This window comes from Scyliorhinus torazame, chromosome 18, assembly GCF_047496885.1.
Source record: "Scyliorhinus torazame isolate Kashiwa2021f chromosome 18, sScyTor2.1, whole genome shotgun sequence".
In the NCBI taxonomy this organism is placed as follows: domain Eukaryota; kingdom Metazoa; phylum Chordata; class Chondrichthyes; order Carcharhiniformes; family Scyliorhinidae; genus Scyliorhinus; species Scyliorhinus torazame.
The window spans coordinates 158,028,264-158,172,442 of NC_092724.1; the positions used below are offsets into that span (position 1 = coordinate 158,028,264).

The 144,179-nt window shown below is 50.0% G+C and overlaps 2 protein-coding genes across 2 annotated transcripts in view; both read right to left on the reverse strand.

Annotated features, from left to right (window-relative positions):
• Positions 1-55,638: 55,638 nt before the first annotated feature.
• On the reverse strand, positions 55,639-97,167 carry LOC140395676 (voltage-dependent calcium channel gamma-5 subunit). Its single transcript, XM_072483738.1, has 6 exons — positions 96,918-97,167; positions 69,437-69,653; positions 64,258-64,344; positions 60,631-60,771; positions 59,521-59,666; positions 55,639-57,682 (listed from the first exon to the last, which is right to left on the reverse strand). Exons 2-6 carry the CDS (start codon positions 69,642-69,644, stop codon positions 57,425-57,427), a joined length of 840 nt encoding a protein of 279 aa, XP_072339839.1. The 5' UTR covers positions 69,645-69,653; positions 96,918-97,167; the 3' UTR covers positions 55,639-57,424.
• Positions 97,168-121,393: 24,226 nt separating this feature from the next.
• Positions 121,394-144,179, reverse strand: part of prkcab (protein kinase C, alpha, b) — a 489,840-nt gene continuing 467,054 nt past the window's right edge. The window contains exons 16-17 of the mRNA XM_072483739.1: positions 142,412-142,552; positions 121,394-123,196 (exon numbers count right to left, since the gene is read on the reverse strand). Coding sequence (XP_072339840.1) covers positions 123,026-123,196; positions 142,412-142,552 — 312 coding nt within the window. The 3' untranslated portion in view covers positions 121,394-123,025. The remainder of the gene's footprint in view (positions 123,197-142,411; positions 142,553-144,179) is intronic.

The window sequence follows — 144,179 nt, forward strand, 5'->3', positions numbered from 1 at the left end:
CCATGAGTGATGGTGTGGATTGTGCAGCAGTCAGGCAGCAGAATTGGTTGTAATATCCTTAGGATAGAGCGAGGAGGCAAAATACCAACCAAATTACAATCTGGGGTCTTCTATCCCTGCCTGTGCTCTGGGAAAGCTGCATTGCTGCCCTGTAATTGGGTCGTATGTCAACACTCACTGCCCAATAAAAAATGTTTCATTTTCAGTGCAGTACTGAGGGAGTGCTGCACTGTCAGAGGGTCAGTACTGAGGGAGTGCTGCACTGTCAGAGGGTCAATACTGAGGGAGTGCCGCACTGTCAGAGGGTCAGTACCGAGGGAGTGTTCCACTGTCAGAGGGTCAGTACTGAGGGAGTGCTGCACTGTCAGAGGGTCAGTACTGAGGGAGTGTTCCACTGTCAGAGGGTCAGTACTGAGGGAGTGCTGCACTGTCAGAGGGTCAGTACCGAGGGAGTGTTCCACTGTCAGAGCGTCAGTACTGAGGGAGTGCTGCACTGTCAGAGGGTCAGTACTGAGGGAGTGCCGCACTGTCAGAGGGTCAATACCGAGGGAGTGTTGCACTGTCAGAGGGTCAGTACTGAGGGAGTGCTGCACTGTCAGAGGGTCAGTACTGAGGGAGTGCCGCACTATCAGAGGGTCAGTACTGAGGGAGTGGTGCACTGTCAGAGGGTCAGTACTGAGGGAGTGCTGCACTGTCAGAGGGTCAGTACTGAGGGAGTGCCGCACTGTCAGTGGGACAGTACTGTGGGAGTGATGCACTGTCAGAGGGTCAGTACTGAGGGAGTGCCGCACTGTCAGAGGGTCAATACCGAGGGAGTGTTGCACTGTCAGAGGGTCAGTACTGAGGGAGTGCTGCACTGTCAGAGGGTCAGTACTGAGGGAGTGCCGCACTGTCAGAGGGTCAGTACTGAGGGAGTGCTGCACTGTCAGAGGGTCAATACCGAGGGAGTGTTCCACTGTCAGAGGGTCAGTACTGAGGGAGTGCTGCACTGTCAGAAGGTCAGTACTGAGGGAGTGCTGCACTGTCAGAGGGTCAGTACTGAGGGAGTGGTGCACTGTCAGAGGGTCAGTACTGAGGGAGTGCTGCACTGTCAGAGGGTCAGTACTGAGGGAGTGCCGCACTGTCAGTGGGACAGTACTGTGGGAGTGATGCACTGTCAGAGGGTCAGTACTGAGGGAGTGCCGCACTGTCAGAGGGTCAATACCGAGGGAGTGTTGCACTGTCAGAGGGTCAGTACTGAGGGAGTGCTGCACTGTCAGAGGGTCAGTACTGAGGGAGTGCCGCACTGTCAGAGGGCCAGTACTGAGGGAGTGGTGCACTGTCAGAGGGTCAGTACTGAGGGAGTGCTGCACTGTCAGAGGGTCAGTACTGAGGGAGTGCCGCACTGTCAGTGGGACAGTACTGTGGGAGTGCCGCACTGTCAGAGGGCCAGTACTGAGTGAGTGCTGCACTGTCAGAGGGTCAATACCGAGGGAGTGTTCCACTGTCAGAGGGTCAGTACTGAGGGAGTGCCGCACTGTCAGAGGGTCAATACCGAGGGAGTGTTGCACTGTCAGAGGGTCAGTACTGAGGGAGTGCTGCACTGTCAGAGGGTCAGTACTGAGGTAGTGCTGCACTGTCAGAGGGTCAGTACTGAGGGAGTGCTGCACTGTCAGAGGGTCAGTACTGAGGGAGTGCTGCACTGTCAGAGGGTCAGTACTGAGGGAGTGTCGCACTGTCAGAGGGTCAGTACTGAGGGAGTGCTGCACTGTCAGAGGGTCAATACCGAGGGATGTTCCACTGTCAGAGGGCCAGTACTGAGGGAGTGGTGCACTGTCAGAGGGTCAGTACTGAGGGAGTGCTGCACTGTCAGAGGGTCAGTACTGAGGGAGTGCCGCACTGTCAGTGGGACAGTACTGTGGGAGTGCCGCACTGTCAGAGGGCCAGTACTGAGTGAGTGCTGCACTGTCAGAGGGTCAATACCGAGGGAGTGTTCCACTGTCAGAGGGTCAGTACTGAGGGAGTGCCGCACTGTCAGAGGGTCAATACCGAGGGAGTGTTGCACTGTCAGAGGGTCAGTACTGAGGGAGTGCTGCACTGTCAGAGGGTCAGTACTGAGGTAGTGCTGCACTGTCAGAGGGTCAGTACTGAGGGAGTGCTGCACTGTCAGAGGGTCAGTACTGAGGGAGTGCTGCACTGTCAGAGGGTCAGTACTGAGGGAGTGTCGCACTGTCAGATGGTCAGTACTGAGGGAGTGCTGCACTGTCAGAGGGTCAATACCGAGGGATGTTCCACTGTCAGAGGGTCAGTACTGAGGGAGTGCTGCACTGTCAGAAGGTCAGTACTGAGGGAGTGCTGCACTGTCAGAGGGTCAGTACTGAGGGAGTGTCGCACTGTCCGAGGGTCAGTACTGAGGGGGTGCTGCACTGTCAGAGGGTCAATACCGAGGGAGTGTTCCACTGTCAGAGGGTCAGTACTGAGGGAGTGCCGCACTGTCAGAGGGTCAATACCGAGGGAGTGTTACACTGTCAGAGGGTCAGTACTGAGGGAGTGCTGCACTGTCAGAGGGTCAGTACTGAGGGAGTGCTGCACTGTCAGAGGGTCAGTACTGAGGGAGTGCTGCACTGTCAGAGGGTCAGTACTGAGGGAGTGCTGCACTGTCAGAGTGTCAGTACCGAGGGAGTGTTGCACTGTCACAGGGTCAGTACTGAGTGAGTGCTGCACTGTCAGAGGGTCAGTACTGAGGGAGTGCTGCACTGTCAGAGGGTCAGTACTGAGGGAGTGCTGCACTGTCAGAGGGTCAGTACTGAGGGAGTGCCGCACTGTCAGCGGGTCAGTACTGATGGAGTACCGCACTGTCAGTGTGTCAGTACCGAGGGAGTGTTGCACTGTCAGAGGGTCAGTACTGAGGGAGTGCTGCACTGTCAGAGGGTCAGTACTGAAGGAGTGCTGCACTGTCAGAGGGTCAGTACTGAGGGAGTGCCGCACTGTCAGAGGATCAATACTGAGGGAGTGCTACACTGTTTTTGGGTCAGTACTGAGGGAGTGGTGCACTGTCAGATGGTCAGTACTGAGGGAGTGGTGCACTGTCAGAGGGTCAGTACTGAGGGAGTGTTGCACTGTTTGGGGTCAGTACTGAGGGAGTGCTGCACTGTCAGAGGGTCAGTACTGAGGGAGTGCCGCACTGTCAGAGGGTCAATACTGAGGGAGTGCTGCACTGTCAGAGGGTCAGTACTGAGGGAGTGCTGCACTGTCGGAATGTCAGTACTGAGGGAGTGCCGCACTGTCAGAGGGTCAGTACTGAGGGAGTGCCGCACTGTCAGAGGGTCAGTACTGAGGGAGTGCTGCACTGTCAGAGGGTCAGTACTGAGGGAGTGCTGCACTGTTGGAATGTCAGTACTGAGGGAGTGCCGCACTGTCAGAGGGTCAGTACTGAGGGAGCGCCGCACTGTCAGAGGGTCAGTACTGAGGGAGCGCCGCACTGTCAGAGGGTCAGTACTGAGGGAGTGCTACACTGTTTGGGGTCAGTACTGAGGGAGTGCTGCACTGTCAGAGGGTCAGTACTGAGGGAGTGCTGCACTGTCAGAGGGTCAGTACTGAGGGAGTGCCGCACTGTCAGAGGGTCAATACTGAGGGAGTGCTACACTGTTTTTGGGTCAGTACTGAGGGAGTGCTGCACTGTCAGAGGGTCAGTACTGAGGGAGTGCTACACTGTTTGGGGTCAGTACTGAGGGAGTGCTGCACTGTCAGAGGGTCAGTACTGAGGGAGTGCTGCACTGTCAGAGGGTCAGTAATGAGGGAGTGCAGCACTGTCAGAGGGTCAGTACTGAGGGAGTGCTCACTGTCAGAGGGTCTGTACTGAGGGAGTGCTGCACTGTCAGAGGGTCAGTACTGAAGGAGTGCTGCCCTGTCAGAGGGTCAGTACTCAGGGAGTGCCGCACTGTGAGAGGGTCAGTACTGAGGGAGTGCTGCACTGTCAGAGGGTCAATACTGAGGGAGTGCTGCACTGTCAGAGGGTCAGTACTGAGGGAGTGCCGCACTGTCAGAGGGTCAGTACTGAGGGAGTGCCGCACTGTCAGAGGGTCAGTACTGAGGGAGTGCCGCACTGTCAGAGGGTCAGTACTGAGGGAGTGCTGCACTGTCAGAGGGTCAGTACTGAGGGAGCGCTGCACTGTCAGAGGGTCAATACTGAGGGAGTGCTACACTGTCAGAGGGTCAGTACTGAGGGAGTGCCGCACTGTCAGAGGGTCAGTACTGAGGGAGTGCTGTACTGTCAGAGGGTCAGTACTGAGGGAGTGGTGCACTGTTTGGGGTCAGTACTGAGGGAGTGCTACACTGTCAGAGGGTCAGTACTGAGGGAGTGCTACACTGTCAGAGGGTCAGTACTGAGGGAGTGCCGCACTGTCAGAGGGTCAATACTGAGGGAGTGCCGCACTGTCAGAGGGTCAATACTGAGGGAGTGCTACACTGTCAGAGGGTCAGTACTGAGGGAGTGCTGCACTGTCAGAGGGTCAGTAATGAGGGAGTGCTACACTGTCAGAGGGTCAGTACTGAGGGAGTGCTACACTGTCAGAGGGTCAGTACTGAGGGAGTGCTACACTGTCAGAGGGTCAGTACTGAGGGAGTGCCGCACTGTCAGAGGGTCAGTACTGAGGGAGTGCCGCACTGTCAGAGGGTCAATACTGAGGGAGTGCTGTACTGTCAGAGGGTCAGTACTGAGGGAGTGGTGCACTGTTTGGGGTCAGTACTGAGGGAGCTGTGAAGCTGAACGAAGGAAACTTTAAAAGTAGGGAACAAATATGACAGCAACGTTTTCTGATTATTTATTTATTTAATTACTCCCCAGGCCCTCTTTTCGAAGCCAGGGTTTCTGGGACAATTGTGGTCACCTTTCTGACGTCCCCGTTACTCAGTCCAGAGGGTTAGTAATGTATGGGCAGCATATCCAACCTCTGGAACACAAGAGACTCACAGAGTGTTAGTAAGGGCACCAACTTTCCCCATTAGTTGCTGTGTAAACTGCTATTGATTCCCACACAGCAATACCATAGTTAACCAGATGGTGGGGCTATGAAGTCCATAAATGATACACAATTCAAACACATGTACAACAATCTGATTAAATTCCTCGATAAATTAAAGTTCCAATGACAACCTGTTATTTCGGCCATCGATTAAATTAGGTTTTCCTCCTTTCCAGAATTAATTTTTTTCCTCTCTATAAATCCACTTGTGATTTAACACTGCCATACAACATTTGGTTCTGTTTAAGCCTCGATTTGTCAGTATTGAGTGAAAATGGAATGCAGGCGGAGTGAGGGTCAGGTGGGGTGTGGTGGGGGGATTAGTCAGCCAGAGCAGGAGAGTGGAGAGACCAATAAAATAACCCCTCTCACTGTCTCCAATTTGCACAATATCAAGATTTTAATTCTGTGCCAAGAGACACGGGACATGTCCTGCTGTGGGGGTGTCCCCAAGTCTCCATTCCTTATTCGCAGTCTATCTGCTGAGGGTGTACATCAGCGGACCAGCTGACCACAGACACATAGACACACACGCATGCACACACAAATGCACACACGCAAAGACATACACACAGGTTCACACATAGGGCAGCACGGTAGCATTGTGGATAGCACAATTGCTTCACAGCTCCAGGGTCCCAGGTTCAATTCCCGGCTTGGGTCACTGTCTGTGCGGAGTCAGCACGTTCTCCCCGTGCCTGCGTGGATTTCCTCCGGGTGCTCCGGTTTCCTCCCACTGTCCAAAGGTGTGCAGGTTAGGTGGATTGGCCATGCTAAATTCCCCCTAGTGTCCAAAATTGCCCTTAGTGTTGGGTGGGGTTACTGGGTTATGGGGATAGGGTGGAGGTGTTGACCTTGGGTAGGGTGCTCTTTCCAAGAGCCAGTGCAGACTCGATGGGCGGAATGGCCTCCTTCTGCACTGTAAATTCTATGATACACACGAACATTCAGACATGGTTTCACGTGCACACACACACAGACGCACACACATAAACACAGATACAAACACACAGACACTCTAGCAAGGGGAACCCCAACAGAATTTTTTAATGTCCTTCCTAAACTCAGAGTTACTGAGGGGAACTCCCAACCCCCACTGTAACCAAAACAGACATTTAGTTTCCCATTTTGAATCCTCCAGACTGCCTGTAATGGACCCAGGTTTATTTTAGACTAACATTTCCTTTTTACACAACTACAGACATTTTATGTTTTTTGCGAGATTAATTTCACATCCTGGTCTCCCTTTCTTGATCAATTTCTTGACCTTCCTCTGCTGCACGTTAAAAACCTCCCAATCCTCAGGTTTATTACTATTTCTGGCAAATTTGTAAGCCTTTTCTTTTGATCTTATGCAATCCTTAACTTCCTTTGTCAGCCACTTTAGATTGGTTTATTTTGAGTCTTTGCACCCTGAAGGAATGTATAGGTGCTGTAAGCTATGTAATAGTTCTTTAAAGACTATCTATTGTCCACAGTCATACCTTTTAACGCGTTTCCCTAATCCACCTACCCCAGTTTGTCCCTCACGCCTTTCTAATTTCCTTTATTCAACTCGAACACCCTGCCTTCAGATTGAACTTCCTTACTTTCAATTATTTTTTAAAAAAAATTTAGTGTACCCAATTCATTTTTTCCAATGAAGGGGCAATTTAGCGTGGCCAATACACCTAGCCTGCACATCTTTGGGTTGTGGGGGCAAAACCCACGCAGAATGTGTAAACTCCACACAGTCACCCATTAACAATGGAACTGCCTCCTCCATTACCATAGCAACAATCTGAGACAGCTGTGGAAATATGAGTCACAATTGTGGGTTTTAATTACCTGCCGTATCCCCTGCTTCAATGAAAGTTTACAGAGTCTCTTTAACTCTCTGCCTAACTCCTGTTAATATAGTCTAAACGGGGCAATGCCCCTCCCTTTGTGACGATTAACCAGGAACTCTGCTAGTGGATGATATTGCCTGGGGAGCCAATTGTAACTGACCCCACTGCCTCTGCATCGCAGCAGAATGCAGCCACCACAGAGGGCAGCAGAGGGCAAGATGAGGGGGGTTTGACTGGGTTGATGCTTCCCCTCATTGGGGGATCTAGAACCAAGGGCTCCAGTTTCAGAATAAGGGATCTCTCATTGATGGGGGGTGGGGATGAGGAGGAATTTCTCGTGTCAGTGGGTCATTCTTTTTTGGTTCTTTCTTCTACAGAGAGTAACGAATACTGAGTCATTGAGTATATTCAAGACTGAATTGGGCAGACTTTTGATCAACAAATGAGTTAAGGGTTATAGCGGTGTTAGAATACCCGACCACACGCCACCTTTTCTCTGGATACCACATGAGAACCCCAAACAATTTTTCAATATGTAAAACTGTGAGTAAAGGACACTTCACCCCAGGGATAATGACTGTGACCAATAGGTATCTTTTATGTTGAAACAAACTTTAACTTAAACACAGAATTAGCCACATTAAAATCAAAGATATAGCTTTACAATTAACAGTTAAACAGTTATTGAATACAATGAAAAATTTGGAAACTTACTATCTTCACTTGCCACTAATTCCAATTAAGCAACCCAATACAGTTCAAATGCCACTTATGAATGAAGTTGACACAACAGGTTTACCTGTGGTCTTTTGTGTAGTCAATACTTTTAAACAGAGACCCTTTCAAAAGCAGATCCAGCACACTACTGTCCTGTCAGATTCAATTCCTATGGCAAACTGCTGTTCAATGTAAAATATTCTAGCAGACTGCAAAACTACAGACACACCTGGCTCCTCCTATTGATTACATCATCTGTATCCCATTACATCCGCTGACCTGTTTAGCTAGGATTAAGCACGATCCCTCAAAAACTATCCACACTCCAGGGAATCTCCAGCAATCAAAGCTTTATTCCATTAGCTCTTTACCAAGGAAGTCATTGGAATGAATTATTACTTCACTTTTTACGACTTTTCAATTATCAGCTTTAGTAGACATACTACCTGTATGTATTTTGAACCATGGTTTTTAATAACATTACTGCTGCAAAATATGAATTATAATATTTGATAATTTCTGCATTCAACACAGGAGGCAGGCATGAAAGTGGAGTTGAGGGCACAATCAGATCAGTTACATTCAATGGGCTGAATGGTGCAGCAGGTTCAATGGGCTGAATGGCCTACTGACGCGTGGGGTGAAAATTGATCTCCCCCCTGATCCAGTGGGATTTCCATTCAGGGAGCTGGGTTACAATTGTCACCTTGTCAAGGGAGCAGGATGGTGCAGCGGAAGCATGCTGGGCCCATAACCCAGAGGTCGATGGATCAAAACCATTCTCTGCTATTTACAAAGGTGGCACGGTGGTTAGCACTGCTGCCTCACGGCGGCCGAGGACCTGGGTTTGATCCCAGCCCTGGGTCATTGTCCGTGTGGAGTTTGCACATTCTCCCCGTGTCTGCGTGGGTCTCGCCCCCGCAACCCAAAAAGATGTACAGGGTAGGTGGATTGGCCACGCTAAATTGCCCCTTAACTGGAAAAAATGAATTGGGTACACCAAATTTATTTTTTAAAATCGTCAACACCCAGTTTTGGGAATCCAAATTTACCCCTAGGTTTTTTTTTCCGCTTTTGGTGGTGTTCACAAAGTTTTGGTCAGCCACACAATTCCTGCAATGAACTGAAAAAAACTCACAAAAGTGATCACCACTGTAAAACGTTAGTCCTCTCACACCCTCGCCAAACTATCACCACTTCAGCCACATGATCATAACTTGCAGCATCAGTCAGGGACAGAGTGTCTAAGGTGTGTTTCTGGAGGAGGGCTCCCCAGTTTTTACCAATATGGTGAGTGGCCGGGCACATCCGGAACATTCTTGAACGTGTTGCCTGCCATATTGGTACAATAGGCGTCCGTTTTGTGCCTGTAAAACGGGCACAGCTCTGGGCGCAGGAATAGTCACCCACAGTTGGGCTTCTCGGTCCTTGTGGAACCATTCCTCAGTCAAGAATGAACCCATTCAGGTGAAAGGGGGTGAGGGAAGTCACAGAAACGCAGTTTACCTCAGGGACACAGGGATAGGTTGATTAGCGACACCTCTTAAATGGAAACCAGTGAGAATCTCTGCACTGAAATTCTATGGAAAACAAACAAGCAGATGGCGACAGGAGGAACACACTGGACTTGGTAGAACATCCCAGCTAGGAGCGATCCCGCTCCTAATTACACAAAGTGCCGAAAGCAACAGTGACAGGAGGCACCTGCAGCAGCTCTGACTATCCTCGATGAACGTAGTGAACCCTTCCACCCCCCAGCACTGCAGAGAACCGGGTGACCCACAGACAAACTTCCTTCAAATGAATAACTGTGCTGGCGGCCCACAATGTGCTCTCCGCCACATGGGGGCCTGTGTGACTCCTTTGTGGGACAGCAGCCCGGTCAGTCACCGTGTGACCCCCACCGTCCCCATTTTAATTCCCATCTTGCTCTCACACTGACCTCTCTATCCTTGGCCTCCAGTAATGTCCCAGTGAAATCCAATGCAAGCTCTTGGAACAACAGCACCTCTCTTTTCATTGAGTCACTTTGTGACCGCATCGATTCAGTTCAGCACTTTCTGACAATGACGACTGATCCACTTTGTTTCCTCTCTCGGAGTATTTCGGTATAATCTTGGTTCTCATGTTTTTTTTAGTTTCAGGCAACAGTTGTTCATTATTCTGCCATTCACACCTTCTCTAGGCGCATTGATTGTTTCATTACTGCTCTCCATGGCCTCCATGTCTCGTCACTTAATGTCTCCTGTCCAGTCACAGACCTGCCCTTTTGTTCTATTTCCACTCTTCCCTTTCACTTGCCCCAAACCTGTTACATTTCTAATTTTCCTCAGTTTTGATGAAACGTTAATTCTGTTTCTCTCGCCACTGATGCTGCCTGACCTGCTGAGCATTTTCAGCATTATCTGTTTTTATTTCAGCTTTCCAGCATCTGCAGTATTTTGCTCCCATTCTTCCTTCTCCCACCTCCTTCAGTCTCTTCACAGGCAGTGGCCTCCGTTTCGAGGGCGGACAAGGCAACCTTCTCCCGCACTGCCCCGGTATGGCCCTCCAGGATGTGCGAAGAAGCAGCTCAGGGTTGAGTCTCGTTTGGTTCTCTCTCATCCTTACAGGCAAGTAGCATGTATGCAGACTAAACGTAGGGTAGGTGAAAGAGATCATGTGATCTGGGCCAGACTCTGTCAGCCAATCAGTCTGAGTGGTTTAATTGTCAGAAATCAGCAAGACTCAGATTGTTTGATTGAGAGGGAGGCGCTCGAAATTTACACTTGGGGCCAATGACAGATGTTTCCAAATTCGCAATGAGGAGGCTAGAGGTCTCCCAGAGCCAGATAGATTTTATCGATATCAAATTATAAAGAGTTGGGCTGGAACCCAGGTCTTTATTTCTAAGATGAAAGGCAGTTACAATCAGAGATAGCCAATTAACATTCCGACTGAGATACAATACTAAAGTCTTTCCTGTTACCATGGTAAGGAGGGTGGGGGGAGGGGGGGGGGGGGCGCGGGGGATTTTGAGATCAGGTTACAGACTTCCCTATAAACTCAGAAGTATCTCAGAGTTGAGTTGCGGTTTTGTCTTGCATGATCTGTAGCCAAATAAGAGAATCATAGAATCATGGAATCCCAGCAGTGCAGAAAGAGGCCATCCGGCATATCAGGTCAGCACTGGCCCTTGGGAAGAGTACCCTACTTAAACGCACACCTCCACCTTATCCCCGTAACCCAGTAACCCTACCTAACGTTTTGGGCCAAGTGCCCACCAAGTTCGGCCGAGTCCCACCGGCGTGGGTTACGTATGGTCCCATCCGGCGGGACCTCGGAGTTCTGGCTGCGGGGGCCGCCCTGGTGGAGGGGCTGAGGGAGCCGACTCCGGGGGGGGGGGGGGGTGCCTCCACGGTCGCCTGGCCCACGATCGGGGCCTACTGACCGGCGGGCGGGCTAGTTCCGTCGGGAACCTATGTTCCTCCATGCTGGGCCCCTGTAGGGCTCCGTCATATTGCCCGGGAGCCGGCGCGGAGACGGGAACCCACGCGCATGCGTGGACTCGCGCCGGCCGTGGCGCGCCGGCTTTCGTGTGCCGGAGCAGCGGACACCACTCAGGCGCCGTACTAGCCCCTAGGAAGGGGTGAATACCTGGGCCTGGCGGCTGGTTGACGCCGGAGTGGCTCGCGGCGCTTTAGACGCCGGCGTCAGAACTTGGCCGCGGGGTCGGACAATCCCCGCCCTTATTGTTTGGTGATCATTCACTAACGAGTATGAAATGTCCAGCTAAGAAACTCTTTGTTACTTACTGATCATGGGTTCTGTGGTTCCTGCAAGGCTGATGAGCCTGGTCCTAGAGCTGAACCTTCGACTGCACGCTTGGTGTTTCTGGGAGCTGGGATCGGTCCTTGGACTCTACGTCGCAGGTATTCCTTTCTCAGGCTCCTTTTCCAGGCCTCCTCTTGCCATCGGATGTCCTCAAAGAATTGTGTCTGCTCAATCAGGAGGTTCCTCCAAGTAGTTCTCTCCTAGTATGGCAGGGGGGTGGGCACGGGAGCAATAGGTCAGAAGGTGAGAGCATTGAGCGAGAACTAGGGAATAGGGCCAGTGTGGCTCTGAGGCAGAGCAGACAGGGAGAAGTTGCTGAACACAGCGGGTCTGGTGGCCTGAAGTGCATATGTTTTAATGCAAGAAGTATTACGGGTAAGGCAGATGAACTTTGAGCTTGGATTAGTACTTGGAACTATGATGTTGTTGCCATTACAGAGACCTGGTTAAGGGAAGAGCAGGATTGGCAGCTAAACATTCCACGATTTAGATGTTTCAGGCGGGATAGAGGGGGTGTAAAAGGGATGGTGGAGTTGCGCTACTGGTTAGGGAGAATATCACAGCTATACTACGGGAGGACACCTCAGAGGGCAGCGAGGCTATATGGGTAGAGATCAGGAATAAGAAGGGTGCAGTCACAATGTTGGGGGTTTACTGCAGGCCTCCAACAGCCAGCGGGAGATAGAGGAGCAGATAGGTAGACAGATTTTGGAAAAGAGTAAAAACAACAGGGTTGTTGTGATGGGAGACTTCAACTTCCCCAATATTGACTGGGACTCACTTAGTGCCAAGGTCTTAGACGGGGCAGAGTTTGTAAGGAGCATCCAGGAGGGCTTGTTAAAACAATATGTAGACAGTCCAACTAGGGAAGGGGCTGTACTGGACCTAGTATTGGGGAATGAGCCCAGCCAGGTGGTAGAAGGTTCAGTAGGGGAGCATTTCGGGAACAGTGACCACAATTCAGTAAGTTTTAAAGTGCTGGTGGACAAGGATAAGAGTGGTCCTCGGGTGAATGTGCTAAATTGGGGGACGGCTAATTATAACAATATTAGGCGGGAACTGAAGAACCTAGATTGGGGGCGGATGTTTGAGGGTAAATCAACATCTGACATGTGGGAGGCTTTCAAGTGTCAGTTGAAAGGAATTAAGGACCGGTATGTTCCTGTGAGGAAGAAGGATAAATATGGCAATTTTCGGGAACCTTTGATAACGAGTGATATTGTAGGCCTCATCAAAAAGAAAAAGGAGGCATTTGTCAGGGCTAAAAGGCTGGGAACAGATGAAGCCTGTGTGGAATATAAGGAAAGTAGGAAGGAACTTAAGCAAGGAGTCAGGAGGGCTAGAAGGGGTCACGAAAAGTCATTGGCAAATAGGGTTAAGGAAAATCCCAAGGCTTTTTACACGTACATAAAAAAACAAGAGGGTAGCCAGGGAAAGGGTTGGCCCACTGAAGGATAGGCAAAGGAATCTATGTGTGGAGCCAGAGGAAATGGGCGAGGTACTAAATTAATACTTTGCATCAGTATTCACCAAAGAGAAGGAATTGGTGAATGTTGAGTCTGGAGAAGGGTGTGTAGAAAGCCTGGGTCATATTTGTTAAGTAATGGGTTAAGAGACATTGCAATTAGTTGTCTCATTTATGTTAAGTATCCATTAATTGACACTGATATGTAAAGGGGCTTCAGGTGGCCTCTGTCAGGTGATGTATAGTTAGAGTTTTGTGCAAAGTCTGTTGGAATGGAATAAATGTGTGTTTGTGAAAAAGGAACAGAACTTTAGACTCGTCATATCACAGCAACTAAAACGTCTAACAATTGGTAGCAGAGGATGGTTATGGTGCGTAGCCACCTGGGTTGGCCACTTCACGACTTCAAATGGAGGTCCGCAAAGAATGCAGGGAAATTCAGCCAAGCCAGGAAAAACTAGCAGGTGCAAAGTTTCCTGTGTATTGGAACTTGCAGAAACCCAGACAGCACTGAAACTCACAGCCATCTGCATACTAATGAGCGATCCTCGGGAACAATTGAAACATGTAAGGTGAATAAGGCCAAGCCAGACTCCTCGGCGCCAGCAGGAGCCAAGACAAAGGAAGGCCAACGGACACTCAGGGACCACCCAGCGATCAGGGAACAGCTCCAGTATTGGAGAAATTGATCCAAGTGATCGGAACGTAGTCCAATCACCTGGAACCAGGTACAGCGTCCGCCCCAAACGGCGCGAAGCCCCTGGGGACTATAAAGTAGAGCCCCCAAGTTCAAATCGTCCTTCTTGGCAGGGTCACTCAGCAGCTCGAACAAACCCTTGACAGTGACCTGCCTCATTGCCGCATCAACCAAGTAAGTCTCCAGTCAACGCTCGCTACGAGATAGGCGCTCCTAGCTACCAGTCCATACCAGCTTTTGAATCCTGCAGACTCAGATCGAACGAAAGGCCATTTGTTCCCCTGACCTGGTGGGCCAGTCCGAAGCTAAGTATCGGCCTTTTAGTGATAGAGACAGTCTAGTAAGTAGAGTTTTATGCATGAGTAGTGATTGACTGTGTATAATAAATGTGTTTTGATTTGAATCTTACTAATCGGTGTGTTGCGTTATTGATCAGTACTTGAACTTGAACCTCGTGGCGGTATCATAAAGATACCTGGCGACTCTAGAGAAAAGGTTATAGAAACTGAGCAAATTAAGTAAAGATACAACGAGCAACAAATTAAGAGCCAACCAAAGTTAGCAACAGGTGTAAATGTGAAGGGTTGAACGATACAACTTTTCCAGATCAAAGCAAGGAATGAGTGCGAAAAGAAAAAAAAAAGAGATATAAGGCTGAACCCAGGATAAAGATGGCTGGATATGACTATCCTCCCTTATTTTCTGAAAGGGAATCGTACGACCAATGGAGAAGTGCAGTAGTTATGTGGACTAAGATAACTGCTTTGGGAAAGAGAAAACAAGGTATGGCATTGGCTCTTTCTCTACCATATGGCAGTAAAATCCGAAACAAAGTGCTTTCTGAGCTGGAATTGGAAGAGTTAGACTCAGAAGAAGGTCTGGAGACTTTATTATATTATATGGATAAGATTTATAAGAAAGATGACTTGTTAAGTGCATATGAAGCATGGTCGGATTTTGATAAGTTCCGGAAAATGGGGGATATCTCCATGGAAGACTATATAATGGAATTTGGCAGACTATATAAAAGGCTGCAGAAACACAACCTGGAATTTCCACAGTCTGTGTTGGCCTTTAAATTACTTGACTGTGCTAGAGTGAGCAACATGGATAGGCTCCTGGTTTTGACAGGAGTTCAGTTTACTGATAAGGATACCTTATTCGAACAGATGACAAAAGCTTTACAAAAGTTTTTGGGGAAATATTTGATTCCGATGGCTCTGATGACCCAAATAGGTCAGCCTACAATAAGGCAGAATATGGAAGATACACTACTAACAGGATGGCAAAATCGTATGGCTACGAATAGGGCTCAAGGCTATAGAAGGAGACCGAGACAAGGAAATTATGAAGACAGAAACCCAGTTAGAACCTACAATAGGAAGATGAACCCCGGAAATGCACGGGGCATGATAAATCAATGTTTTCGATGTGACTCTCAATACCATTATGCTTTCAACTGTCCAACTCGTTATGATAGAGTGTTTGAAGCGACACATGACACGGAAGAGTCAGAAGAGGAAAAAGATAGTGACCAGAAAGAAGGCATTGTCCTATTGACAAGCAGTTTTACGCCGGTAATGAGGGTGTTGGTTGCAGAATCCTTCAACTGTGCTGTATTGGACAGTGGCTGCACATCTACTGTGTGTGGAATTGACTGGTTAAAATGTTACCTGGACTCTTTGAATGCTGAAAATCGTAACAAGGTTAAGGAATTTGAAAGTCCCACAAGTTTCAGGTTTGGGGATGATAATACTCTGAAGTCGCTGAAAAGAGTGGTGATCCCTTGCAATATTGCCGGAGTGAATCATTTCATTAGCACGGATGTTGTATCAAGTGAGATACCTTTGCTTCTGAGCAGACCGTCGATGAAGAAAGCACACATGAAACTGGATATGGAACAGGATAAGGCAACAGTTTTTGGAAAGACGGTGGACTTACAATTTACACAGTCGGGACACTATTGTATCCCATTACTGAAAAATAATATTTCAAGTAGAGTGGTTAAGGATGTGTTAATGGCAGTTGAAAATGGGACTTTAGCTGATAAAAAGCTTGTGGTATTAAAACTGCATAGGCAATTTGCACATCCGTCTCCTCGGAGGCTGAAAAATGTATTAAAGGATGCAGGGGTAAGGGATGACGACTATACTAAACTGATAGAACAGGTTAGTGACCGCTGTGAAGTTTGTAGGAAGTACAGAAGGACACCAGCACGACCGATAGTAACCTTTGGCCAGGAATTTTAACGACATTGTGGCCATGGACCTTAAGATCTGGGATAAAGCAAATAATATATTTATTTTGCATTTTGTAGATTTAGCAACCAGATTTAGTCAATCAACGATTGTACAAAGTAAAGGAAAGAGTGTAATTATGGATCAAATCGTGGAAAAATGGATAGGGGCAGGAATGGGTCCACCGGCAAAATTCCTTACGGATAATGGGGGAGAATTTGCTAATGATGAGTTGAGGGATATGTGTGAAAACATGAATATCAGAGTTATGAATACGGCTGCAGAAAGCCCATTTAGTAATGGTGTCTGTGAAAGAAATCATGCTGCCATCGATGACATGCTTCGGAAAATTTTGGCAGATCGACCATATTGCAGGCTAAATTCAGCTTTAGCATGGGCAGTACATGCAAAGAATTCATTGCAGATGGTTGGGGGCTATAGTCCTTATCAATTAGTGTTTGGTAGAAATCCTAAAATTCCATCCATTTTGGATGACCAGCCTCCAGCTTGGGAGGGGACTGGTTTTTGGTGAACATTTAAATGCATTACATAGCAGTAGAAAAGCTTTTTTGGCAGCAGACGTCTCTGAAAGAATTCGCAGAGCTTTAAGACGTACGTACGGCCATCAGATGCCATTTTTCAGCAAGGAGGCATGGTATACTATAAGAGAGACAATTCTAATGAATGGAAAGGCCCAGGGAAGATCATAGGCATAGATGGCAAAACAATTATTTTGCAACATGGTAATCAAACTGTTAGGGTCCATTCATCAAGGATAATGGGTACAGATTACAAATTTTCAAATTTAGACAGAGCAGATAGACATGATGAGGAACCAGAGTCATTTGGTACGCATGTGTTACAGCATGTGTTACAGAACTATGAGGACCAGTTAACTGATATAGACAGGGTTTCTGTGGAGGAACACAACACTTCTGGTGAATTAGAACAGGCCATTTTTCCGAAAGGTCAACTGCCAAAAGTTGGTACAAAAGTGACATACTTGCCTGAAGGGTCTAGTCAATGGAAGGATGCAACTGTTATTAGTAGAGCAGGGAAGGCCACTGGAAAGTATAAACATTGGTTGAATGTACAGCATTCAGGGGAAGGAGTCAAGACAATGGATTGGGAACACAAAGTTCAAAAAATGGAGGGCACAGAAACGCAGTGCCAGTTCAGATAGTACATTGGATAGTGAACAGGTCCACAGGAAAAGGTCGAGAACTATTGAAAGGACATCCCACAGCAGAAGGGAAAGATCAAGCAGTAGCAGTACAGAACGAGATACCAGGCGGGAGAGGGGACGTAGTTTATCAAGATCTCGGAACATGAGTAAGACTACGAATACTAATAGGAGTAGAGGCCCACATGCACGTGAGATTTTGGTGGCTTCAAATAAATTAGATGAAAAAGTTATCAAAGAAGCTAAACAGCAAGAATTGCATAGTTGGAGTGAATTTGGGGTATACACAGAAGTACCGGATAGAGGACAAAGAGCTCTATCCCACAGATGGATTTGCACGGAAAAGATTCTTCCGGATGGAACTTATAAGGCAAAGACCAGGCTCGTGGCAAGGGGATTTGAAGAAAACTTAGAAGATCAGGATTTAAGGGTAGATTCACCTACAGCAAGAATGGTTTTTTAAAGATCTTCTTGGCTCTATTAGCCACAAAGGCATGGGAATGCAAATCTATAGATATAAAAGCTGCCTTTTTGCAGGGGCATCAGCTCCAGAGAGACATTTTTCTCCGTCCTCCTAAAGAAGCAGCTAACACAGAAGGGGTACTCTGGAAGTTGAACAAATGTGTATATGGATTAAATGATGCATCTAGAGTCAGGTATTTTTCGGTAAGGTCAGTTTTGTTAAAGTTAGGCTGTTGCCAGTTGATAGCAGATCCTGTAATGTTTTACTGGCACAAAAAGGAAATCTTTCTGGCATTTTTATGATGCATGTCGATAATTTTTTGTGGGGTGGGACGAGTGATTTTGAAGCTATTGTAATCTCTGGTTTGAGGAAAGAATTCAGGGTTGGAAGTCAGGCTTCCGTTGCATTTAAATATATTGGACTGGAAATTGGACAGACTAAGTTAGGGGCAACTTTACGTCAGCAATCTTATTTGGAAAGCATCAGCCCAATAGCAATTAGTCGTGGCCGAGTTTCACAAAAAGGCGCAATGGTTTCAAAGATAGAAAAAGAGCAACTGCGAAGTTTAATTGGGCAACTGAACTGGTTAGGTAGACAGACTAGACCGGACGTGAGTTTTGATGTCTTAGAGTTGAGTACAAAAATGAATGATCCCAAAGTGGAAGACATAATAAGAGCAAATAAAGTGTTGGCCAAACTAAAAATGCAGGAGTGTGTTTTGAAGTTCCCGGTTTTAGGTGACCGTAGGCACTTGAAACTCATAGTTTCAATGATGCGTCCTACGCAAATTTATGTGATGGGGTTTCAAGCGCAGGAGGTTTTATAATTTTCCTTTTGGGGAACAATGGTAAACAAAGAAAATAAGGAGAGTGGTAAAAAGCACTTTGGCTGCTGAGATGTTAAGCCTTGTAGAGGCTGTGGATATGGCCTTTTATATAAGTATGATATTGACAGAAATTTTGGGATTAGGGGATTTGGGTAATATACCTATTGACTGTCACATTGACAATAAATCCCTGTGGGAAAATGTGCACTTGACAAAAAGTGTCAATAAAAAGAGGTTACGGATAGACATTGCAAGTTTGAAGCAGATGTTGGACAGAGGGGAAATAACAAAAAATTAAATGGGTCGACAGGAGCTATCAACTGTCAGACTGTTTTACGAAAAGAGGGGCGAGTTCACAGAAACTTTTGGATGTTGTTAATGAAGGGCGCTTGTTTCTGTGACTGATTTTTTTTCTTTCTCTCCAAAAAGGGGGGAAATCATGTGTGTGTTTTTGAGTTTCTTGAAATTTTGTTTTCACCTAATTATTATTTTTTTCTCCACGAAAGGGGAGACTGTTAAGTAATGGGTTAAGAGACATTCCAATTAGTTGTCTCATTTATGTTAAGTATCCATTAATTGACACTGATATGTAAAGGGGCTTCAGGTGGCCTCTGTCAGGTGATGTATAGTGAGAGTTTTGTGCAAAGGCTGTTGGAAGGAAATAAATGTGTGTTTGTGAAAAAGGAACAGAACTTTAGACTCTTCATTTCATAGCAACTAAAACGTCTAACAACATTGAGATCCAAAAAGACGAGGTGTTGGGCGTCTTGAAAAATATTAAGGTAGAGAAGTCCCCAGAGCCTGATGGGATCTACCCCAGAATACTGAAGGAGGCTAGAGAGGAAATTGCTGAGGCCTTGCCAGAAATCTTTGGATCCTCACTGTCTTCAGGTGATGTCCCGGAGGACTGGAGAATAGCCAATGTTGTTCCTCTGTTTAAGAAGGGTAGCAGGGATAATCCAGGGAACTACAGGCTGGTGAGCCTTGCGTCAGTGGTAGGGAAATTACTGGAGAGAATTCTTCGAGACAGGATCTACTCCCATTTGGAAGCAAATGGACGTATTAGTGAGAGGCAGCATGGTTTTGTGAAGGGGAGGCCGTGTCTCACTAACTTGATAGAGTTTTTTGAAGAGGTCACAAAGATGATTGATGCAGGTAGGGCAGTGGATGTTGTCTATATGGACTTCAGTAAGGCCTTTGACAAGGTCCCTCATGGTAGACTAGTACAAAAGATGAAGTCACACGGGATCAGGGGTGAGCTGGCAAGATGGATACAGAACTGGCTAGGTCATAGAAGGCAGAGAGTAGCAATGGAAGGGTGCTTTTCTGATTGGAGAGCTGTGACTACTGGTTTTCCGCATGGATCAGTGCTGGGACCTTTGCTGTTTGTAGTATATAAAAATGATTTGGAGGAAAATGTAACTGGTCTGATTAGTAAGTTTGCAGACGACACAAAGGTTGGTGGAATTGCGGATAGCGATGAGGACTGTCAGAGGATACAGCAGGATTTAGATTGTTTGGAGGCTTGGGTGGAGAGATGGCAGATGGAGTTTAATCCGGACAAATGTGAGGTAATGCATTTTGGAGGGTCTAATGCAGGTAGGGAATATACAGTGAATGGTAGAACCCTCAAGAGTATTGACAGTCAGAGAGTTCTTGGTGCACAGGTCCACAGGTCACTGTAAGTGGCAACACAGGTGGAGAAGGTAGTCAAGAAGGCATACGGCATGCTTGCCTTCATTGGCCGGGGCATTGAGTATAAGAATTGGTTGTATAGAACCTTAGTTAGGCCACACTCGGAGTATAGTGTTCAATTCTGGTCGCCACACTACCAGAAGGATGTGGAGGCTTTAGAGAGGGTGCAGAAGAGATTTACCAGAATGTTGCCTGGTATGGAGGGCATTAGCTATGAGGAGCGGTTGAATAAATTTGGTTTGTTCTCACTGGAACGACAGAGGTTGAGGGGCGACCTGAAAGAGGTATACAAAATTATGAGGGGCATAGACAGAGTGGATAGTCAGAGGCTTTTCCCCAGGGTAGAGGGGTCAATTACTAGGGGGCATAGGTTTAAGGTGCGAGGGGCAAGGTTTAGAGTAGATGTATGAGGCAAGTTTTTTACACAGAGGGCAGTGGGTGCCTGGAACTCGCTGCCGGAGGAGGTGGTGGAAGCAGGGACGGTAGTGACATTTAAGAGGCATCTTGACAAATACATGAATAGGATGGGAATAGAGGGATACGGACCCAGGCAGTGTAGAAGATTGTAGTTTAGTCGGGCAACATGGTCGGCACGGGCCTGGAGGGCCGAAGGGCCTGTTCCTGTGCTGTACTTTTCTTTGTTCTTTGTTCTTTGAGCAAGGGTCTGCCAGGCATTGACATATATGTTGCATTTCTTGAGGTAAGCCTCAAGTGTTTCCTTTGTCTTCCTCACGAAGCCTTCCTTGAGCTGGACTAAGAAGATTGGCTTTGGCAGCAGGGACTTTGACATCCCAAGCACGTGGCCAGCCCAGCGCAGCTGGTTTCAGGTGATCATGGCTTTGTTGCTGGTGCTCTTGCCTCCTTCACAAACACTGATGTTAGTCCACCTGATGTGGAGATTCCGTCTCAGACAGCGTTCATGGTACCTCTCCAAAGCTTTGAGCCATTCAGAAGAGTGGGGAGGACTTGTACACGAGGATCTTGGTGTCAGGACAGGCATCGCGGTCGTCAAAGACTTTAGGTGTCCGAAGGAGGCGCTCGGGGATTGAATATGATGTTCGATTTCTGGATCAATTTCAGCCTTAGAGGAGAGGTGGCTCCCCAGGTATAGGAAATGTTCCACATTTGGGAGGGTTTCTCCATTGATCTTGATGGAGGGAGAGACAGGATCTTGTCCCGGGGTGGATTGCTAAAGGACTTGAATCTTCTTCAGGTTGTGGTTGAGACCAATTCTTTGGTCTGCTCCACGGGGGTGTCAAGCATGGCTTGTGGATTCTGTTCTGAGAGAGTGAAAATGGCGGTATCTGCATCGTGAAGTTCCACGAGCAATATCAGTGTCGTTTTCTTCTTGGATTTCAATCGGTTGAGGTTGAAAAGTTATCCAGTAGACGATGTCGACTCGACTGGGAAACTTGTTCTTGATAAGGTGAAGGATGGTGGCGATGAAGATGGAGAAAAGGGTGTGGGCGATGACACATCCCTGCTTGACTCCAGTGAAGGTTTCTGTTACTGGAAATAATGTTCAGTTTTTTCCCCTAAATTTTAGAGTAAACAATTATTTTTGTTTCCAATTAAGGGGCAATTTAGCGTGGCCAACCCACCTACTCTGCACATCTTTGGGTTGTGGAAGTGAAACCCACGCAGACACGGGGATTATGTGCAAACTTCCCACGGACAGTGACCCAGGGCCGGGATTAAACCTGGGACCTCGGCATCGTGAGGCAGAAGTGCTAACCGCTGCGCCACCGTGCCGCCCTGGAAATAATGTTTAGTTCACACTGTCCTTTTTGCATTTGTCACGGTAAAAGTTTCAAAATGTGACACTTTATTGTGTGTCCTACATTTAGCTAATAGCTGAAGTTTGAATTTCTCTTTAAAATTATCGGCTCTGTGGAGATGGTAACAATATCGAGATTCATATTAGTTAACATACATTAAAACTTACAAAGAACTATATTTAAAATGTTTAAATTATTTAATTATGTTTCTTTAACTTTCTTCTACTTTCCCTCTCCTATCTCTTCTGAAGGCATTGGTTCATTGGTTCTTGATAAATGTAGATGGTCATCACCAGCCCTCCAGGGTCTTATCCAGGTAGACGTTGTGAACCGTGAGGCTCATCAAAGTTTTCTTCCACAAGGATCATCAGTCAAATTTCCACCCAGACCCAACCCTCACCCCATTCACCAATCACTCCAGCTGATACCACCCTGCTGATCAACGTATTGTACTGAATCAAAAAGAGGTTACTCCTGAGAGGGAGGTAGCAATGGTGTACAGAAAACAACCTCTCTCTAAATGGCAGCAAAACCAAGGAACTGATCATCGACTTCAGGAAGCGTAGCACGATCCCCCCACTCCCCCGCCGGCTACATCAATGGCTCCGAACTGGAGATGGTCGATAGCTTTAGGTTCCTGGGGATCACCATCACCAACAGTCTGTCCTGGTCCACTTGCGTTGATGCAACAGTCAAGAAAGCCCAACAACTTCTCTACTTCCTGCAGAAGCTAAAGAAATTTGGCATGTCTGTATCGACTCTCACAAACTTCTACAGATGAACCATAGAGAGCATCCTATCCGGCTGCATCACAGATGGTATGGCAACTGCTCGGTCCGAGATCGCAAGAAACTGCAGAGTGTGGTGAACTCAGCCCAACACATCACACAAGCTCGCCACCCTCACATTGATCGTGTATACACCTCCCATTGCCTCAGGAAGGCAGACAGCATTATCAGAGCCCCTCCCAGGCATTGCCTTCTTCCAGACCCTTCCATCAGGCAGAAGGTACAGAAGTCTGAAGACCCACACATCCAGACATAGAAACAGCTTCTTCGCCACAGCTACCAGACTCCTCAACGGCTCCCCCTCGGACTGATCTGTTCCCTGTAAGAACACTATTCACAACGCCCTATGCTGCTCTTGCTCATGTATTTGCTTTGTTTGGCCCCTTGTTCCGCACTGTAACCAATCATTGTTTATCGATGTTCTCTGTCGATTATTCTTTTTGTCTATTGTGTACGTACTGTGTACATTCCCTCGGCCGCAGAAAAATGCTTTTCACTGTACTTCGGTACATGTGACAATAAATCAATCAATCAATCAACAGGGTAAACTCCATAAAGTCCTTGCTAGGTCAGAATTAGTGTTGTACTGTTCAATTAAAGCCCTTGGAATGCGCTGAGCCATCCAAATGGGCCAGACTGTCAATGTAACAAAAATTAGGTTGTTGCAGTATTGCTATTCTCCCACTGGGAGGCAGCACAACTTCATCAAGTCACATTTCGAAGAGATCTCGGATTAGATTGTCATTACTGCCCTCATGTGACTATTGGTATTAAGTTCAACCGTACGGGGAAATTCCAGGCAAGCTGGTCTTTCGCTCATCCAAGGTACATTTCCAGTCGGAAACCATCAGCCCTTCACATTCAACACCAGGGAACCCCACCATCAACATCTTGGATGTTAGGAACAGGTCAAAGCTTGACCTGAATTAGTTATATAAATACTGTGGCTACAAGAGCAGGTCAGAGGCTGGGAATCCTGCGGAGAGTAACTCACCCCCTGACCAAAGCCTATCCACTCTGTGAGGCTCAAGTCAGGAATGTGATGGAAAACTCTCCACTTGCCTGGGTGAGTGCATCTCCAGCAACACTCGATACCATCCAGGACAAAGCAGCCCACTTGATTGGCAGCCCATTAACAAACATTCACTCCCTCCTCCACCGATGCACAGTAGCAGCCGTGTGTGCCACCTACAATATGCACTGCAGCAACTCACCAAGGATTCGTCGACGGCACCTTTCAAACCTGCAGCTTCGCCAACTAGAAGGACAAGGGCAACAGATACATGGGACACCTGGAAGTACCCCCCCCCCCCAACTCACCCATCCCAAGCCACTCATCATCCTAAGTAATCTACACTCAACTAACACTAGTTTCTACACTCTATCTCTAACTACTCTGATCTCTCTCGCCACTCCTATACTCTCCTTCCAACATTCCCCAGATGTCTGTAAGTCAGTGCTTTATATAGTTCTGCACCTAGCCCCATCTAGTGGTTAATTATGATATGACATTGACCCTTTGTATTCTGAACATTAACATAATTTTAATGCCCTGTATGAAATCAGCTCAGACTGGGAATCAGTCCTGCCGACTTTCTCGCCAGCCTGGGTATCCATCCCCCCAGTTGGTGTATTCACTCTCTCAGCCATCGTGTAACCTCCTGTACTCTGTGGAGTGTGTGGCTGCCTCACTCAAATACAATTCAGATGAAATTGGGCAACACGGTAGCACACGTGGCTAGCACTGTGGCTTCACAGCGCCAGGGTTCCAGGTTCGATTTCCTGCTGGGTCACTGTCTCTGCGGAGTCTGCACGTTCTCCCCGTGTCTGCGTGGGTTTCCTCCGGGTGCTCCGGTTTCCTCCCACAGTCTAAAGTCGTGCAGGTTGTCTGAGTGGCACGCTGTGAGCTCTGTGCCCTGAGCTGTCTCCTGCTGGAATGAGCGGGAAGTGTCGTGTTCCCCGTTTTATAGTGTGTATGCTCTTGCCTGTGATTGGCTGTGATGTTGTGTGTGTATTGATTGGTCCGTTGATCTGTCCATCAGTGTGTATGTATGTTTGCACCATGATGTTTATCTGAATATCATGACATCCCCCTTTTTTACAAGAATATGTGCCTATGTGGTAATAAATATAGATGTGTACTGAGTGCGGCTGAATGTGTGTGTGCAATATCTACAACATGTACATGAGGCTAAACTATATACATAGGAAGGTGTCAAGTGCAACATAGCAGTGAGGTTGTACCATAAACAAAACAAGTGTAATCATCAAACATCAAAACAAACTCCTGTAACGACAAAAAGAGAAACATATTAACATTGTGGCATAATATGTCAGTGAGTTCAATGTTCAAACAGGCTCATAAGTCCAGCCTAGTAGGTGGGCGACGAATTCGGGTTGACCGCCTCAAGGGTGGATCAGGAACCACTGGCTGAGGAATGGGCCTGGCCACGGGTGACAGAGGATTGGGCATGGTGGCAGGAAGCTCCACGAAGTCGACATCAGGAACACCAGGAGGGCGTGGCACCGGTGTATGATCACGTAGCGAGCGTGGAAGCAGGCGAAGAGCCCGGCGATTGCGCCTGCGAATGGGGCCATCAGGCATGCAAACCAGGAACGAGCGGGGAGCCACGCGTCGGAGAACTTCGGCAGTTGCCGACCAGCCACCCTCTGGTAGGTGGATGCGGACGTTGTCTCCAGGCGCCAGGGCAGGAAGATCAGTTGCCCGAGTGTCATGTGCCACCTTCTGCTGAGCACGCTGCTGTCGCATCCTTTGCAGTACTGGAGCATAGTTGGGTGTAGGGACCAGAATGGATGGCACAATGGTCCTGAGGGAGCGATCCATCAACAGCTGGGCTGGTGAGAGGCCAGTGGATAGTCGGGCCGAGCGATAGGCCAGCAGGGCTAAGCAGAAATCCGATCCGGCATCAGCAGCCTTGCAGAGGAGCCGCTTGACGATGTGAACGCCCTTTTCCGCCTTGCCATTTGACTGGGGATGCAGAGGGCTGGACGTCACGTGTGTGAAGCCATACGAAGCAGCAAAGGACGACCATTCTTGGCTCCAAAACAGGGCCCATTGTCCGACATGACAGTAAGCGGAATGCCATGGCGAGCGAAGGTGTCTTTGCATGCCCTTATGACAGCGGATGACCTCTGGATAATTCGAAAAGTAATCTATGATGATGACATAGTCCCTGCCAAGCGCATGAAAAAGGTCCACACCCACCATCGCCCAGGGGGACGTGGGTGTGGACCCCCAGCTCATGGGGCTGAAGCGTCTCAGGGGGTTGCGCCGGCTGAAACCTTTGGCAGGTGGGGCAGTTGAGCACCATGTTGGCGATGTCGTCGCTGATGCCCGGCCAGTATACAGCTTCTCGGGCCCTCCATCTGCACTTCTCAACCCCCAGATGGCCTTCGTGTAGTTGGTCGAGGACCAGCTTGTGCATGCTGTGCGGAATCACAATCCGGTCCAGCTTTAGGAGGACACCGTCAATGACGGCCAAGTCGTCTCGGACATTGTAGAATTGTGAGCACTGTCCTTTGAGCCACCCTCCCGTCATATGGCGCATCACACGTTGTAGAAGGGGGTCAGCCGCAGTCTCCTGGCGAATACGGGCCAGACTTGAATCATCAGCTGGCAGATTTGCCGATGTGAAGGCCACATGCGCTTCGACCTGACAGACAAACTCCTCCGAGTCGGGCGGTGTGCTCACTGCTCTGGAGAGGGCATCCGCAATGATGAGGTCCTTGCCCGGGGTGTAGACCAGTTGGAAGTCGTACCTCTGGAGCTTGAGTAGGATGCGCTGGAGGCGAGGGGTCATCTCGTTCAGGTCCTTATGTATGATGCTGACTAGGGGCGATGGTCGGTTTCCACGGTGAACTGGGGGAGACCATACACGTAGTCGTGGAACTTGTCTATGCCGGTTAACAAACCCAGGCACTCCTTCTCGATCTGCGCAAAGCGCTGTTCTGTGGGGCTCATAGCCCGCGAGGCATAGGCAACCGGGGCCCATGATGCAGTGTCATCCCATTGCAGGAGTGCCGCCCCAATGCCGGACTGGCTGGCATCAGTCGGGATCTTCGCATCACGAGAGGTGTCGTAGAACGCCAATACCGGGGCTGTGGTGAGCTCCTCCCATTCCTTCTGGTGTGCGGGCAGCCACTGTAACTCCGTGGACTTCTTTACTAGGTTCTTTACTAGAGCCGTTGTGTGGGAGGCAAGGTTGGGAATGAACTTCCCCAGTAGGTTGACCATGCCTAGGAAGCGTAGCACTGCTTTCTTGTCTGCCGGCTGCGGCATGGCTGTAATGGCGCTCACCTTGTCTGCATCCGGACGCACTCCTGACCGGGATATGTGGTCCCCCAGAAACTTTAGTTCAGTTTGGCCGAAAGAACACTTGGCTCGCTGGAGGCGCAGGCCGTGTTCTCGTATCCGAGCAAAGACGCGCTGGAGACGGCTGATGTGCTCCTGTGGTGTGGTGGACCAGATGATGACATCGTCAACATAGACGCGCACCCCTTCGATGCCTTCCATCATCTGCTCCATGATCCTGTGAAAGACCTCTGATGCTGAGATGATGCCAAACGGCATTCTGTTATAGCAGAGCCTGCCGAAAGGAGTGTTGAAGGTGCACAGCTTCCTGCTGGACTGATCCAGTTGGATCTGCCAAAAACCCTTCGAGGCATCAAGCTTTGTGAAAATTTTAGCCCCGGCCATTTCGCTCGTGATCTCTTCCCGTTTGGGTATGGGGTAGTGTTCCCTCATGATGTTGTTGTTCAGGTCTTTCGGGTCGATGCAGATCCGGAGTTCGCCAGAGGGCTTCTTAACACACACCATGGAGCTGACCCATGGCGTGGGCTCCGTGACCCGGGATAGCACCCCTTGGTCCTGGAGATCCTGCAGCTGCTGCTTGAGGCGGTCTTTGAGTGGCGCTGGGACCCTGCGAGGTGCGTGAATGACCGGGGTGGCATCCGGTTTGAGCCGTATTCTGTAGGTATAGGGCAGTGTGCCCATGCCCTCGAATGCCTCCTGGTTGTGGGCGAGGAGTGAGTAGAGCTATGCTCTAAATTCCGCATCCGGGAAGTCTGATGTGCCTTCTGGAGACAGAGCGTGGACCCGCTGCACGAGGTGGAGAACCTTGCATGCTTGTGCGCCTAGCAGGGAGTCCTTCGATGATCCAACTATCTCGAAGGAGAGTGTGGCCGTGTGTGTGTTGTCTGTCACCTGGAGCTGGCAGGATCCCATGGCCGGGATAACGTTTCCGTTGTAGTCGATCATCTTACAACGGGATGGCCGAATTAGTGGTCTGACCATCAAGGTGTAGAAGGCTGACCATGCTATTAGGTTGGCGGAGGCACCAGTGTCCAAACGGAATGTGGTTGGTGATCGGTTGACCGTTAGGGTGGCACACCATTCATCACCCGGATTGACACTGTTCACTGGCATCGGCTGGTGGGTCCTGCTTGGAGACATCCGGTTCCTGTCAATGACCGCAACACGGAAGGCTTCCCGGTCGTCTGTATCACCGGTCTGTATATCGTCAGGGTATGACTCGGAGTACGGAGGCTGAATGGTCCGCACGTCCCTGCGAGGCTGTCGGAATTGGGGAGCGTTGGCAGGTTGAGCTGCTCGACAGCAGGCAGTGTAGTGGCCCATCTTGCCACAGCGGAGGCATTGTTGGTTCTTTGCCGGACATTGCCGCTTTAAATGTGCGGATCCACAGTTGCCGCACGTCGTGACGTCATGGCGTTCGTTGCGCCATCGCGCATGCGCAGTTCGGTCCTGCGTAGAGCGCGCCTGCGCGTCAAGTCTCTCTGCGCGACGTCTCTTTTGGCGCGTACAAGCGCGGGAGGCCGCGGAAAGCGCGCAAAATGGCCGCCCTCGTCCGGGCCGCAGGCCGGGAGGAACTCGATTGCCTGGACCCGCTCGGCCTCGTAGGACCCCCTGCCTTGCCGATTCGGCCGCGTAGGACCCCTGCCGTGCCGATTCGGCCGCCGGGAATTGGGAGTAGCGGCTAGTCGCGTTTTCATGGAGGACGCAGGCTTCGATGGTGGTGGCTAGGGTGAGGCTTCTAATTTTGAGGAGCTGCTGGCGTAGGGTGCCCGAGGTGACCCCAAAAACAATCTGGTCCCGAATCGTGGAATCGGCGGTGGCCTCGTAACCGCAGGACTGCGTGAGGATACGGAGGTGTGTTAGGAAAGATTGAAAAGGCTCATCCTTACCCTGCAGGCGCTGCTGGAAGAGGTACCTCTCGAAACTCTCATTTACCTCAACGCTGAAGTGTTGCTCGAGTTTGAGAAGGACCGTCTTGTACTTCGTCTTGTCCTCACCTTCCGCGAACACCAGGGAGTTGTAGATGTGGATGGCGCGTTGCCCTGCCGTGGAGAGGAGGAGGGTGATTTTCCTGGTGTCCGATGCATTCTCCCTGTCTGTGGCTTCTAGGAAGAGCTGGAAGTGCTGTTTAAACAGCTTCCAGTTGACGCCGAGGTTTCCAGCGATTTGGAGCGGCTGTGGCGGGCTGATGGTGTCCATGATGCAGGATGGCGGATTCCTGAAGATGCGTAGGTTGGTCTCACAGTTACTGGGTTCCAATCCTGGTACTATGTCGTGTCGGTGCTCTGCTACATAGACGAACCAACACGGTTGCAGATGGTACAACTCAGTTTTATTACTAACAATAACAACATCTGTAAACTGGTTACTGTGGTTCGTTCATTACCCTCTAACCTGTGGACCTAGCCCTAACACTATCTTGGAGAGGCACTCAGCACATGGTGAATGTCTGAGTGGCACGCTGTGAGCTCTGTGCCCTGAGCTGTCTCCTGCTGGAATGCCTGGGAAGTGTTGTGTTCCCCGTTTTATAGTGTGTATGCTCTTGCCTGTGATTGGCTGTGATGTTGTGTGTGTGTTGATTGGTCCGTTGACCTGTCCATCAGTGTGTATGTATGTTTGCACCATGATGTTTATCTGAATATCATGACACAGGTTACATGGATTGGCCATGATAAATTGCCTTTAGAGACCAAAAAGGTTAGGAGGGGTTATTGGGTTACAGGGATAGGGTGGAAGTGAGGGCTTAAGTGGGTCGGTGCAGCCTCGATGGGCCGAATGGCCTCCTTCTGCAATGTAAGTTCTATGAAACATCTCCCCTTACAATCAGTCTTTAAATTCTCGTGACTGTCCTCAGCAGGACACATTCTAACCTTTCGACCCTCGACCTCTCAGCTGAGGCCACTAAATGAGTGACCTTCGACCAGGCTCCATCTCCTGGACTCACACCTCAGGCATTCCTGACAGTTTTAGAATGTGTTGACTCTGCTTTGCAAAGGATCCAGATTGATGTCATCTCCTTCAGTGACACACATGTCTCCGTATTGAGCTACCAGCCGTCTGCAGAGTTCACATGTTCAGCTGCCAGCGATTTGATGTGGGTTAAATTGGAAAGAATTTGGCATCTATGGATTGCGATTTAAACAGAAACTCGAATTGCCTGTTGGTAACTGAGTCAATGTCAAGTTTATTCATGTAATTTAAAATTGAATAAAATAGTCCTGGAAGAAAAATGGAAATGAGATGATAATGAGACTGTTTTGCAATGTAGTGCATCTCCTCTTGGGATCCTGGCCATGTAGCTGAAGCTATTAATTACCAGGCTGACAGAAGGTTTACTGACTGCCTCCCACCACCTCTGTAAGTGACAGCAGATTCTGTACAACCCATCAGCCAACCTGGGACTTCACTCACACCTACTTAACATTTGTTTTAATTATAATATTTCTGAGAAGCTCAAGATCAACAGGGAGAAAGAAATACAAGCGAGAGAACTGAAGTTCATTCCAATTGTCTGCCGCGGGGGGTGGGGGGGCACAGTCAACACCAAAGAGCAAACAAATGAGTGAAGCTCCCCCTCCTGACAGCGCGGGGAATTACAGTGGAACCGCAAAGGGGCCGCCATGATGTGGAGGTGCCGGCGTTGGACTGGGGTGAGGAAGGAAGAAGAGTATCATTGGAGGAAACGAGACAAGGGGCAGGATTCTCAGTTCCTGAGACCAAGGGTGGGATTCTCCGAGCGCCAAAATTGTGTCCAGATCAAAGGCCAGAGAATCCCCGTTTACGCCGGATCCATGGCAGAGCAGAGGGCCATGGACGTGGCCGGTAACCCAGACGGAAGAGGAGTCACCAGGGGGGAGTTCGGCTGCGGGCGAGGAAGTGAGACCCCGCTTAGTTGTATTTCCCCATGCCAACCCCCTCCCCCAATACCACTCCCACTCCCACCCTCATCCCACTCCACCCCCCCACCGACCCACCCCCTCCCCCAATACCACTCCCACTCCCACCCTCATCCCACTCCACCCCCCCACCCACCCACCCCCCTCCCCCAATACCACCCTCACCCTCACCCTCATCCCACTCCACCCCCTCCCCCACTCCCACCCTCACCCTCATCCCACTCCACCCCCCCCACCGACCCACCCCCTCCCCCAATACCACTCCCACCCTCACCCTCATCCCACTCCACCCCCTCCCCCACTCCCACCCTCACCCTCATCCCACTCCACCCCCCCACCCACCCACCCCCTCCCCCAATACCACCCTCACCCTCACCCTCATCCCACTCCACCCCCTCCCCCACTCCCACCCTCACCCTCATCCCACTCCACCCCCCCCACCGACCCACCCCCTCCCCTAATACCACTCCCACCCTCACCCTCATCCCACTCCACCCCCTCCCCCACTCCCACCCTCACCCTCATCCCACTCCACCCCCCCCACCGACCCACCCCCTCCCCCAATACCACCCTCACCCTCACCCTCATCCCACTCCACCCCTTCCCCCACTCCCACCCTCACCCTCATCCCACTCCACCCCCCCACCGACCCACCCCCTCCCCCAATACCACTCCCACCCTCACCCTCATCCCACTCCATCCCCTCCCCCAATACCACTCCCACCCTCACCCTCATCCCACTCCACCCCCCCACCCACCCACCCCCTCCCCAATACCACTCCCACCCTCACCCTCATCCCACTCCACCCCCCACCCACCCACCCCCTCCCCCAATACCACTCCCACCCTCACCCTCATCCCACTCCACCCCCCACCCACCCACCCCCTCCCCCAATACCACTCCCACCCTCACCCTCATCCCACTCCACCCCCCACCCACCCACCCCCTCCCCCAATACCACTCCCACCCTCACCCTCATCCCACTCCACCCCCCCACCCACCCACCCTCTCCCCAATACCACTCCCACCCTCACCCTCATCCCACTCCACCCCCACCCACCCACCCCCTCCCCCAATACCACTCCCACCCTCACCCTCATCCCACTCCATCCCCTCCCCCAATACCACTCCCACCCTCACCCTCATCCCACTCCACCCCCCCACCCACCCACCCCCTCCCCAATACCACTCCCACCCTCACCCTCATCCCACTCCACCCCCCACCCACCCACCCCCTCCCCCAATACCACTCCCACCCTCACCCTCATCCCACAACACACCCCACCGACCCACCCCCTCCCCCAATATCACTCCCACCCTCACCCTCATCCCACTCCATCCCCTCCCCCAATACCACTCCCACCCTCACCCTCATCCCACTCCACCCCCCCACCCACCCACCCCCTCCCCAATACCACTCCCACCCTCACCCTCATCCCACTCCACCCCCCCACCCACCCACCCTCTCCCCAATACCACTCCCACCCTCACCCTCATCCCACTCCACCCCCCCACCGACCCACCCCCTCCCCAATACCACTCCCACCCTCACCCTCATCCCACTCCACCCCCCCCACCCACCCACCCCCTCCCCCAATACCACTCCCACCCTCACCCTCATCCCACTCCACCCCCCCACCGACCCACCCCCTCCCCCAATACCACTCCCACCCTCACCCTCATCCCACTCCACCCCCCCACCCACCCACCCCCTCCCCAATACCACTCCCACCCTCACCCTCATCCCACTCCACCCCCCCACCCACCCACCCCCTCCCCAATACCACTCCCACCCTCACCCTCATCCCACTCCACCCCCCCACCGACCCACCCCCTCCCCCAATACCACTCCCACCCTCACCCTCATCCCACTCCACCCCCCCACCGACCCACCCCCTCCCCCAATACCACTCCCACCCTCACCCCACTCCACCCCCCCACCCACCCACCCCCTCCCCCAATACCACTCCCACCCTCACCCTCATCCCACTCCACCCCCCACCGACCCACCCTCTCCCCAATACCACTCCCACCCTCACCCTCATCCCACTCCACCCCCCCCACCGACCCACCCCCTCCCCCAATACCACTCCCACCCTCATCCCACTCCACCCCCCCACCCACCCACCCCCTCCCCAATACCACTCCCACCCTCACCCTCATCCCACTCCAACCCGCCCACCCACCCACCCCCTCCCCAATACCACCCTCACCCTCATCCCACTCCAACCCGCCCACCCACCCACCCCCTCCCCCAATACCACTCCCACCCTCACCCTCATCCACTCCACCCCCCCACCGACCCAACCCCCTCCCCAATACCACTCCCACCCTCACCCTCATCCACTCCACCCCTCCCCCAATACCACTCCCACCCTCATCCCACTCCACCCCCCCCCACCGACCCACCCCCCTCCCCCAATACCACTCCCACCCTCACCCTCATCCCACTCCACCCCCTCCCCCAATACCACTCCCACCCTCATCCCACTCCACCCCCCCCACCGACCCACCCCCTCCCCAATACCACTCCCACCCTCACACCTCATCCCACTCCACCCCCCACCCACCCACCCCTCCCCAATACCACTCCCACCCTCACCCTCATCCACTCCATCCCCTCCCCCAATACCACTCCCACCCTCACCCTCATCCCACTCCACCCCCCCACCCACCCACCCCCTCCCCAATACCACTCCCACCCTCACCCTCATCCCACTCCACCCCCCCACCCAACCCACCCCCTCCCCCAATACCACTCCCCCCCCTCATCCCACTTCACCCCCCCCACCGACCCACCCTCTCCCCCAATACCACTCCCACCCTCACCCTCACACCACTCCACCCCCCCACCGACCCACCCCTTCCCACAATACCACTCCCACCCTCACCCTCATCCCACTCCACCCCCCCCACCCGACCCACCCCCTCCCACAATACCACTCCCACCCTCACCCTCATCCCACTCCACCCCCCCACCCACCCACCCCCCTCCCCCAATACCACTCCCACCCTCACCCTCATCCCACTCCATCCCCCCCACCCACCCACCCCCTCCCCCAATACCACTCCCACCCTCACCCTCATCCACTCCACCCCCCCACCCACCCACCCCCTCCCCCAATACCACTCCCACCCTCATCCTACACCACCCTCACCCACCGTCACCCTACACTACCCTCATCCCCACCCCCAACCCTCACCCTACACCACTTTCACCCTCACCGTCACCCTCATCCCACACCAGTTAGTAGGGGTGGCAATGCATATCCAACAATTGGAAATATTAAAGTTTTTAGCATATATCGTCGATGTGTAAAGGAATGTGTTCTTATTCAGTTCTGGTACAACGTTCACAAAGCCAATCAAATAACTGAAAATTAAAATTGCGGCAAACATTTTACTTGGACGCGCCCTTCACGTGCGATGCGTGAATCCAACTTTCTTTCCTTTTAACTTCACAGCGGATTGGGTGGTGAGAAGGATACGAAAGGACCTTCCCACTTCGATCCTAGGGGTTCTTTTTGCAGCTTTTTGACGTACACGTCTTCAACGGGCACCAGGCCGTGCCCACCCTCTGGAGGATCTCCCCACGCAGCTAACACCTGTTGAGAAGCAGAACTAACAGCATTTGTTAGATTTTGACAGTAAGACAGCAAAGTATCACTCATTAAATGACAGTCTGCTTTCCGCAAATCAATAGTTCCTGGCAGAGACACTGGTTTGCCTGTGATGATTTCAAATGGACTCAGGCCTGTTGTTCTGTTTGGTGTAGCTCTAATACTGCATAATACTATTGGCAAAGCTTGGACCCAATTCATGCCTTCCTGGCTGTATTTAGACAGTCTTTCTTTCAAAGTTCGATTCACACGTTCCACTTGTCCTGATAATTGTGGATGATAAGGACAGTGTAAATTCCAGTTAAAGTTTAGTAGTTTACAGACTTCCTTCCAAACAGCACCTGTAAAGTGTGATCCATTGTCTGAGTCAATGCTAGCTGGTACTTTATCTGGGGATAAAGTCTTTGCCTAGCACTCTGGCTGTCTGGGCAGCTGTCCCTCTTCTAGCTGGAGCAGCTTCCACCCACCTGGAGAATGTATCCACTATTACAAGGACGTCATTGTATTGTTGACATTTAGGAAGAGTGATATAATCTACCTGTATATCCTGGAATGGATCAGCGGGAGCAGGAGCTCTTAATTGAGGCATTGATGTTATAGGACCCAAGTTATTCTTTTGACAGGTTACACAGCGGTTTGCTACCACTTGTGCATGTTTTTTTGAATCCTTTACCACACCACCTTCTATGGAATGGATCCATCATTTGTTGAGGTGATATGTGTCCTCATGAATGAATTTGTTGAGCTAAAAAAGGCATTAGTGATTGTGGTGCGACTGGTTTACAAGTTTGAACTTCTCTCCAAATTTCATCATCAGACGGTTGAATACCTGATTCTAACCATGTCCATTTTTCTTCCTTTGTACAATCATTCTGCATTTCACGTAAATCATGTAATAAGGTAGTTACTCCCAGTTTGTAAATGTGACTGGATTCCTGATGCCACTGAGAGGCACAAAGGGAGGCAGCTTCCCTCGCTGCTTGGTCCGCAAGAGCATTTCCTCGTGCTTCCATAGTGTCCTCATGAGTATGGGCTTGCATTTTAGAACTGATACTTCTTTTGGCAAGACCATAGCTTCTAGAAGATCTCATACTTCCTTTCCATTTCGGATAGGTGTACCTGCTGTTTTGAGAAATCCTCTTTTTCTCCACAGGTGGCCAAAATCATGTGCTGCTTCAAAACCATATCTGGAGTCAGTATAGATGTTAGCAGTTTTATCTCTCGCCACATGACATGCTTCTGTTAGTGCCTTTAATTCGGCCTGCTGAACTGATGTACCTGGGGGCAAACTTCCTTCAGCTAATACTTCGTATGGGCTTGTGACTGCACACCCAGCTTTTCTGATACCCTTGTCAATAAAAGAGGAACCATCAGTGAATAGGACTAAATCTGGGTTCTGTAGTGACTCTTCTTCTACTAAGCGTACTTCTTCCATTTCCTCTATTATTTTCACACAGTCATGCCCTTCTGTCTCCCCTCCCTTTTGTTCCTCGGGAAGCGGGAGCAAAAATGATGGGTTTACAGGACTGGCTCTGCGAAAATATAGGTAGGGAGCTTCCAAAACTGCTGTCCATCTCGTCCATCTCGCTGATGTAACTTGTGACACTCTGTTCATGGATAGTAGAGAATGGACTGAGTGTGGACATTTAATGGTTAACCTTTGGTCTAGAACAAGGCCTGATGTCGTCATTACAGCTCGACGTGTGGCGTCCATGGCTCATAAACAACTGCCAAATGCTAGTGCCACATTGTCAAGTTTAAGGGAATAGTACCCAACCGGTCTTAACTGATCACCATGTTCTTGGGCTAGTACTGCAATCATGTAACCATCTCTTTCATGAACAAACATGCTTAAAGGTTTTCCGATGTTTGGAATACCCAAGGCTGGTGCTGAACACGGGGCCTTTCTCAAATTCGGGAATGATTGTTTTGTTCAGAATTGAGTTTAACTCGATCTCTTGATTTTCTGTTTCCTTTTAAAAGATCATTTAATGGCTGGAACTGAGTAAAAGAATCAATCCAATTTCTGTTAAAATTACAGAATTCCAAGAAAGATCTGACTTCCTGCACAGTTGAGGGTTCTTTAGCTGCTTTGACGGCCGCCGTTCTGTTCGGAGTAAGTTCCCTTTTGCCTTTGGAAATTTTCTGACCCAAGTAAACAACTTCTTCCTGGGCAATGTGGGCTTTGGCAAAGCTAACTTTGTGACCATTAGTACTGAGGTGGTTCAAGACCACCCGTAAGTCCTTTTCATGATCATCTTTATTAATGGAGGCTATCAGAACATCATCTACATACTGGATAATGGTGGAAGGCAGATCAGGCGGTTGCCTGAGATGATTCTGCAGAGCCATGTGGTAAACAGTTGGGCTATTGTGAAAACCTTGCGGTCGTCTAGTCCATGTGTACCGTTGCTGATTGACTGTAAAAGCAAACCATGGTTGTACTTGGTTAGCTAGTGGTACTGACCAGGAGCCATTTGCCATATCAATGACGGAAAACCATTGAAGGTCAGGAGATAAAGAGTTAAAGATTGCAGATGGATCTGCCACTAAAGGGGCTTTTCTGACAATGAATTGATTTGCCTTTCTGTAGTCAATAGTGAGGCGCCATGTGCCATTAGCCTTTTTTACAGGCCATACAGGGCTGTTTGATGAACTGTGAATGCACAAGAGGTGAAGATCCAGGAAAAAGTGAGTGAGAACGGCGACGAGCTCGTGGGCCTGGCGGAGAGAGTGGAGCGGCACGAGGCACTGCACAGGACGTGGGCGGGAAGACTCGAAGACCTGGAGAACAGATCAAGGAGAAACAACTTGAGGATCCTGGGTCTCCCAGAAGGAGTGGAGGGGGCCGATGCCGCGGCATATGCGGGCACAATGATCGGGACGCTGATGGGTGCGGAGGCCCCCCCGGGATTGCTGGAGCTGGATGGGGCGCACCGAGTGCTAGCGAGGAAGCCCAAGGCAAATGAGCCGCCAAGGGCGATGGTGGTGAGATTTCACCTGTTTACAGACAGAGAGAGGGTCCTGAAATGGGCCAAGAAAGAACGGAGCAGCAAGTGGGACAATGCGGAGATCAGAATATACCCGGACTGGAGCGCGGAGGTCGCTAAGCGGAGAGCGGGTTTCAACCGGGCCAAAGCGGTGCTCCATCGGAAAGGAGTGAAATTTGGAATGTTGCAGCCAGCACGACTGTGGGTCACACATAATGGCCAACACCACTACTTCGAAACGCCCGAAGAGGCGTGGACCTTTATACTAGCTGAAAAATTGGACTCTAATTGAGGGTTTGTGTGGGATCTGCGCCATGGGGGGCGGGGCAAGCTTTGGAAAGCGCGGGGGTCTTTCCCGCGCGCGACAAGAAAGGCGGGAAGGGGAACAAAGGAATGTACATTGATTGGGAGATTCCCACACGGGGGGGGTTAAAGGGATGGCGGGGGAAGCCGGGGTCAGCAGGTGTCAGCTGACTTACGGGAGGGATATGGGGGGAGCAAAAAAGCTAGACGGGGATCTAGTGGGGGGGGGGGGGGGAAGTGTCCCTCCAATCCGGCTGATAACGTGGAACGTGAGGGGCCTGAATGGGCCGGTGAAGAGGGCTCGAGTGTTCACGCACTTGAAGGGACTGAAGGCAGATGTGGCAATGCTCCAAGAGACACACCTGAAGGTGGCGGACCAGGTCAGGTTAAGAAAGGGGTGGGTAGGACAGGTATTTCACTCGGGACTGGACGCGAAGAATAGAGGGGTAGCAATTCTGGTGGGAAAGCATGTGTCATTTGAGGCCAAGACTATTGTAGCGGATAATGGAGGGAGATATGTGATGGTGAGTGGTAGGTTGCAAGGGACGTGGGTGGTGTTGGTAAATGTATACACCCCGAACTGGGATGATGCGGGATTTATGAAGCGCATGTTGGGGCGCATTCCGGACCTGGAGGTAGGAGGACTGATAATGGGAGGCGACTTCAATCCGGTGCTGGACCCAGCACTGGACCGCTCCAGATCAAGGACGGGAAGGAGGCCGGCGGCGGCCAAGGTACTTAGGGGGTTTATGGATCAGATGGGGGGAGTGGAGCCATGGAGGTTTGCAAGACCGCAGGCCAGGGAATTTTCTTTTTTCTCCCACATGCATAAGGCTTACTCCCGGATAGATTTCTTTGTTCTGGGCAGGGCGCTCATCCCGAGAGTGGAGGGGATGGAGTATTCGGCCATAGCCGTTTCGGACCATGCCCCGCACTGGGTGGAACTGGAGCTGGGAGAGGAGAGGAACCAACGCCCGCTGTGGCGGCTGGATGTGGGACTGCTGGCAGATGAGGTGGTGTGTGGGAAGGTGAGGGGGTGCATCGAAAGGTACCTGGAGGCCAATGACAATGGGGAGGTGCGGGTGGGGGTGGTATAGGAGGCGTTGAAGGCGGTGATCAGGGGAGAGCTAATCTCCATCAGGGCTCATAGGGAGAAGACAGAGGGAATGGAAAGGGAGAGGTTAGTGGGGGAGATCTTGCGAGTGGACAGGAGATACGCAGAGGCCCCGGAGGAAAGATTACTTGGGGAAAGGCGACGGCTCCAGACGGAGTTTGACCTGCTGACCATGGGCAAGGCGGAGGCACAGTGGAGGAAGGCGCAAGGGGCGACTTACGAGTACGGGGAAAAGGCTAGTCGGATGCTGGCGCACCAGCTCCGTAAGAGGGCGGCAGCGAGGGAAATAGGGGGAATCAAAGATGGAAGGGGAGCCACGGTTCGAAGTGCAACAAAAATAAATAAGGTATTCAAGGACTTCTATGAAGAGCTGTACAGATCCCAGCCCCCAGGGGGGGAAGGGGGGATGAGGCGATTCCTGGACCAGCTGGGGTTCCCGAGGGTGGAGGAGCAGGAGGCGGTTGGTTTGGGGGCACCAATTGGGTTGGAGGAGTTGAGTAAGGGTTTGGGGAGCATGCAGACGGGGAAGGCCCCGGGGCCGGACGGGTTGCCGGTGGAGTTCTATAGAAAATATGTGGACCTGCTGGCCCCGCTACTAGTGAGGACCTTCAACGAGGCAAGAGAGGAGGGAACCCTGCCCCAGACAATGTCGGAGGTGACAATCTCCTCGATTCTAAAGCGAGACAAGGATCCACTGCAATGTGGATCGTACAGGCCGATTTCGCTCCTCAATGTGGATGCTAAGCTATTGGCGAAGGTACTGGCCACTAGGATTGAGAACTGTGTCCCGGGGGTGATTCACGAGGACCAAACGGGATTCGTAAAGGGCAGGCAGTTAAATACCAATGTGCGGCAGCTCTTAAACGTGATAATGGTGACATCGGAGGAGGGAGAGGCGGAGATAGTGGCAGCTATGGACGCGGAAAAAGCCTTTGACCGAGTAGAGTGGGAGTACCTCTGGGAGGTGCTACGTAGGTTTGGGTTCGGGGGAGGGTTCATTAGATGGGTTAAGCTCCTTTACAGCGCCCCGGTGGCGAGTGTAGTGACGAACCGGCGGAGGTCGGAGTACTTTCGGCTGTACCGAGGGACGAGACAGGGTTGCCCCCTGTTGTTTGCATTGGTGATCGAACCCTTGGCCATATCACTTAGGGAGTCTCAGAAATGGAGGGGGATAGTCCGCGGGGGAGAGAATCATCGGGTATCGCTATATGCGGATGACCTGCTGCTATACGTGGCGGACCCAATGGAGGGGATGGTGGAGGTCATGCAGACTCTGAAGGAGTTTGGAGAGTTCTCGGGCAACAAGCTTAATGTAGAGAAGAGTGAGCTTTTTGTATTACAGGCAGGGGACGAAGAAAGAGGGATAGGGGACCTGCCGCTGAGGAGGGCGGAGAGGAGTTTTCGGTATCTGGGGATCCAGATAGCCAGAAGTTGGGGGGCCCTACATAAACTGAATTTGACGAGGGTGGTGGAGCAAATGGAGGAGGATTTTAAAAGATGGGACATGCTCCCGCTCTCGTTGGCGGATAGGGTGCAGTCGGTCAAAATGGTGGTCCTTCCGAGGTTTTTGTTCGTGTTTCAGTGCCTCCCCATCGTGATCACCAAGGGCTTTTTCAAGAGAGTAGGTAGGAGTATTATGGGGTATGTCTGGGCGAATAAGACCCCGAGGGTTAGGAGAGGGTTCTTGGAACGCAACAGGGACCGAGGAGGGTTGGCTTTGCCAAACCTAGGGAGTTACTACTGGGCAGCAAACGTGGCGATGATCCGCAAGTGGGTCATGGAGGGAGAGGGGGCGGCATGGAAGAGGATGGAGATGGCGTATTGTAAAGGAACGAGCCTGGGGGCATTGGTAACGGCACCGCTGCCGCTCTCGCCGACAAAATACACCACAAGCCCGGTGGTGGTGGCAACACTAAGGATCTGGGGCCAGTGGAGAAGACACAGGGGTGCAATGGGAGCATTGGTGTGGTCCCCGATCAGGGGTAACCACCGGTTTGTCCCGGAGAAGATGGACGGGGGGTTCCAAGGCTGGCATCGGGCGGGGATAAGAAGAATGGGGGACCTGTTCATTGATGGGACATTTGCGAGCCTAGGGGCTCCTAGGGGAGAAATTTGAGTTACCCCCGGGAAATGCATTTAGATGCAGGTGAGGGCTTTTGTGAGGCGACAGGTGAGGGAATTTCTGTTGCTCCCGGCACAAGACGTTCAAGATAGGGTGATCTCGGGGGTATGGGTCGGGGAGGGCAAGGTGTCGGAAATATACCAAGAGTTGAAAGAAGAGGGGGAAGCGCAAGTAGAAGAGTTGAAAGGTAAATGGGAGGAGGAGCTGGGGGTGGTGATTGAGGAAGGGCTATGGGCTGATGCCCTGGGTCGGGTTAATACCTCCTCCTCGTGTGCCAGGCTCAGTCCTATACAATTTAAGGTGGTTCACAGAGCGCATTTGACGAGGGCGAGGCTGAGTAGGTTCTTTGGGGTAGAGGACAGATGTGAAAGATGTTCAGGGAGCCCGGCGAACCATGTCCATATGTTTTGGTCATGCCCGGCATTGGAGGGGTTCTGGAGAGGAGTGGCGGGAGTAATATCCCAGGTGGTGAAAGCCCGGGTCAAGCCAAGCTGGGGACGAGCAATATTTGGAGTAGTGGATGAGCCGCAAGTGCAGGAGGCGAAAGAGGCCGGAATTCTGGCCTTTGCGTCCCTAATAGCCCGGCGAAGGGTCTTACTATTGTGGAAGGAGGCGAAGCCCCCCAGCCTGGAGGCCTGGATTAACGACATGGCGGGGTTCATAAAATTGGAGAGAATTAAGTTTGCTTTGAGAGGGTCTGCACTGGGTTTTAGAGGCGGTGGCAACCGTTCCTAGAATATCTCGCGGAGCGTTTGAAGAAGGTCGGTCAGCAGCAGCAGCAACCCTGGGGGGGGGGGGGGGGGGGGGGGGGGGGGGGGGGGCGGGGAGAGAGAGAGAGAGGGAACGAGAGATTGTTTGAGGGGATGGATGAGCGAGAGATGGCATGGAGGGTGGGGGAAATGGGGGGCCAAGAGCCAGTGTGTAAAGCTATGTAAATATACCATCTTGCCTTGTATATATCTTGCTCAGGGAGATTTTGCGTTATTTTGTTACGGGAGGGGGGGGGGGGGGGGGGTTACTGTTTGTAAGGGGAAAAATTGTGTTGTTAAAAAACCTTAATGAAAAATATTTTTTAAAAAAGAAAGTGAAGTTCAGACCATAACCATCAACCATGATCAGAATGAATGGTGGACCAGATTCCAGAGGCCAGGTGTCCTATTCCTGCCTTATGTTCCCAACATCAATTAAGGTTCCCACTCCCAATTAACACCCTTGCACTGTAAAGTGTAGCAGAGGGTGATGGAGACATCGGGTGAGGGGCAGATAAGATTTGAGTTTGATGTCCCTCACAGACGGGTTAGCTGGAACTGCTCACAGTTTTCACTCACATCTCAAGGACGATCTCCTGGGCCGGGTACATAGGGAGTGTGCCTCATGCCTGTGGAGCTAAAAAAAATGAAATGAAAAAAAAAGAAATGAAAATTGCTTATTGTCACAAGTCGGCTTCAAATGAAGTTACTGTGAAAAGCCCCTAGTCGCCACATTCCGGCGCCTGTTCAGGGAGGCTGGTACGGGAATTGAACCGTGCTGCTGGCCTGCCTCGGTCTGCTTTCAAAGCCAGCGGTTTAGCCCTGTGCTAAACAGCCCCACTCTTGGCACTGGCCAATGGAGGAGCAATAGGAAACACAGCCAGCTACAGAAAGCAGATTTAATAAATTGGACAAGTTGTTAACTTGGAGAAAGCTGACATGAATCTGAAGAGAATCAGTTGGATGATAAATGGGTTACATGTTAAAAGAGGCCTGACTCATTTCAAGGCCAATAATTGGCTCCTTAATTTCTGTGGTGGTATTACAATCATGGGAATCCCACAAAGGTTTAAAGCAGATAGGTATATTCAGAAGTATGCAAGCTTCAAAGCAGCGGAGAGTACAACTAGGCCCAGGCTGGACCATCTTTGGATTCCGCTTCCCTTCCTGGTCGGCCTGAATCATTGTGTTTTACCGAGCTCCGCTGTTAGGCCTCTGCCCCTCAGTGGGGGAGTTGGTATTCCACGAGCCCCATAGGGAGATCAATCAGGTCGTCCCGGTGGGTCAAAGAACTTACAGTGCAGAAGGAAGCCGTTCGGCCCATTGAGTCTACCTTGGAAAGATCACCCTCCTTAAGCCCACACCTTCACCCCATCCCCGTAACCCCACCTAAACTTTCGGACACTAAGGGACAATTTATCGTGGCCAATCCACCTAACCTCCTCATCTTTGGACTGCGGGAGGAAACCGGAGCACCCGGAGGAAACCCACACAGACACGGGGAGAACGTGCAGACTCCGCACAGACAATTGAACCCGCGTCCCTGGCGCTGTGAGGCAGCAGTGCTAACCACTGTGCCACCGTGCGGGTTTTGCTGGGGATTATTACAGGTAACATTTGTTGTACAATATCCATTTCAGTTGTCATTGAAACTGCGTTCAGGTCAACATGCTCGAGTCGAAGAGAAAATGCCGGAAAATCTCAGCAGGTCTGGCAGCATCCGTAGGGAGAGAAAAGAGCTAACGTTTCGCGTCCAATGACTCTCGAAACGTTCGCTCTTTTCTCTCCCTACAGATGCTGCCAGACCTGCTGAGATTTTCCAGTGCTTTCTCTTTCGATTCAGATTCCACCATCCGCAGTAATTTGCTCTTATGCCTGAGTCTAAATTGCAAATGAAGATTTTGAATTGATATTTTGAATGTGGACTTTTACCATTGAAGAGTAAAGATCCTTGCAGCATTGAATTTCACATTTTGTCACGTGACTAGCAAAGCAATCAGCTGCTTATCCTACAGTCGCGAGCTGAAGATTTTTTAGTGAAATGGTTACATTCCCACAAAAAAATAATCAACCCAGCGGCAGAAGAGAAGACAGTCGGAATTGCCCATGAGATGGGTTTCGCTGTTGTTGTGTGCGACAGCGATGGGAATGAGTGCAGCTCCTGCCGCATCACCCTGTACAGATAGTCCCCACAGGAGGTGACACATTCGTGTATTACTTGGAAAGTTGAACAAGAGCGATTGACTAAATGTCTGAAAAGATATTGGAGGTTTTCCTGCAGTGTCACGCCTCGATATCTGCGTGCTGAATTGGTCAGTTTCTCAACCTAATAATGTATCCTTTTCAGTGTCTGACACAATCTTTCTTTTAAAAGTTCTATGATGGGATGGGGCGTTGCTGGGAGGGGGGCTGGGCCAGCATTTAGTGGCTGTGAACTGAGTGTCTTGCTGGGTTCTTTCAATAGTTAACCACATTGCTGTCAGTCAGAGACCCGGTGAGGATGGCAGATTTCCTTCCCTATTGGTGGCACGGCGGCCCAGTGGTTGGCACTGCTGCCTCACAGCGCCAGGGATCCGGGTTCGATGCCAACCTTGCTGTCTATGCGGAGTCTGCACGTTCTCCCCGTGTCTGCGTGAGTTTCCTCCGGGTGCTCCGGTTTCCTCCCACAATCCAAAGATGTGCAGATGGATTGGCCATGATCAATTGTCCCTTAGTGGCCAAAAAAACATTAGGTGGGGTTAAGAAGGGGGTGTGGATCTGGGGAGGGTGCTCTTTCAGAGAGTTGATGCAGATCAATGGGCCGAATGGCTTCCTTCTGCACTGTAGGAATTCTATGATAGGGCATTCAGGAGCCAGGTAGGATTTTATGACGATGGTCATCATTAGACTTTTAATGCCAGATATTTTTGAATTCACATTTCACCAGCTGCTGAGATGGGGTTTGAACCCAGGCCTCCAGAGGTGTCTGGATTACTAATCGAGTGACAATACCATTACACGCCACTGCATCTACGTGATAGCACAACACAGATACCCCCACCCCTCACAGCCTGGAGGAGTCGTCCCCAGGCCTTGGCACTAGCTCAGAGTGACCAACTGACTAAGCAGCCAAGAAGTGGCAGAGGGAGATTAGAGAGGGACATTAGAGAGGGAGATTAGAGAGGGACATTAGAGAGGGAGATTAGAGAGGGACATTAGAGAGGGAGATTAGAGAGGGAGATTAGAGAGGGTCATTAGAGAGGGAAATTAGAGAGGGACATTAGAGAGGGAGATTCGAGAGGGAGATTAGAGAGGGTCATTAGAGAGGGAGATTAGAGAGGGACATTAGAGAGGGAGATTAGAGAGGGAGATTATGATGCTGGGAATTCAACAATGAGAAAAAGTCCCCTTTATTCTAAATTCCAAATTAAAATGCGCCAGGTGAATGTTGGCATTCTATCTGCACTCTGTAGCTATCGCCATCCAGTTTGCATTAAGAATTTTCTCTGAATGATGGAGGAACATTATTGTGGAAACAACCCTGTCATCTGCAACACCAAACGTCCACTTTTACTTCTGCTCCAGGGCCGCGAGTGTATTTTGGAGATCAAATTAGTGAGCTATTTCAACTCAAACACATCCTGGACATGTAGCTGAAGCCTACATCTTTCCAAGTGTATTAATTAGTGAATTCTGCGAACAGTACATGATCTCATTCTGCAGTGCAATCTTCACAAGATATCAACTAATTAAACATCATTTTTTATTTTTCTATCCATTCTCAGGCTGACGGTTCAACGCCCAGTCCTCGATGCCCTGAGAAGGTGCTGCGACAACGCCTGGAATTTAATTGACAAGTACGACTAGTTCTTTCCTCCCAACGTTTTGTTCCCTTTTTTCCCCTCCAAGACACAAACTCACGGTTTGCACAGAAGGAACAGACATTTGGTAGTCCCTGTTGTCTCGTCTGAATAAAACAGGATAACAAACTGCGGGGAACGATGAACAAGATTTAGCTTTCGTAGCCTTCCCGTAGAATTGACATTCTCTGGAGTTTGGAAGAAGGAGAAGTTATTTAATTGAAAGGGGAAAGGTTGTGAGTGGGCTTGACTCAGTGGTTGCTGAGTGGTTGTTTCCCCTTGTTGGAGAACCTTTAACGGGGAATTCGCAGTGTCAGGATAAGGGACCGGCCACTGAGGGCTGAGAGAGGAGGAGCTTCTTCACTCAGAGGCATTCGCTGCCTTAGACACCAGGGAGGACTCAGTCACCGAGCAGATTCAAGTCAGAAATCAAGAGATTTTTGGACACTAAGGGATTTAGAGATTGTGCAAAGAAGGCAGGGTTGAGGAAGGTGGGCCAAGATCTTAATCAAACGGTGGAGTAGGTCTGAGGGGCAGGACGAGCTCCTCTTGCTGCCATTTCCTTATGTCTGACTGGAGCTACAACATAGTGAAAGGAGAATGTGTACAGTCATTCTCCAGGGTCCAGTGCCCACTGCAGGCACTTTCCATCTTGGAAAGGAAATAATGCAATGGATGCATTATTAAAACACATCAAAACCATGTGCTTCAATGCATTCAATGCATAAGATAAAAGTGCCTTCTAAATTGTGACTGAATTGCACAATACAATTTCCAATTTGTGAACCTTTAGCTATACCATCTCAATGGAGCCTGTGTGTGAGTTATATTTAAGCCACGAAACCACAGAAAGCATCCTATCGGGCTGCATCGCAGCCTGGTATGGCAACTGCTCGGCCCAGGATCGCAAGAAACTTCAGAGAGTCATGAACACCGCCCAGTCCATCACAGGAACCTGCCTCCCATCCATTGACTCCATCTACACCTCCCGCTGCCTGGGGAAAGCGGGCAGCATAATCAAAGACCCCTCCCACCCGGCTTACTCACTCTTCCAACTTCTTCCATCGGGCAGGAGATACAGAAGTCTGAGAACACGCACGAACAGACTCAAAAACAGCTTCTTCCCCACTGTCACCAGACTCCTAAATGACCCTCTTATGGACTGACCTCATTAACACTACACCCTGTATGCTTCATCCGATGCCGGTGCTTATGTAGTTACATTGTGTACCTTGTGTTGCCCTATTATGTATTTTTTTTTATTCCCTTTTCTTCTCATGTACTTAATGATCTGTTGAGCTGCTCGCAGAAAAATACTTTTCACTGTACCTCGGTACACGTGACAATAAACAAATCCAATCCAATCCAATCCAGAAACCTATTCAGTTGACTGACCTCGCTACACCACTTTAAGTTTAAACTGAATTTATTGTCCAACGGTACCGTCATTCTTCAAAGGAAATAATTTGTATTGATAGAACATCGTTCACAACCTCCGGATGCTTTAAAGCATTTCACAGCCAACGGGTTACTTTGGAGATGTCCAGAATGTTGTAGCAAAGAGGGGAAACCCTGCAAACGGTACCGAGATTAATGAGAGGATTTACGGATTCACGGTCTTCTTTCAAAGCAACTATTTATTCTCTTTTCTGCTGCACAATTCCCTGGTTACCGGGTTGCCAGGACCAGCAGGCACAATTCCTCTTCCGACTCCTGGGAATTGTGTGTGGATCACATGATCATGACAAATGAAAGAAAGCCATTCAGCCCACCCTACCTGATCTATCATCGCATTACAGACAAAAGGCTCACCAACAACGCTCTCTAAATCGCAGTATCTAATAGGTTCTTGATTGAGGGGTTTTACATTGGCTGCTTTCCCAGAAGCCCATTCCAAGTATTGATCACATCGGAAAGAATGTTTTCCTGAATCAGTCCTAAATTCTCCTTTCAGTCATTTGAATCAATTTCCCTTTATTTTGCTGCCATGGTATACCTTATATGGTGTCCTGTACCATTTCATATCCTTCTAATAAATAAACCATTTATATTTTAAATATTGATAATTCCAATCGCACAATCATTTAAAAATAAATTCCGGTTAAGATGCAATTTTGCGTGGCCAATCCACCTGCCCTGCACATCTTTTTTGGGTTGTGGGGGTGAGACCCACATAGACACGAGGAGAATGTGCAAACTCCACACGGACTGTGACCCGGGGCCGGGATAGAACCGGGTCCACGGCGCCATGAAGCAGCAGTGCTAACCACTGCGCCATTGTGCTGCCCCCATGATTTCAGATTTGATGGGCGGCAGGGTAGCGCAGTGGTTAGCACTGCTGCCTCACGGCACTGAGGACCCGGGTTCGATCCTGGCCCTGGGTCATTGTCCGTGTGGAGTTTGCAACATTCTCCTCGTGTCTGCGTGGGTCTCACCCCCCACAACCCAAAAAGACGTGCGGGGTATCATAGAATCCTAGAATTTACAGTGCAGAAGGAGGCCATTCGGCCCATCGAGTCTGCACCGGCCCTTGCAAAGAGCACCCTACTTAAGTCCACACCTCCACCCTATCTCCATAACCCCACCTAACCTTTTTGGACACTAAGGACAATTTATCACGGTCAATCCACCTAACCTGCACGTCTTTGGACTGTGGGAGGAAACTGGAGCACCCGGAGAAAACCCACGCACACACGGGGAGAACGTGCAGACTCCACACAGACAGTGACCCAAGCTGGGAATCAAACCTGGGACCCTTGAGCTGTGAAGCAACTGTGCTAACCACTATGCTACCGTCCTGCCCCACAGGTAAGTGAACTGGCCATGCTAAATTGTCCCTTAATTGGAAAAAAAAGAATTGGGTACTCTAAATTTATTTTTAAAAATGATAATTTCAGGTTGAGACAAGTATTCAACCTTTCAAATTGCCGATAGTTATTGGATGCAATCGCCACCACCATTTGTCCTGCTGGGATTCAAACTCAGGGGCGAAATTCTCCGTTATCGGCGGAACGTCCGCCGATCGGCGCAAAAAACGGCGCAAATCCGACTTGCGTCACGTCGGAAAAATGGGTCGAAAGTTTCCGGCCTGAAATGGGCTAGCAGCGACGTAACGGGATCCGCGCTTGCGCACGTGGTTCACGCCGTGCAGCGTCATACGCGCCGCACAGCGTGACGGCTCATAAGGCTGCGCTACTCCCCCCCACCCGACGGGAACACCCGACCGGAACACCCGACTGGATGGCTGGCCGTCGCTCAGCCCCGAGGTTCAAGTCACGCGATGTGGAGGCGCTCCTGGACGCGGTGGAGCAGAGGAGGGACGCCCTGTATCCCGGGCACGGCCGCAGAGTTGCCCCACGCCACAGCCGGCGTCTGTGGAGGGAAGTGGCAGAGGCCGTCACCGCTGCGGCCCTGACACCACGGACAGGCACCCAGTGCCACAAGAAGGTGAACGACCTCGTCAGAGCAGGCAGGGTGAGCCTCCCCATATCCCCCCTCCCCATATCCCCCCTCCCCCATATCCCCCCTCCCCATATCCCCCCTCCCCCATATCCCCCCTCCCCATATCCCCCCTCCCCCATTTCCCCCATATCCCCCCTCCCCCATATCACCCCTCCCCCATATCCCCCCATCCCATATCCCCCCTTCCCCATATCCCCCCTCCCCCATATCCCCCTCCCCATATCCCCCCTCCCCCATATCCCCCCTCCCCATATCCCCCATATCCCCCCTCCCCCATATCCCCCTCCCCCATATCCCCCCTCCCCCATATCCCCCCTCCCCCATAACCCCCCTCCCCCATATCCCCCCTCCCCCATATCCCCCCTCCCCCATATCCCCCCTCCCCCATATCCCCAAGTGAATCCAGCCCAAACCTTAACCTCTGCAATACATGCGCAACCGATGGCGTGCATTCATATACCTGCCTAACAGTGTTGCCTTTTACCCCTGACACCCCCCCCCCCCACAGGAGAAGCGCGCGCACACAATAGGGAGCATGTGAGGACTGGAGGAGGCCCCGCTGATGAGAGGCCACTGACCGAACACGAGGAAAGGGCCCTGGAACTGGCTGGTGGACCTGACGACCGGGAGGTTGCTGATGCAGAGGTCGGGGGCGTACTAGCAAGTGAGCCACCGACAGCCCGTCCCCATATCCCCCCTCCCCTATATCCCCCTCCCCCATATCACCTGATCACTGCCTGATGTCTAACCATGCATGCTTCATTGTGTATCGCAGGACCAAACGTCCAGGCACCCATCCCCGCAGATGCAGAGCGCCCGCAGGATGCCCCTCGGAGACCACAGGAGACAGAGAGACCCGGACCCTCCAGCATGCGACGCCCGCAGGATGCCCCTCGGAGGCCACGGGAGACAGAGAGACCCGGACCCTCCAGCATGCGACGCCCGCAGGATGCCCCTCGGAGGCCACGGGAGACAGAGAGACCCGGACCCTCCAGCATGCGACGCCCGCAGGATGCCCCTCGCACACCACGGGAGACGGAGAGACCTGGAGCAACAGGGAGACGACACCCCCGTCACGTGCTGGAGCGACCACCCAGCGACGAGGGGGGCAGCCACAGGCCCCCGTCACATCCGAGCCAGGACACCACTACCCAGGACACCACTACCCAGGACACCACTACCCGGGACAGCACTGCCCAGGACACCCCTACCCGGGACTGCACTGCCCAGGACACCCCTACCCGGGACAGCACTACCCAGGACACCCCTACCCAGGACAGCACTACCCAGGAAGACGAAATACCGGACAGCGACTCAGAGTGGATGGGTGGAGACGAACCCCCACCCCAAAGTGCCATGGACTCAGAGTGGGACGAAGAGCACGACACAACGCCACTGCTGTCACCAACACCCTCCACCATCGCAGAAACACTCACCTCGGTTGGGCACTTTAGTGATGAGGCGTCTGGTACACTCACTGGTGCGCACAACACAGCCGTCCCGGTACAGCAGGTGGAGGTAGGAGCAGCAGAGGGGCCGGGCGGTCGGAGGGCAGCCCAGCCCAAGCGAACATCTGCCGCCCAGATGGATCCCGGGTTCCTGGAGTTACCACACCCACACATAGATCCGATGCAACCACCGACCCGGAGACGAGCGAATAGGGTGACGGGTGGCTTGCGGCGGCTGCAGTCGCAGGTGGAGGAGTCCACCCGCGTCCAGGAGCTGGGAGTGGTGCCGGTCATGCGTGCCACCCAGGCTGACACCGCACGGGTGGCGTCCGCGGTGGAGGCAATGGGTGCGACGGTGTCAGACATGGGGAACGGTTTGCGAGGCCTGGGGCTTTCCGTGCAGGCGGCGTCTGTGGCCCAGGACATGGCTGCCCTCACACAGGAGGCCGTGAGCCAGTGCCAGCGCCAGATGGCAGAGGCGCTCAACGCCATAGCCCAGTCTCAGCAGGCCATAGCCCAGTCTCAGCAGGCCATGGCCCAGTCTCAGCAGACCATGGCCCAGTCTCTGCAGGCCATGGCCCAGTCTCTGCAGGCCATGGCCCAGTCTCTGCAGGCCATCGCTGAGGGCATCGGCGCCAGTGGCCATGTGCGAGCCGGCGTCGCACTGTCACAGACAGGGTTTGCCAACCCCCTGGGCTCCATGGCTGCAAACCTGCAGACCCCTGTCGATACCAGCACGGGCCTCCAGGACTGGCAGCGCCAGATGTCGGGGGGGGCGTCGGATGGCCAGTCCGTTCGCATCCCCCACCCATGTAGAGGCCTGGGGGCCACAGGGCACCCCGAGGGAGGAGGAGGTGGTGTGGTCCGACCCGGCTCCCCCTGTAGGGGAGGTCCCGGAACTCCGCAAAACCTCGGACTCCCCCCCTTCCGTCCCAGGTGCATCGGGTGGGCAACAGGCAGGACAGGCTGGCAGCTCGCCATCCCAGTCGCCCGGGCCGCAGCCTGGCCCATCTAGGCCAGGACGCCCCAGGAAACGGCCGCCAAAGGGATCCAGTGTCAGAGGGCAGGAATCACAGGAGTCCACCTCCAGTTCTGCTGTACCGTCTGGGGAACCACGTAGACGTAGTCAAAGGGCCCGTAAGGCCAAACAATTAGACACTGAGTAAGTTGGCACGGGTGCAGGGCACAGATGAGTTTTAAGGGCTAGGGCACGTGCATGAACTCCTTTGGTTATTAAAGTCAATGTTACACCTACAGAAGCTGCCTTTGTGCTCTGTCCAAAGCGTGCGGGGGTGCCATGTACGTTGAGCGCAAGTGTGTGTGTGAGGGGTGGTCTTACCTCAGCCCCAGGTGAGTCTGCCCCGTTCCCCCTGGGCCGCCATCAACAACCCCCGGGCAGAGGACGGGACCATGCGCTGCAGTGTCACAGCCGCATGCAGGGATGGTCCGGGTGGATGGTGGTACTGTGGCCATGGGTCAGACATAGTCCAACGATGTGGAGCCAGGAGCTCACCGCAGGGCGGGTTGTCATCATCCTCCATGGCCTGCAATAGACACGCGTCCACCCGCAACTGTGTGAGCCCGGCCCGTTGTGCCGCAGGTGGATCGGCAACGGGGGGGGGTGGTGTGCATGCGGGTGGGGTGTGTGGGGTTGGGGAGGGGGATGAGGGTGCTGGGTGGGTGGATGGGTGGGGGGTGTGGGTGGTCGGCTGTTGCCATGGTGTGCGGTCTGTGGCCATACTACCCGATTCCCACGCCCATCTAGTCAGTGAAGCGGGCGGCTATCAGTCTGTCCCGTGCCCGCTGGGCCAGCCGGTAACGGTGGACAGCCACCCGCCTGTGTCTACCCTGTCTTCCCTGACCATTACCCCCATCCCCCTCATCTGGGGAGGACTGCGCCTCTTCCTGCTGCTCCTCCACTCCGCCCTCCTCTGCCTGCGGCACATCGCCCCTCTGTTGGGCTATGTTGTGCAGGACGCAGCACACCACAATGATGCGGCCGACCCTATCTGACCGATACTGGAGGGCGCCCCCAGAGAGGTCCAGGCACCTGAAACGCATCTTCAGCACGCCAAAGCACCTCTCTATCACTCCCCTTGTCGCTACATGGGCATCATTGTAGCGGTTCTCCGCCTCATTGCATGGCCTCCGTATAGGCGTCATCAGCCACGATCGCAATGGGTAGCCCCTGTCGCCCAGCAACCAGCCCCTCAGCCGGGGATGGCGTCCCTCGTACATGCCGGGGATGGATGACCGCGACAACATGTATGAGTCGTGTACACTGCCTGGGTGACGGGCGCAGACGTGCAGGATCATCATGCGGTGGTCGCAGACCCCCTGTCTGTTCATCGAATAGGTCCCCTTCCTATTGGTGAACACGGCCCTGTTATCTGCAGGTGGCCGCACGGCGACGTGCATCCCATCGATCGCGCCCTCGACCATGGGGAACCCGGCCACGCCAGAGAAGCCCACGGCCCGGGCATCTTGGCTGGCCTGGTCCACAGGGAAGCGGATGTAGCGGTGTGCCATGGCATATAGGGCATCTGTCACTGCCCGGATGCACCGGTGCACCGATGTCTGCGATATGCCGGACAGGTCCCCACTCGGTGCCTGGAATGACCCCGTTGTATAAAAGTTCAGGGCCACCGTAACCTTGACGGACACGGGGAGAGGGTGTCCCCCGCCAGTGCCACGCGGTGACAGGTGTGCCATCAGGTGGCAGATGTGTGCCACGGTTTCCCGCCTCATCCGGAGTCTCCTCCTGCATTCCCGGTCCGTGAGGTCCTGGTATGACTGCCGGGGCCGGTACACACGGGGCGCCCTCGGGTGCCTCCGTTGCCGTGGGGCCGCGACGTCCTCCTCCCCCTCCTCGTCCTGTCGGTCAGGTGTCCCTCCAGCCTGGGCGGCTGCCGCCTGTCCCTCTGCGGCAGCCTGCGCCGCCTCTCTGGCACGCTCCTCCTCCTCCTCCTCATCCAGGGCAACATAGACATTAGCGGCTGCCGCCACGGCGGCCAACATCGCTGGATGATCGGAAAACATGACAGCCTGGTGGGGGGGAGGGGAACGACGACATGTCATCATTGCCCATATCCCCTCCTCCCCCCAGCCAGGTGGCATGGACCGCATGGGTCCAACTGTTGGAGGCTGGCACCTGGCCAGGTGGACCAACTCACTTGCCCTCGCATCCCCCTCCCCGGCACGGACCCCCCCATCCCCCTCCCCGGCAGGTACCCCCCCTCCCCCTCCCCGGCACGGACCCCCCCCCCAACCACCTCCCCGGCACGGGCCCCAACCTCCTCCCCGGCACGGACCCCCATCCCCCTCCCCGGCACGGACCCCTCCATCCCCCTCCCCGGCACGGACCCCCCCATCCCCCTCCCCGGCACGGACCCCCCCATCCCCCTCCCCGGCACGGACCCCCCCAACCTCCTCCCCGGCACGGACCCCAACCTCCTCCCCGACACGGACCCCCATCCCCCTCCCCGGCACGGACCCCCCCATCCCCCTCCCCGGCACGGACCCCCCCATCCCCCTCCCCGGCACGGACCCCCCCATCCCCCTCCCCGGCACGGACCCCCCCATCCCCCTCCCCGGCACGGTCCTCCCCATCCCCCTCCCCGGCACGGACCCCCCATCCCCCTCCCCGGCACGGACCCCCCCATCCCCCTCCCCGGCACGAACCCCCCCATCCCCCTCCTCGGCACGGCCCCCCCATCCCCCTCCCCGACACGGACCCCCCCCCATCCCCCTCCCCGGCACGGATCCCCCATCCCCCTCCTCGGCACGGACCCCCCATCCCCCTCCCCGGCACGGACCCCCCCATCCCCCTCCTCGGCACGGACCCCCCCATCCCCCTCCCCGGCACGGACCCCCCATCCCCCCCCATCCCCCTCCCCGGCACGGACCCCCCATCCCCCTCCTCGGCACGGACCCCCCATCCCCCTCCCCGGCACGGACCCCCCCCCAACCTCCTCCCCGGCATGGACCCCCCCATCCCCTTCCCCGGCACGGACCCCCCATCCCCCTCCCCGGCACGGACCCCCCCCCCCCAACCTCCTCCCGGCACGGACCCCAACCTCCTCCCCGGCACAGACCCCCCTCCCGGCACTCCCCCGGAGCCCAGCCCACTCTAACCACCCCCCCCCCCCCCCCCCGCCGCACACACACACACACAACCCGAGACACACCTCTCCTCACACAATCAGTCTGCGGCCATGCCATTGCCTGCCCAGAGCCAACCCCCCAGGCCGTCACTCACCTCCACGCTGATCGGCGTGAACCTGGAGCACAGGGTCACGCCGATGAAAAGGAGGTTTGATTCACGTCGACATGAACGGTCATCATGTCGACGGGACTTCGGCCCATCCGGAACGGAGAATATCGGCAGGCCGAAAATCGGCTGCCTTGCGCAGAGCCGTGCCATTCTCCGACGGCAGCGGCGCCATTAACGCCCCGCCGACTTTTCTCCCTTCGGAGACTTCGGCAACCGGCGGGGGCGGGATTCACGGTGGCCAACGGCCATTCTCCGACCCTCTGGGGGGTCGGAGAATGACGCCCCGGGTCTCTGAACCACCAGCCTAGTGACAACACTACACCACCGCCTGACCTCATAAATAAACGTTAATATATAAACTTCTATAAGGTCTATGCTCAGTTACTGCCTTCCAAATCTGTAAATATCCAGTCATACTTATTCTCCTTCAATTCCAGACCATCCAACCTCCTCACCCCTGAACTAAATGTCTCGCTTGCGTCTTGGTGACCAAGACTGAAAATCCTGCGAGCTCAGCCTGACCAGAAAATAAACAGCAAAAGTTGCAAAATAACTGCTCCTGGTCTGAACTGGAGTTCCATTTCAAGGTGCACAGGACCAGTTGGAACCTGCCCCAGTCATTTCCCAAGTTTTACTGGTTTTCCTTCTGCGCGACCAGCGCACAAGGCAGTTTCAACGTTCCTTTTGTCTTCTGATTTAGCAACGAAGTCCAGCAATCTTCGGTGCCTTGTTCTTTGCATCGCAACACGTCCCACAACTCACAAAAAGCGACGCCCCATCAAAGAAGGAGAAATTGGGACAGGTGATCGGAGGCTTCGTCAAAGAGGTGGGTTTAAAATGGAACAAAAAGAGAAAATGATGGACAATCTCAGCAGGTCGGACAGCTTCCGTGGAGAGAGAAGGGAGCTAACGTTTCGAGTCTGGGTGACTCTTTGACAAAGCTGGTTGAAAATGCAATCTTGCACGGGGAAAAAAGACACAGCCATGGCTTACATTTGAACTAAAATACCCAATGAAGGTATCATTTAATTTTATTAATAAGTCAACAGTACATTGAAAGAAAGACTTGCATTTATATGGTTCTTTCAGAACCACTGGTTACCTCAAAGCATTTTATAACCAATGAAGTATCGTCAATGGTGTAATGCGGGAAATGTGGCAACCAATTTACGCACGGCAAGATCCCACAAAACAGCAGTGTGATAGTGATCAGAAAGTTTGTTTCTGTGATGTCGGTCAGGATAAACACCCTCCAACCACACAGCACTCCCTCAATACTGCACCGGACTGTCAGCCTCGATCTTTCCACACTCAAGCCCTGGAGTGGGACTTGAACCCAGAGCACTGCGATTCAGCGACAAGAGTGTTGCCAGCTGAGCCAGAGCTGACACTACTGGCTGAATATGCTGATATTCAAATCATTTTAATATCCAAATAAAAAGTCACATTGTTGCATTTGAAAATGACAATATTTCAGCTGTTACAATTGATCAGAAACATGTTACATGGGAAATGTGAAGCAATATAATAAACAGGCATTATCTCACTTTCTCTCTGCCATTTGTACAACTCATAACATGTAAATACAAGCACATTGTGACTCTCCAGTTCTAACATATGTGAGTGTGTCTCGAGATAACATCTAACACCGCAACAACCTGCAAGTCAATCCTAGCAACATCAACTCGGTTTGTAAAGGTTTTAAAAATAAATTTAGAGTACCCAATTTTCATTTTCCAATTAAGGGGCAATTTAGCGCGGCCAATCCACCTACCCTGCAAATCTTTGGGTTGTGGGGGTGAGACCCACGCAGACACGGGGTGAATGTGCAAACTCCACACGGACAGTGACCCAGGGCCGGGATCGAACCTGGGACCTCGGTGCCGTGAGGCAGCAGTGCTAACCACTGCCCCACCGTGCCGCCTGCAACTGTGACTAGGTGACGACCAAGTTTATCCCAGCAACGAGCTGTAGGTGACATATACCCCGTCACTAGACTGCATTGAACTAATTTTCCATTCTCGAAATTCAGCATAACGGGACACATTGGAACAGGGACAGGCCATTCAGCCCCTCGAGCATCTTCCACAATTCAATTAGATCAGCCCCGATGTGCACCTTCACTTCATCCATCCACCTTGGCTCCTCTCTACCCTAACAAAAATCTATCAATCACAATTTTGAAATTTTCAGCTGAACCCCGCCTTTTGCAGAGCAGTCCCAAATTCCTGCTGCCCTGTGTTTGGAAAGGTGCTTCCGGACAGCCTTGTTCACCCAGCCCTAAGCTAAAGGTTATGCTTCCATAGTTATTGCCCACAGGACCATGGCCAATCATCTGTTGAAGGTCAGGCCATAGGGACCATTAACTCAAATCAGTTAACTTTTAAAAGCATGATATTCTGAACAGCATCAAATTGCTTTGCAGAAAGATAATGTATTTAAAGTGTTGCACACTGTATAAATTTACCACTTTGCAGTGACATTTTGGATTCCAGATTCTACAAAGTTTGAGTGGATGACACCATTGCAAATGAAAATGCACATTATTACAAAATAACACTCTACCTCCATTTGTGTTTCTAGTCACCCCAGGCCTCCGCCCCGCCCCTCCGCCCGTGCTAGTAAGCTGATAGTTTGTGCTTTGCAAATTTGCAAATACACAAACTAGAGCCCCAGCCAATGATTTGTATTGAGATCGTCCTCATGACGACAATGGACTGGAGCGTGGGATCCAGGGCATTTCGGCGGGTCTGGGGCCAACCATTCTCGTGGGCCGGGTCTCAGCAAGGCGAGGACAACATCTGGTCGTAGTCGGGGCACTTGAGCAGCGCTGGATAGTTGCCGCTCATCTGCAGAGAAGCATCGCTGGAGATGTCGGAGGGACTCCGCCCCCGGGGCCAGGCGTCTGGGTGCAGGAACTGGCCAGAGTAGTCGGAGCAGTTACTGAGCCTGGGCCTGTAGAAGCTGGAATGGGGTCTGTAAATCTCCTCCGCAGTATATCTCTTCATAAAGAGGTAGACCGACATTACTCCAGCGCTCTGCAACAACACAAAGTACAATATTGGGGGTGAGATGTTTTTGCGCTCAGCACATTGAGGCTTTTGATGTGCTGGGTGATTAAAGACTTTCTCTCCCCCAACGCCTATGGACATTGCTCTCCCAGGTTGGCCTGGGGGGGGCTGTTTCACGGAGCTACCACAGGCACAATGGGCTGTGTCATTCTCTGAACTACATTTGGGTCATTTAGGTGTTTACAAGCAGCATATGTTCATCTATGTGCTTGGTCTGGATTCAGTCTGAAGCCCCAGGGTTGGTGAGAGTGTTAACCTTCCGCACCTCAATGATTTGGGTTCATTATTTACTCTAAAATCCCACTGATCAACCTTCAATCAATGACTTTGATTCGCACCAGAGTTCTTCAGTATTGTTGCCAATTGATCTGGGACCTTTAATTAATTGAATGCAAGTGTTCAATATAATGTTAACTGTTTCTCTCTCCACAGATGTTGCCTGACTTAGAACCATAGAATTCCTTTGGCGCAGAAGGAGGCCCTTCGGCCCATCGGATCTGCACCGACCCTTTGTAAGAGCACCCTACCTAGTTGAGCGTTTCCACCATTTTCCATTTCCTATTGTGATACTTGGTAACATTGACCAGGACACTGGGGAAATCCCCCTGCCCTTCTTCAAAATAGTGTCCTTGGGGCCTGCTCCATCCATCTGGGAGGGCAGAAAGGACCTTGGTCTAATCCAGCGGTACGCCTGGGGCCAACATGTGACCATCAGGGTTGTGAGTGGGGCCCACGAGACATTTAGTTGTCCATTGCCCATGCACAGAGTTTCCAAATTCCACTGGTGTCCATTCGCAAATTTGTTTTCCTAGCCGTGTGGCTAAATGATAATCGTGTAAAACAGGGACACAGAAAGCGAAGTGCATGCTAATAACTCACTACACTGGCTGAGAGAGCTGAGTGCTCCTTCTGTGTCTAATCAAAACATAAATATTTATTTTGTTTTTACCATTTGAAGTTGATGACAATTCTATGAATATATGAATCATTACCTAGAACTCGTTATGAAATAGTCAGTGTTTATAATGCAGATAATGATATAGCGACAGGCACAGACAGGCAGCTAATGAACACAGAGAACAGGACATGACCAATGAGCAGGCAGGACACTCAGGGGTGGTATCTCACTATAAAAGGCACGAGGCACTCACACTCCACCTCTTTCCATTGATGAACATCTACAGAGTGAGTCAGGGTGTATGTACAGTATCACACCTCCAGCACGCGGCTAAGAGCTAGTCTGGTTCAGTCAGACAGAGTAACCACACTTAGGTTAGCAGAGAGTCAAACTCATAGAGAACTGTGCTACTGGTTCAATAAATCAGATTGAACTAACTTCAAGCTCTGGAGTATCTTTTGGTGAAAGCTGCATCCAGTTGCAGCCTGTGTTATCCCAGCGTACATAACACGACAGTGAGCATACCGATTTCAGCCTTGTGGCCACTGAGATGAAGGAGGGTCAGTCATGCGGCCCGCTCACTCTCCTACGTTGCCCATCACCTCAGACAGTGCAGTTCACCTTCAGTACCGCACTGGAGTACCAGCCCTGATTTTCATTCTCAAGTGGGATTTGAACCCAGCACCTTCTGATTCTGAGGCGAGAATATTGCCACTGAGCCACTCCTGTAACTCCAGCACAGTCTGATGTGGTGGGCTGTGGTGACAATTCTCACAGTTTTCACCATGGTTCTGGTGTAATTGGTTGGATCTAATCTGGGCCAGGCTGATGCCCCGGGACCGGATGTAATCTGGGGTTAGACATGATGAGCTGAGCCAGTTCCGGACACACTTTGGTCGGTAATTACCTCAGTCAGCAGGAAAGATGTGGCGGAAAAGGCAAAGGACCATCCATACTTGTAATGGAAATAGCTCTCAGAGTCCGGGGTTCTGTTTAACACTTCATCATTGATGCTGGATATATAAAGCACAAGTCCAACCACCAGTGACAAACCTGCAATCAGGAAGAAGTGATTCAATATAAAAGACAAGCATCGTACATACATTAAGAAGCTGTGATTAATGTTACTGATTGAATAGACTGAACTGATCTGTCAGATGAAGGTAAAAGGAAGCACTTCAGAGTTAATGAACTGTGAAGAGGTATAAAAACAAACAAATACATTTGCAACACCAACAAATAATTAAACGAAATGTCAGGGAACAGGCTGTCAAAGTGGCAATGGGATAGATAAATTCATAGAATCCCAACAGTACAGAAGGAGGCCATTCGGCCCATCGAGTCTGCACCGGCCCTCTGAAAGAGCACCCTAACGTAAGCCCACATTCCTCCGCCCTAACCCCGTAGCCCCGCTAACCTTTCGACACTAAGGGGCAATTCAGCATGGCCAATCCACCTAACCTGGACATCTTTGAACTGTGGGAGGAAACCGGAGCACCCGGAGGAAAGCCACACAGACACCGGGAGAACGCGCAGACTCCACACGGTTGCCCAAGGTCAGAACTGAACCCGGGTCCCAGGCACTGTGAGGCAACAGTGCTAACCATTGTGCCATCAAAGCAGTGTGAGGGAGTATGAGAGACAGTGAAGTGTTTTTCATATGTCGGGGTTCGTCTGGCACATGGACCAGCGTTTTCTTTTGCATAATGCCCGCGTGTCGCTTTGACACAAATCCCCGTCATGTTGGCTGTTGTAGCGTGCCAGCTGTGTCAATGCCAGGAGGTGTCAGTGGATGTTTGACACTCCGTCACTCAATAAAAAGAGACAAGGAACACAGGCATGTGTTACCCTCACAGAATCCTCCGGCTGGGTCACCTCATATCCTGCGCAGCAGGAAAATACCTCCCAGCCCACAGGTGATCAAACAAAATAAGGCAACAGAAAACACAGCGAAAATGAGAAAAAACTTCACACATCAGTGGTTTGTATTTTTTCCTTCTTCATTCCTGACTTTTACCTGAAAGTATGAAGAAGATTCCTGACACAAAGGCTAAGATAGTCCTGTGAGGTCTGATATGTCCGATGTTGTTCAACACAAAACCAATGAACATGAAAAACAGGCTGACCAGTGGAAAAGGAGTGGATGATCGTATCATTCCTGTGGAAAGAAAAAGATTTGCCAAAAGGTAACCACTGGAAAGAAAGAAAGGTGTGACTTTTTATAAAGGACATAATCTCAGGACATCCCAAAGCAGTTTACGGACATGTGCCGCGATTTAACTGATTAAAATCTAAATGTAACCACCAGCGGGAAAGCTGGTATGTTACCCACTGACAGCCCCAATATTATCAGAGTAACACCCCCGCCCCCAAAATCACTGGCAAGCCCCCTACCACCTCCCCCACCCCGCAAATGAGTGGCACGCTGTTATGTGCTTGCCAAAGGCCCATTCCCCCCCCCCCCCCCTTAGTTCCAACCTTCCAGCTCCATCCCTTGGCAGTGCCAACCTGGTGCAGTGGACTCCAAGTGGGGGGCAAGGGGGTGAGTACCCTCTCTGCCCTTACCTCCAGGGTAGAGGGGGGTCCTCAGGAGAGGGTGAGGTGGGGGTTTGGGTTGGGCTGGGGGATCTCAGGACAGGGGTCTTCCCTGGGATGGGGGCCATGTGGCAAGTTTTCCATCTGTAGCTTTGAAACCCTTTGATGCCGCTCCCAGCATGTCAATTTCAAAGATCTGTCAGATGAAGGTAAAAGGAAACACTTCAGAGTTAATGAACTGTGAAGAGCTATAAAAACAAACAAAGCTAATTCCTCCTTTAAAATAGCCTGGACTTGTCAATCAAGAGACTTGTAAAAGGTAATGGACCATGGAAGCAATACAGTGAGGTTTTCGGGATTTTCAGCATGCCCAGAGTCTTGAACAAATTAACGGGGAATTAAATTGTATGTGAAAAAGCACTTCAAAGGTTTCCAGCAGATCAAAGGGAAGACTTTTACCTTCATCTGACAGATCCCTGAACTTGACATGGTGGGAGAGACACCAACATTTGGAAGGCGAGAGAGAGAAGACTTTTGCTTTCATTTGGCAGATCTTTGAACTTGACATGCTGTAAGAGATATGTTGGGAAAGACCCCCAGACTGAGCCCCTCCAGCCCAGCCCACGCCCAAGACCTCCCCCTCCCCGACCCTCACCTTCCCTCAGCAGCCTGGAGGTAAGTGTAGAGTGGGCACTTCATCCCTGGCACCCCCCCCCCACCCCCCCGGGAGTCCACTGTGCCTTGTCACCACTTGTCAGGATCAGGATAGGCACCCGTGGGAATCCAAGGGGGTATGGGGCAGGGGTGCATTCCAGGAGGTCATTGTTCAGGCTTCCAGCCCACTAATTACATTCAAATATACGGAAATCAATTTTGATCAGGTTCTCGTCCGCATGGCCAAGAACGTGATCGGGCCAGACGCAGCGGACTGGAAGACTCGCACGGGTGTGACATCCGGCGGGAATCTCATTTTGCACTGATGTCCGATTCAACTAGCCATCGCGAATCCCACCTGCGGCCACCGACTCGGAGAATCATGACCGTCAAGTATTATTGGCGTTGAGCTACTGTTCCAATGTGGGACAGCTGACGTCAATTTACACACAGCAAGCTCCTGAATACAGCAATGTGATCTGACCAGATCATTTTTCCTATTCGTGCTGGTTGAGAGATAGTTTTTTGGCAGAACATCAAGGAGAAATCCTTGGCACCTCTTTGAGTTGATGCTGTGGGATTTTGTACGTCCCCCTGGTGATGTCATGGATGGTGCTATAGAAATATGAGTTTTTCTCTTTCATGTGTTTATGCGGAATATTTGGCTAATGGTAAAGTTCTTGAAAGTGTGGATGAGCAGAGGGATCTAGGTGTCCATGTACATAGATCCCTGAAAGTTGCCACCCAGATTGATAGGGTTGTGAAGAAGGCCTATGGAGTGTTGGCCTTTATTGGTAGAGGGATTGAGTTCCGGAGTCAGGAGGTCATGTTGCAGCTGTACAGAACTCTGGTTCGGCCGCATTTGGAGTATTGCGTACAGTTCTGGTCACCGCATTATAGGAAGGACGTGGAGGCTTTGGAGCGGGTGCAGAGGAGATTTACCAGGATGTTGCCTGGTATGGAGGGAAAATCTTATGAGGAAAGGCTGATGGACTTGAGGTTGTTTTCGTTGGAGAGAAGAAGGTTGAGAGGAGACTTAATAGAGGCATACAAAATGATCAGGGGGTTGGATAGGGTGGACAGTGAGAGCCTTCTCCCGCGGATGGAAATGGCTGGCACGAGGGGACATAACTTTAAACTGAGGGGTAATAGATATAGGACAGAGGTCAGAGGTAGGTTCTTTACGCAAAGAGTAGTGAGGCCGTGGAATGCCCTACCTGCTACAGTAGTGAACTCACCAACATTGAGGGCATTTAAAAGTTTATTGGATAAACATATGGATGATAATGGCATAGTGTAGGTTAGATGGCTTTTGTTTCGGTGCAACATCGTGGGCCGAAGGGCCTGTACTGCACTGTATTGTTCTATGTTCTATGTTCTATGTGCATGAACTAGATACTGCATTTACCAACATAGCAATGTTGCATTATTTATGGGCAGCACGGTAGCACAAGTGGATAGCACTGTGGCTTCACAGCTCCAGGGTCCCAGGTTCGATTCCCCGCTGGGTCACTGTCTGTGCGGAGTCTGCACGTTCTCCCCGTGTGCGCGTGGGTTTCCTCCGGGTGCTCCGGTTTCCTCCCACAGTCCAAAGACGTGCAGATTAGGTGGATTGGCCATGATAAATTGCCCTTAGTGACCATAAAGGTTAGGAGGGGTTATTGGGTTATGGGGATAGGGTGGAAGTGAGGGCTTAAGTGGGTCGGTGCAGACTCGATGGGCCGAATGGCCTCCTTCTGCACTGTATGTTCTATGTTCCATGCATCTCACTGTGTTTATTACTGTGTTTTGATATAGTTACAGGAGAGGTTGATACTGTTTCTCTTGGAGAAAAGAAGGCTGGATCGAGATATTCAAGATCCTGAGGGGTGTGAACAGGGTAAATAGTGAAAAACTGTTCCCTCTTAAGAGGGCATCAAGAACAAGAGGGCACAGATTCAAAATAATTGGCAAATGGAGCATATGTGATGTGAGGAAAAGAATCTTCACCCGGAAGGGTGCTTGTGAGTCTGGAATAATCTTCCTGACAGGTTCAATCGAGGTATTCAAAAGGATTGTGATCTGAAAAGAATGAATGTGCGCGATGATGGGGAGAAGGTCTAGGTGGAATGCGTTCTCACAGAGCGAGTCCAGACTCGATTATCCGAATGGCCTCCTTCTGCACCGTAAAGATTCTGCGATTCTGTCTCAGTTTGAGATGTTTCTGAAGGATTCGGTAAAGTCTTTGTTACTTATGGTGAAACGCACAGATATGTTCGAGGGTAGATAAACAGATGAGGGAGATGTGGACATATTGATGGGGTTAGATGAAGAGAGGCAGGAGGTGTTTTGTGTGGGGTTATAAATGCTAGCAAAAGTTGACCTGTTCCTGTGCCCTTCATTCAATGTAATAATTATAACCTGTTTTACTTATTTAAATATTGAACTTCTGATTGGAGAGAGAATGGATACTGACTTAAAACACTGACGGTGGATTCGGAGGTCAGCTGCATATTCATCGGCATCACGTACTCAATACTGAAACAGTGCCCACGTTCTAGCCCTGCAGGTATAACAACAGATTGTTAAAGACCGTCAATCATTACAAACCACGCAGCAGCCAGGAGGGAAAGAACTCATCAGAAAACATCAGCAAATCATACAAATGACAGCCTCTGAAGCACTACATCCCTACACCGAAGTATCGTTATTATATCTGTACAACAGATAGCACAGCATGTTAATGCCTCTGTAAAGTGGAGTTGATTATAGAGAAAGGAATGTGACTTTTGGAAATTAAGTGTATTATAGTTAACCAGTGGGATACTCAACAAAACACACACCAGTATGTCACCCCTGTGAGACTATTATTAAATGAGGCAGAGGGTTAGACTGCTGAAAGGCAGTTACATAATATATATTTATATATATATATACACACACACACACAAGACTGGGTCATTTTTGTAAGGAAATTATAGATATACAGTAGTGTTTTATATCTCAATAAGGCAGTGTATATGATAAGTACTTCTTTAAAATAAATTTAGTGGGGGGAGGAGCTGGATGAGGGTCTGTGGGCTGGTGCCCTGGGCAGGGTCAATTCCTCCTCCTCTTGCGCCAGGCTCAGCCTAATACAGTTCAAAGTAGTACACAGGTAGTATGACAGGGGCGCGGATGAGTAGGTTTTTTGGGGTGGAGGACAGATGTTTGAGATGTTCGGGGAGCCCAGCGAATCACGCCCATATGTTCTGGACATGCCCGCCGCTGGAGGGGTTCTGGAGGGGCTTTGCGAGGGCTATGTCCAAAGTTGTGAACACCCAGGTCAAGCCGAGCTGGGGGATAGCACTATTTGGGGTGTCGGACGAGCCGGGAATGCAGGAGCTGAAAGAGGCCAGAGTTCTGGCCTTTGCGTCCCTGGTAGCCCGGCGGAGGATCCGACTAATGTGGGGGGATGCGAAGCCCCCCAGCGTGGAAGCCTGGATCAATGACATGGCAGGGTTCATTAAGTTGGAGAGGGTAAAGTTTGCCTTGCGAGGGTCTGTGCAGGGGTTCTCCAGGCAGTGGCAACTGTTCCTAGACTTTCTCGCGGAACGCTAGGCGGAGGTCGAAACAGCAGCAACCCGGGGGGGGGGGGGGGGGGGGGTGTTGGTTTATGTTTTTGTTAAAAGGGGGCGTTTCCCCCACTTTTGTATTTATTTGTTAATGGGGTTAATGTATCTTTGTTTGATTTCCTATGTACAATTTTTTTTCCCTTTCTGGAGTGTTTGGTTGAAAATTGTTGAACATTTTGAATAAACATATTTTTAAAAATAAATAAATAAATAAAATAAATTTAGAGTACCCAATTCTTTTTTTTCCCAATTAAGGGGCAATTTACCGTGGCCAATCCACCTGCCTTGCACATCTATTTGGGTTGTGGGGGTGAGACCCACGCAGACACGGGGAGAAGGTGCAAGCTCCACACAGACAGGGACCCGGGGCCAGGTTCCAACCCAGGTCCTTGGCATCACGAGGCAGCAGTGCTAACCACTGTATGATAAATACAGGAGTCATGTATACATGTTTAAAGCTTTGTATATGATGTATATAGAAGTGATTTGCATATTTGTTATGCACCGTCTACGACACACACAAATGTATTTGTTTTCTTTATTCTTTCCAGCTAACATTTGTTGTTACACCGTTCTGTGTCGTCAACCACGTTGGATAAGGGCAGCAGATTTCCTTCCCAAATAGGCATTAGTAAACCAGATGGGTTTTTACAACAAGTGATGATATTTGATAGTTGTCACGGTCACCATGAGGTTAACTTTTTAATCCAGATTTATTAATTGAATTTGAATTCCACCAGATGTACAGTGGAATTTGAACTCATGCTGCCAGATAATAGTCCTGTGACATAATCACTATGCCATTCCTGGCCTTGAACGGTTAAATGTTAAAGGAACAATTATTTAGGTGCCTCCAGGCTTTAGGCCTCTTGAATTTGGAACTTAGGGGCCGAGTTGATGCTGACTGCGAAGTGAATATTCTTTCTCTGCCCCTGTGGCCATTAAAAGGAAGAGGAGGTGCTCCCCTCAATTGCACGTGAGGCACAACCTCCTCACCAACCCTCACATCCACTCCAATCCTTGCTCCCGTGATTTAGCTGTGACAATGGGATCAAGATGAAAGAGGGGGTCAAAGTACTTAAGGGGAAATGTCCCCATTGAAGAGATAGGTGGCCGGGTATTGATGCCACCTCTTGGGGGAGCTGCCTGTGAAGGCTCGACCACCACTGCGTTGATGGCTCTCGGGACTGATTTCCGTCAGTCCTCTGGCCTCCTTGTCTGGGAGCACACAGGCCAGGCAGCAGCAAGGTCAAATAGTCCCCAGTTAAATTGTACACCTTCTTGCGAACATCCAGCAAATGGAAACAGAAAGTGGCAGAAAGGTAGCCACTGGAATACTCTATAAAAGGGAAATAGAACAAAGCTGTGGTTAGGAAAACGTCACCTGCCATTTTCAGTTTTCACTTAGCAGCCTGTTATTATCTGGCAGGTGATAAGCGCTGCACAAACAAAATCCCAAAGCGAAAGCTGACAAGCTATCACAACACTTTTCTTTTCATATTTTTAAACACAAGAAGATATATAAAATGAAGTCAGAAACTACAAATTCCAGGAACACTTTTGGAGATTTTAAATATTAAATTAGAACATTTATCAACAAAAGAAAAGAAAAGAAAACGTAAACACGCAAGATTACATTTATTCAGTTAAAGTTATTTTTACAGAACATTCCATCCCGCCCCCTCCCCGCACAAGGTTTTTGACGTGGTCGGTTTCAAAAATAAGCACCCCTTTAGACAACAATATTCTATTGATATTTAGGGCTGGATTCTCTGTTTGGAAGACTGTGTTCTGTCGCTGGAGGTGTTAAGATACTGTGCAAATTTCTCCTACCCGCCCCGCCACATTTCTGCCCCGACCGGCCGGCGGGAGTCTCCGTAACACCGGCCGGTCAATGGGGTTTCCCATTGTGGGGCAGCCCCACGCCGTCGGGAAACCCCCGAGCGCCGGCAAAACGGAGACTCCCGCCGGCGGAGAATGACGCCCACTGTTGTAAAACCCTTTTTCTCTGTCCTGTGTTCTTTTTATCCCCTGCCCTGCTGCCTGTCTTCTGGTTAGCTGCTACAATGTTGCTACCCCATCTGGGATTTCTGTTTAAATTACAGATTTTAGGCAGAGTTGGAACCCCTATTGTGATGGACCAAGTCAAGAAATCGCCTTTCGGATATGTGGCAGAACCGGTGATGATGATTTGATAGACTTGGCAAGCAGCCAATCAGGAAATGTACAATTTGCAGCCTCTGCCTATTGGGGCCTGTGATTGGTGGGGTCGGACAGAAAGTTCCAGAAGGAAGGCGGATCTTGTGAAGAGTGCCAATTTCGGTGTGCTTCTGTGAGGAGATCCAGACACAAGGCAGCTTTAAAATCTCTCTCTCTCTCTGTGCCTGTTGATTCAGAGAGATTTCTACAACCTACAATTTCTGTTTGGATACATGATTAGGAGATCGCTGGCTACAAAGAGCTACATCTGCAGGAAGAAACAAACTCATAACTATTAATCCCTTTATCAGTTTAAATCTTGCCCCCTATTCCCGACGTGTGACTGTCTTGTGTGTGTTTGGGCGGAGGGTGGGTTTTGGGATTAGGTACATTGTTATATCATTGTTCTGTTATTAATTCATATATTCATCTTTTCCTCTTGTTATTAATAAATAGTTTGTTCACGTTTTTACTTATAAATCGGATGTCTCCATATCATTGCAGCAGTCTCGGGCCAAAATCTCGATAAGTTAACAAGAATTATTGCTCCCCCTGGGAGTGCAAACCAGCAAGCAATTCAGCAACTCAGTGCCCCCTGTCATGCAAATTTATGCATGGGATGGAATACAAGGGATTCCCAAGGGAATCTTGCTATCAGGCCGCCCGCTCACAATGGCAATACAATCACACGCTTGATCGATTGAAATGCACTTAGTGCTTGAGATGCACTTACCTCTCTTTGATGTGGTCAATGTTTGTAAACATTGGGGTTTCACCACTTAGGCCACAGAACTGTGAACAGAGATGAATGAATCAAAGCTGCAGATGGTTTGTAGCAGCTGTCAATCACAGACCACTACTAGAAAGCTATGAATTAGCTTGCAGCTAATGTATCTGTGGTAACCAGACGCAGCAGGTCACAGCTGCTCTCCTTCCAGGAATGGACACGTGGATCTTCAAGGTCAGTGTTATAGCTGCAATTTTTCTCACTGACCCTATCTGAACTGTTCTCTAGCTTCCAGACAGGGGCCTCTTTTTTTTTTTGAGGGGGGGGGGTCTGTGTAGGAGGTTCCTTTAGGCAGGGTGACCCTGTGGGGGTCTCCCTATTACAGGGGACCCTGAGGGGGAGAGGCTTTCCCAATTACAGGGGTAGCTGGCGGGGGTCAGCCTATTGCCGAAGTCCCCCGGGAGGTCCCCCTATTACAGAGATCTCTGGGGGCTTATGGGGGGAGGGGGAAGGACTGGTAGAGGAGGGGTGGGCAGGCAGTGCATTGTGGGGTGTGGGTGGTTCCCAGTTGGGCTCAGATGGTCTCTATCAGCAAGGCCCTGTTGTGGTGGACCTCGCAGTGGACCAAGGGGGTAACTCCTTAGGGGAGAACTCCCCTGAATTCTCAGCAAATCTTTTGAAGTGTTTCCAACTCTCTTTCATCATGATTCCATTGTTCTTACCTTTCTTTGAAATGTATCTTTCCCAGAATATATGTTTTCCCTGTTGCCACCACTTTCAGGTCAAATAAAATTATTCATTTATGACGTTTTCAAAGGAAGTAAAAAGGGTTTACAACTTGGAAATTGAACAACTGAACACAACAATATTTTCTTATCTCCAAATGCAAATATCTATCCATGTCTTATTTGCTTATAGAAAATTCAACTTGGCCCTAATTACTTCAAGGCCCCTTTGAAGTCCTCAAAACTGTGGACACACAGTCCCCAGCTTAATTAGATTATGTTCACACACAGCCACAAGCCTGCTTCACATGACATAATAAACCCCCAAAATATTAAAAACAACATCTTCTTCGCAAGCAATAAAATTGGTGCTGAGAACAATGTTCCTACCTGCCAGAAAACAACCCCTCCAGAGTCCAGAGTGCAGCGACGTCTTGACGTCCATTGTCATGTTTTGGGGGGAGATGGTCCCTTCTTCCAGGTACAGCCAATAATCGGTGCTGACAGCGACCCCGAGGAGACCCAGACCGCACACAGCGAACACGCTGCTCAGGAGCGTCAAGGCCTTTCGGCCACAAGAGGTCATTCCACACAACATTGGGATTTTCTGTAGAAAACGGCAGGCCACAGGTTAAACACATTAATCACCCACAGTGCAACTTGCAAACACCGTTTCACAGGCTTCTCAGAAAAGGAAGCTTCCTGGTCATGATTACTCCTTGAGGATCTGTCACATCTGCCTCCAAATGTCCCACCCGATCAAACGCATTTTCACCATTCCGTAGCAGTTTTATGACCCATAAATTAAACTAGTTGATAAAACAGGAAAGACACACAATTTGTTTCAATGCCTCTATGGCTTTCCTCCCAGGATTGGTCACAGCAGCATCCAGAGATTCAACATCACTTCCTGATGATGCCGGAGCAATCCCGGAGTATTGGGAACCTGATTTCCGGGGCTGGATACGTCAGTTGATTCAGTCGCTAATTGAGCCAACAAAGCTGCTGGTTTGGCTAATGATCTACACCAGCAGCGAGCAGCCTGCGACCTGGGGGGGGTCACACACAGCCCATCTGGGTTCCGAGTTGCTGCCCACAAGACGATTTGTTGACTGTTGCCCACACGCAGGGTCGTCACATTCCACTCACTTCCGTCCGTGTAGCTTTTTTCCTATCCGTGTGACAGTAGTGACTCGCACATAAAGCGAGGGTGAGTGAAGTGAGGAATGTGCTGATTACTCATAACATTGACTGAGAGCCGTGCGCTCCCTCTGTGTCCAAAGTGTAAATATTTATTTTGTTTTTACCATTCGAACTTGATCTTACTTTTTTGGGTTACTCATCGGCTTTCAATATGTATATTTGGGTGGGGTGTGCGTTGGGGGAGGGAGGAAGGGTTGGGGGGGGGAGGGGTTCGTTTGCTGATGGTGATTACAAGATTCTCTTTGTCCTACTCTGTGGGTGGGTTTGGCGGCCATCTTGGGTGGGCCTTGGGCCTGTTTTTCTTCAGTCAGAGCTTGGCAGGCCTGGTGATGGAAATGGCTGACTCAGGGAGACCAATTTGCGGGTAAAGGACCAGCCCAGACTGCGGAAGGAGTGGGTGAGCCAAGTGTTCCATTGATGGGCGGGCCCGAGGCGCGGCGATCTGAGGTAATAAATGGGTTCTTTTTTTTCAGCCACATGGACCGTAGCAGATCCCAATGGCAGGTTCGAGATGGATTGAGCTGTTAGCAATAGCACTGAGATCCTGGGATAAATAGAGGGGGTAGAACGGGGTGGAGTGGGGGGGGGTATAGGGTGTCCCTATATGCGATGACCTGTTTCTGTACATTACGGACCCGGTCGCCTCTAAGGATGAAATAATGAAGCTACTCAGGATTATTGGCTCTTTTTCAGGATACAAGCTGAACGTGAAGAGTGAATATGCTCCAGTTAACATCCCCCCCTCCCCCGGGGAAGGGAACTAATCCGGGGGTATTAACTTTTCACCTTGCCAGAGGTAGTTTTTGTTATCTGGGAATCCTGCTGGCCTGTCACTGACCATTCTCCATAGATTGTTCTATACTGGTCTGGTGAGCAGGGGCAGGTCCCACTTTCCCTCCCTTGTTCTTGGTGGGCAGCATCCAGACTATAAAAATTAATATTCGCCCAAGGTTTCTTTTCAGTGTCTCCCGATTTTTATCCCCAAATTCATTTTTTGCTTAATAAGCTTGTGGCCTATTTTATTTGGGCAGGTAAGACCCCCCAAGAGTCTCTCGGGCATTCTTTCAGAGGGTCTGGCAGTCTGGCATTACCCAACTTGCTTGTTTATAATTGGGCAGCCAACATCGAGAAGGTGCTGGGATGGTTTGAGGAGCAGGGCCCCATGTGGGGACAGGTGGAGGTAAGCTCCTGTAGGGGTCTTGTGTAAGGGCTTTGGCAATGGCCTCACTCCCCGATGAGGTGCTTCCTCAAACCCGGTGGTGGCGTCCACTGTTAGAATGTCGCGGTTGTTTAGGCAGCATTATAAATTGGAATCCATGTCATTGCTGGCCCCCATCTGTGGCAACCACCTATTTGCACCATTGGATTTAGACACGATGTTTAGGGCATGGGGCAAGTGCCTTGGGAGATTTAGGGATCTATTTGTGGAGGGACGGTTTGCTATTTGGGGGTATTATCAACGAGATTTCAACTTCCGGGGACGAACTTGTTCCGTTACCTCCAGGTACTTGATTAGTTTGGAAGGCTTTTCCCACATTCCCCTAGGCTCCACAACCCTCCTTGTTGAGTGGGATCCTATCACTGGCAGGGTCTGGTGGGGGGAGAATTTCCAACATCTATGGGCAAATCTTGTCAACGGAGGTGGCCCCGCTAGACAGGTACGGGCAAAATGGAAGGAAGAACTGGGGACTATTTTAGATGGGGACGTGTGGTATGAGGCCCTTCCCAGGGTGAACTCCACATCCTCCTGTGCACGGCTCAGTCTAATTCAGCTCAAGGTTGTATATAGGGCTCACCTAACTAATGCTCAGACGAGTAGTTTCTTTTGGGGAGTGGAGGGCAGGTGTGAGCGGTGTTCTTTGGGACCTGCTAATCACACCCAGATGTTCTGGTCGTGTCCCAGGATGGAAAGCTTTCGGATCTCCCTGTTTAACACCATGTCAGTGATTCTTAACATTCACCTGGAGCCTTGTCCTTTAGTGGCCATTTTCAGAGTATCGGACTCACCGGGGTTACGGAGGGGGTGAAGACGGATGTTCCCACCTTTTCCTCACAAATAGCCGGAGGTGAGTTCTGCTGGGATGGAGATCCTCTGCTCCGCCCAGTGCCTCGGTCTAGTTGGGTGACCTTATGGAATTTTTACATCTGGAGGAGGTCAAGTACACCGTCAGGAAGGCGAAGCCCATTGAGGCTCGCTGAGGGCCGGGGGAAGGGGGAAGAGGGCACGGTGGGGGCAGGTAGGGGGAGAGGGGGTGGTGAGGAAGTGGGGCGGCACCATTGGGAGAGTGGGGCATTATTGGACGCCTGTGACACATTAAAAACCCTGGGCCCCAACCAGTATAATGCTTCTGTCACTTTCTTCCACAATGCGGCCCGACCTCTGAACCCTTGTCCCATTTCTCCAGGTGTCCCCCCTCCCGTGGCATTCACCCACCCTCCGGCCGTGGACATGTCCCCGGAGCTGTGTCCCATCCCCTGGGTGTTCAGGTGTTGGCTGCTGCGTGGGTGGTGTTGCCCCCCGCACAGTGTCCGTGCGTCAACGTGTGATTGGGAAGCTCGGCAATGACTCCCACATGCTACATGGCCCTCCCACCCGCGGGGATCCACTCAGGCTGTGTGAAGTGCTCATTTAACCACGATTGCTAATTCCCCATCAGCAGTAGCCTTCAGCTGCACAGACACTGCCCTCGGCAGACGGGCAGGGGCTAGGGTTGCCCCTGGAACAGGCAGACGCGATCTAGAGGTTGGCAGGCTGGTGCCGCACGGGGTTGATCCCTCAGTGCCTCCCCGGTTACATTGCAAACTGCCTCTCCCACTATTCACCAGCTTTCTTTTGCTCAAGCGACAGGGCAACGGGGCCGGAGAATAGAGCCCAGGGAAAACAGACTCAAATCAACCCAAGTGTTTAAAAATCCTGGAGGAACCTCATCTATTAATGAGCAGCCAGCCATTAGAATCCTAATTCCGATCTCTGGTGGCTGGGTCCTCTGTCACTGTCATGGGGTCCGTTCTTTGAACAATGCAAATGGCTTAATTGACAAGCAAGCAACAGAACTGGAATAAATAACATTCTGGCACTTATTGATGTTTCCCCTCCCCGTTTCGTCAAAGCCACATGGTATGAGGACCCGACACCAGGCTACATCTCAGCTGTGCTTCCAATGGTCGGGTGGTGACCTCCAGGGCTCAAGGTCGTGGTTTCGAGTCTCACTCCAAGGCCTGAATGTAGCCTCCTCGGTTGCCCTGCCGTGCGGTGCTGAGGGAGCGCTGCATTGCCGTGCGATGCTGAGGGAGCGCTGCATTGCCGTGCGATGCTGAGGGAGCGCTGCATTGCCGTGCGGTGCTGAGGGAGCGCTGCACTGCCGTGCGGTGCTGAGGGAGCGTTGCATTGCCGTGCGGTGCTGAGGGAGCGCTGCATTGCCGTGCGATGCTGAGGGAGCGCTGCATTGCCGGGCGATGCTGAGGAAGCGCTGCATTGCCGTGCGGTGCTGAGGGAGCGCTGCATTGCCGTGCGATGCTGAGGGAGCGCTGCATTGCCGTGCGGTGCTGAGGGAGCGCTGCATTGCCGTGCGGTGCTGAGGGGGCGCTGCATTGCCGAGCGGTGCTGAGGGAGCGCTGCATTGCCGTGCGGTGCTGAGGGAGCACTGCGCTGCTGTGTGGTGCTGAGGGAGCGCTGCACTGCCGTGCGGTGCTGAGGGAGCGCTGCACTGCCGTGCGGTGCTGAGGGAGCGCTGCATTGCCGTGAGGTGCTGAGGGAGCGCTGCATTGCCGTGCGGTGCTGAGGGAGCGCTGCATTGCCGTGCGGTGCTGAGGGAGCGCTGCATTGCCGTGCGGTGCTGAGGGAGCGCTGCATTGCCGTGCGGTGCTGAGGGAGCGCTGCATTGCCGTGCGGTGCTGAGGGAGCGCTGCATTGCCGTGTGATGCTGAGGGAGCGCTGCATTGCCGTGCGGTGCTGAGGGAGCGCTGCAATGCCGTGCGGTGCTGAGGGAGCGCTGCGCTGCTGTGCGGTGCTGAGGGAGCGCTGCCCTGCCGTGCGGTGCTGAGGGAGCGCTGCATTGCCGTGCAGTGCTGAGGGAGCGCTGCATTGCCGTGCGGTGCTAAGGGAGCGCTGCGCTGCCGTGTGGTGCAAAGGGAGCGCTGCATTGCCGTGCGGTGCTGAGGGAGCGCTGCATTGCCGTGCGGTGCTGAGGGAGCGCTGCATTGCCGTGCGGTGCTGAGGGAGCGCTGCGCTGCCGTGCGGTGCCGAGGGAGCGCTGCATTGCCATGCGGTGCTGAGGGAGCGCTGCATTGCCGTGCGATGCTGAGGGAGCGCTGCATTGCCGTGCGGTGCTGAGGGAGCGCTGCATTGCCGTGCGGTGCTGAGGGAGCGCTGCACTGCCGTGCGATGCTGAGGGAGCGCTGCATTGCCGTGCGGTGCTGAGGGAGCGCTGCATTGCCGTGCGATGCTGAGGGAGCGCTGCCCTGCAGTGTGGTGCGGAGGGAGCGCTGCATTGCCGTGCGATGCTGAGGGAGCGCTGCATTGCCGTGCGATGCTGAGGGAGCGCTGCATTGCCGTGCGGTGCTGAGGGAGCGCTGTGTTGCCGTGCGATGCTGAGGGAGCGCTGTGTTGCCGTGCGGTGCTGAGGGAGCGCTGCATTGCCGTGCGATGCCGAGGGAGCGCTGTGTTGCCGTGCGATGCTGAGGGAGCGCTGCATTGCCGTGCGATGCTGAGGGAGCAATGCATATCCGTGCGATGCTGAGGGAGCGCTGTGTTGCCGTGCGGTGCTGAGGGAGCGCTGCATTGCCGTGCGATGCTGAGGAAGCGCTGCATTGCCGTGCGGTGCTGAGGGAGCGCTGCATTGCCGTGCGGTGCTGAGCGAGCGCTGTGTTGCCGTGCGATGCTGAGGGAGCGCTGCATTGCCGTGCGATGCTGAGGAAGCGCTGCATTGCCGTGCGGTGCTGAGGGAGCGCTGCATTGCCGTGCGGTGCTGAGGGAGCGCTGCGCTGCCGTGCGGTGCTGAGGGAGCACTGCATTGCCGTGCGATGCTGAGGGAGCGCTGCATTGCCGTGCGGTACTGAGGGAGCGCTGCATTGCCGTGCGGTGCTGAGGGAGCGCTGCGCTGCTGTGCGGAACTGAGGGAGCGCTGCATTGCCGTGCGGTGCTGAGGGAGCGCTGCATTGCCGTGCGGTGCTGAGGGAGCGCTGCGCTGCTGTGCGGAACTGAGGGAGCGCTGCATTGCCGTGCGATGCTGAGGGAGCGCTGCATTGCCGTGCGGTGCTGAGGGAGCGCTGCATTGCCGTGCGGTGCTGAGGGAGCGCTGCTATGCCGTGCGGTGCTGAGGGAGCGCTGCATTGCCGTGCGGTGCTGAGGGAGCGCTGCATTGCCGTGTGGTCCTGAGGTAGCTCTGCATTGCCGTGCGGTGCTGAGGGAGCAATGCATATCCGTGCGATGCTGAGGGAGCGCTGTGTTGCCGTGCGGTGCTGAGGGAGCGCTGCATTGCCGTGTGATGCTGAGGAAGCGCTGCATTGCCGTGCGGTGCTGAGGGAGCGCTGCATTGCCGTGCGGTGCTGAGCGAGCGCTGTGTTGCCGTGCGATGCTGAGGGAGCGCTGCATTGCCGTGCGATGCTGAGGAAGCGCTGCATTGCCGTGCGGTGCTGAGGGAGCGCTGCATTGCCGTGCGGTGCTGAGGGAGCGCTGCGCTGCCGTGCGGTGCTGAGGGAGCACTGCATTGCCGTGCGATGCTGAGGGAGCGCTGCATTGCCGTGCGGTACTGAGGGAGCGCTGCATTGCCGTGCGGTGCTGAGGGAGCGCTGCGCTGCTGTGCGGAACTGAGGGAGCGCTGCATTGCCGTGCGGTGCTGAGGGAGCGCTGCATTGCCGTGCGGTGCTGAGGGAGCGCTGCGCTGCTGTGCGGAACTGAGGGAGCGCTGCATTGCCGTGCGATGCTGAGGGAGCGCTGCATTGCCGTGCGGTGCTGAGGGAGCGCTGCATTGCCGTGCGGTGCTGAGGGAGCGCTGCTTTGCCGTGCGGTGCTGAGGGAGCGCTGCATTGCCGTGCGGTGCTGAGGGAGCGCTGCATTGCTGTGCGATGCTGAGGGAGCGCTGCATTGCCGTGCGGTGCTGAGGGAGCGCTGCATTGCCGTGTGGTCCTGAGGTAGCTCTGCATTGCCGTGCGGTGCTGAGGGAGCGCTGCATTGCTGTGCGGTGCTGAGGGAGCGCTGCATTGCCGTGCGGTGCTGAGGGAGCGCTGCATTGCCGTGCGGTGCTGAGGGAGCGCTGCATTGCCGTGCGGTGCTGAGGGAGCACTGCGCTGCTGTGCGGTGCTGAGGGAGCGCTGCACTGCCGTGCGGTGCTGAGGGAGCGCTGCACTGCCGTGCGGTGCTGAGGGAGCGCTGCATTGCCGTGAGGTGCTGAGGGAGCGCTGCATTGCCGTGCGGTGCTGAGGGAGCGCTGCATTGCCGTGCGGTGCTGAGGGAGCGCTGCATTGCCGTGCGGTGCTGAGGGAGCGCTGCATTGCCGTGCGGTGCTGAGGGAGCGCTGCATTGCCGTGCGGTGCTGAGGGAGCGCTGCATTGCCGTGTGATGTTGAGGGAGCGCTGCATTGCCGTGCGGTGCTGAGGGAGCGCTGCAATGCCGTGCGGTGCTGAGGGAGCGCTGCGCTGCTGTGCGGTGCTGAGGGAGCGCTGCCCTGCCGTGCGGTGCTGAGGGAGCGCTGCATTGCCGTGCGGTGCTGAGGGAGCGCTGCATTGCCGTGCGGTGCTAAGGGAGCGCTGCGCTGCCGTGTGGTGCAAAGGGAGCGCTGCATTGCCGTGCGGTGCTGAGGGAGCGCTGCATTGCCGTGCGGTGCTGAGGGAGCGCTGCATTGCCGTGCGGTGCTAAGGGAGCGCTGCGCTGCCGTGCGGTGCCGAGGGAGCGCTGCATTGCCGTGCGGTGCTGAGGGAGCGCTGCATTGCCGTGCGATGCTGAGGGAGGGCTGCATTGCCGTGCGGTGCTGAGGGAGCGCTGCATTGCCGTGCGGTGCTGAGGGAGCGCTGCACTGCCGTGCGATGCTGAGGGAGCGCTGCATTGCCGTGCGGTGCTGAGGGAGCGCTGCATTGCCGTGCGATGCTGAGGGAGCGCTGCCCTGCAGTGTGGTGCGGAGGGAGCGCTGCATTGCCGTGCGATGCTGAGGGAGCGTTGCATTGCCGTGCGATGCTGAGGGAGCGCTGCATTGCCGTGCGGTGCTGAGGGAGCGCTGTGTTGCCGTGCGATGCTGAGGGAGCGCTGTGTTGCCATGCGGTGCTGAGGGAGCGCTGCATTGCCGTGCGATGCCGAGGGAGCGCTGTGTTGCCGTGCGATGCTGAGGGAGCGCTGCATTGCCGTGCGATGCTGAGGGAGCAATGCATATCCGTGCGATGCTGAGGGAGCGCTGTGTTGCCGTGCGGTGCTGAGGGAGCGCTGCATTGCTGTGCGATGCTGAGGAAGCGCTGCATTGCCGTGCGGTGCTGAGGGAGCGCTGCATTGCCGTGCGGTGCTGAGCGAGCGCTGTGTTGCCGTGCGATGCTGAGGGAGCGCTGCATTGCCGTGCGATGCTGAGGAAGCGCTGCATTGCCGTGCGGTGCTGAGGGAGCGCTGCATTGCCGTGCGGTGCTGAGGGAGCGCTGCGCTGCCGTGCGGTGCTGAGGGAGCACTGCATTGCCGTGCGATGCTGAGGGAGCGCTGCATTGCCGTGCGGTACTGAGGGAGCGCTGCATTGCCGTGCGGTGCTGAGGGAGCGCTGCGCTGCTGTGCGGAACTGAGGGAGCGCTGCATTGCCGTGCGGTGCTGAGGGAGCGCTGCATTGCCGTGCGGTGCTGAGGGAGCGCTGCGCTGCTGTGCGGAACTGAGGGAGCGCTGCATTGCCGTGCGATGCTGAGGGAGCGCTGCAATGCCGTGCGGTGCTGAGGGAGCGCTGCATTGCCGTGCGGTGCTGAGGGAGCGCTGCTTTGCCGTGCGGTGCTGAGGGAGCGCTGCATTGCCGTGCGGTGCTGAGGGAGCGCTGCATTGCCGTGTGGTCCTGAGGTAGCTCTGCATTGCCGTGCGGTGCTGAGGGAGCAATGCATATCCGTGCGATGCTGAGGGAGCGCTGTGTTGCCGTGCGGTGCTGAGGGAGCGCTGCATTGCCGTGTGATGCTGAGGAAGCGCTGCATTGCCGTGCGGTGCTGAGGGAGCGCTGCATTGCCGTGCGGTGCTGAGCGAGCGCTGTGTTGCCGTGCGATGCTGAGGGAGCGCTGCATTGCCGTGCGATGCTGAGGAAGCGCTGCATTGCCGTGCGGTGCTGATGGAGCGCTGCATTGCCGTGCGGTGCTGAGGGAGCGCTGTGCTGCCGTGCGGTGCTGAGGGAGCACTGCATTGCCGTGCGATGCTGCGGGAGCGCTGCATTGCCGTGCGGTACTGAGGGAGCGCTGCATTGCCGTGCGGTGCTGAGGGAGCGCTGCGCTGCTGTGCGGAACTGAGGGAGCGCTGCATTGCCGTGCGGTGCTGAGGGAGCGCTGCATTGCCGTGCGGTGCTGAGGGAGCGCTGCGCTTCTGTGCGGAACTGAGGGAGCGCTGCATTGCCGTGCGATGTTGAGGGAGCGCTGCATTGCCGTGCGGTGCTGAGGGAGCGCTGCATTGCCGTGCGGTGCTGAGGGAGCGCTGCTTTGCCGTGCGGTGCTGAGGGAGCGCTGCATTGCCGTGCGGTGCTGAGGGAGCGCTGCATTGCCGTGCGGTGCTGAGGGAGCGCTGCATTGCCGTGCGGTGCTGAGGGAGCGCTGCATTGCCGTGCGATGCTGAGGGAGCGCTGCATTGCCGTGCGGTGCTGAGGGAGCGCTGCATTGCCGTGCGGTGCTGAGGGAGCGCTGCATTGCCGTGCGGTGCTGAGGGAGCGCTGCATTGCCGTGCGGTGCTGAGGGAGCGCTGCATTGCCGTGCGGTGCTGAGGGAGCGCTGCATTGCCGTGCGGTGCTGAGGGAGCGCTGCATTGCCAGAGGTGCTGAGGGAGCGCTGCATTGCCGTGCGGTGCTGAGGGAGTGCTGCATTGCCAGAGGTGCTGAGGGAGCGCTGTATTGCCGTGCGGTGCTGAGGGAGCGCTGCATTGCCGTGCGGTGCTGAGGGAGCGCTGCATTGCCAGAGGTGCTGAGGGAGCGCTGCATTGCCGTGCGGTGCTGAGGGAGCGCTGCATTGCCAGAGGTGCTGAGGGAGCGCTGCATTGCCGTGCGGTGCTGAGGGAGCGCTGCATTGCCGTGCGGTGCTGAGGGAGCGCTGCATTGCCAGAGGTGCTGAGGGAGCGCTGCATTGCCGTGCGGTGCTGAGGGAGCGCTGCATTGCCAGAGGTGCTGAGGGAGCGCTGCATTGCCGTGCGGTGCTGAGGGAGCGCTGCATTGCCGTGCGGTGCTGAGGGAGCGCTGCATTGCCGTGCGGTGCTGAGGGAGTGCTGCATTGCCAGAGGTGCTGAGGGAGCGCTGCATTGCCGTGCGGTGCTGAGGGAGCGCTGCATTGCCGTGCGATGCTGAGGGAGCGCTGCATTGCCGTGCGGTGCTGAGGGAGCGCTGCATTGCCAGAGGTGCTGGGTAAGATGTGAAACCCAGACTGTCTTCTCCGGGGGACATCAAGGACCCTCCCGCTCTGCTTTGAAGATGAGCAGGTCCCCGGTGCTCTGCTAATAATTTCCCCTCAGTCAACACCACAAACAGATTGGCCGTTATCTCTTTGCTGTTTGTTTATTTTTGCGACACACTAGTTAGCTGCTACTGCATTCCCCAAAAAATGCTTCAACACTTCAACAAATCTGTCCTTGGCTGTAAAATGCTCTGAAAGACAGTGCGCTCAGATTCAAGCGTCCATACGTCTAGCCAATGACCATTTGAATGCCCTTAGTGTTGGCGAGTCCACGACTGTTGCAGGCAGGGCATTCCACGCCCTTACTACTCTCTGAGTAAAGAACCTACCTCTGACATCTGTCTTATATCTATCTCCCCTCAATTTAAAGCTATGTCCCCTCGTGCTAGAAATCACCATCCGAGGAAAAAGACTCTCACTGTCCACCCTATCCAATCCTCTGATCATCTTGTATGGCTCAATTAAGTCACCTCTTAACCTTCTTCTCTCTAACGAAAACAGCCTCAAATCCCTCAGCCTTCCCTCATAAGATCTTCCCTCCATACCAGGCAACATTCTGGTAAATCTCCTCTGCACCCTTTCCAATGCTTCCACATCCTTCCTATAATGCGGCGACCAGAATTGCACGCAATACTCCAAATGCGGCCCCCCTGGGGAAGAGAGTGTCCTTCCTCTCCTCATTGGCTTCAAGCAGCAGATCCACTCCTGAAATCATGGGTGGGTGGGTGGGTGGGGGGGGGCAGGTCTTCTCTGAGGCACCTATGTGGCTACAATGAGTATGTGGTGAGTGGAGCACTGAAAAGCAGCTCTAGTTGTCATGCTCTTCAGCGCTAAGTCCGTTCCCAGCAGTTACACAGTTTACAGAAATGAGGAGACATTTCTTCCTGCCAGCCAGGCAGTGCCACTTGGGCAGGCAAGATGCCCGAGGCCTCCGATGGCCTGGGAGACCCCCACCAAACACCGTCACGCCTGGTCCACATTTGTGTGGGCCAGTGCTCAATGGAGCCGTGGTGAGGTCTCCCGGCCACCGGGGTTAGTTGCCGGAGAATCCGCGTGACGATCGGGCACCAACATATTCAAATGAGTCTAACGGCTCCCAGCGAGGGCGAGATGCAGATCGTGACGTCGCGCAAGATCTCGTTGCGAGGCGTGTGAGGCATTCCGAGCGTCGCAAATTCTCGCGAGATTTAACGGCCTCATTGCGTCACCGAGTTGGGGCAAGAAGGCCGTTCGATCGCACCCTTAGCTTCCCAAACGGAGGATCTAGCCCAATGTGCCTCAAATATTTTAACAACGCATTAAGCAAATCATTCCGCAATGCAGGCATGCAGTAGTGATGTGAGTGGTATTTTCTACTAACAGGTCACTACTTTCAGTGCAGTAAGATGCTGCCGCCTCATTGAGCAACAGGTTGTATGTGTTGCATGTTGGTGCAATGCCAGGTGCGTAGGCCTGGTACATCCCAGCGATTTGGCTGATAGAATCAAACAGCATGTCTCTTTGGTTGTTTATGATAAGCAGAGTGCAGACCTAAGCGTTTTCAATGCTGGCAGCGTGACTTGAGCAGTAAGATGTATCATTAAATAAAGGGAATAAATTGTTGTGAGTGTTTGAAATTTTGGCTGCTGTGTGGTTGCCTGATGAGTGTAAGACAAAAAACTTCAGCAACATGTCTCTCTTTTCGTCGACATTCATTTCTGTTGCAACGATAACTTTGGTATTTTTTATGAAACCGGCATTGCACCTCCGACATGGAGACTTGAAGAGAAAAAGCAAAAAAAAAAGTCAAATCTATTATGGAGACCCATTTTTAAATTAAATGTCGCCAACGTGCTTGTGATGTAGAATTTTCGGACCGACATCACCGTGTGTTTAGAATTACTAAAAGCAATTTGGGAGACTCCCGGATATTTTCTCAAAAAGAGGTCAACGTCCTTAGGAGATCATCGGAAGCAGAAAATGTTTCCGAGTTTCTTTTGCGAAGCTTGGCGGAGTGACCCAGGGTCGACTCAGGGCCGGAAGTCATGGCCTGATAAAAGGTGGGGTCAGGAGCCGGGAATGTGCGTCATTAGGGAACAGTGGAATGATTCAGGGACGGGGCAATATCACATTGTCTCTCCTTGCTGAATCCTGCTGGTCATGGATCAGAGTGGGGGGCGGGGGGCGATCGTGGACCCCTCGATGCATCCAAAAATAACCTTCTGCTGTTGGAATGGAGCAGGCGGAGTTTTCAACACGAGCAGTGTTGACTTGAGAAGTAAGACATATCATTAAATAATCACACTGCGGGTCTGGAGTGGGTGTTGAAGTGAGTGCTGTGTAATCACAGAGTGCAGCACACCCAGCAATACAACAACTGGGAATGAAATGTTGGAAACTCTCAGTGGGTGAAGGCACCACACATGGTCTGACACTGAGCCCTGCAAACCCACTCTGCAGTAAAGGCTATTTAGAAACAAACTTTATCTAATGTTTCTAAGATGTGTGGGTTAAAATAGGATTGGGGGAGGGGGAATCAAAACATCCCAGGTTTAGTTGCTTCGACCAAAGCAACTTTGAAGCAAACAGGGGAGTTGTCTCAGTGGGAGGCAACACAAGCTTTGATTTCTGACCGACACAGCTACCCAGGCCAGAGATGTAGCCTGGACATGAGGGGGTGGGGACGGGAGGGGACGGGTGCATAAATACACACCATGGTCATCACGGTGAGGGCGGCAGGACCTGACAACACCGCCCCCCCCCGGATTCAATTCATCAGTCAATAAAGTTTGTTAAGAAGATTGTTGTCAGCTCCTGAAGGGCAAGTTCACTCTGTGTGTGTGTGTGTGTGTGTGTGTGTGCCCCCACTCCCCAGAGGTCTGGGACCTGGAAATGGTTCCAACATTGGGCTCCCAACCCCTCAATGGAAACTCCTGCCTCTGCTAGTCTCAAAAAGGTTACCAACTCTGGCTGGTTGCATTCCTGAAGGTTTGATCAGGTGACCACCCCGCCTGGTCAGTTCCCCCCCCCCCCCCCATATCCACAGAAATAAACATGTTAGAAGTTAAAAAAAAATAGGTTCATCGCTTAGCACCCTCGATGATATTTCCCCTGAGGCTGCTCTTAGTAGCATCCTGGAGATTAATCTTTAATTCTTGGAGACTCCAGGGCAATCCTGGAGGGTTGGCAACTCCAAGTCCCAACCAGGACATCGCTACATCCCTGATGCCGGGGGGGGGGCAATCAGTCCGAGTCCCCGTCCAGATCGTAGTTCGGTAACTCTGAGAAATACAGGTGGGGAAAGGATTGGCCTTTCCTGTGATACCCACAAGAGCCAAATAGTGCACCAACATGAGGAATGGGTGAACATAATGGACAGCAGGAGAGATTGTTTTCATAGTATTGGAGCATTAAAGCATGAGGTTATTAATCAAATATTAAAATGAGCTGATTTCTACTCATATTTTTGAAATGACAAAATGCTAAATTACTGCTCAGACAATGAATGTAGCTTTAACACCATTATTAAACCTCTTATCATCTCTCCCCTAAGTAATGTGTTTACACTTTAATCCACATTCTGTCATCGTTACCATATATGAAAAGTATCCTTTTGTTGTGCGTCCCGAGATAGCGATCCTCTTAGTCACTGGAAATTCTGTTAACAAAGCTCGAGTTACCTCTCACATCGACAGCGTAGCCTCAATCCCACATTTCCCACTGAGTTTCTGCCCTGTCCGTGACCGGATGTGAGGGTAAAACTTCATCAGGCGAGCGGGGCTTTTCACAGTAACTTCATTTGAAGCCTACTTGTGACAATTGGCGATTTCCATTTCATTTTTCAGTGGTGCGGGGGGGTCATAAAAAGGTACATTTTTGTTGTTATGGGCCAGGGATTAGAAAACTCCAAAGTATATTTTGGAGTTCACCTGCCCTCTAACTGTTTGTTGATTTTGTCTAGGATGAGCAGACGAGCCTGTCTTTCAGATGTTATTCAACGGGTTTCTTAGGCGTTTTTAATTACAAAAAAACAAGCTTTATTCTAAGAATTTGGTTAACATTTTTATAAACACACACACTAAAAACTATTATCAACTACAAACATAAAGACATCCCACATAGCTACAGTAATCTATGTATAACCCTTAATGAATTCCCCCTTAACTGTTCCAATTCAATAACAAGATCCCATAAACCACAAACCCCTTTTTACCAAAACAGCAGGAAACTATAATCATTGGGTTTCTTCCTTGGAATAACTCTTTAAAATTGAAAATAGAGAGACAGGCCAAGATCCTTCTCTGTCTGAGTCAACAGCAGCCAAATGTGAAAACGAAAGTAAAAACTCACAGAGCCACAAACCAGCTCCAAAACTCAAAGCGAAAGTAAAACTTCACAGAGCCACAGCCCAGCTCCACCCACACAATGACATCACTTGTAGCCACCTGGGTTGACCACTTCCCAATTTAAAATGGAGAACCGCAAAGACAACAGGGAAATTCAGCCAGCACAGGCAAAAACGAGCAAGTGCAGAAATCCTGTGTATTAGAACTTGCAAAAGCCCAGACAGCACTGAAACTCACAGCCATCTGCATACTAATGAGCGATCCCCGGGAACAATTGAAACATGTAAGGTGAATAGGGCCAAGCCAGACTCCTCGGCGCCAGCAGGAGCCAAGACAAAGGAAGGCCAACGGACACTAAAGGACCGCCCGGTGATCAGGGAACAGCTCCAGTATTGGAGAAATCGATCCAAGTGATCAGAACTTAGTCCAACACTTGGAACCAGGTACGGGGTCCGCCCCGAAGGGGCGTGAAGCCCCTGGGGACTATAAAATAGAGTCCCCAAGTTCAATTCGTCCTTTTTGGCAGGGTCACTCAACAACGCAAATCAACCCCTGAGAGTGAACTGCCCAGCTGCCGCACCAACCAAGTAAGTCTCCAGTCAACGCTCGCTACGAGATAGGCGCTCCTAGCTACAAGTCCATACCAGCTTTTGAATCCTGCAGACTCAGGACCTGAACGAAAGGCCATTTGTTCCCCTGACCTGGTGGGCCAATTCCGAAGCTAAGTATAGGCCTTTTAGTGATAGGAATAGCCTAGAAAGTAGAGTTTATGCATAAGTAGTGACTTACTGTATATAATAAATGTGTTTTGATTTGAATCTTACTAATTGGTGTGTTGAGTTATTGATCAGTACTTGAACTTGAACCTCGTGGTGGTATCATAAAGATACCTGGCGACTTAAGAGCAAAGGTTAAACAAACAGAGCAAATTACGAATTAAGAGCAAACCAAAAGTTAGCAACACACTGAAGCCATGTGTTAAGACAAAAACATTTCTTAAAGAGACACTCACATGACACTTATCAAACTGGTGGGAGGATATTATTTGATCCAATCTTCTGGTTCCTTCCTTCCAGGCTGCCTGAGGTGAATCCTTCTCAGAGCTCTTATTGTGCTGGATTGGGAGAGAACTGGGTGAAGATGGTGGGATTTTTAGGGAGGCGTCTCTGCCCTCCAGGCTGAAAGGGGTGAAATATTATTATTAAGATGTTTCTGTCTCTCAATTTGTCTCTTTGTGTCACATGTGGGGGGGGGGGGGTCCGAATGAAGGGTTATCAACCTGAAATGTTAACTCTCCCTCTCTCTCCTCAGTTGCTGCCTGACCTGCTGAGTATTTCCTGCATGTTCTGTTTTTATTTAGTCTCTTTATGTGATTGGTAAGAGGGTTAGTCTGGAGGGCCTACTCTCCATTCTGACCATTAGTTTTTTGATAGGACACGCAGGAGCAGATCAAAGGTGTTTGATATTGAGGGGACCAAGCGCTGTCTCCTGCTTTTGGGAGATAATCATACTTAAAGTGTATCTGTCGTCTTTTAGTTAACTAGAAAAATGTGAGGATGTGGTTTGTACAATTTATGAAATAATCAGGTAATAGCGTCTCCATAGGAAATGACATTAGTGGCTATGTTACTGGATTACGAACATTTAAAATTGAAGCGAGAGTGGGTGGGGCAGATTTTCTTCACATCCTTTTCGTCAAGCAGCAGAGGGTGGGGGGGGGGGGTGGGGGGGTGCGAAATCCTTATTGATAAGAATGTCCCATTTAGGGTTGCAACTTATATTAAGGACAATGTGACCATTCAAGGTGCAGTGCATGGAGACATTGTTTCATTGATAAACCTTTATGGGCCCCCAAATTATTCCCAGGAGTTCATTCCTAAGGCTTTTTTGGATTTTGCTGAGTTGGCCTTGGCCAACTCGATTGTCGCCGGCGACATTAACTGCCATCTGACCCCCCCCGGTAGTTTTGCTCCAGGTTACGAGGAACCCTCCTACCCTGCAGGCTAGGACTTTGGCCTTGGCCAGGGAGGAGGTGGGTTATGTGGAGGTTTGGAGGACTCTACTACACCTTAGGGATAGGGACTTGTCTTTTTCTTCAGCCTCGGGTCAATGTCATACTCGCATCAGCTACTATTTTCTGCCAAAGACGATCTTGCTCCAAGTGTCGTCCTGCTCCATAGGGAGCATTCTAATCATAGAATCCCAACAGTGCCAAAGGAGGCCACTTGGCCCATCAAGTCTGCATTGACCCTCCGAACGAGCGCACTACCTAGGCCCACTCTCCCGCCCTATCCCCATAATTCCACCTGACCTACACATCTTTGGACACAAAGGGGTAATTTAGCATGGCCAATCCACCTAACCTATACATCTTTGGACTGTGGGAGGAAACTGGAGCACCCGGCTACGAAGACAGAGGAGATAAATGAGGCTTTTTGGGAATTCTATGTGGGATTATACAGATCTGGGCAATCTAGTGCCAAGTTGGCCAATATGGAGCATTTCTTCCTTGAAGATTCTGGAGGCCTTGGAAAGATAACTTGGGTCTCCTAATGCTCCTCTTTCTAGGGAGGAGGTATCAAAGCCATAAATGGAGCTTCAGTCGGGTAAGGCACCAAGACCGGATGGCTTTGTGTGTGAGTTTTAGAGGGAGTTTAAGGATTTGTTGTTCGACCCATTGGTGGGTATATATTGTCACTCTTTTAAGTCGGGGCTCTGGCCGTCGACTCTACGGCTTATATTTCTTGATTCTGAAAGCGGGCAAGGACTTGGAGGAGTGCGCCTCCTTTGGGCCAATATCTCTTGGGAATGTCACCTTGAAACTGTTACCTAAGGTTCTGGCCAAAAGGCTGGAAGACATCCTTCCGACCATCGTGCTGGAGGACCAGACTGGTTTATTAGGGGAAGATTTGGAATATCAATAATATTAGAAGGCAGCTGAATGTGATACTGGCTTTTCAGAGGCATGCTTTGGACAGGTTAGTTATTTCCTTCGATACAGAGAAAGATTTTGACCGAGTTGAGTGGAATGATCTGTTTATATGTTGCGAAGTTTTGGGTTGGCCATTGAGCCACTGGCGGAGGCTATGAAATTGGACCCCTTGATAGCGACGAATGTGGAATTAAGCAGCACAAGATCACGACCTATATGGATGATGTGCTGCTGTTCGTGTCGAATGCCAGAGTTTTGGTCGGTGCTATTACTGGAGTGGTGGACAGTTTTAATGTCCTTTCTGGTTACCAGAAAGAGGCCCTGCCACGTTGGGGAGGGGGGCTATCCAATCATAGGCATACAAAAACTGCCAGCTTGGCACCTTGGCTGTACCAGCCCAGATACTCTGGCAGTGACCATGCCAGGCTGGCACTGTCAGGCTACCCAGGTGGCACCAATAGTACCAGGGCACCAGCCTGCCCTAAAGGCACACAGCTGGGGCATCCAATCCCCTGGGAGACCCCCACCCGTGCCATTCCATGTGGTCCCCATTTTCCCCTGAGATCGCCGACGCGAATGGAATGAATCCCAAAGTCTCAGGTCCATCGGGAATCTGCACATTAGTGAGAGGCTAGCTGCCTCGCTCTAATATGCAGATTAGCCAAAAGTCGACCCCGCCCATTGTGGGCGGGATTCACATCGCACCAACTCACAATATTGTGTTGGATCTCGCAAGGCGTGGCGAGCTGGGTAGATCGCAGGAGCGGGGTCTCCGACTTCCAACGGCCACGCTGCGCCTTGGCGGGCTGCTTTTCCAGTGCAGCGTGGCCGTTGGATCGCTCCCTAAGTGTTGATGCTGGAACTGAGTGTGTGACTCACGTTCCCCATCGGGGGCACTATTTCTGGAGCAATTCAGGACATGCTAATGAGCCAGTGCTCTGCTGGTGGGAATTCTGAGCAATTCCCGGCCCAGCGGGCGCTCTAACTGCTGAGGCTGGAGTTAGCACTGAAGAGCCTTCTGAGCATTTCACGGACACAGGCAGCACTCAGCAGTCTGAGCAGCCAGGGGCCTGTAAGTAACACCAAAGGGGTGTGTTTAAAAGACAGACTGCAGCTATGGCTGTCTGAGCCAAGCCACCCTGATCCCGAGGAGGACACCCCGAGTCCACGGACCTGGCTACTGCCCCCGGCCTGGGCAGCCATCCCCCAGCAAACCCGACCATTTTCAATGGTTTTTCAGTGTTTAGTTAGCCTCCCGCTCCCCCTCTGCAGCCATGGCGCCTAGACCCCGTTTGTAAATACTTGCAGTAATTCACTCCCAGGAGACGTCCGCCTCCGAGGAACGGAGCATCGCGGCAGGCCGAGGCACGAAGTGTCCAGCCCGCTGATCACATTTAGATGCAACAAATGCTGGATTTACATGTCGCTACCGACACTGGTCGCAAACCCTGCTATCGGCGCCTGAATCAGTCGGTGCTGGGCGCAGACCTCGATTTTGGCCAGACGCCCGATTCTCTGCCCATTTGCCGTTCGCACTTGCGGCATTGCGAGGCGCAGAATTTCGTCCGGGATCTCACTCGCTGGCGGCACTGCCGGGTTCATGGTTTGTGAGGATCGCTTTAATTAAAATCAGATTCATAGAATCATTGAATGCCGACAGTGCAGAAGGAGGTCATTTACCCCATCGAGTCTGTACCGACCCTCTGAAAGAGCACCTGACCGAGGCCCACTCCCCCACCCTACCCCTAACTATCCTATTTGCACTAAGGGCTGTCAGCTAGAGATTATAAAGAAATGAATGAAATGACAAGTACATTTATTTGGAGCAATCAGAAACCTCACCTTAAGTTGGTCAAGCTGCAGTTACCAGATGCTAGAGTGGGTTTGGTCTCCCCAATATTAGGCTACATCAGCTGAAAAGCCCTCGTAATTAGTATTCAACTTAGAAAAGTAAAAAAGTAACGAATCTTTCTGGTTATGAGGCAGCTACTATTTTAAATCTATGAGACACTCTAAAGTAATGCATTTGGTTCCGAAGCCTGTGTATCCAAAAAAGGTCTCAGATGCATTAGAGCGCAGAGATGAACGATAAGGATAATTGATTTTGTCATTGGTCCCGTGGTACCGCTCTGAGTATTGAGCTTTTAGTAACATTATTAAGACACAATAAATAATTTAGTTGAGGCATTATTCCGGCTCGGTGGATCATATGTAATTACACATATTATTTGGGGGCTGGGAAATTCTCGGCCATGAATCAGAGAAACCGATTCAAGAAAGCATCTGGCAGACAAATCGAAGTGCAGGAAATTGCCTCCTCTCTGTCTTTATGACACCATTGCAAAGCAACATATGGTAACAAAATGGATAACAGAATTGAACTGATGTGGAGATGCCGGCGTTGGACTGGGGTGAGCACAGTAAGCAGTCTTACACCAGGTTAAAGTCCAACAGGCTTGGTTCAAATCACTAGCTTTCGGAGCGCTGCTCCTTCCTCAGGTGAATGAAGAGGAAAGAAGAGGTAATGAAGAGAACTGAACTGATTCGATTGACGCATGAGATGATATATGCAATAAATTAGCCGGCACACAAGCAACAAAGGGAATTGAGTAAGTGGAAAACATCAAGTGGGTTTATCAACTGAACTCCAATGTGTTGTATCAGAATGGAGGTTTTTAAATGACAGATGGGGGATATCTTTATGGAGCGGGTACCAAGTGACTAGGGAGGAAAGGGAAGTTGTAGATTGAACCACCTCACCCTTTTCTAAAGTGCTCCCCAGCAAGTGATTTGATACACCATTAAGAGGTGTATAAGAGCTGTTAACCGCTCTGTTTGAAGGCTGTTCTACAGTGGAGGGAGAATGGGGTAGGGCAAAGTTATAGCGGGAGCAAAACATAAAAAGGGACACAAATTCTTTCACCTGTATTCAGGTTGTGGAACAACAGAGCTAGCTCGCTTCGAGACAAGGAAATCACCAACGGTGGCAGCACTTTTTCAGATGGAACTTTTGTTCCTAAGCCTTGATTAACTAATGGAATAAATACACTTGCTGCAACAGGAAAGGTGGTATCAGATTACTTTTCCAAATAAGCACAATTCAAGATTGAAAAGGGTAGTAAGGACATACGCTTGGGTTTGGGTCATGATTCTAGCTGCCTTAGTGCTAGGAGACATACTTCACAGATTTTATGTCAGGCAATTTCTGTGCTTGAGGTGATATTTGTCACTTTTGACAATGGAGATGTTTTTGTACTTTTGTTAACCATTGTCAGCAACACGCTCTCCAAAGTAAGGTAAGTCGAATTTAGAGGCAGAGTAAGATGTTCTCTATTCGGTCACAGCGTCTTAATCTCAGGCGAGCGCTTCCTCCTGCACCAATGTGACATCTGCATTTCCTGGGTAAGCTATTTTGTGATCCTGGCTCATCCACCCTGTGCTGTGATACAGAGCCAGAATGACCATGATAGTCTTATGTTCCATTCCTGTGATCTGTGTCAAGTTATCCAACCAATCTTTCTATTTCGCAAATTTTGAAAAGAATATGACAAATAGGTCTATTTCTATGGAAAGCCAAAACATAGCGATGTGGAGACAACCTTGCCTCGTCTGACACCAACAGAACCTGATAATCAGATTTCACATTGACTCTGAAGTTGATACTGAATTATAAAGGAAGCAGTTTGTGCAAGTTAGAGGTAGCGGCTAAAAATGGAATACAGACTCACAAACTATTTTAAAGATGCACACAATCTTAAAGAGCTATTGTGAAATTAGTATTGCTCTAAAAACAGTGGCAAATTTTATTTAAATGCCTTTGTGTTGGTAAAACCAGTGAGCAAAAGTATGACATTGAAAATTACAACATAAAATAGATTATTCACTCCAACCACTCTGTTTGTGCAGTCAATCAAATTCAATGTCTCATTTTCCTTCAGCCTATTTAATCTATTCTTAACAGTAAGGGTAGTCTGCCTCAATCGCTAACTCTGTAGTACATTGCACGGTCTGACAATCGTCGCTGCAAAAGACGTTCCTCTTAAAATCTCTTACATTTAATCACATACCCGTGTCTCCACATTCCTAACGTCTCAATCTCTGAAGACATTCTACCCTATCTCACTCCATCATTATTTTAAATATCTCTATCAAATCACTCTACCATCACAAAACAACCATTTTCTACTCCCGGGAAATGCCTTTAGATATATGCAGGTGAGGCCTTTTGTGAGGCGACAGGTGAGGGAATTCCCGTTGCTCCCGGCACAAGTAGTTCAAGATAGGGTGATCTCGGGTGTATGGGTCGGGGAGGGCAAGGTGTCGGAAATACACCAGGAGTTGAAAGAAGAGGGGGAAGCGCTGGTAGAAGAGTTGAAGGGTAAATGGGAGGAGGAGCTGGGGGAGGAGATCGAGGAAGGTCTGTGGGCTGATGCCCTAGGTAGGGTTAATTCCTCCTCCTCGTGTGCCAGGCTCAGCCTGATACAATTTAAGGTGGTCCACAGAGCGCACTTGACGGGGCGAGGTTGAGTAGGTTCTTTGGGGTAGAGGACAGATGTGGAAGGTGCTCAGGGAGCCCAGCGAACCATGTCCACATGTTTTGGTCATGCCCGGCACTGGAGGGGTTCTGGAGAGGAGTGGCAGGAGCAATATCTCAGGTGGTGAAAGTCCGGGTCAAGCCAAGCTGGGGGCTAGCAATATTTGGAGTAGTCGACGAACCGGGAGTGCAGGAGGCGAAAGAGGCCGGCATTCTGGCCTTTGCGTCCCTAGTAGCCCGGCGAAGGATCTTGCTAATGTGGAAGGAGGCGAAGCCCCCCAGCCTGGAGGTGTGGATAAATGATATGGCTGGGTTCATAAAGCTGGAGAGGATTAAGTTCGCCTTGAGAGGGTCTGCGCAGGGGTTCTACAGGCGGTGGCAACCGTTCCTAGACTATCTCGCGGAGCGTTAGAGGAAGGTCGGTCAGCAGCAGCAGCAACCTTGGGGCGGGGGGGTGGTGGAGGGGACGTCCTGGGAGGGGGGGAGGGGGGGGGAAAGGGGGGACTGCCTGGGAGGGTGGATGAGCAAGAGATAACATGAAGGGCTGGGGAAACTGGCACGTACAGGTGAGGGCCAGTGTACAAAGCTGTGTAAATATATCATTTTGCCATGTATATATCTTGCTCTGCGCGATTTCTCTTTTTTTTTTGTTACGGGGGGGGGGGGTATTGTTTGTAAGGGAGAAAAATTGTGTTAAAAAACTTTAATAAATATATATTTTTTAAAAACAACCATTTTCTCAAGACTTAAGTGTTTTTATTTCGTAATGTCAGTCAGCAACCTGGTAAACTGGCTTGTTCTCTCTCTATTGTCTCAACATCCTGTGAGGGGATGGGGTGGTGTAGTGGTATTATGACTGGACCAGTGATCCAGAGTAACACTCTGGGGATGCAGGTTCAAATCCTGCCACTGCAGATGGTGAAATTGGAATTCAATAAAAATCAGGCATTATAAGACCGTGAAACCCTTGTCGATTATCATGAAATCCCACCTGGTTCACCAATGCCCTTTAGGGAAGGAATGTTTGTCTGGCCTACATGTGACGCCAGACCCCCTCAAGGGATGGGCAATAAATGCATAGCCTGTCATGCCCACATCCCATGAACAAATGTTTTTAAAAAGCCTAAAATGGCACACAGCTGACGGGATTCCCCGGTTCGCCAGCCATGTGTTTCCTGGCCGCGTGTCGTTTGCTGATGGGGGGGTTTCTATCTCCCCGCTGATTGCCAATGGGATTTCTCATTGTAACCCCCTTGCACCACTGAGAAATCCAACAAAACCCAATTCAATCCCCACAACCAAAGGATTCCAGCTGTGGGGAGATTCGGGCTGGATCCTTCTGCCGCGCCCGCCGCAAGAACGCCACAGGCGAGAGGCGGACAATGGAGAAGCTCATTGACCTCAGGCGGGATTCTCCGGTTGCCGGGCGGATGTGGCAGGAGAATTCCCCCCTCAGATTATCCAGAAATTCACCGTTACATCTTAACTTCTTTATTTTATACCGCACCCCAAAATGCAAGATTCCTTTTGCCATTTGCATTGTCTTACTGATTTAGCTGTTTTGCTTTCTGAACCTCTGCTCAGCCACTTCATCCAACTTTCCCGCATTCAAATTATAATCATCCTTTTTTGAAGCTAGAATCACAGTCACTAACACTGAATTCCACCTCGCAACTTTTTATTGCCCATCCCACCAATTTATCAATGATCGCTTTGCAGTTCCCCTTGGTCCTCTCCATCATTGACTATGCCTCCGATTGGGCTATCTGCAAATCTGCATGCTGCTCTCTCTAGTCCCAGTGATGTCACAAGCTGGCTGCAAGGAAACTTTGACCCTGGTAATGGAGAGACGCTGAATTAATATGTATGAAGGTTGAAGTACCCTGATTACATGATGTGCGCCTGGGAATAATTCCACGCTACATCACTCCTTGCACCGGAGAATGAAAATATTATTAAATAACAGAAAATTATAAAATAATGTCAAATCTGAATTATTAGCTTCATTTTTAAAATGAAAGTCCTGTCTGTAAATATTATCTGTCCTAATCATTTGGCAGACATAAATGCTATAACGTATCATGTGGTTAAATGTTTAAGGTGTCGTTACAATTATAGCTTTTCATCATCACATAAATGAAGATTCTCGCAAGTTTTTTTTTTATAGCACCTAACCCTAAATATAGAAAATGATAAAATATGTTTATTTATTTTAATTAAATGCTCATGAATATATATGGATGTATTGCCCACAGTTTGTAACAGGTGTAGTGACAGAAGATGACATTAAGAAATTACCAGTGTTGTATCTCAGTCAATATCCTTGCTTTGTCTGATGGGATTTTGTATAATTACAGTCATCACATTACTGTGTAATCATACAAGCTTTGACTGTAACACAATGTATACTGCAGCAGGGGGTCACAGAAAATGTTCTAGGAGAGTTCAGTGGTGAACACAGCCAGCTGACTGCTATCTGTACGAGAGAGAAAGAGAGAGGGAGAGTAAAGTGAGGAATCACTGACCCCCCCCCCCCCCCCCCCCCCCCCCAACAGCTGGGTCTTAACATAGATCTCCCCAACCATCAATCAGACAACAGCTAATAAACGTTTAGCAAACCTCTTTCATTTAATAAGATACTCAAGCACAGGATCCATAAATGGCATTAACCCCTTGTGTTCCGGAGATGCAATTACATACTGGCTCCCCCCACCCTCCATTAACAAAATTAAATTTGAAATAGTTGTAGAAACGAGACTGTCAGAGGTCAGTGAAGACTGTTCTGGGTGACGGTCTTACCCTCACCTTTTCCACTTCATTCATTTTGATTGATTGATTGATAAGTTCCTCCTTCTTGCCGAGAGGTCACTGTGATGCTGCATTGAAGAGGTTGTCACTGCCTCCTGATAGCTCCAGTCTACCCATTCCTCCAGGTTGTTTGTACAGTTATGAAACTCTAGGCCTTCCTCAGCTCCTTTGAGCATTGTCTGTTGTCTTCTAGCCATCCTCTGGGGAGATCATCACTTCTCATCAGGTGGCCAAAATAACCCTGCTCTTGGCTCTTGGTGATGTCTAGTAGACCTGTTTTGGATTTATTTCTCCCTGGGACATTCTCCTTGTTTACTCTCTCTCTCTCTCTCTCTCTCTCTCTAAGACATGGGCCTCGGTAGAGTGCTCTTTCAGAGGGTCAGTGCAGACTCAATGGGCCAAATGGCCTCCATCTGCACTGTATGGTTTCTATGGAAGGGAATGACCAGACACAGCATTTGAGGAAATATTTTCTTGTGCACAAACTTATTCTCGCTGTTTTTAGAATTGAGCTAATTCTGTTGAAAGTGCCTCTTACTATCTGAATTCTTCTGGTACTTCCACAAATAACCTGACCAAGGTGCAGATTCATCCACGTTGGTTGCTCCAATTGAGATTGCCGTGTTTGGCTTCTTCATAATAACCATTATTTTGGTTTTCTTAAACATTAATTTTCATTCTGAACTCTTTTGCCAACATTGCTAACAGGGTGGGGACACTTAACCTTCCCTTGACCCTTGCAGAGTATGAGCTCCCCCCTTAAGGGGAGGTGGGCGACCTCGAAACAGTGTCTAGTCGGCTGGTAAATAAAGCCGGCTAGATAGGCATTGGCAAGGCAAACCCAGTCGGGATTCACTGTAGATGTAGAGAATAGTTATGGTAAATGAGCTAAGTTTCTTTGAGCTCGTCGTGGCCTCACAAAAACTAACCTCATCCACCATTCGCCTCAGATGCTTTTGAGCCTCAGCCCTCAAGACAATGAGCTCTGCCTCTTCCTTTCGGAATCAGATCATCACGGCGCAGGACAGGAGTCCTTTCAGCCCATCCTGCCCGTGCTATCTCTCTGAGGTAGCAATGTGTCTCACGCCCATGCTCCTCCCCCACAGCCCAGCAAACTTTCAAATCCCTTTCTAGATTTGCCACAGCATGTTTTTCTTTAATTTGTTTGTTTATCCCGTACCTATCGAACAGTTTGTGATGAGTGGACGGTGGAAATCTCTCCTAAATGTCTTTTCCTTTGTTGCAAACTCTGCAGAGAGAGAGAGATTTGCTCCTGCAGCCGGAGATGTCTGACACTGAGAGGCAGCTTCAATTCATTCATTCTCAGACAGAGTCTTTGGGAGCCGCTTACTGGGGTGGGGAGAAATCTCCATCCACTTTTCACTCACGTTCCAGAGGAAAGTGAAGTGTTGAAACTGCTGTTTCACCAAAGGGTTTTTCAACAATAAAGAAGTTAATTTCTACCCCGCACGTGTCTGTGGAACAGATACAGACACAGACACACACCAAACGCTGCCATCCCTTTAACTCTGAGCTAGGTTTGTGGAAGAAATCCGCTTCTTTAGCTGGTTTAGCACACTGGGATAAATCGCTGGCTTTTAAAGCAGACCAAGGCAGGCCAGCAGCACGGTTCAATTCCCGTACCAGCCTCCCCGGACAGGCGAGGAATGTGGCGACTAGGGGCTTTTCACAGTAACTTCATTTGAAGCCTACTTGTGACAATAAGCGATTTTCATTTCATTTCAAAGTAAAGTGAACAATTTGTAAATGGGCCATTCGCAGCCTCGTTGTCTGGTCGCCCCCAGAGCACAGAATTCAGAATCAAGCGGGTAAGTGGGACTGAACATTCACTGCACTCAAACACCGATTATAGAGATTCACAGAGATATATATAGATCCAGAGAATAATTCCCTGTGAATTTGTTATAAACTTTCTCATAATCAAAGCTGCCAAGGAAGGGGTTCAGGATGAATCAGTGAGCTGGTTTCCGACCTGGAGACACACACAGTGACTAGGTTCTGTATAATTACAAAATCTGAAGGGAACAAAAATCAGGATTGTCTCGAAACCGCTGGAAATGAGAAGGTGGCAATCTCGAGTTTATTCCGATTCCAGCTGCAATGCACGACATTGAGGCCACAGATCAACAGCAACAAATATAAAACATGGAAATATAGATTTATAAATAAAAGTGATAAATAAATATAAAATGTTCCTGGCTTGACACACTTGCAGACAAAATAGAAACTCGCTCCCAGCCGAGTTCGCCCCACGCCCAGGGGCCCAGGGGGTGACCCCCACACTAGGTGGGGGTTTTGGGAAGAGTTTCAGCAAAGCTCCCGATTTAAATGCTGGTTAGTTTTTCAATCCTGTAAAGGGAAGAGTGATTAACCCGGTTGGTTTGTGTTTGAGACTGGGTCCCGGTGTGGGGGTGATGGGGGGGGGGGGGGGGTTGACACCCGGACAGTTCTTACCTTCTGCTTGAATCGGAAACCGACAAGAGGATGCAGTGTAACGCAGGCGGCGGCACTTTGTTGCCAGGGCGGTGGGTGTGCTCCCGGGCTGCAGAGCCAGCCACAGAGAGGGTGAAATTCACCAGGTTTCCCTGGGCGCCCAGCCTGGGAAGCCAGCCCGGCTGCAGCTTCTCTCCGCGGCGGCTGGGGGCTGGGGGCGCCGCTCCGAACCGAATGGGGACAGGTTGCAGTGAGGGGGAGCGGAATGAGAAATCGGTTCAAAAGAGGAACAGCGGTCACACCATCACACAACGTGCTTCAGGAAGTGACAGGTCCCGCCTGAGACAGGCGGGGGAGGGAGAGGGACAATTTTATTCAACCCAGAGCCCAACCAGATTTTCAATGAAGGGCTGGGAGGAAGGGATTGCCGAGTGCCAGGGTCACTGAACCAGTCACCCAGAGAGGGCCCGGCAAATGCTGGGCTCAAGGGTAGCCAGAATTTACATTCAATTAATGAATCTGGAAATAAAAGCTAATGGTGATTGTGAATCTAGCATTGATTGTTGTAAAATCCCATCATTAATGCTCCCACCTAGGGAAGGAAATCTGCCGTCCTTACCCAGTCTGGCCAACATCTGACTCCAGGAATGTAGTCAACTTTTAACTGCCCATTAGGGATGGGCAGCAAATGCGTGGGTTTCACATGTCTGCGTGGGTTTCCTCCGGGTGCTCCGTTTCTTCTCACAGTCCCGAAAGACATGCTTGTTAGGTCAGTTAAACATTCTGAATTCTCCCTCAGTGTACCCGAACAGGTGCCGGAGTTTGGCGACTAGGGGATTTTCACAGTAACTTCATTGCTCTGTTAATATAATACGAAGTCTTACAACACCAGGTTAAAGTCCAACAGGTTTGTTTCGATGTCACTAGCTTTCGGAGCGCTGCTCCTTCCTCAGGTGAATGAAGAGGTCTGATCCAGAAACACATATATAGACAAATTCAAAGATGCCAAACAATGCTTGGAATGCGAGCATGTCATGGCAATCTCTGCAAGACGTGCCAGATCATCGACATGGATACCACTATTACACGTGAGAACACCACCCACCAGGTACGCAGTACATACTCGTGCGACTCGGCCAACGTTGTCTACCTCATATGCTGCAGGAAAGGATGTCCCGAAGCGTGGTACATTGGCGAGACCATGCAGACGCTGCGACAACGAACGAACGGACATCGCGCAACAATCACCAGGCAGGAATGTTCCCTTCCAGTCGGGGAACACTTCAGCAGTCAAGGGCATTCAGCCTCTGATCGCCGGGTAAGCGTTCTCCAAGGCTGCCTTCAGGACCCGCGACAACGCAGAATCACCGAGCAGAAACTTATAGCCAGGTTCCGCACACATGAGTGCGGCCTCAACCGGGACCTGGGATTCATGTCGCATTACATTCATCCCCCACCATCTGGCCTGCGAAATCCTACCAACTGTCCTGGCTTGATACAATTCACACCTCTTTAACCTGGGGTTACCCCATCTCTGGATCTGTAAAGATTTAATCACCTGCTAATGCTCGCATTCCTAGCATTGTTTGGCATCTTTGAATTTGTCTATATATGTGTTTCTGGAACAGACCTCTTCATTCACCTGAGGAAGGAGCAGCGCTCCGAAAGCTAGTGACATCGAAACAAACCTGTTGGACTTTAACCTGGTGTTGTAAGACTTCGTACTGTGCTCACCCCAGTCCAACGCCGGCATCTCCACATCACTGTTAATATAAGCTTACTTGTGACAATAATAAAGATGATTATTATTATTAATGTACAAGGTCAAAATGGACAACGTCACAGGCAATTGACTGACAAAGTTCTATTGCAGCTATTATTCATTTTATTAAGAGTGGACAATAACTGACCATATAACCATTCAGTGTTCAAGTAACCTCTGTTCAATTACAACCATCTGGTCCATCGTGACCTCCATCAATTATTTGGAACAAAATACATAAATACACATCAATTACTAATCGATCAAGACAGTAACTTGTGAAAATGCCATTTGGTTGTGCTTTTGGCAATTGTCTTATCTGTCAAAGTAACTTACATTTTGTACTACGCCATAGAGCACCTTATCAATTCCAGGGTGTAAAAGACTATTAGAGAGCTTCATGAGGAGAAGTGTTAGTGAGGGGAGTGAAGTGTTAGTGAGGGGAGTGAAGTGTTAGTGAGGGGAGTGAAGTGTTAGTGAGGGGAGTGAAGTGTTAGTGAGGGGAGAGAAGTGTTAGTGAGGGGAGAGAATGTTAGTGAGGGGAGTGAAGTGTTAGTGAGGGGAGTGAAGTGTTAGTGAGGGGAGTGAAGTGTTAGTGAGGGGAGTGAAGTGTCAGTGAGGGGAGAGAAGTGTTAGTGAGGGGAGTGAAGTGTTAGTAAGGGGAGTGAAGTGTTAGTGAGGGGAGTGAAGTGTTAGTGAGGAGAGTGAAGTGTTAGTGAGGGGAGCGAAGTGTTAGTGAGGGGAGTGAAGTGTTAGTGAGGGGAGCGAAGTGTTAGTGAGGGGAGTGAAGTGTTAGTGAGGGGAGTGAAGTGTTAGTGAGGGGAGTGAAGTGTTAGTGAGGGGAGTGAAGTGTTAGTGAGGGGAGTGAAGTGTTAGTGAGGGGAGTGAAGTGTTAGTAAGGGGAGTGAAGTGTTAGTGAGGGGAGAGAAGTGTTAGTGAGGGGAGAGAATGTTAGTGAGGGGAGTGAAGTGTTAGTGAGGGGAGTGAAGTGTTAGTGAGGGGAGTGAAGTGTCAGTGAGGGGAGAGAAGTGTTAGTGAGGGGAGAGAATGTTAGTGAGGAGAGTGAAGTGTCAGTGAGGGGAGAGAAGTGTCAGTGAGGGGAGAGAAGTGTTAGTGAGGGGAGAGAATGTTAGTAAGGGGAGTGAAGTGTTAGTGAGGGGAGTGAAGTGTTAGTGAGGGGAGTGAAGTGTTAGTGAGGGGAGCGAAGTGTTAGTGAGGGGAGTGAAGTGTTAGTGAGGAGAGTGAAGTGTTAGTGAGGGGAGAGAATGTTAGTGAGGGGAGTGAAGTGTTAGTGAGGGGAGTGAAGTGTCAGTGAGGGGAGTGAAGTGTTAGTGAGGGGAGTGAAGTGTTAGTGAGGGGAGTGAAGTGTTAGTGAGGGGAGTGAAGTGTTAGTGAGGGGAGTGAAGTGTTAGTGAGGGGAGTGAAGTGTTAGTGAGGGGAGCGAAGGCACAATCCGAAGAAATGTACAGAGATCATAAGACAGAAACCTTGAGGAGAGGCCTAAATGACTGAAGTGTGACAGATGAAGGGACAGCCCATCATACTTGTGGTGATATGCATAGTAATGTGTATAGTTAGATTTACGACCTCTGACCAGCAGGTAGTGACAGTGATCCACCATTTGACTCCAGAGATCAGAGGTTGGTAGTAAGTCGTATCAGAGGACAGTCGCATTAGAATTAGCTCCAGGTGAATTCATTTATCGTTACCATTTGTATTATAGTTCTTTGGTTATCTTTGCTGTTGATTTGGCAATACACTGTCTTACTAGTCAAGAACTAGGGGCGAAATTCTCCCCCAACGGCGGGATGCCCGCCGACTGGCACCAAAGCCGGTGCAAATCAGACGGGCATCGCGCTGGCAAAAAGGTGCGGAAGTCTCCGCATCTTTGGCGGCCTAGCCCCAACATTGAGGGGCTAGGCCGACGCCGGAGGGATTTCCGCCCCGCCAGCTGGCGGAAATGGCGTTTGTTGCCCCGCCAGCTGGCGCGGAAATGCGGCGCATGCGCGGGAGCATCAGCGGCCGCTGTCAGTTTCCCAGCGCATGCGCGGGAGCATCAGCGGCCGCTGTCAGTTTCCCGCGCATGCGCAGTGGGGAGAGTCACTTCCGCCTCCGCCATGGTGGAGGCCGTGGCGGAGGCGGAAGGGAAAGAGTGCCCCCACGGCACAGGCCCGCCCGCGGATCGGTGGGCCCCGATCGCGGGCCAGGCCACCGTGGGGGCACCCCCCGGGGTCAGATCGCCCTGCGCCCCCCCCAGGACCCCGGAGCCCGCCCACGCCGCCTGGTCCCGCCGGTAAATACCAGGTTTGATTTACGCCGGCGGGACAGGCAATTCCTGGGCGGGACTTCGGCCCATCCGGGACGGAGAATCCAGCGGGGGGTCCCGCCAACCGGCGCGGCTGGATTCCCGCCCCCGCCCAATCTCCGGGAGCGGAGACTTCGGCGGGGGCGGGATTCACGGCGGCCAACGGCCATTCTCCGACCCGGCGGGGGGTCGGAGAATGACGCCCTAGATGTGCATCTTTACCACAGCCACAATAGAGAATATAACAATACTGAGGGGAACACAAGAGTAGACAAGTGTCAGAGGAATGCAGCAAGTAAGATGGACGTTACTGAGTTATGGTGAGTAGGTTACGGAAGAATTTGAAGGCTGGAACACAGACGAGAGTGTGAGAATCATGGTATTCTGGATAAACAGCAGTCCAATTTGTCACCATATCCAACCTTCATCCCATTGAAGTTCACACAACGATAGTTCAAACTCTTTGTGGAGACTTGTTTCCGAGTCTCACTGTGGGATTTACTTGGTTTGACATTCAAAATCTTGGCAATATTTTCCAAGTTGGATTCCTCAAACCCATTTCTCACTGCTGACACTGATCAATTTCACTCCCTGTATCCAGAAGGAATATATCACTAATGGTAAAAGACTAAACAATGGATTGTGGCTCATCCTCCAATCTTTCTTTCACGCAATTTGCTGAAACTACCAATAGATATTAAATGGTTTTCCAGACTGAAAGGTGAGTCTTGTGGACCAGACAATGTGATAAGATCCCAGGGCCAATTATTAAAATGTTAATTGAACACTTCTTCATTTCCTGTTTTAACACATATGCTCCAGCTTAATAAAAACAGAAAATGCTGGATAAACTCAACAGGTTTGGCAGCATCTGTGGAGATAGAAACAGAGTTAACGTTTCGAGTCTGTATGACCCTTCTACAGAACTAAAAAGGGGTAGAAATGTGACAAATTATATACCTGGAAGAGAGGAGTGGGGCAGAATGAAAAGTCAGTGGAGCTAAAAAGGGATTGACAAAGATGTCATGGGCATGGGACAAAGTGGCAATTAATGGTGCCATTAGGGACTGGACTGTCAATAGTGTCTAAGGAAGGATGTGCTGCCCTTGGAAAGGGTCCAGAGGAGGTTCACAAGAATGATCCCTTGATCCCTTGAACAAGAAGAACTTGTCATATGAGGGACGGTTGAGGACTCTGGGTCTGTACTCGTTGGAGTTTAGAAGGATGAGAGGGGATCTTATTGAAACTTACAGGATACTGCGAGGCCTGGATAGTGTGGACGTGGAGAGGATGTTTCCACTTGTAGGAAAAACTAGAACCAGAGGACACCATCTCAGACTAAAGGGACGATCCTTTAAAACAGAGATGAGGAGGAATTTCTTCAGCCAGAGGGTGGTGAATCTGTGGAACTCATTGCCGCAGAAGGCTGTGGAGACCAAATCACTGAGTGTCTTTAAGACAGAGATAGATAGGTTCTCGATTAATAAGGGGATCAGGGGTTATGGGAGAAGGCAGGAGAATAGGGATGAGAAAAATATCAGCCATGATTGAATGGCGGAGCAGACTCAATGGGCTGAGTGGCCTAATTCTGCTCCTATGTCTCATGGTCTAGTGGGAAAGGTAGGACAGCAGAATGTGTTAATAGGAAAACAGAGGTCAGTGTTTAATGGGAGCAAAACTGAACAACAGAGGACAGTGACCATGGGGGGGAGGAGGGTTGTGTTGGGATAAGCCAGGGGAGCCAAGGAAAAGATCACAGGCTAAAGTTGTTGACATCAATGTTGAGTCCAGAGACTGTAACGTGCCTGATCAGAAGATGAGGTGTTGATTTTCCAGTTTGCAGGTCTGGGCATTGGGCATCACTACAGCATTGTAGCCAGGGCAACCAAATATCCTGGGATGGATGTGTGGGCATGACAGCAAGATGCTGAGTTAAAATTGCAAGCAACAGGAAGGTTACGGACGGAACAAAGGTTTTCCGCAAAGCGGTCATCCAGTCGGCATTTGATATCCCCAATGTAGAGGAGACCACATTTGGAGCAGCGAATGCAATAAAAACCAAATTGAAGGAGGTGCAAGTGAAATGCTGCTTAATCTGGCAGGAGTGTTTGAGTCCTTGGACAGTGAGGAGGGAGGAGGTAAGAATACGAGGTAAACGAACGTGGCGTGGGTCACAAAGGCCCCCGGCGTGGGTCCTGAAGGTCGGCCGGTTGGCCAATGTGTGTCCCGGGACAGAATGTTTGAAAAACATAACTTTAAGTTATTGTGAATCAATCCCTACTTTAAACATACTCAATAACTGAGCTTCATAACCCTGTGGGGTAAAGAATTCCAAAGATTCACAACTCCCTGGGTAAAGGAATTTCTCCTCACCTCGGTCATTAGTGGCTTCTCCCTTATTTTTAAATTGTGCCTCCTGGTCCTAGACACCCCAACCAAGGGAAGTATCCTACCTGCATCTACCCTGTCTGTTCCTTCAAGTATTATGTAGGTTTTAATGAGATTACCTCTCATTCTTCAAAGCTCTAGAGAATACACCCAGTTTGCCTGATCACTCTTCATAAGACAGTCTCCCCATCCCCGAAGAAGTCTGGTGAATCTTTGTTGCATTCCCTCAGGCAATAATATCCCAAACTGCACACAATAATCCAGGTGCAATCTAACCAAACTTCTATACAATTGAAACAAGACCTCGCTACTCCTAGACTCAAATCCTTTTGCGATAAAGGCTAATGTTCCATTAATATTAGCACGGTAGCAGAAGTGGATCGCACTGTGTCTTCACAGCGCCAGGGTCCCAGGTTCGATTCCCTGCTGGGTCACTGTCTGTGTGGAGTTTGCACGTTCTCCCGGTGTCTGCGTGGATTTCTTCCGGGTGCTCCGGTTTCCTCCCACAGTCCAATGACGTACAGGTTAGGTGGATTGGCCATGATAAATTGACCAAAAAGATTAGGAGGGGTTATTGGCTCCTTGCAGTAGCTCACTTGCCATAGCCTGCCGGTGAGAGAATGATCCATTTATTCCTACTGTTTTCTGCCTGTCTGCCAATCCTCGACCCATGATAGTACATTGCCTCCCATCCCATGTGCTTTACTTCGTGAATTGTAGGGGACTTTATCAGAAGCCTTCTGGAAATCAAACTATGCTAAGTCTGTCGACTCTCCCTTGTCAATTTTGTTAGTAACATCTTCAAAAAACTCCAACAAATTTGTCAAACATGACTTCCTGTTTGTTAATCTATGCTGACTATAGCCAATCAGATCAGTATTGTCCAGGTGTGTATTTATCGCGGGTGGGATTTATGTTTCTCCTGCAGCGTGATTTGCGGTGGTGGAGAATATCTTGCCAACGGAAAGGGCTGGAAAATCCCACCCCTCAACCTTTAAAATAGAATCAAGCATTTTCCATACCCCTGATGCAAGGCGACCAGGTCTGTAGTCCCCCTCTTTCTTTTTTCCTTCTCTTCTTAAGAGATAGGGTGACATTTGCTACCTTCTAATCTTCAATGTATGAAAATGTTTAATCTGCGTGGTGAACTTTAAAACACACCGCCTGTTTGAAGTTAACGTTTGAATGTCATTATTTACATTTACGAATGAAAAATTAATGTGAATTCTTTCTCCCTGTGTGAATGAGCGGCTGGTTCACTGACTCGCGGGTGGAGGGACCTCCCCCTGCTCTTTTTCCAGCCTTTAGTATATTTTCAAGCACAATTCTGCTGTTTTTAATCAATCACTTTCTTTCCCTAAAAATCCATTAAGGAAGGAATCCAGTTGTCTTTACAGAAACCCATGTTTCATGCAGAGATTGTATGTCCTGCCCTTGTGGAGTTGTCCTTTATCTTTACTTCAGCCTCTCTCTTTCTGTGTTTCTGTCTCTCTCGTTCCCTGTGTGTCTCACACTCTTTAACCCGAGCTGTCTTTCTGTGTCCTCTCCCTATTTATTCTCATGTCTCCTTCACTCCTGTGTGTAGTATACGTTTCTCGCAGTCTGTATGTCTGTCTCACTCTTGTGTAAACTGAGATAGTTTTAAGTAAGTTATATTTATATTTGTGTGTGTTGGACATGAGGTGTGGCTTTCAGTGTAACTTTTAAATTTGTAAAATTTTTAAATAATATTTGTATTAAGGTTTTTTAACAACACAATGTTTTCCCCTTACAAACAATAACTCCCCCCCCCCCCCCCCCCCCCCCCCGGGTAACAAAATAACGCAAATTCTCCCTGAGCAAGATATATACATGGCAAGATGGTTTATTTACATAGCTTTATACACTGGCTCTCGCCCATTCGTGCCAGTTTCCCCCACCCTCCATGTTATCCCCAGCTCATCCGTCCCCTCAAGCAATCTCTTGTTCCCCCCACCCCCCAGGGTTGCTGCTGCTGCTGACCGACTTTCCTCTAACGCTCCGCGAGATATTCTAGGAACGGTTGCCACCGCCTGTAGAACCCCTGCGCAGACCCTCTCAAAGCAAACTTAATTCTCTCCAATTTTATGAACCCCGCCATGTCGTTAATCCAGGCCTCCAGGCTAGGGGGCTTCGCCTCCTTCCACAATAGCAAGACACTTCGCCGGGCTACTAGGGACGCAAAGGCCAGAATTCCGGCCTCTTTCGCCTCCTGCATTCCCGGCTCATCCACTACTCCAAATATTGCTAGTCCCCAGCTTGGCTTGACCCGGACTTTCACCACCTGAGATATTACTCCCGCCACTCCTCTCCAGAACCCCTCCAGTGCCGGGCATTGTAACTTTTAAATTTAAGCTCACTTTATATTTCATCCGTTCGGTGCTGAGGGAACTTGGCTTTTAATTTCACTTTTAAAAATGCCTGCGTTTTCTGAGGTTTTACTACTCTAAAGCAAATGCAGTGTAATAAAAACTGGGCTGTTGTTCCCTTTCTGGGCTGCCATACGGGCTGGAGAATCGGTGGGTCGGCCGCATAGAGCGACCGGCGCCGCGCCAATCGCGCGGAGAATTGCGTACCGGCGTCGGGGCAGCATGGCGCGGTTGCGGGGATTCTCCGGCCCGGCGCGGGGCTGGGAGAATCCCGCCCCAGGAATTTGGAAGAGACCCTGTTCAGTGACGTTGAGTTGAGGATTAGAGGAAGATTTCAAAAAGACAAAGCTTCGGGTAACTGCGAACCTGTTACCTGCCTGCATTCATTCAATGTTGACAGCACCTTCACGTGGGATGTGTTCACAAGAACCTATGACATATTTGGCAACTCCGACAAACACAATCCAACACACTGAACCCAACATTGAGGGGCTAGGCCGATGCCGGAGGGATTTCCGCCCCGCCAGCTGGCGGAAATGGCGTTTGTTGCCCCGCCAGCTGGCGCGGAAATGCGGCGCATGCGCGGGAGCGTCAGCGGCCGCTGTCAGTTTCCCGCGCATGCGCAGTGGGGAGAGTCTCTTCCGCCTCCGCCATGGTGGAGGCCGTGGCGGAGGCGGAAGGGAAAGAGTGCCCCCACGGCACAGGCCCGCCCGCGGATCGGTGGGCCCCGATCGCGGGCCAGGCCACCGTGGGGGCACCCCCCGGGGTCAGATCGCCCCTCGCCCCCCCCAGGACCCCGGAGCCCGCCCACGCCGCCTGGTCCCGCCGGTAAATACCAGGTTTGATTTACGTCGGCGGGACAGGCAATTTCTGGGCGGGACTTCGGCCCATCCGGGCCAGAGAATCCAGCGGGGGGTCCCGCCAACCGGCGCAGCCGGATTCCCGCCCCCGCCCAATCTCCGGGAGCGGAGACTTCGGCGGGGGCGGGGTCGGGATTCACGGCGGCCAACGGCCATTCTCCGACCCGGCGGGGGGTCGGAGAATGACGCCCCAGAACTGATGTTAGGCGAGGTCCAGATCTGCATATTTAAATGAGCTGAATGGATTTACTCAGCGGCCAGGGCTCAATGGGCACGGCTGCGAGATCTCACCATCGTGCCGTTTCGTACTGATCTGCTGAAACATGGACAGCACCTCGCGGTGGGGGGAGGGAGGTCTCGCAGGTCAGTGGAGACCCCTCCGAGGTCGGGGACAGTGCAGGTTTGTACCCTGGCACTCCCCATGGCATCCGAGCACCTCGGCACTGCTAGAGTGTGCAGGTGGCACTGCCAGGGCTGGGGAGGGGGAGGGGCGGAGAGATTCCCAGAGGCCCTGACAAGGTTAGGGGGTGAAGGTCAGGGGTCAAGAAAGCAGTGTTGGGGCATCTGAGGCGGGGGGGGGGGGGGGATCAGAGCTGCTGTTTATAATGCTGCCCCAACCTCGGAGCAGCCATTCTTGCTGGCGTGATCAGCTCTCCAGCAGGAAATGCCACCGAGTGTGGCAGGGAGAATTAGGGAGGCCAAAAAAATAGTGAAATGCTGTGGTATAGCGGGGTGATTCCTGGCGCTGCAGCAACTGAGAAAGCCTCCACCAAATGTGCCCTTAAGTGGAATTAAACTTTGGTCTGTATTGTGCCCAACTTTTCTCTGTCAACCTTTTCCAAACTGGTCATTGTCCGCTTCTGTCAAATCTTCCCTCAATTTCCTTTCCTGCAAAGACCAAAAAAACAGCTTCTTTAACCTCGTCTTGTAGTTATATCCCTTGTCCCTGGAAACATTCTGATATTTCTCCTCTGCACCCTCTCCAGGGTCCTCACATCTTTCTGAAAGTGTGGTGACCAGAACTGGACACAGTACTCTAGTTGTGACCTACCAGAGCTTTATCAAGATTCAGTGTACGCTGCCTGATTTGGTACTCGACCCCTCTATTTTGTTCTTCGTTAATCCCTCTCGATATGCCCCGTCACCTGCAAAGATCGATGTGCATGATCCCGGGTCTCTCTGCTACTGCACAGTCTATTAACGGTGTCATTAAGTTTAAATTGCCTCTCGATATCCCTTCTGTCAAAATGCATCGCCACACACTTCTCTGCATTGAATTCCATCCAGCACTTAGTTCCAACAGATGAAATGGAATCAGTTTTAAATGAAGTAGAATGTTCAAAAGATCTATGTGTGGGCAGAGAAATCTTTATTATTTGAGGCACTCATTTCCATTGAGCTGTGCGAGCGACACTTTCCTGCTGCACATGATCAGGTTTGCATTTAGGCTTTAAGAAAGACTGGTGATAATAAATTTCTTTAATTTTGTAGGTAGGGGCGACATGGTAGCACAGTGGTTAGCATTGTTGCTTCACAGCGCCAGGGACCTGGGCTCACTGTCTGTGCGGAGTCTGCACGTTCTCCCCGTGTATGTGTGGGTTTCCTCCGGGTGCTCCGGTTTCCTCCCACAAGTCCCAAAAGATGTGCTTGTTAGGTGAATTGGACATTCTGAATTCTCCCTCCGTGTACCCGAACAGGCGCCGGAGTGTGGCGACTGCGGGATTTTCACAGTAACTTCATTGCAGTGTCAATGTAAGCCTACTTGTGACAATAAAGATTATTATTGAACAACATTATTATTCACCTGAGGAAGGAGCAGCCCTCCGAAAGCTAGTGATTCGAAACAAACCTGTTGGACTTTAACCTGGTGTTGTAAGACTTCTTACTGTGCTCACCCCAGTCCAACGCCGGCATCTCCACATCATTATTATTGAAGTAAGACATTTTCATTATATCCAAGTTCATAATCAATTAAGCTTTATCATCATACCTATTGTCATTGGTGCTAAAAGCTTTCAGCCATCATAACAGCAAGCATTGACATCGTCTTCCTTTAATAATCTTAATAATAAAAAGGGGCTTTTCACAGTAACTTCATTGCAATGTTAATGTAAGCCTACTCGCGACAAGAAAGATTATTATTATATATGTCCTGTTACATAGCCTCAATTTCAAAACTCTTGCATGCTTACCTCTTCAAACGCTCCCTCGGTAACTTTACTAATCTGCGCACCCCACCCTCCCCAACATTTCTTACTTGATGTCCGTGGGGTCTAGCTAATTTGTAATTTGCAAAGAAGTTGGCCATGGTTTGTCAGGAAGTCCTTCAGCAGTATTGTTGATGTTTTTAGAGGGAAAAAGGAAGTACTAAAAGAGAACCAAACACCGTCTGATGCACCGGAGGGAAGCTATGTTTTGAGTATCATCTCTTATAGATATTTATCGGAATGTTTGTTGGGGCAACGTGGATTAGACTGGTGGTTATTCCAGGATTTTGAAGGGCGATAGAAGGCACAGGGAAGAGCAGAGAAATGTTGCTGTAGGAAAGTGGCTTTGAATTGATTTGTCTATAGTCTAAAAGCCAAAGTTTCTCAACACAATGTGTCATGTTTAAACTTTAGCTTTTATAGAACGTAGAATATTTCCCATCTTTTAAAAAAAATAATTTTAGAATACCCAATTTGTTTTCCAATTAAGAGGCAATTTAGCGTGGTCAATCCACATATGCTGCACATTTTTGGATTGTGGGGGGTGAGACCCACGCAGACACAGGGGGAATGTGCAAACTCCACATGGACAGTGACCTGGGGCCGGGATCGAACCCGGGTCCTCAGTACCGCAGTCCCAGTGCTAACCACTGCGCCACCCAGGATATTTCCCATCCATCCCCAATCTGAAGTTTAATGTACAGTCAGGGATTTTAGTGGGAAGAGCCAAATCCAATATTTGGAATGTAGGCCAATCAAATTCCCATAGCATTGGGAATGAGGGATCCAGACCAAGCATCTCCAGGTGAAGCAGGGGGAGAGAGCAGGGATAATGGTCACATGTATTTGGTCACCATTTTGAAGTATTCCATTTGGTTCTTTATTTTATATAATGCATGAATTTTATCTTATTATCAGTTACATAGTAAAACATACGCCAGTTGGGGAAGCAGAGAAATAGGTCACCATGATAACTCTGGGCAAGATTGGTTTTCACACAGTTCAAGGCCTGAGTCAAGCTCACATTCCGAGCCCTGGTGCGATTTTAATTTCCAGGCATCATTTCCAATATTGCATTGCCATCCGAGTTCGGCTTGGCAGGAGAGATGGAGGGAGGGAGAGTTGGCTGGTTGCTTCCAGGACCAACGGTAACGGTATATTTTGGAGGGGGCGGGGGGGAGGGTCCCGATCAAAGGAATGTGTGTGGAAGCCTAGGCTCAGGGGCAACAGGAAATAATTTCTAAAAACCTATCTTTCTGGGTCTCTTCTGGTCCTGGCAGCTTTTCATGGGAGGTTTATGGCTGGAAGGAGCCTCCTACACAGGCAACAAGATAAACTGAGTCCAGTGACAATAGCAGAGCCCAATCCACATATTTAGTGTCCTCATCAATCTGTGGTATTAGTAACAGTGATAACACACAGTCTTTGTGGAGTCAAAGTCCTGTCTTCTGTGGACATTCTTCATGGTATTTTGGCACTGCCACTGTGCAGAATATGAGACAGATTCACACCAGGTTTAAATAGCTGAAAGCAGCACCAGTCTGTACCCCCTCGCCTGGCCTATTCCTTACTGCACTATTAACATCGAGCTAGGGGACCAAACCTGGCTCACTGAGGAGTGTAGAAGAGCCTGCTAGGAGTAACAACTAAAAATGAGTTGGCCAACAGGTGAGTTATGACAAAGCAGCATGCAATAGAGCTATTCAATCCTTTGAACAACTGATCAATTCAGAGTTCTGCAGTTTTGCCACGTTCCGTTGTAAATGGTGGTGGACGATTAAACAAAAAACTGGAGGAAAGGCGACTTCAACATTGCAATCCTCATCAAGGAGGAGTAACTCTGATAGTAAAGAACGACATATAGCGAGGAATGAGAAAAGACCTTGATTAGTATGTTCCCGGATGACACCAAGGTTGGTGGAGTGGCAGATAGTGTTGAGGATTGTCAGATGATACAGCAGGACATAGATAGGTTGGAGACTTGGGCAGAGAAATGGCAAATGGAGTTTAATCCAGACAAATGTGAGGTAATGCATTTTGGTAGGTCAAACATAGAGGGGGAATATACCGTAAATGGCAAAACTCTTAGGAATATAGAAAGTCAGAGAGATCTGGGCGTACAGGTACACAGATCTTTGAAAGTGGCGACACAAGTGGACAAGGTAGTCAAGAAAGCATCCGGAATGCTTGCCTTCATTGGACGGGGCTTCGAGTATAAAAACTGGCAAGTCATGCTACAGTTGTATAGAACCTTGGTAAGACCGCACTTGGAATATTGCGTACAGTTCTGGTCGCCACACTACCAGAAGGATGTGGAGGCTTTAGAGAGGGTGCAGAGGAGATTTACCAGGATGTTGCCTGGTCTAGAGGGTGTTAGCTATGAGGAGAGGCTGAATAAACTCGGACTGTTTTCATTAGAAAGACAGAGGTTGATGGGAGTGACCTGATCGAGGTCTACAAGATTATGAGGGGCATGGATAGAGTGGGTGGGCAGGCACTCTTTCCCAGGGTGGAGGGGTAAGTCACCAGGGGGCATAGGTTTAAGTCCATGGGGCAAGGTTTAGAGGAGATGTGCGAGGCAGGTTTTTTACGCAGAGGGTGGTGAGTGCCTGGAACGCGTTGCCAGGGGAGGTTGTGGGAGCAGATACATTAACAGCATTCAAAAGGCACCTTGACAAACACGTGGATGGGATGGGTATTGAGGGATACGGCACAAGGAAGTGCTGAGGGCTTTGGCCAAGGTTGGTATCATGACCGGTACAGGCTTGGAGGGCTGAAGGGCCTGTTCCTGTGCTGTATTGTTCTTTGGCCAAAACGTTCAGGGAATAGAATCAGTCTGGATGGAGATTATGAATAACAGGAGTCAGAAAAGACTGGTGAGGGAGCTTATCGACCCTCTAAAGGTAGTTTTACCATTGGCAGGGCATTAAAGATGAAGTCATTGGAGCTGGTGTAGTCGGTCTTGTGACTCAGTGCTGACCGTCCCTGCCTCTGAGCCAGAGGCCCCGGGTTCAAGTCCCCACCCCAGGACTCGATGGCCAAGGATTGGGTGTCAAGACGGGTCGAGTGTCATCCTGCAAATCCTTCCAAAACGCCAATGCTGGCGGTAAGAGTGGTAGAGACTCCTGGCCAGCCATGCTTGATGTGGAGTGGCGCGCCTCAAGCTATAAGCCCCTGGTGACAGACTGGCGACCTATTCCGGGAATTACTCGCTATGGAAACAGACAAGAGTCTGCCTTGATGCACCACCTAAGTGTGGGAAGAGAATTGGAATTGGTGCTTGTAATAAAGGCAATATAAATATGATGTGGAACATTAATCATAATTCGACAGGACCAATCGAGTTTTCAATGGGTTTATAGAATGCTTCTGTGATACTTTCCACGAATACTTACATAGTGGAACAAACTAGGGTTAAAGGTATCTTAGATATTCTGTTGTGCGGCAGAATTAATTAATCAAAGATCCTCTGGTGATTTACTTAACCATTAATTGTTTATATCTTGTTTGAACTGCTCAGGGACATTTTTACAGGGATAGAATGTGTTTTCATAGAATTTACAGTGCAGAAGGAGGCCATTCAGCCCACTGAGTCTGCACCAGCCCTCGGAAAGAGCACCCTACTTAAACCCACGCCTCCACCCTATCCCAGCAACCCACCTAATCTTTTGGACACTAAGGGGTAATTTAACATGGCCAATCCACCTAACCTGCACATCTTTGGACTGTGGGAGGAAACCGGCGCACCCAGAGGAAACGCATGCATGCACGGGGAGGATGTGCAAACTCCACTCAGTCACCCGAGGCCGGAATTGAACCTGGGGCCCTGGAGCTGTGAGGCAGCAGTGCTAACCACTGTGCCGTTTTTATCCATGGCACCATGTACTTTGTTCATTCATTCCTCTCTATTAGTACTGTTGCACTCTAAAAAATGAATTGCTCCCTCACGTTCCATACGCTACCATACACCAGCTAAGGCGATCTATTTCTAGGTCTTTGATACTGGAGAAAGTGTGCATACATCTTACTCTCATGCTTGGGTCGGGGGGACGGGACGGAGGGCGGGGGGGGTGGTACAAGGTGGGTTTGAAGCAATATAAAAAAAGGTTTCCTTGTGGGGAAGTCGCAAGTGAAAGCCACATCACATTGCTGATATGTCAGATTTCATATCCAGCAATATACCTCATTACTATCACCCAACCCAATTTTCCCGCCCCCTTAAAGTAAAGCTGCAATGTTTTTAATGGATGAAGGTGTTTCTTGAAGCGGTAGGGCAGCACGGTAGCACAGTGGTTAGCACAGTTGCTTTACAGCTCCAGGGTCCCAGGTTTGATTCCCGGCTTGGGTCACTGTGTGTGCGGAGTCTGCACGTTCTCCCCGTGTCTGCGTGGGTTTCCTCAGGTGCTCCGGTTTCCTCCCACAGTCCAAAGATGTGCAGGGTTAGGTGGATTGGCCATGATAAATTTCCCTTAGTGTCCAAAAAAGGTTACTGGGTTACAGGGATGGGGTTGAGGTTTTGGCTTAAGTAGGGTGCTCTTTCCAAGGACCGATGCAGACCTGATGGGCCGAATTGCCTCCTTCTGCGGGGAAAATTCTACGATTCTAAATAACAAGTCCAAGATCGGAGCTGAATCTGTGCTGATTTCAATGGGAGTGTCAGTTGGCCTCAGTGCACTGAACCTGGGGAGGAAAACAATTAGCTAAGATTCCTCTTTTCTATTACTGAGTGACACCTTTCGCAAGGTCGCTCGTGGCTGCCACTAGAGATCCTGATCTGGCTTGGTCGTGAGGCCCTCTGCACTGAAATTGTTCAGACTACACTCAAATACTCCGTTCTTGCTCAGCATTGGCACTCGTGTGACCCAGGAACTTTCAGCTTCTTTAGAGGAGCAGTAAATTTGACAAAGTTCCCCACGGTAGGCTATTGCAGAAAATACGGAGGCATGGGATTGAGGGTGATTTAGCGGTTTGGATCAGAAATTGGCTAGCTGTAAGAAGACAGACGATGGTGGTTGATGGGAAATGTTCAGCCTGGAGTTCAGTTACTAGTGGTGTACCACAAGGATCTGATTTGGGGCCACTGCTGTTTGTCATTTTTATATATGACCTGGAGGAGGGCGTAGAAGGATGGGTGAGTAAATTTGCGGTGTCAAAGAATAACAAAGAACAAAGAAATGTACAGCACAGGAACAGGCCCTTCGGCCCTCCAAGCCCGTGCCGACCATGCTGCCCGACTAAACTACAATCTCCTACACTTCCTGGGTCCGTATCCCTCTATTCCCATCCTATTCATGTATTTATCAAGATGCCCCTTAAATGTCACTATCGTCCCTGCTTCCACCACCTCCTCCGGTAGCGAGTTCCAGGCACCCACTACGCTCTGTGTAAAAAAACTTGCCTCGTACATCTACTCTAAACCTTGCCCCTCTCACCTTAAACCTATGCCCCCTATTAATTGACCCCTCTACCCTGGGGAAAAGCCTCTGGCTATCCACTCTGTCTATGCCCCTCATAATTTTGTAGACCTCTATCAGGTCACCCCTCAACCTCCTTCGTTCCAGTGAGAACAAACCGAGTTTATTCAACCTCTCCTCATAGGTAATGCCCTCCATACCAGGCAACATTCTGGTAAATCTCTTCTGCACCCTCTCTAAAGCCTCCACATCCTTCTGGTAGTGTGACGACCAGAATTGAACACTATACTCCAAGTGTGGCCTAAGGTTCTATACAGCTGCAACATGACTTCCCAATTCTTATACTCAATGCCCGGCCAATGAAGGCAAGCATGCCGTATGCCTTCTTGACTACCTTCTCCACCTGTGTTGCCCCTTTCAGTGACCTGTGGACCTGTACTCCTAGATCTCTCTGATTTTCAATACTCTTGAGGGCTCTACCATTCACTGTATATTCCCTACCTGCATTAGACTTTCCAAAATGCATTACCTCACATTTGTCCGGATTAAACTCCATCTGCCATCTCTCCGCCCAAGTCTCCAAACAATCTAAATCCTGCTGTATCCTCTGACAGTCCTCATCGCTATCCGCAATTCCACCAATCTTTGTGTCGGTGGAATTGTGGACAGTGCGGAAGGATGTTGCAGGTTACAGAGGGACATAGATAAGCTGCAGAGCTGGGCTGAGAGGTGGCAAATGGGAGTTTAATTCAGAAAAGTGTGAGGTGATTCATTTTGGAAGGAGTAACAGGAAGACAGAGTACTGGGCTAATGGTAAGATTCTTGGTAGTGTGGATGAGCAGAGAGATCTCGGTGTCCATGTACATAGATCCCTGAAAGTTGCCACCCAGGTTGAGAGGGTTGTTAAGAAGGCGTACGGTGTGTTAGCTTTTATTGGTAGAGAGATTGAGTTTCGGAGCCATGAGGTCACGTTGCAGCTGTACAAAACTCTGGTGCGGCCGCATTTGGAGTGTTGCGTGCAGTTCTGGTCACCGCATTATAGGAAGGATGTGGAAGCATTGGAAAGGGTGCAGAGGAGATTTACCAGAATGTTGCTTGGTATGGAGGGAAGATCTTATGGGGAAAGGCGGAGGGACTTGAGGCTGTTTTCGTTAGAGAGAAGGTTAAGAGGTGACTTAATAGAGGCATAAAAGATGATCAGAGGATTAGATAGGGTGGACAGTGAGAGCCTTTTTCCTCGGATGGTGATGGCTAGCATGAGGGGACATAGCTTTAAATTGAGAGGAGATAGATATAGGACAGATGTCAGAGGTAGGTTCTTTAATCAGAGAGTAGTAAGAGCATGAAATGCCCTGTCTGCAACAGTAGTGGACTCGCCAACACTAAGAGCATTCAAATGGTCATTGGATAAACATATGGATGATAATGGAATAGTGTAGATGGGCTTTAGAGTGGTTTCACAGGTCGGCGCAACATCGAGGGCCGAAGGGCCTGTACTGCGCTGTAATGGTCTATGTTCTAAAAGACTGCACAGGTACATTTAAATCAAAGAAAACATAGTTGACAGCCACTTTGTTTATTTTTACACATTGTCAAACTACAATTAACATATAACAAACAATACCATGCAAAACAATTTAAGGAAAGCAAGGTGCTTATATATAATAGAAAAAGAAAACATTATGCTTTAATAATACACCATCTCCTACCAACTTCTAAATGAATATTGTGACATCTGCACCAATTCCCTTGCTGGCTTGCTACAGTTCCTACATGTTTAGAATGCAATGGTAAAGAAAATAATGTTACTGCTTATGAAAAAGGATGGGAATATAACTTCTGGCATTGCAATTTATAGCAACACCTTCGACTGTTTAGAAATGCTGTGGATAGATTTTTGGGGGGGTTTAATGGGCACATTGTCCTTGTCAAATAATTTACCTGTCATTGTACGAGGTCTGTAAACAATAATATTATTTGGAGTAAGATGGGATTACATCACTGACATTTGCATTAACAATTCTGCACAATATGTTATGTTTTCTGCAGTGTGAATGACCCCTGCAGCCATTACAGCAACTGTGGGATTCAGTTTCTGGAACAAAGTCTGGCCAGACAGAACTTCCAGAAAGTATTGCGACAGTCTGGATTCGTCAATGTCATTCCCATTTCTGAGATATTATTCGTTTTTAAGGTTTTTAACAAAGATATGGGGCGAGATTCTCCACTCCCGCGCTGGTTGGGAGAATCGCCTGGGCCACCAAAATTTCCGGGGACGCCGGTCCGACGCCCTCCCGCGATTCTCCCACGCGGCGGGAACGGCCCATTCAAGTTCCGCGGGCCGCAGGCCGGAGAATCGCCGGAGACACCCAAAATGGCGATTCTCTGGCACCCCCGCTATTCTCAGGCCCGGATGGGCCGAGCGGCCAGGCCAAAATGGCGCCGTCCACACCTGGTCGCTGCCGTCGGGAACAGCGCGCGAACGCTGGGGGGGGGGGGGGGGGCGGCCTGCGGGGGGGATCCTGCACCGGGGGGTACCTCAAATGTGGCATGGCCCACGATCGGTGCCCACCGATCATCGGGCCGTCCTCTCTGAAGGACCTCCTTCCTTCCGCGGCCCCGCAAGATCCGTCCCGCCATCTTCTTGCGGGGCGGACTCAGATACGACGGCAACCACGCATGCGCGGGTGATGCCAGTTATGCAGCGCCGGCCGCATCATCTATGCGGCGCCGCCTTTACGCGGCGACAAGGCCTGGCGCGTGTAGATGACACGGCCCCGACCCTAGCCCATTGTCGGGGCCTGAATCGGTCCGGATCGGGGCCGTTTCGCGCCGTCGTGAACCTCAATGGCGTTCACGACGGCGCGGGCACTTTGGCGCGGGAGTGGAGAATCCTGCCCATGACGTGTCAGTGTTTCAGAATCCTGATATCAGTGCTTTTTTAAACATTCATATTTAAAAACACAGGGGAATTCTCTACACGTAGATGTTAATCCGCCCCTATAGCGTGAGAACAAGAAAAAACACAAATTTTGCTATTGGACAAAAATGCCCACAATAAATTCTATGAAATGTTACATAAATCATTTGCATAGAAACGCAACCACTTCAAGATGCTAAAATCTGTATACTTTATGCAGAACTATACCAAAATACAAACTCCTGGGCTTCCTGGCTCCCCCCCGTTAATCTTTAGTAAAATAGTTATCTAGGCCTTTGCATGAGAGATGGTGCAGAGGAGATTCACCTGGATGTTGTCTGGGCTGAGCATTTCAGCTAACTGGATAGACTGTTTTCCTTGGAGCAGAGGGGGCTAAGGGGGGGGGGGGGGGCATGATTGAGGTGCATAAAATTATGTGGGGCATAGACAGGGTGGATAGGAAAGAACTTTTACCCTTAGCGGAGGTGTCAATAATCAGGGGGCATTGATTTACGGTAAGGGGCAGGTGATTCAGAGGGGATTTGAGGAAAAGCGTTTTCACCCAGGGGGTGGTGGGAATCTGGAACTTGCTGCCTGAAAGGCTGGTAGAGGCGTGGGCCCTCACAACATTTAAGAAGTATTTAGACGAGAACTTTGAATGCCACAGCATACAAGGCTATGGACCAAGTGCTGTAAAAGGAAATTAGAGAAGTGCTTGATGGCTGGCGCAGACACGAGGGCCGAAGGGCTTCGTTCTGTGCTGTAAAACCTCTATGACTGTAGGTAATTTGTACCCTTCATTTTATATAATCTGCGTGATTGAACTCCTTCTGCGTAACAATTACATAAAATGCATGGCTCTGTGTACTTGCCTGTAATGACTCCCCTGCTGCATTGCTGTGAATCTAAGCACTCGACTGGAGTCACAATTTAGCATTATTGTTAGTGATGTTAATAAGGTGGCGATGCGAAATCTGCAGCCACTTTAAGTCAATCGGGAAGGTTTGTCTGCAGGGCTGTTACAAGGCAGACGTTCAACAAGAAAGTTCATTGAATATAATCCGACAGGGCAAAGCTCAAGCAATTTTATGAAAACATACAAAACCGGGTAGTTGAATTATCACCTTGAAACCCAATTTACATTCTTCAAATATTTAATTATAAATTAATTTGAAAGCTTTTGTTAAACAACACTCAAAAAGGCGCTTGATAAGTTGGTGCAAAGCAGGTGAAAGTGGATAGTCGAGTTGCTGAGGGTTTATTTGGAGTGAGGGGCAATGAAATACCTGGAAACACATTTTATTCAGCAGCGCACATCAGAGTAGATAATGCTGAATAAGGTTCTGCACAGTGATGTCGGGTTTCTTTTTGCAAGCCTCATTATCTGCATTCCTTTTCAAAGTTCAGCCCTTTACAGAGAACATGAATGACCATTTTTATTTTGCCGTCCATTTCATCAGTTTGGAGAAGCAATTGTTTGAACCACAATAAGCAGATGGCATTTTAGAAGAGATGGAGAACTGGAGTATTTACTGATTGAAACAATGTCAGGGAACAGGATTAAAGCTGCCCTGATACGTCGGCCATGTTTGTGCTTATTCACCTCTCTTCAAGTATGGGATTTACAGACTTCTCCAAGTCACTCCCTCCCTCAATGGCAGCCCATTCATAAGACCATAAGACATAGGAGTGGAAGTAAGGCCATTCGGCCCATCGAGTCCACTCCACCATTCAATCATGGCTGATTTCAACTCCATTTACCCGCTCTCTCTCCATAGCCCTTAATTCCTCGAGAAATCAAGAATTTATCAACTTCTGTCTTAAAGACACTCAACGTCACGGCCTCCACCGCCCTCTGTGGCAATGAATTCCACAGACCCACCACTCTCTGGCTGAAGAAACTTCTCCTCATCTCTGTTCTAAAGTGACTCCCTTTTATTCTAAGGCTGCGCCCCCGGGTCCTAGTCTCCCCTGCTAATGGAAACAACTTCCCTACGTCCACCCTATCTAAGCCATTCATTATCTTGTAAGTTTCTATTAGATCTCCCCTCAACCTCCTAAACTCCAATGAATATAATCCCAGGATCCTCAGACGTTCATCGTATGTTAGGCCTACCATTCCTGGGATCATCCGTGTGAATCTCCGCTGGACCCGCTCCAGTGCCAGTATGTCCTTCCTGAGGTGTGGGGCCCAAAATTGCTCACAGTATTCTAAATGGGGCCTAACTAATGCTTTATAAAGCTTCAGAAGTACATCCCTGCTTTTATATTCCAAGCCTCTTGAGATAAATGACAACATTGCATTTGCTTTCTTAATTACGGACTCAACCTGCAAGTTTACCTTTAGAGAATCCTGGACTAGGACTCCCAAGTCCCTTTGCACTTCAGCATTATGAATTTTGTCACCGTTTAGAAAATAGTCCATGCCTCTATTCTTTTTTTCAAAGTGCAAGACCTCACACTTGCCCACGTTGAATTTCATCAGCCATTTCTTGGACCACTCTCCTAAACTGTCTAAATCTTTCTGCAGCCTCCCCACCTCCTCCATACTACCTGCCCCTCCACCTATCTTTGTATCATCGGCAAACTTAGCCAGAATGCCCCCAGTCCCGTTATCTAGATTGTTAATATATAAAGAGAACAGCTGTGGCCTCAACACTGAACAAAACAAAATAACCACATCAATGTCAGTGCTAGTCCTAGTTTGGAGACTGCCTTTTGAAATAGTTTTGGGATAGATGACAGACACCAGGGACGTGATTCTCCGACCCCCCCCGCCGGGTTGGAGAATCGCTGGGGGCTGGCGTGAATCCCGCCCCCGCCGGTTGCTGAATTCTACGGCACCGGATATTCGGCGGGGGTGGGAATTGCGCTGCGCCGGCTGGCGGCCCCCCCCCCCGGCGATTCTCCGGCCCGGATGGGCCGAAGTCCCGCTGCTGGAATGCCTGTCCCACTGGCGTGGATTAAACCACCTACCTTACCGGCGGGACAAGGCGGCGCGGGCGGGCTCCGGGGTCCTGGGGGGGCGCGGGCCGATCTGGCCCCAGGGGGTGCCCCCACGGTGGCCTGGCCCGCGATCGGGGCCCACCGATCCGTGGGCGGGCCTGTGCCGTGGGGGCGCTCTTTTCCTTCCGCCTTCGCCATGGTCTCCACCATGGCGGAGGCGGAAGAGATCCCCTCCACTGCGCATGCGCGGGGATGCCGTGACCGGCCGCTGGCGCTCCCGCACTTGCGCCGCCCGGCAAAGTCAGTTTCGCGCCAGCTGGCGGGGCACCAAAGGCCTTTCCCGCCAGCTGGCGGGGCGGAAATCAGTCTGGCGCGGGCCTAGCCCCTCAAGGTTAGGGCTCGGCCGCTCAAGATGCGGAGGATTCCGCACATTTGGGTTGGCGCGATGCCGGACTGATTCGCGCCGTTTTTCGCGCCGGTCGGCGGACATCGCGCCGATTGCGGAGAATTCCGCCCCAGATATCCAATTAACTTTGAACTTTTTTTCCCCAAACTTCAATAATATCAGAAAATTATATTTTAAAATACATATTAGCATTTAATTTACAAGCATATTCCCTCCTTACTACCTCTTCTTAATAAATATTTGTATTCAAGCTCACTAGGTATAAATTCAATGAGTAAAAAGTTTGGTCCACAAAGTTACTATAAATTGTGAAAGATGTCACATGGCGGTTCTTAAAGGGTTCTTAAAGCCATTACATATATTTCAATTATTATTTTCATTCACCTACAATTCTGGCATTTAAAATCAATTTAATGCTCGTTTTAAATGTTGATGTTCCAACCAACAATGGGCTGCGTTCATATCTCCATTTACTGTACCTTCAATAAATTGGCAGAATCAGACATATGACTTCAAACTGTATGAGTGTAACCGTCAATCAGCACAAGAAGCACTGAAGGATGCGATTTTAAAAAAAACTTGCCATTTTCAATTGTAATTTCTTTTAAAACAATGCACTTTTCAACATGGATATGGCAAACACTGTTTAGACCAACAGCCAAACAGGCGTGCTTTCTTAATGTTGTTGCATACGGCACCATTGATAACATACTAATTGTATCATGACATGCGTTTCTTAAAGGCAGTAATAGTGAGTCACTGAATGACTGTTTCCAAAATCAAGGCAAAAAATGATCAGAACCAGTTCCCATGTTGTGACTGAATGAAGGTGTATACATGGACTTACTCTGGCTCTTTAAGAATCAGCATTTCCTGTTCAACCTTAAGAAAAATAAAGCAAGTTTGACCAAAATAGTTCTGTTTACTGTAGTGGTAAGTACAGGAGTTAAACAATACATCAAGAAGTTTAATTTGTTTTGAAATTATAGGCTAATTTGTAATAGTACAAGCAAATGTCTTAAAAGAAAAAAAACACTTTTCTGTGCCATAAGTTTAAAAATTGCAATAGGTCTTTGAAAATTTCGAACAAGCGTACAGTTAATATCTTAAAGAGGACTGTCATGAGGAGTGCCAGAGAATGTTTCTCAAAATGCCACTCAAGTGACTGGATTCTATTTTAGTGACGCAATTTACATAATTACATTGCAGATTTAACAAAATTGAGAGACAATTTGCCAAATGCTGTTGTCTGAAGTTAGTGCTCCCGTAACACATTGAACATATGCTCTAACAAAGCCAGAGCTTTGCCGAAAGCTGAACATTGCTATTTCTAAGAAAAAACAGCTCATCCCACACAAGAAACTAATTCTGAGATATGAATGAGCTAGACACATGTAGCACAGCATTCTCTGTAGTTTAATATAAAATTAGCAGAATAGTTTCCAGCACTGGTTGTGCACTAGGTTAAGTTTCTGTGTCTTTCAACAAGAACATGCTAAGTTCACTGTGTGATTCATATGAGACAATGTATCACCATCCTCACAGTGGCGACTTTGGACAAGTGATCTCTAGTACACGTTAAAATACCAAAATTATTTGATCGGCTATTTTTTTCTCTCTGCTCCCCTTTCAATTATTTCTTGCAAAAAAAGTGTCAGATTTCTTGATCTGTAACCCAAATAGAAATATCAGTTTTATATATTAGTGCAAATTACAGATGGAGAATGTCTTATCATAGAATTTACAGTGCAGAAGTAGGCCATTCGGCCCATCGAGTCTGCACCGGCTCTTGGAAAGAGCACCCTACCCAAGGTCAACACCTCCACCCTATCCCCATAACCCAGTAACCCCACCCAACACGAAGGGCAATTTTGGACACTAAGGGCAATTTATCATGGCCAATCCACCTAACCTGCACATCTTTGGACTGTGGGAGGAAACCGGAGCACCCGGAGGAAACCCACGCAGACACGGGGAGGATGTGCAGACTCCGCACAGACAGTGACCCAAGCCGGAATCGAACCTGGGGCCCTGGAGCTGTGAAGCAATTGTGCTATCCACAATGCTACCGTGCTGCCCCTTGAAATACAAATTCTGATTTACTCAAACATATCTCATCTACAACATTTTTGGAGAGACAACTGCTTTTGATGCCGAGACTATAAACTATCTTTGATTATTGGGAAGACAAGGCAGAATGAACTGGTCCCTTGGGGGCCAAATGTATATTGCAATTTGTATCTCAACATTTAAAAAAACATATTAGAATCCAGCAGAGGAGAATGCGTTCCTAAAAATCTTTCTGTCCTTTTAATTATCAGAACAATTCACAATTATATTAGACCGGTTTAAAGCTGGACTTTAAAATTGTCAATATATCTTCTTAAAGTACATTATTTATTTTCTAAAAGTTAAAAGTGCTTGTTCCTTAACTTTTTCTGAACATTTTAATCTTGTAAAATTAATCATTGATTTATTATAGACATTTTAAACAAAGGCCCATTTACTAATGCAGTTGCTTGACATCCTCATTCTCAGTTACATACAACATTGGTTTGACTGGGGTGAATAAATTCTTGGTTTACAAATGAGAATCCTTCAAACTCTGCCTGGTCAATGTTAGCTATGACCAGCTGGTCAGGTGGCGTTAACACCGGTTGGCCTCGTGTGAAGAACTTGTCAAAGTTTTCGGCACTTCTGCCGCACTGTGGAGAGAGAGAGAAAAACAAATGTCAGGATGTTTATTGAAAGACGTAAGTGGCCCCTGAGTGAAAATCCACTGGCAATAAATCTGTCGAATAAAAATGAATAACTACCACCCATGTTGGAACTTGTGAGTGGCATAAAATTTAATTTCCTGAGCTGCGAATGTAACAATGCTATTTCTAATAGTTATAGGCAGTATTACTCCTATCAGACAATATTTTTGGGAGCTCCACCTTTGTGCAAACGTTTGGAGGGGCACCATGAGTTGACGGAGAGAGCTGGGTTAACACACAAATTAATAATGCAAGTTTAAATTAACTCAGCATTGAAAGTGGCAACAATATGCACATGGATATGGATTATGTAAATTGTTTTCAGAAGTTCTGACCCATATTTCTATCCCCCCACCATCACATCCCAGGGATTTTGTACAGTTGGTCACAATCACCAAATAAGCGGATCATTAGGAAGTAGGCATTTCCTCAGCAAACTGGAAGTCACCAGTATTAACTTTTATCCTTTATGATTCATTCCATGTTTGCAGATTGTTAAATATAAACTACAACGTTCTGAACAAGTTAATACAAACTTCAAAGAATTTTGCCTTCAATTATCCATAAAAGACAAGGTGAGCTTACACAAGGGGATGTAAAACGTAACTGGGTATTGGTTAGCTCAGTTGATGAGATACCTAGCCTGTGGTTCAGAATAACACCACTATAGCATGGATTTGATTCCCCTTCTGGCTGAGGTAGACTAGGACTTGCTTCCCACCCTGGCCCTGGGAATGGAAAGCAACGGCAAACCACCAAAGACAAAAACTACCAGGAAAAAGGTTCAGGGTGAACTATCAGCAAACAATTAGCCAAGTACCTACTTTTGGACAAAGCACATATGAATGAATGAAAACTTAACATGCTCCACTATCTTACATTCTTTGTAAACATCAAGCGCTTAACAAGGACTTCCTGCTCACAAAATGACCATGGTTTTCCAGGTAGAGGTCATCTCTGGCACTTCCACTCATCCTGGATTGGTTCCCTTGCCCTGCACCCAGCTGATTTTATCTCCCCAGTATCAAGTATGAATGAACAAAGTCTGAGTCAGAAACTAATGGCAGCAGAATGACACAGAATGTACAGCACAGAAACATGCCACTCATCATGACTTATCAATGCTGAGGTTTGTACACCACACAAGTCTCTTTCTCCTCTGCCCCCCCCCCCCCACCCCCCCACCGCAGCCCCCCTCCACTTTAATTACCATATGGCCCTTCTTCACATATGCATCAAGCTTACCCTATATTTGTCACTGTCTGTTTCAATCACTCCACGTGACAGCGCATTGTGCATTCTCGTAACTGTGTAATAATAATAATCGCTTATTGTCACAAATAGACTTCAATGAAGCTACTGTGAAAAGCCCTCTTAAAGAAATTTCTCTTTAATTCTTTGTTCTGTTAGTGGCTATCCTCCATTTCTATTTCATTATTCTGGGCTTGCTTACAAATGGAAGTAGCTCTTACTTCGACCCTACACCAGTTAGTGAAGTATGAATTTGGAAGTCAATACTTTTCTTGACAGCGTGTTTAGTCACAGAATGCAGCATTATATATATCTATTCCCCACCTCCAAACCCAGTGTCCCAGTGGTCTCGCTTGAAAGTGTTTTAAGTACTTAATTAACCAATGCCCTTCGCTGGTATATCTTTACAATATAACAACAGCTTCCCTACATCTACCCTATCAAATCCTTCCATTCGTGTCTCCTCTGAAGGTTCCCTTCCAGAGAAAAGAGCCCCACCCATCTCAGTCTGCTCCAATAATTCATAAGACTGAGAATCGATGGAATGATAATTTATCAGGACTTTGTCCAACTGAACCTAATACCGGAATCCATAACTGGATTCAAGTATAGACAAGGTACAAGTAAATACATTTAACATATTACATATTCTACAAGAGAGCACAATCTCAAAACTCTATTAGAGGGAGGATTAAATCACAAGTTAGATTTAACTACGATATATGGAAGTGGTGAGTGTATAGAACAGATGACAGGGGGTTGGGGAATGATCCTATTGGTAAATTTAAGAGAAAGCTGGATAAATGTTGATTAGAAATTTGAGGGATATAATAAATTAGATATTGGGAAGACAAGATGTTCTTTACATTCCTTTGCCTTCCCACTCTATTGGTTGCAGCTAGTAATAGTGCACTGAATGTTAAACTAATCTTTGCAATCTTCTAACATGCTCTGATTTGTTAAATTATACTCGGGGGTAAAACTTTTCTCTATTTTATAGATGCCATATTCAGCCATTTCAACATCAAATGTTCCTTATATACACATTTAATGTAATTAATGTCCCAGGTGACATATAGTGATGGAACAAATACCAAACAGTGTATGAAGTTAAAAGAAGGTGTTGAAGGCATATTTGAAGAGACGGGCTTTGAAGATACTTCTGAAGGTGAGAAGGACTGGGACTTGGGAAGGGCATTCTAGAAAGCAGCAAGTTTCTGCTGTGACATTATGAGGGCAGAAGAGAGATGCGATGGGGGCTGCATTCAAAACTACACAGGGGGTGGAGACTGGTTACAGCAAGGCCTAGAGGTAATTAAGATAAAAAGGATTTTGAATTTAACGACTTGCAGATTGGTGAGGACAATTCTGATAAGTAGGCACAATTTAGTGCTAGACAGGATGGGGAGAGTGAAATTATGGCAGTCTTGGAGCTTGAATTAATGTTTTCTGGAGGTATCATGGATATGAATGAGGGAGAGCAAAGATTGGAGGAGGTGATAGTGGAGAGGTATTGGTTATGAATTCAATGCGCCGTCACGTGCATCCTGTGAAGAAAACTGCTATTTCCATTTTTTAAAGTAACCATTTTGGAACTGCTAGTTTTCTGTTAGAGCAGCAATTTATTTTCAGGCTTGATTTCCCCTTAATATAACTCAATTTTGTTTGCTACTCAAAGAATAGTTTAATGGCAGTTCCAGTGACTTGAAACCATTCTCCAGAGAAACAGAAACCTGCAAAACATCATGGAGAGTGCAGTGGTTAGCACTGTTGCTTCACAGATCCAGGGTACCAGGTTTGATTCCTGGCTTGGGTCACTGTCTGTGTGGAGTTTGCACGCTCTCCCCATGTCTGCGTGGGTTTCCTCCGGGTGCTCCGGTTTCCTCCCACAGTCCAAAGATGTGCAGGTTAGGTGGATTGGCCATGCTAAATTGTCCTTAGTGTCCAAAAAAGTGTAGGTGGGGTTACTTGGTTACAGGTGTTATGGGTCAGGGTTTAGAGAATCCCAAAGTATATCATGGAGTTCACCTGACCCACAACTTTTAATAGATTGTGGTATGGGGAGCGCACAGTCCACTCTACAAGTGTGGTACTTCAGAAAGGGAAAAGTTCTTTTTTTAAAACAAAACAATATTTATTCTATGAACTCAAGTTAACCTTTTTAAAACAAAGTGAATATCTTAGCAACCAGTAAATCAAATACACCATCCAAAGAATACAACACTACGTAATCTGTATGCTGCTCTTTTAACACCCAGAAGACTTAACAAACCTTTAAACATAAGCACATCAGAGTTTACAGTCACTACTGAAAACATTTATAATTCTTCTGAATTCACCAAATGATCAAGAGATAGTCCTTCATGGCAGAGAGATCAACAGTACAGCTGCTTTGTCTGACTTCAGCTGCAACACGCACTGAAACACGAAAACCAAAAGACACAGACACACCCAAGCTTTTCTCAAAAGTGAAACTAAAAAGCAGAACCAGAGCTCAGCTCCACCCACACTCTGACATCACTGCAGTAACATGAGCAGCTAACCATTTCTTAAAGCGACATTCTCATGACACAGGGATAGGATGGAGGTGTGGGATTGAGTAGGGTGCTCTTTCCGGGGGTTGGTGAAGACTCGATGGGCCGAATGGCCTCCTTCAGCACTGTAAATTCTATGACCAATGAATACAGTTCTTAAGGATTTTGCTTATTGTGCCCCAGAAACCAAGAAATAAAGGGCCTTGGATTACTGCAGAAAATAACTGGATTACTTCTGCACAGTGTTATCAGGTGCAATAGAAATACTGAATACTATTTCCAAAAAGGCCAAATATCTTGAGGGACAAGTGGTAGGGAGAGAATTTAGTAAGCATTAAAATGGTGTGTCAAAGTTACATTATTGAATACAATAAACCAGGTCATTCTGTCCATCAACCTAAAAGATATTCTCTGTCTGCAACTATTTCCTTTATTGAAGCTAAGAAAATGTTCTGTATTGGAATGCGCAAAGTAGCACAATGTATCAAAGTTGTGCTGCAATTTGAGAAACATACAAGGACTATCTTCTTCCCAGCAAAATGAAATTACACCAATTACTCACTTGTGATTCATTGGATTGTTAAATGATACATATAAATATCACATTTTACCAACTATATTCTTGCGAATACTGTTACAAAATTGAGAATATAAACACGTATTTGTGCAGGTAATAACCCATTTAAATGGGTGGTACACACTGGATGTTTGAGGAACAGGTTAGGTTCTTATATTCAACACGTTTTACCCTGGTTTAATATGTGAAAACCTCTAGCAATTTGCAATCTTGCGCAGACTGCAGGCATTATCCATTGAACAGGTCTTTTAAAAAAGACTAAAGAGCAAATGCAGTTGCTTTAATAACATCGAGGGGATACCCGGTCGGTGGTAAAGAAGACCCTGCTGAGAGGCCATCTGCTTTGTGTAAAAGCAAAGCAGTCTTCACCAACCCCCGGAAAGAGCACCCTACTCAATCCCACACCTCCATCCTATCCCTATGTCATGAGAATGTCACTGACCCAGCCTTTAGTCTGTAATTCATTCAGCGCAATTCAAAGCACATAGATGCAAAAGGAAATGATATTAATGAGCAGATACATTGATCTGGGTTATAGCTGGTGATACAACTGAAGGTAGGAAATCACAGTCAGGAGACCAGGCTGCCTTTAATGTGCCTCGGCTGTGCTTAGAACAAATATTGAAAGGTGAAACAAAATGACTGGGTGAATAAATTGCAGGAGGAGGAGGATAAATAAAATATTTGCTTGTACGCTGCAGTGGGGTGAGGGGTAACTATCCGATGCAGTAATAGATTTATCATTGTCAAACCACTTCACTGTGCAGCTGTTCTGCCTTTTCAGCTTTATCCCCAGGTTCGTTTTTAGCTGGGGGGTTTTTGCCCAGTGAAATATGGGATGTCGGAAGAAAATTGGATTTGTTCTCTATTTCTGGCACCCACCGACTGTGTCAGGAAGTTCTGTGTTCTCAAAGGCAGAAATGGAACAGCAGCAATTGGTGTGATCTGAATGATGTGATCTCATTGACTGCTGGGAACTGCATCACGAATACTTCCAACACCTATTTAGCCAGGAAATGCTCTAGGTCTGTTAGTTCTAATGTTAGTTGTGAGGTGGTTACTAATATCTATCACTGAGGATGGAACATAGAACATACAGTGCAGAAGGAGGCCATTCGGCCCATCGAGTCTGCACCGACCCACTAAAGCCCTCTCTTCCACCCTATCTCCGTAACCCAATAACCCCTCCTAACCTTTTTGGTCACTAAGGGCTATTTATCATGGCCAATCCACCTAACCTGCACGTCTTTGGACTGTGGGACGAAACCGGAGCACCCGGAGGAAACCCACGCAGACGTGGGGAGAACGTGCAGACTCCGCACAGACAGTGACCCAGCGGAGAATTGAACCTGGGACCCTGGCGCTGTGAAGGCACGGTGCTATCCACTTGTGCTACTGTGCTGCCCGGAGTGATTGAGCAGTGTGTGCTGAGCAGAGAGAGCCAGCATGGGTTTGTGAAGAGCAGGTCGTATATTTTGAGGAGGTAAATATTGCGGTTGATGAGGCGTGCCCCTGGATTCTATCTGTGTGCGCCACCAGAAGGCATTCGACAACGTTTCACCTAAAACTGTTAAAAATTAGAGCACATGTAATTGCAGCCAATCTCTTGGCTTGGATAGGGAACTGTTTAGCAGTTAATAGAGTGTGAATGGATAATGGTGTGTGGTCAAATTGGCAGATGTAACTTTAGTGGTGTCCTCCACGATCTGTTGGGTCTTTGACATTTCGCCGTTTATCAATGCCGTGGATGAAGGAATAGAGAAGTCTATATAACGTTGGTTAGACCACAGCTAGAGTATTGTGTGCAGTTCTGGAATATACATTATGGGAGGGATGTGATAGAACTGGAAATAGTCCAGGGGAGATTCACCAGGATGTTGCCTGGGCTGGAGAGTTTTAGTTATGACGAGAGATTAGATAGACTGGGGTTGTTTTCCTTGGAGCAGAGAAGAATGAGGTGGGACATGACTGAGATGTATAAATGTATAAAATTATGAGGGGCGTCGATAGGGTAGACAGGAAGAAACCTTTCCCCTTGGTGGAGGGATCAATGGCCAGGAGACATAGATTTAAGCTAAGGGGCAGGAGGTTTAGAGGGGATGTGAGGAAAGCCCTTTTCACCCAGAGAGTGGTGGCAGTGTGGAACCTGTTGCCTGAGAGGGTGATGGAGGCAGAGACCCTCAGAACATTTAAGAAGTATTTAAATGTGCACTTGTGATGCCAAAACATACGAGGCTATGGGCCGAGTGCTGGAAAATGGGATTAGAATATTTTGATGGTTGTTTTTGACTGGCACAGACGCGATGGGACCCAGGGGCCATTCCTGTGCTGTAAACGTCTATGACTTTACATCCAAATTTGTTGACATCATCGTTATGTAGCATTAAATAGTGTAGAGGACAAAGTTGCAAAGCACCACTGAAGATTAAGTAAGTGGGTAGAACAGATGGAGTTCAACGTAAGAAAGTGTGAGATCATCCACTTTCGATCAGGATATTTTCTAAATGGCGAGAAGCTCAGAATAGCGAGGGGCTCAGAATAGCGAGAAGCTCAGAATTGCGAGGGGCACAGAATAGCGAGAAGCTCAGAATTGCGAGGAGCTCAGAATTGCGAGGGGCTCAGCAATTTACATTTCCAAGTACAAGAATCGCTATAAACGATGGAACGGATACAGAAAGATATTTAAAAGGTGAATGAAACGTTGCCCTTTCCCACAAAAGGGCTGGAATTCAAAGTGTGGAAGCTGTACTGAGATCCAGTTCGACCCCATTTGGTGCAGTCTCGGGCACCGCGCCTCAGAAAGGATAAATGAGCCTTGGAGGTGGAGCAGAGCAGATTCACCAGGAAGATTCCACGTTAAAAAGATAAAATGACAGGGATCAGTGCATAGACAAGGGGGGCGATTCTCCCAGCCCCGCGCCGGGCCAGAGAATCGGCGCAACCGTGCCGCGCCACTGGTGTGTGATTCTCCGAGGTGCAGAGAATCGGCGCCATTTACGCCGGCGGGTTGCGGGCCGCTGTACGAGGCCGGGCCGCTGATTCTCCAGCCCAGATGGGCCGAGCGGCCGCGCGGAAAAAGCAGAGTCCCCCCGGTGCCGTCCACACCTGGCCGCTGCCGGCGGGAACTCTGCGCGAAGGGTCGGGGGGTGGCCTTTGGGTGGGGGGTGGGGGGGGGGAGGGGGCGCGGGAGGGGGGCTCTGTCCCCTGAGTGGGGGGCCTCCGATGGGGTCAGGCCCGTGATCGGAGCCCACCGGTCGACGGGCCGGCCTCTCTCCACCCCCCCACCCTACTTTGCTGCGCGTCCGGCCCCAGAACCCCCGCGCCTTGTTGCGTCGGGGCCGGTGCGTTCTGTAAAGCCACCGCACATGTGCGGGTTGGCGCGTCGCCACTGCGCGGGTTGGCGTGTCGCCACTGCGCGGGTTGGCGTGTCGCCACTGCGCGGGTTGGCGTGTCACCACTGCGCATGCGCGGGTTGGCGTGTCGCCACTGCGCGGGTTGGCGCGTCGCCACTGCGCGGGTTGGCGCGTCACCACTGCGCGGGTTGGCGTGTCACCACTGCGCGGGTTGGCGTGTCACCACTGCGCATGCGCGGGTTGGCGCGTCGCCACTGCGCGGGTTGGCGTGTCGCCACTGCGCGGGTTGGCGTGTCACCACTGCGCGGGTTGGTGTGTCGCCACTGCGCGGGTTGGCGTGTCACCACTGCGCATGCGCGGGTTGGTGCGTCGCCACTGCACGGGTTGGCGTGTCGCCACTGCGCGGGTTGGCGTGTCACCACTGCGCATGCGCGGGTTGGTGCGTCGCCACTGCATGGGTTGGCGTGTCACCACTGCGCATGCGCGGGTTGGTGCGTCGCCACTGCGCGGGTTGGCGCGTCGCCACTGCGCGGGTTGGCGCGTCGCCACTGCGCATGCGCGGGTTGGCGCGTCGCCACTGCGCGGGTTGGCGTGTCGCCACTGCGCGGGTTGGCGTGTCGCCACTGCGCGGGTTGGCGTGTCGCCACTGCGCGGGTTGGCGTGTCACCACTGCGCGGGTTGGCTTGTCGCCACTGCGCGGGTTGGCGTGTCGCCCCCAGTGCGCGCCAGGAAGTGAGGCTGGAGCAGTGTGAACCGCTCCAGCACCGTGCTGGCCCCCTGTGGGGGCCAGAATTGCAAGTGCCCGCGCCCGTTTCGCGCCGTCGTGAAATGCGACAGCGTGGACACTCTGTCCCGCGATCGGAGAATCGCGCCCCAGGCTTATTTTCCTTGAATAGAGAAGATTAAGGAATTACCTCACTGTAATGATGATTATCCAAAGATGTGCGGGTTAGGTGGATTGGCCATGATAAATTGCCCTTAGTGTCCAAAATTGCCCTTGGTGTTGGGTGGGGTTGCTGGGTTATGGGGATATGGGCTTGGGTAGGGTGCTCTTTCCAAGAGCCGGTGCACACTCGATGGGCCGAATGGCCTCCTTCTGCACTGTAAATTCTATCTATCTATTATTGAGGCTTCAGGGTAGATAGAGGAAAATAATTCCTCCGGCGGGGCTGGGCTAGAACAAGGGCGCAAACCCTCAAAATTGGAAACAGGCAGTTGAGGGGTGATGTGAGGGAGAACTTCTTCACATTTCAGTGGGAAGCTGGGGTTCTCTCCTCCAGAGAGCTGTTGAACCTGGGGGTCAGTTGAAAACGACAAATCTGAGACTGAAAGGCTTTAGTTAGGGTAGTAAGTTAGCTGGAACAAAGGTACAGGTCAGCCATGATGCAATTGAGTGGCTCAAGGGGCTGAAAAGGTTACTCTGGTCTCTATGGCTGGGATTCTCCTGCAACCTGCCGGTGTGTTCACTTGTGGACATGGTGGGAGAATATGGACGCAGGCCCAGAAATCAGTTGCACGCCGGCATGAATTCGCAGTGGGATCGTCCGCTGGTGTTCGCCACAGCAGGTCGGAAATCCCACCAGAGGCCGGCATGAACCTCTTTTGCATCCCGTTAAGGGGATACAAGTGAAGGTCCACCCATGCCAGATTCACAGTAGTACCGGTGGGAAAACATGTTTGGAAAAATGTAGCGTGCAGATGTCAGGTTCATCTGGACAATTCCTGAGGTTGCCTCCAGAGTTCAGGATGGGAACTGTCTGCAAATCTGGACCCTGGAATACCACAGCAGTGGGTCGAAGGGGTGTGGGTGCATCTGCAGGTAGGCCGTCCAGATTAGGTGTCCTGGAGAGGCTCCACCTTCCAGCCTCAGAATGCTCCAGGAGATCCCCCTTCATTCTTAGGGAGCCCATCTTCGGACATTGATCTTCATTTACAGGGAGTTCACCTTCTTTCTTCAATAGTTGGTCAGTGATATTGGGACACCTTTTCAACATGGTACCCAGACACGATATGGGACTACATGCCATCCAGGCCTGCCCGCTACGGAATAAGGTGTAAAACACCCGTGTGCATAATTAATGAGTTTGGGGACCAGTTTCTAGGTGCAGATACAATTCCAAAGTGGTTTGCCAATAACTACCACCTCACTCAAGTGGCTTCTCCAGGTCACAAACCAAGCTTTTGACAGATATCACAAATATCCACGAAGCTCATTTCATCAGAAGAATTAGAATAGCCTCCTTCTTTGCTGTAGCTATTCACCCTGATGTGTCCATGCTGGGTCTCTAGGAGCAACTGTATCCAGACCGCTGATGATTTAAAAAAAAAATTAAGTATCCAATTATATTTTCCAATGAAGGGGCAATTTAGCGCGGCCAATCCACCTATCCTGCAAATCTTTGGGTTGTGGGGGCGAAACCCACGCAGTCACGGGGAGAATGTGCAAACTCCACACGGACAGTGACCCGGAGCCAGGATTGAAGCCTGGGACCTCGGCGCCGTGAGGCAGCAGTGCTATCCACTGCGCCACCGTGGCGCCCTGACCGCAGATGATTTTGAACACCTCTATCAAATCTCACAAAATTTCTCTCCTCTAAAGGAAGCAGGTCCAGCTTCTCCAATCTATTGGCGTAAGTGAAAACTGAAAAGTTAGCAGTTTTCTCTTCCCACTAACTCAGAAACTCTGAAGCCAAATAAAATCCCCAACTGTTGCCTCGGCTAAAATGAGCTAATTCAGTGCATACGTGGGACCATCTGGTCTGTTGCTGCACAATAAATTAATTTGTTGGCTATTAAGGAAGCAAACCTTTCTTCACACAATCTCAGTTTTCCCTCAAGTTTCAGTTCTGAGATTTCCAACCCTGCACGTTAACATTTCAGAGGACTGCATTCTTGCTAACGCTGACTACCGCAAGTAACAATAAATGATAATCAATTCAACAGACTAGTTCTGGTTGCTATATATTGTTCGCACTCAAAATAAACAAGCCAATTCAGTGCAACTTAAATTCATCTTCAAAATGGTTAAACTGCAAAAAGCCACACACATGCCTCACTCGTTCATTGTACATCAGATCCAAATTAGTGTAATTAATACAATAAAGCAAAGCAGTAGCATTAGAACATGGTCAAATTCCAACAACTACAGTTAGAATACAGTTTAATTAATTCATCTGAATGTCATTTTCTCAGTCATTGTCTCAATCATTCAAATTTAGAAACTTACGCTATGTAGAGTATTGTCAACTACCTATTGAATTGATTATTAAAGCAGGCATGTTTCCAAATAATGTTATTTTTCACCTGGTTTACTCTCCTCCCTCCTGATTCCATGTGACAAGTAGCAGACACAGAATCTATTCCCTTCTGCTCCTCTCAAACTGTTTTGTATTAGTTGTCCGAAGGGGCAGCAGAGACCAATTGACTTCAATTATCCCCCCCTTTCTGGTGGTAATCTGCCATACTTTCATTCGATACTGTACTAACAACAGAACAGATCAAATATAGAGCAGCTCTCCAACACAATGATTTGCTGTAATGTGAAGTGAAATCTGATTGTCCATTTAACGGCGATCTCTCAGTACAGGGTGCACATGCTTGAAGGGTGCTACAACAGCTGGAAATAGTTCCCTATTTTTAAAGAAGTGACGACTTTTACAGAGTTTTGAATGTTCAGATTCTGAGAGTCTGCTAGCTAAGAGGTGACTTGTTGCATTGACACTGTTTAACATGGCTCCCTTACTGTAGTAGCAGAAAAACCTGGGTGAATAGTCCTTCTGTTAGGATATGAGAATCAGATATCTCCCTTTGAACTTACTGTACTCCCGTTCTCTTAGGACCAACCCTGACCTTGTGATCAAACCTGCTGACAAGGGTGGTGCCGCTGCTGTCTGGCGTAATGACCTCCATCTTGCAGAGGCTGAGTGCCAACTGTCAGACCTTACCTCCTACCTCCACCAGACCCCATCACCAAACACCACCAAACCATTGTTTCCAGGACTGTCACTGACCTCTTCGCCTCTGGAGATCTTCCTCCCACAGCTTCCAACCTCACAGTCCCCTCACTCTGCACAGCCCACTCTGCCTCCCTCCCAAAACCCACAAACAGGACTGCCCTACTAGCCACACCATATCAGCCTGTTCCTGCTCCATGGAATTCATTTCTATCTCTCTTAGCTTCATTCTCTCTCCCCTTATCCAGTCTTTTCCCATCTACATTCGTGCTTCCTCTGATGTCCTATGTCATATTGCAATTTGAACACACACAAACATGTTACAGCATAATTACCGAGCTCTTATTTTGCTGTACATTAAGAAAAGGAAAATGAAGCACGACCACAAAACACAAGATCACGCTGTTGCCAAAAATGTAATTGCTGTTCGAAAGGGTTAGTGGAACAAAGCCTTTATGGCGCTCCTTAATTGTGAAATAAGACTTACATGGATGAAACTTGCGTTGTTTGTGGCACTCTGTAAAATGAAAACTGGCTTGTGATCTGGTACAAAGCCACTACTGATATATTGCAACTCTGCATTCATTCTTTGTTGATGAAACTATGAATATTCATCAAATGCTAATGCCACTAAGTTTCATCAAGTGTGCTTAAAATTAGAAAGCCCGTTTTTATGTAGCCAGTGGAATGGGACGTCATTGCAGGAAATCCTACTGGGCAAAATAACTCCGCCATCTGTCTCTAGGTGGACTGTTAAATCTAAAATCCAGACTGTTGAAAAATGTTGTTCAGTGAGATTTGCTCTCTGTCCCGGCGTCAGTACAGGCTCAGTGAACGGCACGCTAGCCCGAGTCACAAGGTTGTGGTGGGTTCAAATCCCACTCGAGAGCTCGAAATCTCGGCTTATCTTCCAGTGCAGGACTGAGGGAGTGCTGCACTGAGAGAGGTGCCCATTTAGATATTTTGCCTATTTGTCCTGTTAATTCCTGAGCCGCTATTTGTGATGCCACCTCTCCACCTCATTTGGTGTCACTGGCAAATCTGACCCCCTTGCAATGAGTTTTTGAATTCAGGTTATTTATACAATTCAGTAACAGCTGTGGTCTCAATACTGATCCATGGGGCACCGAACTCAGTATCTCTTCCAAGACTGAGATGATTCCTCCAACAAAATGCCATATGTTCCATCTTCAACTAGTTCCTTATCCGTTTCCAAGATCCTACGTGGCTGTGACAACGGTAAACTATCCCTCATTGCCCTTCTTGACTAGTCTGCAGCATTGGCCATGGTTGAATGCACCATTCTCTTCCAATGTCTCTCCACTGTTCTGGAACTGGACTTCAGCCTCTTGGTTTCATTCTTATCTGTCTAATCCTATGAGAGTAATAGTGACTATTGCAATGGCTGATCTTCCTTTTCCTGCCCTTACAGTTACCCTCGGTGTTCAGCAAGGATCTGTCTTTGTCCCCCTCCTTTGGCACTATCTCAAAATACATGCTTAGTTTTCACATGTACACCGATGACCCAGCTCTACCTCAGCACCACCTCTCCCAACCCCTCAACTGCTTATCTGACCGATAAGCAGGAACTTCCTCCAATTAAACACTGGGGAGTTGCACCTTTGTTCTCGAATACAAATTCTCTTCCCTCATTACGGACTCCATCCTTCTCCCTGGTGTCTGTCTGAAGCTGAACCCAACGACTTGCAACCTCAGTGTCGTACTGCAGCCAGAGAGGAGATGTCACACGTGCACCATCATTAAGACTATTAACCCTCTGAGACATCGCTCGCCTTCACCCTGCCTTGACTCATTTGCTGCTGAAACCTTCAACAACACACCTCTGTCACCTCCAGACTGGACTATTCCACAGCACTCCTCACTGCGCCCCCCCCCCCCACCCCCCCACACACATTCTACACTACATAAACCTGAGGTCAGCCGGAACTCTGCTCACGTCCTTACTCTCACCAAAGTCCTGCGTCCTCATTTTCCCTGTGCTCACTGACCCACATTGGATCCTGGTCCAGCAATGCCTGGATTTGAAAATTCTCTTTCCTCTTTTCAAATCCTTCACCCCTCCCTACGTCTATAAATCCTCTAGTCTCACGGCACTCAGATATCTGCATTCATCTCATTCTGGTCTCTTGAGCATCCTGATTTTCATCCATCTACCACTGGTGGCCCATCTGTCAGTTGCCAAGACCCTAAACTCTGGAATTCCCTCCCCAACCTTCCCACTGCTCCACCTTGCTTCCCTCCTCTAAGATGTCCCTATAAAACCTTCACTTTGGCCAGGCTTTTGGCATCTGTTCTAATCTTGCCTCATGTGACTTGGTGTCAAACTCTGCATTATAACGCTCCCATGAGAAGCCCTGGATGTTTTATTCTGTTAAAAGTGCAAGTATACAAGTATAAGCTGTTGCTGTTTAACTTGAATCATCACAGTTTTGAGCTCAATTAATAGCTTCTTGTGCAGAATTGTGTCAAATATCTGTTGGAAGTTTCATATGGTTCCAAATTTCCAAGCCATCAGCGGTGGTGGTGACATTTCCCCAATTCGACGCTGCTGCACAATCCTTCCGGCATTTTCCGATCTCGGCTCTGACAGAAATGCGCAGCACCATTTGGGAAACTCTGTCAGAATGGAGTTGGGGTAAGAGAGCACATGCCCATTTTTTATGGCCACCAGCTGACTTAGGGTAAGCTTAAAGATCCAGTCTGCATGTTAGTGAATGAGTGAGAGGGTGAATGAGTGGGGAGGGGGGGGGTTGTCAGCTCGAGTCAGGCGAAGTAGTCAGATGTTTGGGAGAGATATCTGGAAGGGTACTCAGCTCGGGGGGGGGGGGTTGGGTTAGTCAGGTGATTGGAGGGTGATCGGAAGGGGTAATTGTGTCAGTTGGATTGGCTCGAGGGGATTGTTGAGTCAGGGGTTGGTTGAGTGGGCTTGGGTGGGCTTGGGTGGTAGTTGGGCGGACTTGGGTGGTAGATGGATGGACTTGGGTGGTAGTTGGGCGGACTTGGGTGGTAGTTGGGCAGACTTGGGTGGTAGTTGGGCAGACTTGGGTGGTAGATGGATGGACTTGTGTGGTCGTTGGGCAGACTTGGGTGGTAGTTGGGCAGACTTGGGTGGTAGTTGGGTGGACTTGGGAGGATTGTTGGATGGGTTTGGGAGGGTAGTTGGGTGGGTTTGGGAGGGTAGTTGGGTGGGTTTGGGAGGGTAGTTGGGTGGGTTTGGGAGGGTAGTTGGGTGCGTTTGGGAGGGTAGTTGGTAGGGGGGGTTAGTTGGGTGGTTTGGGGGTGGGGTTAGTCAGGAAGTGGGGGGGGCACAGTTGAGTGTTCCGGGAGCGTTGGGAAGCTAGGTGGGTAGTATGGAAGTGGGGAGGTTGGTCAGTTGAATGGTCTAGGAAAGCTGGGTGGGCGGGATGTGGCTCGGTGATCAGGGATAGTCAGGTTGGGAGGGTAGTTAGTCGGGTATGTACCCAGGTGTTAGCCTACGTTTTAATCTGTTTAACATTTCCAGTGTAACAGTGTTGCAGATGGTCCAGGGAGCAGAGGAATTGCCCATTGGGTGTCTGAACTTCCTGAGCAACTTCCAAGGAGGTCGTCAGGTTGGGATTTCCACAGGGTCCTGGTGTCCACCTTCACTCAAACGCTCCGTCTCTGATTATTCAGGGATCAGAAGGTTTGACCCATGCTGTTATTAGATCTGCATATCCAGAGTGGCGATCAATCAGTTATTTCCCATTAAGAATTGGAGGAACAAAACTTTAGAATAATATTTTTAAAATCAGATGTTGCAGGTTAGCTTGCTCTGCAGTTTTTCTGTCTTTCTTTTTAAAAGAAAACTTGGTTTTATTCAAAATTTTACAGAATTTTTACAAAACCACTACTAAAAGAAGGCACCCTCCTCACTTAACGTTCCGCAAGCAAGTCAAGGAACGGTTGCCACCGCCTGGAGCAAGGACCCTCTCAAGGCAAACTTTATCCTCTCCAAACCTAGAAACCCAGCCACGTCACTGACCCAAGCCTCTACGCTTGGGAGTTTTGCGTCCCTCCACATTAACAAGAGCCTTCTCCGGGCTACCAAGGAGGCAAAGGCCAGAACTCCGGCCTCGTTCGACTCCTGCACTCCCGGATCGTCGGATACCCCAAATATCGCTATCTCCTGACTCAGCTTCACCCGAGTATCCAAGACCTTGGACATAGCCTTTGCAAAGCCTCTCCAAAATTCTGTAAGTGCCGGGCATGCCCAGAACATATGGACATGATTTGCTGGGCTCCCTGAACACCTCACACACCTGTCCTCCACCCCACAGAACTTGCTCATTCTTGCCGCTGTCATATGTGTCCGGTGCACCACCTTAAACTGAATCAGGCTAAGCCTGGCACAAGATGAGGAGGAATTGACCCTGCCCAGGACGTCCACCCACAGGCCCTCATCCAGCTCCTCACCCAGCTCCTCCTCCCACTTGCCCTTCAGCTCCTCTGCCGAGGCCTCCTCCGCCTCCTGCAGCTCCTGGTATACATCTGATACCTTTCCGTCTCCTACCCACACGCCCGAGACCACCCTATCCTGTATCCTGCGGGCAGGTAGCAGCGGAAATTCCACCACCTGCTTCTTCAAGAAAGCCCGGACCTGCAGGTACCTAAAGGTATTCCCCCGGGGCAACCTGAATTTCTCCTCCAGCACCCTCAGGCTAGCAAAAGTCCCATCTATAAACAAGTCCCCCATCCTTTTGATACCTGCTCTGTGCCAGCTTAGAAACCCTCCGTCCATTCTACCCGGGACGAACCTGTGGTTGTTTCGTATCGGGGTCCAGACTGAGGCCCCTACCTCCCCCCTGTGCCTTCTCCACTGACCCCAGATCCTCAGTGCCACCATCATCACCGGGCTCGTGGTGTACCTTGCCGGCGGGAGCAGCAGCAGTGCCGTTATCAGAGCCCCCAAGCTAGTATCCCTGCAAGACGCCACCTCCACGCCGCCCCTCCCTCTACTACCCATTTCCGAATCATGGATATGTTTGCTGCCCAATAATAGCTGTAGATGTTCGGCAGCACCAGCCCCCCCCTCCCCCGACTGTGCGCTAAGAACAGTCTTTTAACTCGCGGGGTCTTATTTGCCCACATAAATCCCGTGATAATCCTGTTCACCCGCTTGAAGAAGGACTTGGGGATGAGGATGGGAAGGCACTGGAAGACGAACAAGAACCTGGGGAGGACCGTCATCTTCACGGACCGCACCCTGCCCGCCAGGTAAAGCGGTAGTATGTCCCACCTCTTAAAGTACCCCTCCATCTGATCCACAAGCCGCGTTAGGTTGAGCTTGTGCAGGGCATACCAACTCTTAGCCACCCATATGCCCAAGTAGCGAAAGCTCCTCTCCACTATCTTGAGCGGGAGCTCTTCCAGTCTCTTTTCCTGGCCCCTCGCATGGATCACAAAAAGCTCGCTTTTCTCAACATTCAACTTATACCCGGAGAAATCCCGAAATCTTTTAAGATCTGCATGACCTCCCCCATCCCCTCCACCGGATCTGAAATATACAGGAGCAGGTCATCCGTGTACAGTGAAACACGATGCTCCTCCCCTCTCCGAACCAGCCCCCTCCAGCTTCTAGACATCCTCAGCGCCATGGCCAACGGCTCGATTGCCAGGGCAAACAGCAGGGGGGACAGGGGGCACCCCTGCCTCGTTCCTCGATGCAGACTAAAGCACTCCGACCGCAGCCGGATAGCTACGGGGGCCTGATACAGTAATTTGACCCACCCTATGAATTCCTCGCCAAATCCAAATCTGCCTAACACTTCCCACAGGTACTCCCACTCCACCCGATCGAAGGCTTTTTCCACATCCATTGCAGCCACCACCTCTGCATCCCCTCCTTCCGAGGGCATCATAATCACGTTCAGGAGCCTCCGCACATTCGTGTTCAGCTGCCTGCCCTTGACAAACCCCGTCTGGTCCTCATTAATCACACCGGGACACAGTCCTCAATTCTAGTGGCCAGGACCTTGGCCAACAGCTTGGCGTCTACATTAAAGAGCAATATCGGCCTTTAGGAGCCACATTGCAACGGGTCCTTATCTCGCATAAGGATGAGCGAGATCAAGGCCCGCGACATCGTCGGGGGAAGGGTTCCCCTTTCCTTAGCCTCGTTGAAGGTTCTCAGCAATAGCGGGCTCAATAGCTCTGAGAATTAACTATAGAATTCTACAGGATATCCGTCCGGTCCCGGGGCCTTGCCCGACTGCATACCCTCCAAACCTTGAACCAATTCCTCCAACTCAATCGGGGCCCCTAATCCCACTACTCGCTCCTCCTCCACCTTCGGAAACCTCAGTTGGTCCAAGAATTGCTTCATCCCTTCCCTCCGGGGGTTCTGACTCTCACAATTTACCATAAAAATCCTTGAAGACCTCATTGATCCTTTCCGAGCTCAGGACCGTGTAACCCCCCCCCCCCCCCCACCCCCGTCCCTAATTCCCCCAATTTCCCTGGCCGCCTCTCTCTTCCGTAGTTGGTGCGCCAGCATCCTACTTGCCCTTCTCCCCATACTCGTACACCGCTCCTTGTAACTTCCTCAACTGAGCCTCTGCCTTCCCCGTGGTAAGCAAGTCAAACTCCGCCTGGAGGCTCCGGCGCTCCTTTAGCAGCCCCTCCTCGGGGGACTCCGCATACCTCCTGTCCACCCTGAGTATCTCAGTTTCTCTTTCTTGTGGGAAACTGCTGGTCCCCGCCCTCCACTGGGCTACAGGTATCAGTGCTGCCATGGCACCTCATCACCGTGTGGCTGACTGGGTGCTTAGTCCCAACACAGCCCCAATCCTTCCTTTGTTTTTTTAAAGAAGGGAGAGACTTAGCAGCATGGTAACTGAGAGCAAGAAGTTATGATTGTAAAATAAACCCTCCCAAACCATCCTGACAGGGAACATATAGCTCCCCTGAATAAAGTTAAGATAATCTCATTGAACAAAGCTGATAACATACCTACTGCGGAACACAGAAATCAGTCGGATACCACTCAAGTAAGTTCGACTCTCCTCATTTGCCTGTTGGAAGCTTGGTTTGCTTTATTTCCTAAACACTGATGTATATACTCCCTCATATAACAAACAATTTGCCACTGGCAAGAACATCATTTAGATGTGCTTATGCACAAATGACAAGGCTAGTGCTTCCATAATGCAGACTGTGTGTCTGATACTAACCACTAATGCTACAGTTTCGAGATTATTTGGTTCCCTATAGCTCTGAAAAGACTCCCTGAGGGAAACAACAAAACTCTCAAAAAATGTAGTCCTGGCAATGTGTGTTTGAGACCTCGTACTTCAATTGTGCCTGACCTATTTTTAAAAAAACTCTGCTGTCTCAGCCCAACTATTTATTGAATAGAAATGTTCAATTTATCTGAATTCAGCTGCTTCTACACAGGCACGCAACCTAGTTTCCCCACACATGACATAATGGTGCCTGGATTTCAGCGCGCTCACCACTTTTGGCTTGAATGGAGGCTGTATCTCCCGCTGTTCCAGCTTCTCCCAGTCAATTCTCCGGAAGAATGCATGATCCCGGATATCTCTCTCTCCCTCAGATCCACAGCCAAGGCGCTTTGCTGGGTGTTTCGTCATTAGCTGTGCCAGAGAGAACAATTTAAGAAAAAAACTTGAGATAAAATGAATCAGGTCATAGCTTGCGAGAGAGTGAGAGAGATAAACTCTTCAGTGCTTTGCAGGGGTGCTGGAAAAGCTAATTCCTGTTCCATGATATTCACTACATCATCAAATTCCCCTCTAAGTCACACCAACATGCATATTTGGAAGTACATCACTGTTCCTTCACCGTTGCTGGAACTCCCTACAAGGTAGCACTGTGACAGTACCACCAGAGGAGTGGCTCACCACCTAATAATAATAATCTTTATTATTGTCACAAGTAGGCTTACATTAACACTGCAATGAAGTTACTGTGAAAATCCCCTCGTCGCCACACTCCGGCGCCTATTCGGGTACACGGGGGAAAATTCAGAATGTCCAATTTACCTAACAGGCGCGTCTTTCGGGACTTTGTGGGAGGAAACCGGTGCACCCAGAGGAAACCCATGGAAACACAGGGAGAATGTGCAGAATCTGCACAGACAGTGGCCCGAGCTGGGAATCGAACCTGGGACCCTGGCGCTGTGAAGCAACAGTGCTAGCCACTGTGCTACCATGCCGCCCCAAGGAATGGACAATAAATGTTGGTCTTGCCAGTGACACCAACATCCCGTGAATAAATGAAGAAAATAAATCATTGGAAATTGAGATACAAATGCAGTTCTAATGCACCTGCCTCAAAACTAATCTTTGAGCATTAAAAAAACAGCCACTTGCTTGAGTTGAACAGCTAATGCTGTAGCATTGTGTCAATAAACCATACAGTAAATTAGTGGAATGTGGGAAAGACTTTGTCTATATATATGTTTCTGGAACCTACCTCTTCATTCACCTGAGGAAGGAGCAGTGCTCCGAAAGCTAGTGATTTGAAACAAACCTGTTGGACTTTAACCTGGTGTTGTAAGACTTCTTACTTAATTCTATCAATTTGGCAAATATATTGTTTGAACAGTGAGGACCAACGAGAAGAGTAGGGGAATTGGTTTGAAGCAACAGTGGATATTAGGCTCCCATACATCAGCATAATGGGTATCAGAATAGGAAGAGCCATTAGCTGTTTGTGACTTAGCTTTCAAATTTGTTATTTCAGCTCCTTCACACTATCAGGCGAAGTAACACTTCATTTATTGTCATTTCCTCTGATGGGCCTGAGCACTCCCTGTTTGAGTAAAAATACCTAAGAAATCTGACAAGGCGCCAAAGATTTTAATTTAAAAAAATGATTCTGCAAGTTTAAAAAAAAACAGGATGTGAGATTCTCATTTCGTTCATTTGAACCGCCGCAATACTTGACAAATATGAGGTGACGCAGTGTGGATACTCGTAATGAGAATACGTATCTGTCTGAAATGTATTTGTCCACCACTTAATGGATGAGTTTAGTTGTTTATGGAAATGGGACGTAGGAATAAAACATAGAGCATTACAGCGCAGTACAGGCCCTTCGACCCTCGATGTTGCGTCGACCTGTGAAACCAATCTAAAGCCCATCTACACTATGGAACATAGAACATTACAGCGCAGTAAATAGGATCAGGAGTCGGCTGTTCCACCCCTTGGACCTGCTCTGTTATTCAACTAGATTGCGTTTGGTCTTCTACCACAA

Bases quoted from the DNA above. Each gene is read 5' to 3' on its own strand.
- LOC140395676 (XM_072483738.1), bottom strand. From the start codon at position 69,644: ATGTTGTGTGGAATGACCTCTTGTGGCCGAAAGGCCTTGACGCTCCTG. The intron at 64,345-69,436 runs GTAGGAACATTG...TTATACCTGCAG, and splicing joins GAGGGGTTGTTTTCTGGCAG to GGCTAGAACGTGGGCACTGT. The intron at 57,683-59,520 runs GTAATTACCGAC...GTGTTGTTGCAG, and splicing joins CATCTTTCCTGCTGACTGAG to AGCGCTGGAGTAATGTCGGT.